General features: G+C 38.9%; 18 protein-coding genes, 3 long non-coding RNA genes and 1 pseudogene across 31 annotated transcripts in view; 13 read left to right on the top strand and 9 right to left on the bottom strand.

Moving 5' to 3' along the window:
- LOC108952543 (uncharacterized) overlaps positions 1 to 887 on the top strand; it is a 1939-nt gene extending 1052 nt beyond the window's left edge. The window contains exon 2 of the long non-coding RNA XR_010506597.1: positions 257 to 887. This is a non-coding gene — a long non-coding RNA (uncharacterized LOC108952543). The remainder of the gene's footprint in view (positions 1 to 256) is intronic.
- Positions 888 to 9627: 8740 nt separating this feature from the next.
- On the top strand, positions 9628 to 23562 carry LOC108952653 (uncharacterized). 3 transcript variants are annotated; one of them, XR_001977698.2, is made up of 5 exons: positions 9628 to 10556; positions 10860 to 10967; positions 11131 to 11324; positions 16356 to 16463; positions 23256 to 23562. It is a non-coding gene; the product is annotated as an uncharacterized LOC108952653 (long non-coding RNA). The 3 variants fall into 3 exon arrangements; XR_010506621.1 differs by having other exon boundaries at positions 10860 to 11324; XR_010506627.1 differs by lacking the exon at positions 23256 to 23562 and adding an exon at positions 22798 to 23248 and having other exon boundaries at positions 10860 to 11324.
- Positions 23563 to 24034: 472 nt separating this feature from the next.
- On the bottom strand, positions 24035 to 25126 carry LOC135660424 (early nodulin-like protein 14). Of its 2 annotated transcripts, XR_010506608.1 has the most exons (3): positions 24875 to 25126; positions 24364 to 24775; positions 24035 to 24252 (listed from the first exon to the last, which is right to left on the bottom strand). XR_010506608.1 is itself a non-coding variant. In XM_065176383.1 (2 exons), exons 1-2 carry the CDS (start codon positions 25056 to 25058, stop codon positions 24417 to 24419), a joined length of 543 nt encoding a protein of 180 aa, XP_065032455.1. In that variant the 5' UTR covers positions 25059 to 25126; the 3' UTR covers positions 24321 to 24416. The 2 variants fall into 2 exon arrangements, 1 of the variants encoding a protein (XP_065032455.1); XM_065176383.1 differs by lacking the exon at positions 24035 to 24252 and having other exon boundaries at positions 24321 to 24775.
- Positions 25127 to 25392: 266 nt separating this feature from the next.
- On the top strand, positions 25393 to 28816 carry LOC135660446 (uncharacterized). Its single transcript, XR_010506615.1, has 2 exons — positions 25393 to 25659; positions 28518 to 28816. It is a non-coding gene; the product is annotated as an uncharacterized LOC135660446 (long non-coding RNA).
- Positions 28817 to 29298: 482 nt separating this feature from the next.
- On the bottom strand, positions 29299 to 34511 carry LOC103983182 (nucleoid-associated protein At4g30620, chloroplastic). Of its 2 annotated transcripts, none has more exons than XM_009400375.3 (7): positions 34265 to 34511; positions 32687 to 32829; positions 32281 to 32381; positions 32156 to 32195; positions 31200 to 31271; positions 29827 to 29883; positions 29299 to 29739 (listed from the first exon to the last, which is right to left on the bottom strand). In XM_009400375.3, exons 1-7 carry the CDS (start codon positions 34494 to 34496, stop codon positions 29665 to 29667), a joined length of 720 nt encoding a protein of 239 aa, XP_009398650.3. In that variant the 5' UTR covers positions 34497 to 34511; the 3' UTR covers positions 29299 to 29664. The 2 variants fall into 2 exon arrangements, with proteins under 2 accessions (XP_009398650.3, XP_009398649.3); XM_009400374.3 differs by having other exon boundaries at positions 34259 to 34511.
- Positions 34512 to 34704: 193 nt separating this feature from the next.
- On the top strand, positions 34705 to 37441 carry LOC135660477 (F-box protein SKIP1-like). Its single transcript, XM_065176388.1, has 2 exons — positions 34705 to 35123; positions 36677 to 37441. Exons 1-2 carry the CDS (start codon positions 34753 to 34755, stop codon positions 37248 to 37250), a joined length of 945 nt encoding a protein of 314 aa, XP_065032460.1. The 5' UTR covers positions 34705 to 34752; the 3' UTR covers positions 37251 to 37441.
- A 2172-nt stretch (positions 37442 to 39613) lies between these two features.
- Positions 39614 to 40108, top strand: LOC135672182 (uncharacterized). Its single transcript, XM_065180639.1, has one exon. It carries the CDS (start codon positions 39614 to 39616, stop codon positions 40106 to 40108), a length of 495 nt encoding a protein of 164 aa, XP_065036711.1.
- A 4629-nt stretch (positions 40109 to 44737) lies between these two features.
- LOC103983179 (ubiquitin receptor RAD23b) lies at positions 44738 to 55620 on the bottom strand. The gene is made up of 12 exons (XM_009400370.3): positions 55461 to 55620; positions 54378 to 54539; positions 52824 to 52862; positions 52590 to 52744; positions 49118 to 49295; positions 48880 to 49029; positions 48736 to 48801; positions 47700 to 47747; positions 47516 to 47625; positions 45513 to 45594; positions 45317 to 45432; positions 44738 to 45038 (listed from the first exon to the last, which is right to left on the bottom strand). Exons 1-11 carry the CDS (start codon positions 55524 to 55526, stop codon positions 45319 to 45321), a joined length of 1170 nt encoding a protein of 389 aa, XP_009398645.1. The 5' UTR covers positions 55527 to 55620; the 3' UTR covers positions 44738 to 45038; positions 45317 to 45318.
- Positions 55621 to 58469: 2849 nt separating this feature from the next.
- LOC135660542 (probable GDP-L-fucose synthase 1) lies at positions 58470 to 60742 on the bottom strand. Of its 2 annotated transcripts, XM_065176395.1 has the most exons (2): positions 59514 to 60742; positions 58470 to 58524 (listed from the first exon to the last, which is right to left on the bottom strand). In XM_065176395.1, exons 1-2 carry the CDS (start codon positions 60740 to 60742, stop codon positions 58485 to 58487), a joined length of 1269 nt encoding a protein of 422 aa, XP_065032467.1. In that variant the 3' UTR covers positions 58470 to 58484. The 2 variants fall into 2 exon arrangements, with proteins under 2 accessions (XP_065032467.1, XP_065032468.1); XM_065176396.1 differs by lacking the exon at positions 58470 to 58524 and having other exon boundaries at positions 59328 to 60742.
- Positions 60743 to 60916: 174 nt separating this feature from the next.
- LOC135660510 (protein TIC 55, chloroplastic-like) lies at positions 60917 to 64010 on the top strand. The gene is made up of 3 exons (XM_065176392.1): positions 60917 to 61287; positions 62490 to 62592; positions 62762 to 64010. The coding sequence occupies exons 1-3, from the start codon at positions 60917 to 60919 to the stop codon at positions 63878 to 63880; spliced, it is 1593 nt and encodes a 530-aa protein (XP_065032464.1). The 3' UTR covers positions 63881 to 64010.
- Positions 61472 to 71455, bottom strand: LOC135660584 (GCN5-related N-acetyltransferase 7, chloroplastic-like). 2 transcript variants are annotated; one of them, XM_065176398.1, is made up of 5 exons: positions 71012 to 71455; positions 70575 to 70730; positions 68214 to 68309; positions 67298 to 67418; positions 61472 to 61591 (listed from the first exon to the last, which is right to left on the bottom strand). In XM_065176398.1, exons 1-5 carry the CDS (start codon positions 71393 to 71395, stop codon positions 61506 to 61508), a joined length of 843 nt encoding a protein of 280 aa, XP_065032470.1. In that variant the 5' UTR covers positions 71396 to 71455; the 3' UTR covers positions 61472 to 61505. The 2 variants fall into 2 exon arrangements, with proteins under 2 accessions (XP_065032470.1, XP_065032469.1); XM_065176397.1 differs by lacking the exon at positions 61472 to 61591 and adding an exon at positions 66398 to 66773.
- Positions 64478 to 65989, bottom strand: LOC135660526 (uncharacterized). Its single transcript, XM_065176394.1, has one exon. It carries the CDS (start codon positions 65957 to 65959, stop codon positions 64643 to 64645), a length of 1317 nt encoding a protein of 438 aa, XP_065032466.1. The 5' UTR covers positions 65960 to 65989; the 3' UTR covers positions 64478 to 64642.
- Positions 71456 to 72931: 1476 nt separating the features above from the next.
- On the top strand, positions 72932 to 80250 carry LOC135660610 (calmodulin-binding protein 60 C-like). Its single transcript, XM_065176399.1, has 9 exons — positions 72932 to 73150; positions 73244 to 73344; positions 74321 to 74396; positions 75092 to 75150; positions 77068 to 77561; positions 77643 to 77803; positions 77885 to 78091; positions 79194 to 79413; positions 79639 to 80250. Exons 2-9 carry the CDS (start codon positions 73250 to 73252, stop codon positions 80049 to 80051), a joined length of 1725 nt encoding a protein of 574 aa, XP_065032471.1. The 5' UTR covers positions 72932 to 73150; positions 73244 to 73249; the 3' UTR covers positions 80052 to 80250.
- Positions 80251 to 81820: 1570 nt separating this feature from the next.
- On the top strand, positions 81821 to 88293 carry LOC135584693 (calmodulin-binding protein 60 C-like). 4 transcript variants are annotated; one of them, XM_065176400.1, is made up of 9 exons: positions 81821 to 82102; positions 82196 to 82356; positions 83212 to 83287; positions 84091 to 84149; positions 84640 to 85133; positions 85215 to 85375; positions 85451 to 85654; positions 86878 to 87115; positions 87481 to 88293. In XM_065176400.1, exons 2-9 carry the CDS (start codon positions 82226 to 82228, stop codon positions 88083 to 88085), a joined length of 1968 nt encoding a protein of 655 aa, XP_065032472.1. In that variant the 5' UTR covers positions 81821 to 82102; positions 82196 to 82225; the 3' UTR covers positions 88086 to 88293. The 4 variants fall into 4 exon arrangements, with proteins under 4 accessions (XP_065032472.1, XP_065032473.1, XP_065032475.1 ...); XM_065176401.1 differs by having other exon boundaries at positions 81822 to 81981; positions 82160 to 82356; XM_065176403.1 differs by having other exon boundaries at positions 81827 to 81981.
- Positions 88294 to 88655: 362 nt separating this feature from the next.
- On the bottom strand, positions 88656 to 90011 carry LOC135672183 (vegetative cell wall protein gp1-like). Its single transcript, XM_065180641.1, has one exon. It carries the CDS (start codon positions 90009 to 90011, stop codon positions 88656 to 88658), a length of 1356 nt encoding a protein of 451 aa, XP_065036713.1.
- A 627-nt stretch (positions 90012 to 90638) lies between these two features.
- On the top strand, positions 90639 to 96868 carry LOC135584699 (uncharacterized). The gene is made up of 16 exons (XM_065176413.1): positions 90639 to 90858; positions 90942 to 90970; positions 91054 to 91165; positions 91282 to 91379; positions 92055 to 92151; positions 92252 to 92341; positions 92494 to 92556; positions 92682 to 92756; positions 93014 to 93079; positions 93193 to 93270; positions 94113 to 94223; positions 94346 to 94423; positions 94568 to 94687; positions 95171 to 95214; positions 95287 to 95344; positions 96464 to 96868. Exons 1-16 carry the CDS (start codon positions 90826 to 90828, stop codon positions 96470 to 96472), a joined length of 1161 nt encoding a protein of 386 aa, XP_065032485.1. The 5' UTR covers positions 90639 to 90825; the 3' UTR covers positions 96473 to 96868.
- A 2148-nt stretch (positions 96869 to 99016) lies between these two features.
- On the top strand, positions 99017 to 105378 carry LOC135660667 (plasma membrane ATPase-like). Its single transcript, XM_065176406.1, has 16 exons — positions 99017 to 99191; positions 100026 to 100145; positions 100246 to 100482; positions 100567 to 101328; positions 101411 to 101533; positions 101634 to 101738; positions 101811 to 101955; positions 102036 to 102200; positions 102288 to 102526; positions 102606 to 102638; positions 102739 to 102820; positions 102897 to 103057; positions 103280 to 103453; positions 103660 to 103842; positions 103932 to 104113; positions 105120 to 105378. The coding sequence occupies exons 1-16, from the start codon at positions 99141 to 99143 to the stop codon at positions 105214 to 105216; spliced, it is 2859 nt and encodes a 952-aa protein (XP_065032478.1). The 5' UTR covers positions 99017 to 99140; the 3' UTR covers positions 105217 to 105378.
- A 6406-nt stretch (positions 105379 to 111784) lies between these two features.
- Positions 111785 to 113891, top strand: LOC135660688 (squamosa promoter-binding-like protein 10). Its single transcript, XM_065176417.1, has 3 exons — positions 111785 to 112496; positions 113058 to 113227; positions 113317 to 113891. Exons 1-3 carry the CDS (start codon positions 111946 to 111948, stop codon positions 113664 to 113666), a joined length of 1071 nt encoding a protein of 356 aa, XP_065032489.1. The 5' UTR covers positions 111785 to 111945; the 3' UTR covers positions 113667 to 113891.
- A 9182-nt stretch (positions 113892 to 123073) lies between these two features.
- Positions 123074 to 124455, top strand: LOC135660700 (WRKY transcription factor WRKY51-like). The gene is made up of 3 exons (XM_065176427.1): positions 123074 to 123833; positions 123930 to 124055; positions 124156 to 124455. The coding sequence occupies exons 1-3, from the start codon at positions 123181 to 123183 to the stop codon at positions 124301 to 124303; spliced, it is 927 nt and encodes a 308-aa protein (XP_065032499.1). The 5' UTR covers positions 123074 to 123180; the 3' UTR covers positions 124304 to 124455.
- A 210-nt stretch (positions 124456 to 124665) lies between these two features.
- LOC135672184 (plant intracellular Ras-group-related LRR protein 1-like) lies at positions 124666 to 125377 on the bottom strand (annotated as a pseudogene).
- A 1470-nt stretch (positions 125378 to 126847) lies between these two features.
- LOC103983167 (ubiquitin-conjugating enzyme E2 22) lies at positions 126848 to 130812 on the top strand. Its single transcript, XM_009400354.2, has 7 exons — positions 126848 to 127015; positions 128857 to 128970; positions 129081 to 129225; positions 129314 to 129391; positions 129495 to 129607; positions 130011 to 130114; positions 130300 to 130812. The coding sequence occupies exons 2-7, from the start codon at positions 128968 to 128970 to the stop codon at positions 130616 to 130618; spliced, it is 762 nt and encodes a 253-aa protein (XP_009398629.1). The 5' UTR covers positions 126848 to 127015; positions 128857 to 128967; the 3' UTR covers positions 130619 to 130812.
- Positions 130813 to 135329: 4517 nt separating this feature from the next.
- The window catches only part of LOC135660725 (uncharacterized), a 12508-nt gene continuing 8203 nt past the window's right edge, over positions 135330 to 139634 (bottom strand). For both annotated transcript variants that reach the window (XM_065176430.1, XM_065176429.1), the window contains one exon: positions 135330 to 135818. Coding sequence is in view for 1 of the 2 variants with exons in the window: in XM_065176429.1 (XP_065032501.1) it covers positions 135748 to 135818 (71 nt within the window). In the remaining variant the exon portion in view is untranslated. The remainder of the gene's footprint in view (positions 135819 to 139634) is intronic.

Genomic DNA, 139634 nt, shown 5'->3' on the forward strand with positions numbered 1-139634 from the left:
CTTTGCTGCTTGTTTCCCTTTTAAGACCATCTTATCACACAAAGATTCCATGTTTTTGCATTATTTTAGAGATAGAAAAGTTTCTTGGTTCGGACGATGAGATTTTTACTTCTTTCTTTCCTGTGTGTGTGTGTGTGTGTTTTTTTTTTTTTGCTGCTTGTCTTTTCTTTGCTTGATGATGTTTGGTGCTGAGTCCGTGTTTAGGAATCATGGCTAGTATTAACAGCCTTCATGTTTGTTCTTCTCCATGAGCCAGCGACGAGCGGAAAGGGGTGAGCTTTGTTGCCCTTCCCCATGCCTGATCGATTCATCTCTACTAGCTTTTGTGGAAAGAAGCCAATGAATCATCGCTGGTATCTCTCTGGTGCACTCAATCTCTCCATCTAGCTTCTGTTGTTTTTATCTTTGCTAGGTTGGTGGTGGTGGTCACTTGCCCCTTCGTTGCCGTGGTTTATATGCCGCATCCGTCATTCGCCCTTCCTCCTCCCACCTCTCCCTCTCTTCAATCTGGCACGACATGCCAAAAAGGAAAAAGGGAACATACCATAGAGGGTCTTGTGCATCTGTTGTTTTCCCCCGCTCCACAAGTTGTTCAGAAGATGGTACTTCCGATCGTGGTCCACCGTTCATCATACACCACTCATGTGCTTCACCATTGTTTGTCGAATGATTTCTTAGAAAACGATCGATCATTGAAGAAGATGAAGTATTTTTATCCAAATTCTCCCTCTAAACATAGAGAGGGTATTTTCATAATTTTGAATCATGATTTTTCATGTTACAGAAAGAGGAATCTTATCATTGTACATACAAAGCCTGCCCTTACCAATTTAGTATAATGAACCCACTGCAACAAATAATACTTTTAGCAGCGGTTTTTATTTATATATCCTTGCAATTTTAACTGTAGCAAACTCTATTCCTGCAGTTAGTTAGAAACAGTGGCAGTAGGTGCCATCGCCAAAAGATATTACTACGATTTTTACGACCGCAGGTAAACGCCTACATGTATGTTACTGTGGTGATTCAACCTCAATAATATATTTTTTTTTCCTACAAATAAAAACCATATTAATAGATATATGACAAACACTGTAATAGTTTAGTTATTACTGTAATTGTTCAACTACAATAATAGATACTTTTATCCTAAAGAAGGATAGTCACATTAATAATTCATATATTTATGCTACTATTCAATTACATAAATAAATACTTTAATCCAATGAATAACCATCCACAACAACAGTACATACTAACTACAACAGTAATTCATGATTTACAAAAAGGAATATAATATTCTTCTAATAACCATATCAATTGATATAAAAATACATTCAATTTCATACGTAAATGCAAACAAACAACCTTTCTTTTGAAAGTTTTGAGTAGGATAATATAAAAAAAAAATTACAAAAGAGATGCTTCTCTTGCACTTCTCTCAAAGTCTGAAACCTGCATAGGGTGAATAATATTAATTAGATTCATAATTATAAATAATAAAAAAAAGATAAAAGAAGTTTTAGATTTTACTTATATTATTTGTTCGAGGAGTTTTCTCATCCACAAGTATTTATAATTGAGTTTGCATTTCTTTCGAGTATTTTTTTTCAAGTTTTTTCCTTCAGTTGTCGTATTTCTTTATCTTTCTCATTCTCATACCGTATAGTCATAGATATTAAAGAATAATATTTAGATACTACAAAATCCAAAGGAGATGGTCCTATCGCATATATCTTGATTTCTTTGGTTTGAATATTTGATAAACGATATCTTTGTTGATCTTGATAGGAAGAAGAAATAGAGCTATCAAAAAGAGGAAGAGTGAGACAAGCTTCGATCTTCTATATTTCTCTCAAGAAAGCTCTTTACAATTTCAAAAACTCTATCTGTTTCATGACGCAATATTTGGGGTTTATATAGTTCCCAAATATATGTTACATTAATTATATTCAAAATAAATCATTCTCTTTAAGAAATCCTTTCAAAAATCAATAACCAATTTGACTTGTCTTTTCATAGACATTTAATCTATTTTTTTTTCTTGGTATAACGAATCTTCCTCTTGTTGTAATGAACATTTCTTTTGACAAAATTAATCTCTTTATGATACTTGAATAGGTTTAATTCCAACATTCTCCCCCCTTAACTTGTTCCATCTAACATACCAAGTTTCTTTCGAAGTTGTTGAAATATTTTAAATTTAAGAGGTTTTGTAAGTATATTGATAACTTGTTCACTTGTCTTGACATGATGTAGTTCCATTTCTTTATTTTTGATATGATCTCTTATGAAATGAAATCTTATGTCGATATGCTTCGATCTTTCATGGTAGATTAGATTCTTGGCTAAGGCAATAGCTGATTTATTATTAACATAAATCTTGGTTGACTTCTCATATGACATATGAAGTTCTTGGAGTAATCTTCTTAGCCAGATTGCATGACATATACTAGAAGAAACTACTATATATTATGCTTCACAACTTGATAGAGCAACGATCCATTGCTTTTTTGAAGACCAAGTAAATATAGCTTCACCAAAATAAAATACAAATCCATTTGTACTCTTCCGAACATCGTAGCTTCCTGCCCAATCATGTTGGTGTCAACAACCTGAAGCCGTGGCCTCGGGGCCAACACGGTTGGGTTCGGGTCCGAATGATTGGGGATTTTCCTGAGCGACCCTCGAGACTGTTGAGGTGACCGACTGCGGTGGTTCGATCGCGACGGGACGACTGTTTCCTCTAGAAGGGAACTCCTCGCTTGGGCACGCGGTGGGAGGTGCTCCGTCTTCGTCCCTGCACACAGGTCGGGTCGGGAGGCTCGACCCGACCTCTTCGACGATCAAGTCAGTTGATGGTCACAGGGGGTTTTTATATTATGCTTCACAATTTTTTTTATAGTTATTAATGGTACCGAGTGATGAAGCATTTTTCTCGAAACGATCTATCGATGGTCGTAGATGATAAAACATTCATAATATAATGTTAATGATAGTGAATAATGAAACTCTTCCTCATGCATTATTGGCATTGATGATAGTGAAGGAAAAACCCTCTCTCTATTGTTATATCGATATTAAGATATAAAAATATAGAGAGAAAATAAAAGATAATCACATAGCTAGAGATGCTGCTTTCCACATATTTTTTTGCAACGGTAATTTCATTTTTTTTTGTAGCGATCGGACTCTAATAATATGATAGTTTTCTTGTGCTAAAAGATTGTGAACTTAATGTGAAGAATGGAAGAAATCACATGCAAGTACAGTCCTTTCTCAAATAATAGTAATTAGGTACTACTACTAGCCTAAGATCAAACCAAATAAAAGAATAAGGAACCAAGGAGAAAAGAAAAATTATATTAAACTTCTTAAAAAGAAAACACTTACGGATCTTGAATTACTCTTGAACTTTAGTTTTATAGACATAAACACTTAGATTTGGATAGATCTATAAGTAGATGTCATCTATTTATAGGTGTGAGATACAATTTAAACCAAAAGTCTCGTATTCCTATAACTCTATTTAATCAACTTATTTAAAATATAAGATAATAATTTAAGATCTTTCATAATATATATTTTAACTTTTAACACTTAAGGTAGAACATTAAGTGAGATTGATTTGATTTTGGATCTTGTTGCATAAGCTCATTTTAGGATATCAAAATCTATATTTATGGGGTGTGGGTAAAATATTTTGATTGTTAGGGCAATCTACCCAACATGCTTGAATACTCCAACCTTGTAACATCAAGCAATTAGGGTTGTGTCGCCTTTATTAAGGTCTGAACATACGCTTTCAAATGAATTATACCAATCACCTTTATTTTTATTTTTATATTATTTTTATACTTAAGGGCCTAAAAAATAAAGTTGTAACTAAAAAATATAGAAAATGATTAAATTAATAAAAATATATTCTTTTTATGATGTGAGATTATATTATTTTTTCAATTATATGAATTTTTTCATCCATATAAGAGATGTGCTAAGGTATGGGATCTTCATCGTCGCAATCAATCTTTGAACTAAAATGAGTCCCTTTTTTTAATTCCACAACTATGAATCTCCAAATAAATAATTTTTTTGTCCATCAGACCTTTGCCCTATACGGCCTTTGGAAAAGAATTTATGCTATATCATATTAGGGACAAAATAACTTGTCCTAGATCACTCCATTTTGACAATTTCCTAGACGGGATCATGCTTATTGAGTATCCAGAAAGGCACCATATAATGTATTTTATTCGTGACTGTAACCTTGATTTCAGATCTTTTCATGTTTTGTCCATATTTTGCTCTGAATATTGGATTGCCGCTTAGAATTGCTATGATCTCATTGTTAACATGATCATCTTTAGGTTACCCCAACATTAAATTTAGACTAACTTAATATGCACAAAGTCAGATTTTTGACATGTACATTAGGTTTGAACTGCGTTAGCAATGGAATACAACCTATCATCAGTTTTTATCATTAGTAATGACATATATACATTAGTTTACATGTGCCTTTGTAATGATATGTACATTATTAGTGTATGATAGTTCTTCATTGGCAAATTTTCTGTTTGTGGATTATGTAAAGGAGTCCCCACTTGATGATTTGATGTTGACAACGTTTGTCTGACCGAGCTTTGTATACAAATTTGGGACCTAACTTTGAGCTTTTAAAGCAAAACTGTCAAAATTCAGGAAGTGGTAATATATACAACTCTTTACTCTATGATCAACAACTCTCCTAGATGCCCATTACTATCTCACCACACTACAATAGGCTTCTTGTATTCCTCAAACTTTTCACTCGAGATATCAAATTCTTGTTGATTTGGGAGTATGACATTATCATGATTGAAATTTTAATGCAAGTATTAGTAGTGGAATAAATACTAGTCATTTTCACTAGTATACAACTTCTTAGAGAAAAAAACTATTATCCTGACATGGTCATAGGCTTTGAGGCAAATCTTTGACATATAAAAATAGTATGTGACTGTGTTCCAAGGGATATGGGCTGTTGATTAGTTTTAGGAAGAGGAAGAGTGTCCCAAGAGATATGCCATAACATTTGTTGCACTATTGTAGCTAGGAACTGCAGCTACTTTTGGCTTTGAGGCATTATTATGAACCTTGATTAAGGACTCAACAGATATTTAGTGGCAATGACTAGAACTTTGTAGGGTTAAATTAGAGCAGATGCTATAAGAATAACAAAAGGATTTGAGTCCTCATGTAACAATCTTTTGATCTAGAGGGTTAGAGCTATGTAGATTAAAGCTTCCTAAATCCTATATCGGTAGAAGTTCATGCATTAGATCACCTCTTTCTTTTCTTTTTTTAAATCAACCCCGAATAGTTGCAATATCATGACTTGTTGTTGTGTACAATAGTAGCAACTGTTGTTTATATTTTGAGGAAATAAATAGACTTGCGATAAATTATAGCGATCACTGAAGCGAAAATCTGAGTAAGAAAAAGATGTAATGTCAGCGGCAACGCTTGTAGGATTGACAAAGAATCTTCACTGATAATAGGCTGCACAATTGGGATCAATGCGATTGACCAGAGTAGTTCAAGATTAGTCAATAAAGGTATATATGAAATGATAAATTGGTATCAAATTTTATTTGGTTACTCTTAGTAAAGTATTAATTGTCAAATAAATTTAGTTGCGTTTGGTTCTTGTGCTATAAAAGATATATTAATTATACATCATAACTTGCAGGTAGTGATCTCATAGTACTGTGTTTTATGCAACTGCATTTGCCAATGGGCTTATCTGTTTTTTCTCAATATATGGAGACAGGTTTATACTTGCATTTATTTAAATTGCAACCATATATATTTTTTATTTATGTTGCCTTTTGTCATTGTTGTCATGCATCAAAGTGGCGTGGTTTGCAAAAGACAGCTTACAACATAGAGAGGGAGAGGGAGAAAGAGATGATGACGCATTTCACTCGGTGCAAAGTTCTTACATAGACCTTTTTGTACCTAAATGTTGGATGGCAAAGTGACACTAAATTGCAATCGTTTTGATGGCTTTGTGGATTTAGAGAGTTTGTTTTATTTCTTATAATCTTCAATATTTCCTATACGATCACGACCTTCCTATTCGAATCTTTTAATTGAAATTTCTTTTGTTGTTTTCTACTATTCTCTTAAAGTCTTACATTCAACTCTTTATGAATGGTAAAGAATTTTTATTTATCGATAAGAGAGGATTGGTGGCAAAGTTCTCAAGAATAATATAGAATGGATTTAGGTTGTAAATATTTTGTTTTTTTTTCTTATTTATTGCATGTTATTTGCAGCATAAAAGCTGTTCTATATTGTCTTGAACTTTATTTGGTTGCTGTTGCCATGTGGATTAATTGCCAATTAAATTAGATTTCGTTTGGTTATTGTCTTAAAGGATATATATACCGCATGTAGTGATCACACACACAATGTTGTGTTATGTGCAACTGCATTTGTTGGTGGCCTAATACTACTTTAAAAATATATAAATCAACAGAGACAGAAGAGAAGAGGAGAAATCGAATCAGATTCTTCTCCTCGCATCTATTTCTCGTTATCACAAGAAAAGAAGATTGGTAAGAGCAACTCTTGGATACTGCAATGTTAACAATTTATTTTTTTTATTTGTAATTATGTTGGTTTTGTTTGTTCCATTTTTCATATCATTATATTGATGACACAATTCTTCACTGTTCCATGTCAATGACAAAATTGTAAAGACTCAATTATTTAGGATTAGCTATGCTCCCCTTCGTATGAGAAATAGGATCGGCAAAGGTTTTCTTCCAATGGTTAATTACAAGGGAGAACACGTTTACGTTTCGTCCTTGGTTAATGACCTTCGTCTTGCCCGCGCAAGTAGGGAGCGAAGGAGCATCGACGTAAGCTCTTGAACAAAGACTTCAGTTCCAGACTTGGGCTTACGGCATCGAGTCCGTCGCTCTTCCTCTTCACCGAGAGGCGAGCGAGATCGATCGGGACCCACTTTTAGAAGAGGTGGTGGGTCACAAGATCGAACACCTGATAGCTTCTTAGTCTCTTCGGTCGCCCGTACGAGCTCGTCCTCGCCGTCGATATGCTTAGGCCAAAACCCACACCGGCGTCGTTGAGATCTGCGAAATGGTCATGATGGACGGCTACGAACAGTCTGCAACTCGTGCGCATGGATGACAGGTTGCTCTTGGGTTGGTCGTGACGAACGTCGCGTTGGCACGGTGAATGGCGCCACTCTCACGGGCAAGGCAATAGATATATTTCTGATGCAACTCACGAATTTGGCCACGAAAGTTTGATGTGACTCGATGGTTAGGAGAGAGGACAGAGGAGGGGAGGGCCGAATCGCGACTAAAGTTGCGGATAAGATATTATTCTGGTCTTGCGTCCATAAAGCTTTGACGTACGTGTACTGGAAGCAAGAGTGATGCCGGTATCCAAACCAGCATTTGTTTGTCAAGAACAACAAAAGCGATTCGATTAAGTACATCCTATTCTTCCGAAAGATTCTGTTTCATCTGTGGGGAAACAAAGGAGAGAAGAAAAGGCACCATAAAGTATGGAAGAATGCAGGGAGAAAAAACGGTGGGAACAAAACGGCACCCATAAAGGCAAAGCTAATTGGATAATTTATCAGAAAAGCTGAAAGTATTGGGCATGCCCCAATATATGATAACTTTTTTTTCAAGGGATATATTTTTTAAATAATAATATTTTTGAATTAGGTTATTTCAAGCCATATAGATAGATCGATTTGGCCCAATACGGACGATTTGGATTTGATCAAGTTAGATTTTGTTGAATTTAGGAGCAAATGTATCTCAAGTGTGATCAATATATTTTATTCAAATCAATCCAAATTTCTCCAAAATTATTAGTATATCATTTTAAAGTATTTAATATTATTTTTTTTTATTTTATGATTTTAGGGTGAATAAAATTTTAAAGAGAGTATTTTTTGGGTGAATCGAATGCAATTAAATCTTCGTCAAATTTATCTAAAGTTCTTCGGATCTACTAAAGTAAAATAGTAATATACTTAGTATCATTTTCTAATTTTCAAATAGAAAATTTGAATATGTGATCGTGTGAACCTCTCTTCAATTTTCCTTAAATCTATCCAAATTTATCCTGAACTACTAGAGTGAAGATGTTAATATATTGCTATCACTTATAATATTTTGGTATGAATTTAGGGTGATTAAGCTTTGAAATAAGATATTTTATGTCTAATTTATGATTGAGTATAATGCTTTAAATTTTTATCAAATTTATCCAAACTTATCTTGAATTACTAGAGTGAGATGCTAATATAATAATAATAATAATAATAATTTAGGATAATTAATTTTTAAAATTTATATTATATTTTTATATTGAGGTTATGATCAAGTGTAACCGGAGTATAGCTCTTTGAATTTTCATCAAACCTATAAACTATCCTGAACTACTAGGGCAAGAAATTAATATGTTATTATCACTTTTTTAATATGAATTTAGAATAATTAATTTTTAAGATATAATATTTTTTTTATTAAATCTGTGATCTAGTATAATCTTTAAATTTTTATTAAACTTACCCAAACTTCTCTTAAACTATTAGGGTGAGATATAATATATTTATTTTTTATTTATATATAAATTTAGGATGAATAGTTTTTTTAAATAGTATTTTTGTGTTGAATATGTGATCTAGAATAGTTTGAGTATAATTAGAGTTAATTTTAATCAAACCAATGCAACATTTTCCAAAACTACTAGCATGTGATTTTAAGACATAGTATTATTTTTTCTGCTTTCTTATAAGTTTAGGATAATTTAGTTTTCAAATATGAAAATTTTGGATTGATTATGCAATTGAGTTGAACTCAAGTTAATTTTTAACAAATCAATTCAAACTTTTTTCCAACTTTTAGAACATTATTATGCTGTGAATTTTTTTAACCTCTTGGGATTATTTGGTGGGTTCTATTTTATTTCATTTAACATTATTTAATATTTATATAATTTTTTATTTAAAAAAGGAAAGATATTATCATGTCAATGGGACCCATCATATTGTCAACCTACCTTGATCGGTATCACTAAATCAATATATATATGTATATATATATATATATATATATATATATATATATATATATATATATAATAAATATATTTGTATAAATAAATATATAAAAATATTTTTTTTAAAAATAAATAAAAATTTATCTTATAAAAAATATAAATCATCGCAGTTATCACTAAATCATTTTGATAATTTTAGATAAAATCATAAAGTACTTTTTGAATAAAAAAAATATATTAATATCTCGTAAATAATGAGATGATAATACTATCTTACGATAATATTAGTATTTAAGTATTTTTTTAATATAATATTTAAATTAAATATGATTTAAAAAATTATTGAATACTAATTTACATTGATCTCAATAAGCATTTCAAATATATTTCTAAATTAATACTAATCGCTCCTCTAATCCCGCACCCCTCCCTCTATTTAGGACGTGGACAGCTACACAGTGTGATAGGAGGGGGCGGTGGAGAAAGTAGGGGGAGAGGGATATGGGAAGGGGATGTAATCTCGAGGGGTGGATTGCACTTGGCATGACGGGGTTTGAGAAGGGATGCGAAGCGAAGCAGGTTGACAGGAGAGAGTGAGCACACGCCGGGGGTAAATGGCATGACGGGGTGCTGTTTCCGTTGCGTGCTCAAATCTCTTGTTGTCAACCTTTCGCTGTTATTTCTTCTGTGATCATACTTGAAAATGCGCTCCCCTCCCACCGGAGAAGAGAGAGAGAGAGAGAGGGAGGTGGAGAAAGAGAGTGATTGAACGTGTCTAACGAGGCTGCCTTTTACTTCGTCAGTGTTTCGGCGGCCGCGTTGCGATGTTTTGCTTTGCTTCGCTTCGCTGTCAGTCATATCCTATCTGCCTATCAGCTCGACGGATTTGCGTGGGTGAAGAAGCGCGTGCTTAATTGCCTCTCCGGTTTTCGCTCTTTCCTTTCATTAATGCTTATAAAGTTCTAGAAATTGGGAAATTGTAGGAATAATCGCGTCTGTTGAAAAGGGAAGTAAGAGAGAGAGAGAGAGAGCGATGGATGAGGGAGTGGTATTGTCCGTCTCTGCCCTGTTTGTAATGAAGCCGGAGAGAGAGAATAAAAAGAGTACAGTACTACACCTTGAAGCAGGCTGTGCCGCCTCACCGGAAGACACTGTTTGACCAATTCCACTCTCCTTCTTGGTGTTCTCCCATCTTTTCTGTCGTCCTTCTTGCTGGCTTTCCTTTCCTTTCCATGTCTGTTGCCTGTTTCGGATAGGGTTTGGAGCGTTTCAACAAAACATGGATTCAAGCTGTGAGGATCCGTGGAGAGAAGGTGCTCCCGGAGGTTCATGTCCACCATCGTCCATTCCCGACCATCACACTGTTTTTTCTTTCGTTTGCGCTCGAGACCATTTCCTCACCACCTTGATGGGCTGTTGCTTTGTCAACTTGAACAAAGACTCACTCGCTGCTCTCGCCACGACTCGTAAGCATCCCTGCTTTCATCCTTCTTCTTTGCTGGTTATTTCCCTTTTAAGACCATCTTATCACACAAAGATTCCATATTTTCGTATGATTTTAGAGAAAGAAATGTTTCTTGGTTCGGACAATGAGATTTTTTTTTCTTTCTCTCGTTCTTTCCTGTGTTTTATTTTTTTTGGCTGCTTGTCTTTTCTTTGCTTGATGATATTTGGTGACGATAATGGCAATTTTTTGAGTGGTTGAGTCCGTGATTAGGAATCATGGCTAGTATTAACAGCCTTCATGTTTGTTCTTCTACATGAGCCAGCGACGAGCGGAAAGAGGTGAGCTTTGTTGCCCTTCCCCATGCCTGATCGATTCATCTCGACTAGCTTTTGTGGAAAGAAGCCAATGAATCATCGCTGGTATCTGTCAGGTACACTTAATCTCCATCTAGCTTTTGTTGCTTTAATCTTTGCTAGGTTTGTGGTGGTGGTCACTTTGCTCCATCATTGCTGTGGTTTGTATGTCGCATTTTCTGTCGTCCTTCTTGCTTTTGCTTTCCTCTCCTTTCCTTTTCTCTTGCCTGTTGCGGATAGGGTTTGGAGCGTTTCAACAAAACATGGATTCAAGCTGTGAGGATCCGTGGAGAGAAGGTGCTCCCCGAGGTTCATGCCCACCATCGTCCATTCCTGGCCATCTAACTGTGTTTTCTTTCGTTTGCGCTCGAGACCATTTCCTCACCACCTTGATGGGCTGTTACTTTGCCAACTTGAACAAAGACTCGCTGCTCGTAAGCATCTCTGCTTTCTGCCTTCTTCTTTGCGGCTTGTTTCCCTTTTAAGACCATCTTATCACACAAGGATTCCATATTTTTGCATTATTTTAGAGAGAGAAAAGTTTCTTGGTTCGGACGATGAGATTTTTACTTCTTTCTTTCATTCCTGTGTGTGTGTGTTTGTTTTTGCTGCTTGTCTTTTCTTTGCTTGATGATGTTTGGTGCTGAGTGTTGGAAGTAAACTTGTTCAAGTATCATAAGAGAGGTTCATTTCATCAAAAGAAAGGTTTATTGCATAAGGAGGGATATTCATTACATCAAGAAGAAAAAATGGATTAATATGCTATAAAAGAATAAGTCAAATTGGTTATTGGTTCGGTTTCTTAAAAGATAATGATTCATCTTGAATACAATTAATGTAATGTATCTTTGGAGACTATATAAATCCCATATGTTGGGTCATGAAATAGAGAGTTTTTTTAAATTGTAAAGAGTTTTTCTTGAGAGAAATATAGAAGATTTAAGCTTGTCCTACTCTTCCTTTATTTGATATCTCTATCCCCTCTTCCTATCAAGTTCAACATTTGGTATCAGAGCATAGGTTAAGCTATGACCTCTTCCTCAAGTGACATCTAACTCTAGATCCCCAGATTGATAAAAAATAATTATGACATATGGTGCATCCAAATGAAGGTTCTTCTAGGCTCCCAAGATGTATAGGAGTTTGTAAAAGATGGATTTGCTGAACCAAGTCCAGCAGAAGAAGGAGCAATGAATGCAGAAGGAAGAAAACAACTCAAAGAAAGAAGGATGAGAGAGAAAAAGGCTTTGTTCATGATCTACCAAGGGTTTGATGATTCACTATTCGAGATCATCGCTCTAGCAAATACTTCAAAGGAGGCTCGGGAAATACTTCAAAAGGCATTTGGTGGTGTTGATAAGGTAAAGAAACTTTGTCTACAAATTTTACGAGCCGAGTTTGAAAAATTACAATAAGGTACTTCTGAAACTATTTCTGATTACTTCTCAAAAATCATTTCTATTATTCATCAAATGAGACGAAATGGTGAACAAATAAATGATCAGAGAGTAATAGAAAAAATATTGAGATCTCTAGATTAGAAATTTGATTTTATTGCTGTTGCGATTGAAGAATCTAAAGATTTGAAAAAAATGTCTTTAGAAGAACTTATGGGTTCCCTTCAAGTTCATGAACAAAGGATTACAAAAAGAGAAGAAGACAAAACTATGGAGCAAGCACTACAAGCTAAGTTTGCTCTTGAAAATAAAGGAGAATCAAATTCTCAAAGAGGAAGAGGACGAGAACAAAGAGGAAGAGGAGTCAAAAATCAGACCAACCAAGAATCTCCAAACAATGAAAATGTTGGAGAAAATTCTAGCCAAAGAGGCCGAGGTTATGGTCGAGGACGTGGCCGAGGCCGTGGATGTGGTAGAAACTCTAAAAGATCTGAAATACAATGCTATATTTATAAAAGGTATGAATATTACTCTTATGAATGTTATTATAATCCTAACAATCAAGGTGATAAGATAAATTTTGTTGAGGAATAAAAAAACGAAAATCAAGTTTTGCTAATGAGTTATGATAATTTGAAAGAGGATCAGTCTATGGCATGGTATCTAGATACAAGAGCCTCAAATCACAGGTGTGGCATCAAAGAATTATTTTCAGAAATGGATACAAGTTATTCCGGGAACATTACATTTAGTGATTTGTCTCAAAGACCAGTAAGAGGCAAAGGTAAAATTCTCCTTGAACATAATAATGGCAAGGAATTATACATTTCATATGTTTATTATGTTCCTGATATGAAAATTAATGTTCTAATCTTGGGATAATTACTTGAAAAAGGTTATGATATTGAGATGAAAGATATGACTCTCTCAATTCGTGATAAGAATAAAACATTGATATCACATGTGAAAATGGTAAAGAATAGAATGTTTCCTCTGCATTTAAGTATTTTTGATCAATCAAATTATTTTAAAGCTGATATTGAGGATATTTCTATACTTTGACATCTTAGATATGCTCACTTAAATTTTGAGGCTTTGAAACTTCTAGAGAAGTATAATATGGTGACAGGAATGCCAAAAATTGATCGCCCATCAAAATTATGTGAAGTATGTGTGATGGGTAAATAAGAAAGAAAGCCTTTTAAAGTGAGAAGACCAAAAAGAGCATGACATCGACTTGATCTGGTACACTCAGATGTTTGTGGCCTTATCAATCCAGTATCACTTGGAGGAAGCAGGTATTTTCTTACCTTCACCGATGATCATAGTGGCAAAACTTGGGTTTACATGTTAAAAGAAAAGAAAGAAGTTTTAAGCAAATTCAAAGAATTTAAGGATTTGGTTGAAAGACAAAGTTATTGTAAGATTAAATGTTTAAGAACAAATAGGGCTGGTGAATATATATCAAATGAATTTAAAAGTTTTTATAGAAATAATGGAATTCTACATCAATTCACCATGCCATACACACCTCAACAAAATGGTGTCTTAGAAAGAAAAAAAAAGATTATCCTTAATATGGTCCGATGCATATTAAAGGAAAGAAAAATTCCGAAAGAATTTTGGGGTGATGCTGTTGCTTGTGCAGTTTATTTGCTTAACAGGTTTCCGACAAAGCGAATTTGTAATGTTACACCAGAAGAAGTATGAAGCTTATAAAAACCAAGAGTTGATCATTTGAGGATTTTTGGAAGTATTGCATTTGCCAAGATACCAGAAGAAAAGAGAACAAAATTGGAGGATAAAAGTCAGAAATGCATTTTGCTAGGTTATCCAGAGAATTCCAATGGTTACAAACTCTACAATCCTATCACAAATAAAGTTGTGATGTCAAGAGATGTTGAGTTTGATGAACAATAGATTTGGAATTGAAAAAATGATGAGCAGTATAAGAAAGCTACAACTTCAGAAGAAGATGATATAATACAAGCAAGCACCAAAGTGGCTTTGCTGGAATCATCACCTAGATCGGCTAGGTCACATGATTCAAGAAGTCCAATTATAAGAAGGACAAGGCCGATTCATATTCTATATGATGTGACTCGAAGGATTGATACTAACAATGATGAACTTTCTTTATTTTGTTTTTTTGCAGGATATGATCCATTAACCTTCGAAGAAGCTTATAGAGATGAAAAATGACGACAAGCTATGAATGAAGAGATTCATACAATTAACAAAAATAATACATGGGAGCTTACTACACTTCCAAAAGACCACCAAGCTATTGATGTTAAGTGGATCATCAAAACAAAAAGAAATACAAAAGGATAGGTGGAGAAATACAAGGCCAGATTAGTTGCAAAGGGATATAAACAACAATATGAGATTGACTATGAAGAAGTATTTACGCTAGTTGCTCGATTGGAGACAGTAAGATTACTTATCTCTCTAGCAGCTCAAATGAAATAAATTTTTTTACAAATGGATGTCAAATCAGTATTTCTTAATGGAGTTCTTGAAGAAGAGGTATATATTCAACAACCCGATGGTTTTATTATTCATGAACAAGAACACAAAGTATACGAGTTAAAGAGAACTTTTTATTGGCTTAAACAAGCCCCACGAGCATGGAATTTTCGAATAGATGCTTATTTTATTCAAAATGGTTTTTCTAAATGTCCACATGAACATGCTTTCTATACAAAATCTAACTCTAATGGAGATATCTTGTTTGTATGTCTGTACGTAGATGATTTAATATTTATAGGCAATAGTAGCTCTATGATTAAAGATTTTAAGTACTCTATGAAAAAGGAGTTTGAGATGATTGATTTGGGCTTAATGACTTATTTCCTTGGTATCGAAGTTACACAAGATAATGGAGGAATTATTATCTCACAAGAAAATTATGCAAAGGAGGCTTTAAAGAAGTTTTCTATGGAAGATTGTCATCCTACAGATACACCTGTTGAATATGGCACAAGTTGACTAAGGAAGGTGAAGGTAAATACATTAATCCAACTTATTATAAAAGTCTAGTTGGATGTTTAAGGTATTTGACATGCACTCGACCTGATATACTATTTGGAGTTGGTTTAATAAGTAGATATATGGAAGTTCCTAAGACATCTCATTTAAATATCACTAAAAGAATTTTACGATATATTAAAGGAATAATTAAGTATGGAATGTTCTATACATCATCTAAAAAGTTGGAGCTTATTGGATATAGTAACAGTGATTGGGCCGAAAGCTACGATGATCGGAAGAGTACAACTGGATTTATATTTTATTTTGGTGAAGCTATATTCACTTGGTCTTCAAAAAAACAATGGATCGTTGCTCTATCAAGTTGTGAAGCAGAATATATAGCAGCTTCTTCTAGTGTTTGTCATGCAATCTGGCTAAGAAGATTACTCCAAGAACTTCATATGCCACAGGAGAAGTCAACCAAGATTTATGTTGATAACAAATCAGCTATTGCCTTAGCCAAGAATTCAGTTTATCATGAAAGATCGAAGCATATCGATACAAGATTTCATTTCATAAGAGATCATATCAAAAATAAAAAGTGGAGCTACATCATGTCAAGACAAGTGAACAAGTGATTGATATACTTACAAAACCTCTCAAATTTAAAATATTTCAACAACTTCGAATGAAACTTGGCATGCTAGATGGAACAAGTTTAAGAGGGGAGAATGTTGGAAGTAAACTTGTTCAAGTATCATAAAGAGGTTCATTTCATTAAAAGAAAGGTTCATTGCATCAAGAGGGAGATAAGTCAAATTGGTTATTGGTTCTTGAAAGAGAATAATTAATCTTGAATACAATTAATGTAATATATCTTTGGGGACTATATAAACCCCATATGTTGGGTCATGAAAGTTTTCTGAAATTATAAAAAGTTTTTGTTGAGAGAAATATATAAGATTTAAGTTTGTCCTACTCTTCCTCTGTTTGATATTTTTATCCCCTCTTCCTATCAAGTTCAACACTGAGTCCGTGTTTAGGAATCATGGTTAGTATTAACAGCCTTCATGTTTGTTCTTCTCCATGAGCCAGCGACGAGCGGAAAGGGTTGAGCTTTGTTGCCCTTCCCCATGCCTGATCGATTCATCTGGACAAGCTTTTGTGGAAAGAAGCCAATGAATCATCGCTCGTATCTCTCAGGTGCACTTAATCTCTCCATCTAGCTTTTGTTGTTTTTATCTTTGCTAGGTTGGTGGTGGTGGTCACTTGCCCCATCTTTAGCTTTTGTTGTTTTCTCCCGCTCCACAAGTTGTTCGGAAGATGGTACTTCCGATCGTGGTCCACTGTTCATCATATGACAAACACTGTAATAGTTTAGTTATTACTGTAATTCTTCAACTACAATAATAGATACTTTTATCCTACAGAAGGATAATCACATTAATAATTCATATATTTATGCTACTATTAAATTACATAAATAAATACTTTAATCCAATGAATAACCATCCTCAACAACAGTACATACTAACTACAACAGTAATTCATGATTCACAAAAAAGAATATAATATTCTTCTATTAACCATATCAATTGATATAAAAATACATTCAATTTCATATGTAAATGCAAACAAACAACCTTTCTTTCGAAAGTTTTGAGTAGGATAATATAAAAAAAAATTACAAAAGAGATGCTTCGCACTTCTCTCAAAGACTGACACCTGCATAGGGTGAATAATATTAATTAGATTCATAAATATAAATAAAAAAATCATAAGATAAAAGAAGTTTTAGATTTTACCTATATTATTTGTTCGAGGAGTTTTTTCATCCACAAGTATTTATAATTGAGTTTGTATTTCTTCCATATCTTGAGTATTTTTTTTCAAGTTTTTCCTTCAGTTGTCGAATTTCTTTATCTTTCTCATTCTCATACTGTGCAGCCATAGATATTAAATAATAATATTTGGATACTATTATTATTAAATAATAATATTTGGATAATATCACACATATCCTGATTTCTCTGGTTCGAATACTAGATAAATGATATCTTTACTTGAAGAAATATCAGCTGCTGCAAGTTCAGGATGTTGTGCCTTGAGATTCTTCATTTGTTCCTGTAATAAAAATAAATATATTCTTAATAAAAATTTAAACTTAAGAAAATAAACTAATAAGAACCATAACAATAATGAAAAGATCGAGTGATACATACAATTACTTTTGTTGCATCCTCATCTTCTGGCATTTTATCATTTTTTCTTTCATAATAAAAATATCATCTCTAGCTAACTTCTTCCATCTCTTGGCTTCCTGACAAAACATAATAACCTAAAAAAAAACCCTAAAACAAAAGGGAAAAAATGATTTCGCATGTGTGTATTCATTACATTTCACTCGTTACAAAGTTCTTCCATAGTCCTTTTTGTACCTAAATGTTGGATGTCAAAGTGACACTAAATTGCAATCGTTTTGATGGCTTTATGGATTTAGAGAGTTTGTTTATTTCTTGTAATCTCCAATATTTCCTATACGATCATGACCTTCCTATTCTAAACTTTTAATTGAAATTTCTTTGCTGTTTTCTACTATTATCTTAAAGCGTTACATTCAACTCTTTATGATTGGTAAATAATTTTTATTTATCGATAAGAGAGGATTGGTACCAAAGTTCTCGAGAATAATATACAATGGATTTAACTGCAAATATTTGGGTTTGGTCTTTCTTTTTCTTTCTTATTTATTGCATGTTATTTGCAGCATAAAAGCTGTTCTATTATCTTGAACTTTATTTGGTTGCTCTTGCTATGTGGATTAACTGCCAATTAAATTTGGTTTCACTTGGTTCTTGTCTTAAAGGATATACCGCATGTAGTGATTACACAATGTTGTGTTATATGCAACTGCATTTGTTGATGGCCTAGTACTGCTTTAAAAATATATAAATCAACAGAGACAGAAGAGAAGAGGAGCAATTGAATCAAGCTCTTCTCATCACATTATCTATTTCTCATTATGACTAGAAGAGAAGACTGATAAGAGAAATTCTTAGATACTCCAATGGTAACAACTATTTTTTTACTTGCAATTATCTTGGTTCTTTTTGTTCCATTTTTCGTATCATTATAGTGATGACACAATTCTTGACACTACAATATCAAAAAACTTAATAATTTAGGATTAGCTATATGATCTTTTACATATCTATAACGATTTATATTTTTAGTTAAAACAATTTAAAACTTTTTTTATGATTTCTATTTTTTTATCTCCTTTATTTTTCCTCGTACCGTTAATAATAATTATATAGTTTTTTCTAACTATCACATTTGTAGATCTCCTAAGCACATGTACATTTCAATTCTTTCTCATTTTGTATTTTTATTAAAGTAACATATTTAATTATTCATGAGTGAAATTATTTATTTTCTTATTTATATATGATTTTTATTTTTTAAATCTTTTTTATTTTCCCTCGTACTGTTAACAATAATCATTTAAGAAGTAAAGGACCACGAGCTTGAAGACTTTGAAAATGATTGTCTCATCTTGTGCCCACATGTGAAATTGTTTGCACTATAATAATAACAATAAAACTATAATTCTTAACTATTTGGATTTGAAGTCGGCTACATGGATCTTTTATTATCATTGAGATATGTAAAAAGTTATATGTTTAGTTAAGTTCAGAGTATTTAAATCTTTATTTATAGTTTATATTAAGGTCTTTTTAAAATTTTCTCTATCTCTTCTTATACTATTAACATTAGTTATTTTATATCTTTCGACTATCACATTAAGAGATCTCTTCATCACATGTTCATACCATCTTAAATAATTTTCTCTTATCTTATTCTTTATCAAAGCGATATTTGATTGTTCATGAGTAGAAATATTTTTTTTTCTATCTTTCCTAGTAACTTTATATGTCCATCTCAACATTCTCATCTCGATAACTTAAATTATATATATATATTTATTATTAATCACCCAATACTCAAATCTATAAGGTATTATTAGTTTCATAACTGTTCCATATTTTTTTTTTTAATCTTAAAGGTATTTAATGATCACACAAGACTCTTGACGCCTCTCATCATTTTAGCCTTCTTGTTTTTACTCTATGAATAATATTTTTATTAATCTGTTTATCTTATTCAAAAATTGATCTAAGATACTTGAAGTTTTTACTCAAAGGATTTTTTGTCCATCCAATTTAACTATATTCTCTTGTTTATATCTAAAATCACTAAAATTATATTTTATGTATTCGATCTTAGTTCTACTTAATCTAAGGTCGGCCTTTGTAGCTTAAGTTTATAATTAATTTCACTTAGACTTTTATTAATGAAGATAATATTATCAATAAATAACATACACAAGAGATGTCTGTTATATATGTGATTAGTAAGTTTTTCTATTATGAATGTGAAAAGGTAGAGACTTAATGTGGATCTTTAGTATAATCATAAGCTAATAAAAAAATTACTCGACACACTCCATATAATTCTAATACTAGTAGCTATATTATCATACATATATTTAATAATGTTAATATAATTAGTGGATACATTATTTTTTTTCTAAAACCCACCATAATAAACTCTATCATAGGCTTTCTCTAAATTAATAAAAATCATATGCAAATTTTTTTTCTCTCTATACTTTTTCATTAATTATCTTAATAGATAAATAGCTTCTATAGTTATCTTTTGGAAGCATAAACCAACTTGATTTTTAAAGATTTTTGTTTCAAGTCTTATCCTATTTTGATAACTCTTTCCTAGGGTTTGACTTATGATTTTAATTTTTCTATAATTTAAACAATTTTGTATGACATCCTTATATTTATAAATTAGCACTAATTTTTTTTTTATATTCATTAGGTATTTTTTTGAATTTTATGATTTTATTAAATAAGTTAGTTAACCAAGTTACTCCTTTGTCCCCTAAATTTTATCATCAAGCACTACATTTTTAGTTATTTTCTTCTTTTATGCGTCTTTTACTTCATTAATTGTAACTTTATGAATAAATATATGATTATTGAATCTTCCACTATTATTTATTATCAAATCTAAGTCCTATGTAAAATATTTATTAAACAATTTCTAAAGATAAATTTTTATCTTTTCTTAATCTTATTATCATTAACAAGTATTATTTGATCTTTGTCTTTAATGCATCTAATATTTTCTAAATCATTGCACTTTCTTTCCCTAGCTTTAAGAATTTAATATATATCTTTTTCATAATTTTTAGTATCTAATTTAATTTAAAAATCATCATAAACTTTATATCTTATCATATTAATCGTTTTTAAATCTTGTTTTAGATTCTTTATATCTTTTAATTTTTTTTCTCATTTTTATGATTTTTGCCAATCTTTAAACATGATCTTTTAGTAAAAAATATTTTTTTTAACTTTCTCTTACAACCATCAACTCTATCTTAAGGTTACACCTCTACTTTTAGTTTCACTAAGAAACTCCTTTATTAAAGCTTTTAATCTTATTAGTCATTATAGTCCAAATAGTATTAATATTATCCTCATCTAAATTCAAGTCGCCTCCATTTTCATCTTATTCTTAAAAGTATTTATATTATCATCTTTAAAATTTTACCATTTAGTCCTAGTAGTTTTTTCTATTTTTCTTTTCTTCTATTCTCTATAATAAATATATAATACCATTAACCTATATTGATTTGTCAAACTTTCGATAGGTATAACTTTACAATTCTTATAAATAACTTTATTTATGAAAAAAATTTATTTAACGATAATTGTGACTACTCTTATAAGTAATTAGATATTCATCTCTCTTCTTAAAATAAGTATTTATAATTATAAAATTATATAAAGTTACAAAATCTAAAATCATATTTTCATCTGTATTCCTATCCCCATAACCAAAGTTCGCATGCATCTTTTTATATTCACTATATGTTTTCCCTACTTTAAATTTTCTCAAAGTTTTCTTGTTATAGGCATTCCTTGAATGATATTATCTAATCTTTTCCAAAATTCTCTTTTGGTTTGATCATCCAATTCGATTTGAGAGACATAAACATCAATGACATTAAAAAAATTTTATTCTTTCACAAATTTTAGAGCTATAATTTTATCTCCAAATCTTTTTACATCTACAATATTGCTTTTAAGATCCTTATCAATAACAATTCAGACACTATTTTTGTATTTAACTTTTTCAATATACCAAATTTTAAATCCAATACTATCAATCTCTCTGGATTTTTTCCCTATTCACTTAATCTCTTATAAGCAAACAATATTTATTCTGCTTCTGATCATAATGTTTACCAATTCTAATCTCTTCTCTAAAAGTATTCATATATTTCAATTTACTAATCTAATCCTCTATTTTTTGACTAACTTCTTTACTTCCCAGTTACTAACTTTCATTGGTTCAAAACAGTAAGAGAACCCTTGCCTATTTGATACTATATCATATAATTTAAATGAGAGAACCATCATCTATTTGGTACCATATGTAAATTTTTTTTGTAAGCTCATGAATTTGGCTGTAATTCACAATGACCTTTAAGTATATTGGTGCTCAGGAGGACATCAAAATTCAACATGGTAATCTCATAATAAAAGGTCCAACTTGATAATTATTCTAATGCTTTGTATAAGTTTGTTCAACAAGGCCCTTTGCATTTGTGGCTCAAATTTGATTGCTCAATATGCTTTAGAAGTTGCGGAACCAAATTTTGCAGGAAATGTATGGTTTAAGTTCTTTTGTTCATTCATGAAATGCTATGCTATATTTAATAATGGACAGGAAGTTTTAGATAACTTTGTTTGTAGTGACAATAAATATGAATATTTTCACCAAGTGTGGTGTTAATTGACACATTCAGCAGAGCCATGTAAATGGTGGCAGATCCATTCGGTAGCAACTTGGTTTCAGATGTTTCTTTTATTTCCCCACACTGTAGTGATTTCAAAAGTATCTGCAGTCATGAACAACACTGTTTGCAGACCACTTTATTTGTGAGCATAATGAGAGGGGCACCACTGAAATAGGTTTTGGAGGATTCAATCTTCCCTTCACCCTAGTCATTCCTATTAATTCTATAAGGCATCACCTGTCCCCATCTATCGACCTTCCATATGCTGATTCAATAGTGAATCAGGAGGGAGAACCCAGTGTCTAGAATCAAGAATCAAGTTCTTTCCAACAGGACAACTACAGACTTCATCTTTGCAGGTTTAACTGAATCATTCAAGGCCTGCCATCATATTTCAAGATTAATTCTGTTTCAGTAGAATTTATGGTGCAACTTCCAACTAGCATGTCATTTGGTTTATGTAAAGAGTGGTTTATCCTTTATTATTATTATCCAATATATACACATCATAGTTGTATTTCTTTTTTTTAAAATAAATTATTGTATTATTCTGTCAAACATTTTGGCAAATCATAATCCACTGAAGTTCAAATATTTGTCCAATCAGGAATATCTTAATTTTTGTTATTGGTTATTTCATTTCCTTTGATGCAGCAGTACAATGGATCATCTCTTTTTACAAGCAACCTGGAGGTGTTTGTATTGCATTGTATCATTTCATTATAATTCACCGATCTTAATAATAGTAAAAGATCCATGTAGCCGATCTTAAATAATTGGGACAGCTTTGTTGTTGTTGTTTGTTGTTATTGTAAATTAAATCGGTATCGATCCATTTCAATGAACACAAATCACTGGTCTAAATGTATTTACCCTGTGATTGAAATTGGCACAGGATTCACAACTGCTGTTCTTAGTTTTTGTTTTTACCGATTCTCTGGATCTCGAATTGTATCATTGTTCTTATTTTCCAAGACCTGCTTAGAACTTTTCATTTCATAGTGCTTCTTGTTGCTTCTGCAAAGTCCTTGTTGCAATTGCTGTATGCTTTCCCATAATCCATGTATCAAGTCACTCTATTGCTCTCAAACTTACCATCTTTTTATTTGTAGAACTGTGTTCTTCACCAGGACATGTGGGATGCGAGGCATCAAAGAGTTACACTTGTAGGTTTGTCTTAGAAACTCGATCATGTTAACTCTACATTTAGCATAGAAGTCGATCCAAACCTTTTTCCAAAGAAGAAGTTGGATGGTTATACAGGAAGATATTTATCTTTTTTTTTTTTGCATTGTGAAGACCTATATTATGATGGAAATATAAGTAATGACAATTAGAACTCATGCTGCAAATTGTACAATTTTTTATGATCATTGTTGAAGAGGGCCTTGTTCTTAATTTAGCAGCACAAGGATGGTTAAACTCATGACTCTGTTCTTAATGAATTTGCATTGCTTGGGGATGTCCATCTTGTTTGATCACAGAGTTTGCTGAGGGAATGGTCGTCGCAATTATTAGGGGGAAAAAGACCAGATTAATTCATCATACAGGGTGACAAAAAGCTTGACGACTTATTCAAACCTATAGATGAGAAAGAAGAAGAAAGGTTTGCAGAGCTTTGGAACACAAGGACGATTCCACTCACGGGCATGAGAGGCATCGATCTACTTGGACTTGGGTGCCCGGTTGTTGCCGGTCATGGTAGCGTGGTGACGTCGGCGGGCGTGGTGCCGGGCTTCGACTTGGACTAGAGCGCGAAGTAGCCGATGGTGGCGACGATCAGGAAACCGCCGACGGCCATGGTGGTGGGCCTGTGCGGCAACTTCCGCCGCTGTTGCAGCACCTCGGTGGATCCCACCGGCGTCGCCGCAGCCGGCGGCGGGGCCCCTTCCCTATCCTCTCCTCGCTGCTGCTCATCGATTCTTTCACGCTGCTCATCTGCTCGCTCGCTTGCTCGTCTCTCGTCTGTGCTTCCTCCGCTTCTCAGATTTTGTTATAGCTCGTCCTGCAGCAAGCGCGAGTGCATGCTGCATGTGACACGTCGCCGTTTGACCCGTTCCCCGTGGACGCGCGGCCATCGGACGTGAGCCGAGGCGAGGAAGGTGATGGCTTACGGTTCAAGAAAGATTGCAGACGACGTGTAATATAATCTCAATTCATGACGTATAGCTCACAAATAATAAACTATATATGTCGAATAAAAGAATGTAAGAACCATACATCAAGACTCATGATGCGCATCACCAAGGACTAACGAACGCAGTCACTCTCTGTCACAGTACAATCCCCAGAACCAGCAGAGCGCCTGCAACGCTACTCTTCAGGACCTTCTCCATCCTCGAAGCGCCGCTGGTTGGTGCGATCGCTGGGCCTTCGGAGTACTCTGCGGGGGAGGGAGCCGGAGCGAGGCCGCGAAGCGAGTGCCGCTCCGACATCACGACCACGATTAGCTTCTCCCCCTCCTCGCACGCCCCTTCCGCCCCACTGATGAAGTAGTACGCCCCCGACCGATGCAGCTCCACCACGGTCGCCCCGTTCTTGTGCTCCGCTATCGGGCTCGTCTTTTTGCAGCTCAGGTACGCCTCCCTGGTCACCTGCAGCACAGAGTCCTTTCCGGCGTCGTACCTCCAAACTGCGCAGGAAGGGAACATCGGCCGGAGGTCCCCTGAGCGTCAGTTCTTCGCTTCTCTTCACCAGAGTTCATAAGGACGCAAGGATGAGAGAAGATTACCGAGGGAGTCGCCTACTTGGAACCGGTTCTTCTCGGCCCATTGGTTGAGGGAATCGGTGGTGGTGGGTGGGACTCTCCACGCGTTGACATTGCCTCCGACCAAGAAGTCTCTTGCTTCGGAGCTGGTAATGCTCACGAAAAGAAGGGCGATGCAGACGAGCGATGAAGATCTCGAAGACGCCATCGAGAGCAGTAGAGAGAAGAGGTTCTCGGGAGCAAAGAAAAAGATTGGTTGACGTGCTGACTGAGGACACTCGAGCTCTACTTAAAGCGAGGGAGAGGAAGAGGACGAGGCAGTAGCCGTTGGAGAAGGCTCAGAGACAGGCGTGCATTTTTGTTGCAGCAGGCGAGCAACGGTCGAGTAGCTTTCTTGGGGATTTGGGAATCCGATGTTGGGGTTCAACGTTCGGTATCGGGTCCAGAAGGTGAATCCGGATCCGACTCTATTCGGGTTGAATTGTTGAAATCCGAATCCGGAAAGCGGCGAGTGGACTCATCCAAATGTGGCTCGGTTCGGATCGACAAGGAAGCGACTCAGCGCGAGGGAGGGTTTCCGAGTGCGGCTGCTTTCTTGGTCTACGACGGCGAGAGCGGAGCAGCAGGAGGGAGCGAGAGGGCAATGGGGGGCGGCGCCGCTGAAACCACTGGCAGTAGTGGCGGAGGAGGAGGGGGTTTTAAGGCTCGGTTGGAGCACTACTTATATAGCGGCGACAAGAAGCACGTCTTCGCTGGCATCGCCGTCATCTCGGCTGTCTTCGCCGTCCCTTGGTTCCTCATGAATCGAGGTACATCACTTCAGTTCCAATTCCTCCCTCCCTTTCTCTCTCTCTCTCTCTCTCTCAACCATGAACGAAGGAAATCCTAGCTACTATCACCTGCCTAAGAACAGGAAAATTTTCTCTCTAAACAATCCTAGCGGCAATCTCCGATCGAAGATGTCATGGATTTAGGTTTTGTTATATTTAGATTACGATTGCTATACTGTCTCGCCTTTCAAGATACGTATATCGATCTGTTCGTGCCCTTCACATTTAGATTCAATGCGAACTTCAATTACTGCATCATATGCCCAGTAATGCTTTGATCGATTACATTATCATCTCTTTGGCGAGTGTGATTCGAGATCAAACGGATTGCTTGCTGTTGAATTGATGGTGAAGCAACTGTTGCTTTATCACCAGCATTAGCAGAGATCTTTTAGATTTCTTTGCTCGTAATTTGGTAATCTACAGGGCCGTGAGGTAAACAATGGGGATTAAGATCTTCCACCTTGAAGCTCTTGTGTCAGAGGTGTTGACGGATTCTCTAAACCGAATAGTAGTTATAGAATAGTAGATGTTGTCAGTGTCACCCTTGTGCCATGGTTTTTGCTTTTTATTTTTTTAAAATGGGAATATTATTGTTGGTATACATACATGATTGGGATTGTTTGAGTATGTTTATAGTAAGATCGGATAAGAATTTTGTTGATTGTGTTGGATCTAATACATACATGATTGGGATTGTTTGAATGAACTTTATAGTAAGATCAGATAAGAATTTTGTTGATTGTGTTGGATCTAATACATACATGATTGGGATTGTTTGAATGAAGTTTATAGTAAGATCGGATAAGAATTTTGTTGATTGTGTTGGATCTAATAAACTTTGCAATTCTTGTTTGTCTAAATTAGCTGATAACTACTATTGGATCGCTTTTTGGTAGTGAGATCAGACGAGAATTTTGTTGATAATGTTGGAGCTAATAATCTTTGGAATTCTTGTTTATCCAAATTAGCTGCTCACTCCTATCGGATCACTTCTATAGGTGTTTCACTATTCAAGTATGGATTTAAGATCCTTAATGGGTTTGATATTGTAGAACAAAAGTATTGGTGGATGATAAGGTATTGGAAGAGAATCCACCAAGTCTGATATGAGATTGCCCACCTTTATAAGGTACATTCAATACATTACAGGATGAAGATCTTTCATGATTTTGCTTCTTAGTTGTCACCCATCATATTGTGACTGTTGACCCAGTGTGTGCACGCCCTTGCAGCAGCATCTGAAAGGGTTACCTGTTGAAATTGGATGAAGACAGTTCATGAATTTACTATCATGCTAGCAGAAAAAGCTCATATTTTAGATTTTTAATTTGGACTATGTCTGTGTATGTTGATAGTTGCCTATGAAAGGATGTAAGAAGAGTTATCTCACTTCAGTTGTCAATATTAATCGTGGGGCTTTGATTTTTCATGTCTCGAAGGTAGATGTTAATACTCATTTCTATAGAAGAAAGAATCAAAAGAAACTAGTTGGATGCAACAGGAAGAGATTGAGAAGAAAATAAATTAATTTACAACTTTTTAAGGGGCTTACCATATAAAAGAAGGGAATAATTAGAATGGTCCAATATAAGTGTTTTAGTCGAAGTCATAGAGAGAGTATCAACATATGACATGATACTTATTATGTAGTGTGCTAATAGCAAAGGCCATAGAGTATAGTTAGTCTTTCAACATAATTATTTGGTTCGCTTCTAGAAGATATCATGTATGAACAAGGATTGAATTTTTTAAATCAAAATTACTGGCAATATACAAGATGTATTTTGTCATGTCCTAATTCGATAGGAAAACCTGACCCACTAACTTGGAAGGTCTAGAACCAAATGGTCCAAAATGCATAAACCTAAGTCAATTAAGGTAACCTCATTTAGTCCTATATAGAATCGCTTCCATCCCCTACCTATAATGGAAAACCAAATCAGGTTGTTACAATTTTCCTCTCTCGAAAGCTTAACTCCCCGTCAAAAGTCGAAAGTTCCAACTCCTAGCCTAAAATTATGTATGGTAAGGTCATGTAAGGTTCAGTACAGTAGTAGCTCCACACCATGTCATATCTTCAGCTCCATCTATGGGAAATCACATAGCCATACTTAACCCGAAGTTAATAACCATCACATCTAGTCTTATATACAATCATATCCATCCTCACGCATCTAGCATGCGATTGAATCGGGACGTCATATATTTTCATGTTATTTTGTTGTTTGCTTATATTACTTTGATCGGTGAGAATTTAATCAGTATTTAATTTAAATTTGAGTTGCAAAATAAATGTTAGAGCCTAAAGTGTTTTAAGCTAAGTGGGAGTAGGATTGAGTTTAGGAAACATGATTTAGTTTGCTAGGAGAAGAACTGCAGATACAAACGAGATGGATGGATGAGAAATTTTTAGAATTTTTGCAGCTGGCTATCGCTCTTTTTTTTTTCCTCTGTAGTTGCTTGATATTAATGTGTTTGAGAGAGGAAATCTGTTCTGTAACTAGATTTATAGGTTTAATCCAGTCCCGAGCATGTTTAGGTGTTCCGTATATAACGAGTTTCTACACGGTGTCTGATGCCCTTTTCAATTTTGAGATGCAGTTTGTACTCTGTAGCAAACTTCCCACTCAAGTGAGTAGATTTGATGGCGTGTTCATGTCTTACATCTGTGGACAGTAAACAACACGCCTGCGTAGTATCTATTCTCTGAGTCAAATGGTTCATTTTGCGTTTTCCTTGTTTTATTGCTGCTGTAATATCTTTCTTTGTTAGGATGCCTCGTGATCTAACAAACACCCATCCATCTTCCTGTTCCTGTGTGGTCTGTACCGCAGGGACAAGGCATCAGTCCCATCAAGATTATATGGAGAAGGCTAATGAAGCACGGAGTGAGCGGCTTTCTTCCGGTCAGCCAACTATCAAGTAACCTGTTCACACGGGTGACATATCATCGTTACTGCCTCTTTTTTACTTCGTCATCAGACTGCATGCATGCGTAATCAAATCTTAGGTAGGGTAGGGGTTGTGGATCAAACTCTGCATTGGCGGTATGAATCCGTACCTGATTCAGGATGGATGGATGCTGACAAAAATAAACATAAAACTTTCGGTACGTAAATTAATTTTCCAAGTACTCGAAATTGGTACGATGTGCTGTTTTTTGATCAGGAAAGTGGCATTTTTAATCAATATATTTGCCCCTCTGGGTGTTAAAAAAAGTAACCTGAGATTTATGAATTATATATTTAGTTAAATTAGGAGTGTTTGAATCTTTATTTGTAATTTTTATAAAAGTCTAAAATTTAAATTTTTTTTCTATCCCTTCTCATACTATTAATAATAATCATTTTATCTCGTTAAACAAATACTTATCCTTATCATCTTAAATATATATTTTTTTATTTTCTCTTATTAACATATTTAATTATTCATAATAAAATCATATCTATTTTTATCTTTTCTAATAACTTTACATAGCTACCTCAACATTCTTATATCAACAATCAACAACTTAAGCTTTTTATATATATTATTTTTATTCGGATCCATAAGACATTAATAATTAAGAACTAATTATTTAGTTCAGAAGAAAATAAAAGGAGCAATGAGTCAATATTTCCTGAAAAACAGAAGCAATTCTTTATTCATCATGACAAGGAGGCAGCAAATGAACTGTTAACTTTGTCCACTCAGTCAAGCTAAATATTTGAAGGTACCGATCTGATTCCAAAGTACATGCTCCTGTTGCATTGTCGAGTAATTTAAATGTGAACAAAAAACCAACGCTCAACTCTGTTACGTTTCATGCTTAAAGGTCGAAAGTGCGATGCATCTGACATAGAAAACAAACCATCCTTTTCTCCACTTTATTTCATCGATTCCGTATTGAGCACGAACATATCTATATAGCGTTGCTGAATGATCTTCCAAAAGGTCCACAGATCACATATAGCTTAAATAGTGGGCGAACTCAAAGCCTTTTCATTGCTTCAGTCCGCTAAGATCGGGTGGCATCCCCAAACTCTGTGCAAGGTTGTTCATTCTCTCTTTCATAGCCTGAAGAATTATATAACTTTATATATAGCTGATACAAAAAATAAAAATTCAATGATGGATCCCAATATGGTAAGAAATAGATATAACCTGAACGCTTTTCTCGTGTGCATCCTTGTATGCTTCGTTTATCAATAGAGAGAGCTTCTGCAAATAGACAACACAGGATAGCGATCTTGGTTCATTAAACTAGTGATGCACTCAACAAAATTATACTGATGAAAATTCTGCTTTGGATGGAGATGATAAAGTTTATTAGGAAATATGGACAGATGCATGCTTGCTGAGTGACTTGCATTATTTGATGCATTTGCACAGAGCAATTACCAATTTGTTACATCCAAATCCATACAAGATTCTTAATAGTAAAACAAAAGCAAGTGATTAATGCTGATGTCAATCTATCATTGAAAGTGATTAAAGAAGTAGCCTGGCTGCCAAAGTGTCTAAATGATAAAAGTAAAGCATCTTCATAAGGTTGTTGAACATGCACATTGCACAAAGTCTTTGCAACTTGATATAAACGTGGATCAGACAGCAATAGGGTCAAGATGTAAGAACAGGACTTGCGTAAATTGCAACAAATATAAGAATTAAGAAATCATATGCAATTGACACATATATGCCAATAAGTAAAAAGCTATTTCTCATAGTTGTGTTGTGTATATATCTGAACCTCTACACTACACCACCCCAAAATTCAATCTAGGAACCTTCCTCATTTTCTGACAAAAGCACATGCAGGAGAACAAACTGAACATGTTGATCACATACTGTGCAGGTGAGTTCTCCCAACTAAGCACAGACATGTGTTAAGACCTACGGTTACCAGTGGGTTGGATCAGGTTGAGATGTGGTTACATTGGGCTGACTTAAAACACTAATCGACCCACAGGTGGATCAAGTTACTTTAGGCAAAACCAACCATAATATTAACAAGTTAGGTCACGTTGGTGGGTCAAAGTACGTTTTACTTTTAAAGAAAAGAACATGGTTGGGTTAATTAGGATTGGATATAACCATAGTATCAAAGGGAACATGTACTTGTAGGTAAACGGGTGGACCCAACAGATCATCTTAAACGGGTAAGGTCCAGGTCACATTATAAAGTTCTCATGGTCTTTTGTCAAGATTCTCACACCCATGATCGTGTACAACTGTGCAATGGACATACACCAGATAAGAAGCATGGCATAACCCTGAGCCTGGTACACCATGAGGTGCAAGCCATGCATACCCCTACACTAGGATCATGATATGCTTTGCGATCAAGTAACAACAAGTAACAGATTGTACTGCTGGAAATCCAGACCGAAAATTCAGATTCAAATTTCTTCGAGTAACAAAATCTCACTAGCATCGAGGTTAACTATTCTATAGACCAGAGACACCAACACAATAACATTCAACTAGTGGTAGCAGTTGAATATAGAACATGTTATTGGCGAAACAGTACAACTTACTTCAGGTCCCAACTCCATTGCAGCCTCAGTGATTTCGGTACGTATAGGTTGCTGGTTTCCAGAAAGTGTTACCTGGCAGAAGTATCAAATAAAACTAATTTGAACATTCTGCTGAAAACAATATGTAACTGCATCCATTGTTTTCAGCTGCATGGAATATAATAGTGAAGTACATCAAAACAAAAAACTAAAGCTGAAAATACAGAGCAATTTGCAACTGTATTACATTTCAAAGCTTTCACTTTCACATTAATGTGATTTAGTGCTCTGTCACACGTACCTACAACTCAATTGGTGATGTCATATTAATCTATGATTTTGATCCAAGAAGATATGCATTGGCATAGAAAAAATGGACTAAATAGCTCCCCAGAACCAGCCTTTTCCATGTGCATATCTTTTATTTAATTGTTCAGTATTTTCTTTAGATTTCTTTTCTTTTCTTTTTCTTTTTTTTTACTGTGTGTACTTGTTTACATCTTCCTAGTGAAATAAGATTCCAGACTTTTGCTTTTGCCTGTAAATTTTGAAGGGACTGAGTGATTAAATGCAACCCCCAACAATAGGTCACTTCCGTTTCCATCTCTATACTCCCCTTTATCTTGCCATTATTACCCTACAAGAAAAATAACAATACCATCCCAGTTCTTTTCAACAAATCACCACATAAGGCTCCCTTTTGCATAAAAGATAAAGAAAATCTATATAAAGATAAACATTACTTCATCTAAGTGATGTGTGTGTGTGTATATATATATATCTATATAATCGCCACATAAGGCTCCCTGTTGCATAATAAATAAATAAAATCTATATAAAGATAAACATTACTTCATCTAAGTGAAGTGTGTGTGTGTATATATATATCCAACCCATAAACAGGAAAATCAACATAATGCCATCAAATACACTGGTTAACTTGTAAGATTCAAGGAGATGGCGACCAACATATGTACCTTGATTAATTCACCTTCACAATAACCATCAAACTCCGCTCTGCAAAAGGAAAAAGATTAAGGCCGACTGTGAAAATATATAAAAACACTAAAAAAACTCTTTAAAAATAGCAGCCAGCTCATACGCTTCAAGTTCCTTTTTAACACGAACAGCTTCAACTTGAACCACCATTTGGGCTTTTTTCACAGTCTCGTATAGATTTTGCATATTCCCCAGAATTCCTGCCTATAATGAAAATTCAACATGAGAAGGGCAGTGAACCTTTGCATTTTATACATTGGAACTAGGATATCCAATAAAGAAAAAGGAAAATGACAGTCTCTTGGAGAATCTTCCAAATCATCGTTCTTTTGATGTAGATGTACAACCAACAAATTTTTTTACAGTCTCTTGTGATCATTTTTTATACCATTGTACAACCAACAAATTTCTCAGTGATATACAATTTTAGTTGTATTTTCCCTAACCAACCCCAATACTCTAACTACATATAGGATAAACATGAGCAGGCAGAGAAATAGCACACCTACCTTTGATGATGCATCGTTAGTGTTCTCACCCTTGTCTTTCTTTCCTCCAAATAAACCATATACACGGAGGGACTTCATTTTATGTTCTCTGGTGCTAGAGGGCCAATATAAACATGGCACACAATTTGTGTTAAATTTATGACCTGAAGAAGAAAATTCACATGAAGTACATAAAAGAGTTAAAAAGTGGAGGACAAGAACAAAGAGCATGTTGTTCGTGTGAATTGCTAAGAAACAACAATATGAAAAGTTGTCAGCAACTCCAGTAAACATGATGTGCTTTGAAGATGACACTGCAAATTGAGACATACTTCTAAGGGATCGAATGTATCCAAGGTTATATTTGTCAGTTTTACTTGAATAAACTTGTCTCACAAATTTGCTATTATCATATAAGTTATACCCCTATTAGTCCCACGCATGAAGTGAGAGGAAGGTTGTGTCAGGACGTAAGGCTAGATGGGCCTACTAGCATATTAAGCTAGACTTCCGCATTTTAGGTCATGCTGTTCTAGACTCATCAAATTAATGGATCATTCCAATTGAATTGGATCGTCACAATATGTGAACTCCCTTGCACTGAAAGGAACAGGTCAACCAAAAGCATTTGTGGCTACTAGTATTTATGCATGTTTCTTCAGAAGTAGCAGATATATCCACAAGTATGTGAAACTTATTGCATAATTGGTTTGACCTACCATAGGCGGTTTATCAAGCATAAAACAAATATACTACTAAATAAAGCTACAGCTTCCTAAATCTAGGAAAAGTTGCCAACTAGACTACACTTTACAAAAGTACTTTGATGAATGTCTAATCCAGCCTTTCATGCAGGCACAACAGTAACCCCTCAGTGAGCATTGAAAATACTAGAATAGGCATCCAAGTATCTAATGCTTTTTCTCCCAACCAGAACTGTCAAAATCTTAACTTTTACATGAAGGTATTCCAGCTTTCAATGTACCCAAGAAATTCTTTCTATTATTATTATTATTATTATTATTATTATTATATACCCATAAATATATATATATATATATATACATACATATATATGTATGTATGTATGTATTTATATATGTATATACACACACACACACACACACACACACACACACACATATATATATATATATATATATATATATATATATATATATATATATATATATATATAAAAGATGAAATGTGGAACCTGTTGATAAATTTAAATTTTAATCCTACATCAAGAACTCACAGAATTATATCAAAGAATATATGCCAAGGAACTTTACACCAAACACCCAAGTTTATTCCTGATTCAAGGCAAGGTAATTGCAGAGAGTGTATAGGGTCCAAATTATATGTCAAGGAGAAGCTAATCCATACTTCAATATGTCCTGATCACAAGACAGTCCAAGAGTCTAATTAGGGGAATAAATTCTAGATACCCGAAGGATTTCTTTGGTTCAAAGGCAAAGTTATCCGCGCAACGGCCACGGAATTGGAAGAAAAACCAAATGCAAGATCAAATTTACAAGATGAATATGAACAATTAAGAGGACGAGAGAGCGTCTTGGATCATAAACCCACACTCACGTAAGAGGGAGGAGGGAAAGGCGAAGGGTCTCCGCGAAGCTGGTCTCAGCACGTCCGAGAAATGGCCACTGACAGCGCTCGTAGACGGCATCGGAGAGAGACAACCCTGACTCCCGCGCTTCTCCCTGGAGAGGAGGCGAGAAGAAAGCACCAACCGAAGAACGATGCGGGCTTGGAGGATAGAGTGGCGACTGTACCGTGGATTGGAGGAAGGAATTTTTATCATCGACATGGAGTTAGGGATTCGACCCCATAAAAGGGCCGATGCTACGGATCCGCACTCGCATGGATCCGAATCCATTAGATTTGAGAATACGGATCGGGTCGGGTCCTTTTAGGGAGATTTTGATGGTTTCTGGGCCGGGCCTAACTACACTGGATTTGATGACAATGTCGCCGGTACACTCATCGCGTCGATCACCCGACCCGTTCCTCTTAACCTCATATACTTCGGTGTTCTCCAAATCCGATCCAGTGATGCAAGCCCCATGGCGGAGGTCATCGAGGAAGGGGCGAGGGAGGCGGAGGCGAACCGCGATTGGTCGGAGCTGACCCCGGTGTGCCTGGCTAACGTGCTCCGCAGGCTGACCCTGGAGGACCGGTGGAAGGGGGCGATGCTTGTGTGCCGCTCGTGGCTCGCCGCGGCGCGGGACCCGGCCCTCTTCGCTGCCGTGGACCTCGAGCCCGCGTTCGAATCCGCCGGATCCAGCCGCGCCGATGCCGCCGAGTGGTGGACCCCGGCGTTCCAGCGGCGCGTCGACGCCATGCTCCGATCCGCCGCGGTGTGGGCGGAGGGGTCGCTCCGAGAAATCCGAGTTCGTCACTGTTCTGATGAGGCCCTCTGCTTCGCTGCCGAGAGGTAATATGCTTCGATCCCATGTATTTTTTCTCGTTACGGTTCTATTATGTTCTAAGATTAGAATTTTGTGCTAATTGATGCAAATATAATTCTTTGATCCATTTTGCATAATATTGGTGTTTTTGTTTATATATAATTAGTGATTTGGTGACGGTAGGATAAGAGTTCTTTTGTTTAGGATGAGAAATAAGTTACCATCTACAAGTATGTTTACTTGAATTTGTTCATCATCCTTCATGCTTCTCCTACTTGGATCCATCAACTCCACTTTTCCGTCTTTAATCCTCTACCTCAATCCTTGGTCTTCTTCATTCATCTATAAACTTCTACGTCTTCTTTGTTTCAATCTATATCCTTCATATCATGGTCCCCATTTCCCATATTATCATGTCAACAATTATGGATCATCCAACCAACTTTTAGGTCTTAACCACTCGGACCATTCGTGGGTTTCATTCAAGTAACTTATTTCCATTTCAGAAATCCATTAGGTCCCAGTTGGGCACTGTATATCGAGTCCTCTGAGCTTCATATTGATTCCACAATGATTATTTTCTCCTCGCCGCAATACAAACATGGAATCTTGTGTTGGAGCAAACACCTGTTATCAAAGTACTTGATGTTTGTCTAAAGCGGAGATTTGATCAGCACAGGGCTTGTTTAGACTAAACCAATGGTAAATATGTTACCTTAAGAGAGGAGTGGTGCATAAGTTGTGATCATTATGGAACAGCAAAAATAAGTAGCACAATGCAGATAGATATGAGAAAGAGTGTCAGAACAATGAGAAAATAGGTTGAGAAAGAAAATAGAAGAAGGGTAGTTTGTGTTGACCTGCCTCTTAGGCTTTGTGGATTCAGTTTGTTAGCCCGCCTGAGTTGCAGGCTTGCAGCCCTATGCATGAATGATCTTTGCAAGTTTAACCTGTCACTATGTCAAAACTGTGGATGAAAAACATGAAGTGTCTCTCTCTTATGATGCATTCATGGGCCAATTGTGTTCAGAAGGAACAATGACTTGCTGAACTGTCTTGTAATTCACTGATAAATATGGGCATAATTGTATCTATTATATTGCTTTGAATAAGTGCATTTTTTGTTTAAATTTGTGGGGTAATTACAGATTATCCACTTCTTAGGCCAGTTCACACTAACCTTTGTTTTTCACTCATATCATTACATCATCTAAAAAGGATCAATATATGCATGTCTGCAACAATGACAATTTTCTGAGAACTCATAGAAGAGGATAATGGCATGAGTGAAAATAAAATGAAGGTACATTCAGGTGTCCAAAGTGATATTTTCAAAGCACAAGTAGCTAAAATGTAAAAATGGATTAAACAAAGGTAAATAACCTGCAATTATTCTAGTTTTACTGATCTCGGATGTCTTCCTTGCTTTCTTATGTGCATATATACTAAAGTATCACCCCAGTTTTTATAACATACTGCCGAAAGGTCTTTTTGGCCATTAAGTGAAACCAGAATTTTTTTGTTTTCTCTTTTGAACCAAAAGTTGCTATTAATTTTTTGTAATCAACTATATTTTTAGGTCATTGAATTTGCAAACCCTGTCAATAAGGAGTAGCCAGAGTGTAACTGATAGATCAATGTTCAAGATTGCAACTTGCTGCCCCTTGCTTGGTGAATTAGACATAAGCAATTGTTATGAAATTTCTTACAAGTCGCTTGAGATGATTGGGCAGAACTGCGCTAATCTGAAAATTCTCAAAAGGAACCTGTTGAACTGGCTTGACCCTTCACAGCATTCTGGTATAGTTCCAGATGAGTATTTAAGAGCCTGTCCTCAAGATGGAGACAGGGAGGCTATGACAATTGGCAGGTTCATGCCAAAGCTGAAGCATGTTGAACTCCGCTTTTCCAAACTATCTGTTAGTGGTCTCATTTCAGTGTCAGAGGGTTGTGGAGATCTGGAATTCTTGGATCTCTTTGGGTGTGCTAATTTAACGAGCAGAGGGATAGAGCAAGCTTCCACCAATCTGAAGAATCTTAAGACACTCATAAGACCCAACTTCTACATCCCAAGATCCATGTTCCATACAGAGAGATATGGGCATTGGAGGTTGTATGATGAAAGGTTTCAGACCAATGTTTTCCAAATATGATCACGGGCTCTGTTCTCATTGCTCTCTTTTATATGTATTATAGTGGTGTTTCTCCTATTAAGGGTTATGGAATCATTATAAGGGATATTATGTACTCTGTTGTTCTTTGTTGTGCAAAAGCTTGTTATCAGAGTCACTTGTGTCAGTTATACCACTGGAAACATTTGATTAATGCCAAGTTCCCGTTGTCATTGCTTGTCTTCGATGATAGAACATCTTTCTCCCCTCATGAAAGGTATGAGGTTCATTCCCTTTTTGCAATTTGTGCATTGTCCGATCATTCTTCCTCATGAAAGACCTATGGGCCTTAAGTAGGTTTAATAGATCTTACAACCTTCTTATAGGACATCCTGTGCTTATGTGATCCTTGAAGCCTATGTTGTGGGTGATGCCTTCCATTTGAAGGGCTGCAGCCTATTGCTCTGGTGGACTAGTTGATCCCAGAAGCCAACAGGGAGGTATGACCTTTCAGTAACTTTGAGAGATGCAACCAAAACTAGGTTTTCCTCAATGCATCAGTTTCTGAAAGCTATTGCATGCTTGTGAATTAGCATATTACTCGTGAATGACATAGATCATCTTACAAAAAAATTCTGTAGCAATTGATTCAATATGATGAATGTCCTCTTTGAATCTGTCATTTTAGGTTGATAAATCAATACGATGCTCTTTGAATGTACTCCAGCGGAAAAAAAATAGAGTTGACTCTATTTGGGATATTGGATCCACACAATTTCGCTCCACAGATGTCTGATTCAGACCAACAAATTGATACGTGAGTTGTCGATACATGTCGTAGTGATTGATTCGGGACTTCTACATATAGTATAATTTGAATTCGTTGTTGATCCAACGGCTGCTGTAGATTATGGGCTCATGCGCCTCTGCATGAATAGGGGGTTAATTACATATTATCCTTAGATCGATTTAGCATCTAGATTTATAAACTTAAAAAATTTATATCGAAATCCCTATAGTTATAAAAATAAAATATTTAATCTTATTTATTCTAACGTCGTCGACTTTATCGATAAAAGATATTGTATGTGATGTTATGTGCATAAATAACACGAAAACGATAAGTAACAAGGTAATTTTAATGGTGGTTGTAGACGATGGTGTTGTGGGTGACTGTTGTGGTGGTGGTTGACCTTACCAATGTTGATCCAAATATTAACGACGAGGATGAAGAGGAGGCAGAGCAAGTGAGACATCTATGTTGGCGTCGGAGGAGAAAGATGAGGCAAGTGAGGCTACCACCATGGTGCCATGCTCAAATCCTCGGACAGTCACTTAGTCTAGTGGCACAAAAGATTCGAGGAAGGGGGCGGTGGGCAGCAAGAGGGAGAGAGAGGTTGCGAGCGACCTCGACGAAGAGGCATGCCTGCTTCGAGCCCTCGAGCTTTAGCCGGTGCATGAACGATGCGTATGGCTTGGCCACAATGTAGATGTCGGCCACACGAATGGTTGTCGACCTTCTTCTGGATCAACTCCACTCGCGATCGGAGGGGATCCAATCGAACAACAAGGACTGATCGTCACACAAAATGAAGGCCAAAAGAGTACAGATCCGATCGTATCCGTCACTGTCATTTTTCTAATACTCTCCCCCACCACCACAATATCGGAGGTGACTGAGCGGGAAGGAGGATGAGGCTTTGTTGTCTCTCTCATCGTCAGATTTGTATTTTTCGAGCCTCCATTTTGTACGATGATCAGTCCTCATCGTCTGATTGGATCCCCTCCAATCGCGAGCAAAGTTGATCCGGAAGTAGGTTGTCGACCATGCCACTATGGCTAGGGTGTACGCATCGTTCACATGCTAACTAAAGCTCGATAGCTTGAAGCAAGCGTGCCTTTTCGTCGAGCTCACTCACAACCTCTACCTCCTTATCACCCTCGACCCCCTTTCTCGAATTTATTGTGCCATTGGATGAAACTACCATCCAATGATTTGAGCGTTGACCACCACGTGTTATCATGAACCACCACCATAATAGCTACCCATGATGTCATCATTATCATAATTATTAAAATTATATTTTTATCCATTATTTTGTGTCATTTATGTATACGTTGTCACGTGCGATATCTTCCATCAGTAACTCGATAATGTTAGGATAACTATAATTAAATATTTTATTTTTATAATTATAAAAATTTTAATGTATTTTTTTTTAAGTTTAGAAATTGACATGCTAAACATGTCTAACATAAGTGTTAATATGTAATTAACCCTGTTAGAGGATAGAGACCCCGGAGTCGACATGGCGTCCAAAACCCTAAAGACCCGAGTTAGGAGGAGCGTTAAGCGGCCGCACTCCGCTTCTGCTTCCTCATTGTCTCTCTTTATGTAGTTTGCGATGAGGGCGGTGAGGGGATCCGTGGTCCGCTCGAAGCACATCTCTCTCGCGAAGGCCTCCGCCGTTCTCTCCCGCTTCGCCGCGAACGAGAATGCCGCCCGCCCGGATGTCGCCGCCTACGTCCGCTGCGCCTCCGCTGCCTTTGACGAGCTCGTCAGCTTCTGTCACGAGATCCGAGCCGCCAGCAAGCGCTCCGAGCTTGAGAAGTCGTTGATGGAGGAGGAGGGGGACGAGGAGCGGAACAAGAAAAAGAGGAGGAGGAGGGGCAGAGATGAGCAAGTCGATGGAGAGGTTGTGGAAGACGCCGATTTGGTGGATCGATATGGTAATCGTTGTGGAGGCGTAGGTGACTCTGGTAGCGACGTGGAGAGGAAGAAAAAGAAGGCTAGAATCGAAGCCAATGAGGAAGAAAGAAGCAAGCTTTCAAAAGAAGAATTAGGGCAACTAAAGGATAAAAAAGAACAGTATAATAAGAGAAAGAAGAACAAATGTTAGAACAGAAGATTGGCAGAGATGCAAGCTTTTAGAACTGGAGTTGGTTCATCATCCATTCCAACAAATTTGGGGCTTCATGGGAGTTGCCTCCTAATCTTTCAAAAGAAGGATTTGGACTCCTCACTTGGAGCTCTGGCTCAGTACATCTACAACTGCAATCTTGGAGTAGAAGCAGATCTATAAAAGGTTCCCTTTTTTTGAGGTAAGTTCGTTGTTTAGAGAAAGTACTGACATAAAATTTTGACTTACAATGTGAATCTTAGGATGTGATTATGGTCACAACATTGTTTTCTTACTGCAACCCATATTATATTCCATCTTGAATTAGACATTGACTTAAGATGCTCGTTGCTTGATGCGTGTATCATATGCTTGCTGGCTCTGTTTGTGTGTGTGTCTATGTAGTATCTGATTGTTTAAAGTGTTTGTGATTATACTTTCATTAGCTAAAACCATGTACTTGAAGAACAGAACTTACAAGTTGAACAATACAATGCCATTGTTTGATTGTTTACTTGCATCTTCAGAACTATAGTACAAATTTGAGTGTTACACTAGCTTTTCTTTATCCAAATATCCCTTGGACTATTTGGGATTATTTGTGTTACACTAGATATCTCCTAAAGTAGTATAAAGGGATTAGTTGGGCATTTGCTCACCAATAATAACTTTCAATTGCCATTGTCTAAATAGCTTTAAAGCTAACAACCTAATAATTGAATGATAATCTATGCTGTAGGCTAGGATTCACCTATGTAATTTTGATTATTGTTTCCTTGCGCCTAAGTTGAGTTTTCTGGTACTAATAAGGCTTTGTCATGACTGATTCTAATTAGTGACATATCTTCTAGTCTTTTCCTTTTCTGAATAATTGATGATATAATGAACTTGAAGGGGCTAATTAAACCAGATTTAGGAAAGAAATCTTTTCAATATAATCGGCATATAATAACCAGACCTTGTTCTTCCACAGGAACTTGATATCGAACTTTCACTTTTTAGTGTTTTCGATATCACTTGACTATATGATTCTGCTTGAGATGCAATGCTTGTAACTTCGATTGACACTGAACCTAGATTCTGTGTCAATTGTTTTCAGTGATACTAATCCAGAATCTCTTCTACAAGGAATCATTACAATGCTGGCACGGCCTAAACATTTAGTAGTGTTAAATCCTTAGTATGTCTGAGCTTATTTATATCAGCGAGTGACATGTACCAATCTGTTCCAAGGATCTCCTTGTTGGGATGGCTGTGAACCGTTGTTGTAGCAGCCAAGATGTTATAGACAAAACATTTAGTAGTTTAGTTACGTTGGCTTTCTATATACCATGGTGTTATAGACAAAATACTATCTCTTGGACTGGTTAGCCTGTAACTTAATTTTTGATAGACCAATCAAACCAATAGTAAGAATCTCCATGTCACTACCATTCCTAGAACTGTCTTTAGCGAACATAATAAGTGTCTAATAGTAGGAGGGAACTTTGGCAGAACTTTTCTATTTTGTTTTGATGGCCATCAAGGTAATATGATACTAAAAAGAAACCCTAATGTTTGTTTCTAGTCGAAAAGTGTCTACTACTTGCCTCTTTTGCAGCAGTTGGAAACTGGAATTTGTCCGACACAAGTGCTGGAATAAGCACAACTCTAGTGTTTATTATCAAAGCAAGATACAGAAATTAACGATCGGAGAATCCAATCAGAAGGAAGGAAGAAACCCTCAAAGCAAGATGTGGAAATCAAATGTCCTTCTGATGGGGAAGGAGATACTCTGTGTGTCACATGGCAGACGAGGGATGGAGATATGAAGTGAGGAATGCTTGGAGAGGAAGCACAACTGGATGTCGCATTCTTGAGAGAGAATTGGATGGATAGAAGGGAAGAAAACCTCTCGAACAAGACGGAGAAATCAAATGTCGTTGAGATGGGGGAAGGAGATCTCCATGGTACAATTTGGGACATAATATTGAAGATCCGATCCGACGAGACTCGGAGAGGGAGTTCAGACTTGTAGGCAATCTAATGACATGTCATCTATCTCGTCAACCCAACACATCAACCAAATAGTCGCCCAATAGTGATGTTGACATTGGAAATCCTCGATGTCAGCATCAACCATTATAATTGTGACGTTGTTTACAGGTGGTATCCAACCACTTCAGTTGCAATCTCACCCAAACATATCCCTAGTGTTACCGTCGAGTCTATATTGATTTTTGTAGAAAGCCCCTCAGGAGGTGCAATCTTAGGAGAAGGAGCCAACTGCATTCAAACCCTCCTTATAGTCCACTTTGTCACAAGGCATCAGAGAAGAGCCAATTAACGGGAGTTCCTACCCATTCATTTTATAACATCCTACTCCTAATTTCACCCATACACATGATTAAAATAGGATATCTTATTTTTATTTTTATTACTGTCATTAATAGGAGTGCAGTCGAAATTAGACAATCTTAAAATTAAAATATGCTGATAGAGTTTTTCCTGTATATAGTATTTTTGACACATGTACATAATTATAACATCTAATCAAAGGAAAACACAAATATAATATGTTCAAAATTTATACATACAAAATGCTCATAGGTCATCATCCATATTTGCATTAGCATGAGCTTCCACGTGCTCGCTTCCCTGCCTAATCACTTGGGAGAGGTATTATGCAAAATAGGTTTTATAGTGAGTAATAACTCGGTAAGTATAAGACTTTATCATTTTATTTATGTGATCATGTATCATATCATGTATATCATATTTTAAAATCATCGACATAAGATAATTAACAGTAAACACCTTAGCAAGCATAATCCTACAATATAATATATACAAAATAAAGAAGTAAAATTTTACGTCGAAATGATTCAAAATGCTTATATGCCATTGTAGGAAACGTAGCAAATTCATCGACTTCTATACTCCAAATCATAATATATACATGCACTTTCACACCACACGTTATCATAATATATATGATCACTCCTGCACAATACATCATAATATATATGTGCATTCTTACGTTGCATGTCATAATATATATGTGCACTTTTATATTGCATATTATAATATATACATGTACTCCCACATCGCATATCATAATATATATGTATACTCTTACATCGCACATTATAAATATACATGTACTCTCACACCCTACATAATAATATATACGTGTACTATTATATCACATGTCATAGTATAAATGTGCATTGCATGTTATAATATATTTGTATATTATCACATTGCACGTCATCATATATACATGGATATAAGATATTTTTATCATAATTTATATTTTTTCTATTTATAATATATATATTTATTTATATTTATCTTATGATAATCATACTATTCAAAAGATATTTTCCAAAATACATAATGAATACGATTATTTATATGATCATTATTTTACAATGAATTAAACTTATACTCGATTGAACTCAAAAATAAAAATGTCAGTGAAAGATCATATCCAGGAGTAACACACTTATCAAATTGAGAGGGTTATGAGATGCCTTAATTAAGAACCTTATCTCTTGAATTATAGATTTATAATAATTCATAATTTTTTTAATAAAATCTCTTAATAAATAAAATATACTTAACCTAGAAATTCATCTAGATTCCACTAATAATTTTTTTAATAATTTATTTTATAATCAAATGAACTAGTTATTATCACTTAAGTCATCGAACAATTCTATAAAGAAATTTTATTTTACTATTTTAGCTTATCAAATGATCTTGAATTATTATGAATTTTGTATGAAATTAGGAGACATATAAAATTAAATATATATTAATTTTCAGCTTAAAACAAAATCATTTGAAGGCTAAACGAGCCTCCTAATTCATTGTCAATACTTATTATGTTGTATTGAAACTGGGTTACGACTATATGAACTTATAAACCTGAATAGAAGTGGTACTTAATTTCATATCTCAAAGAATCCTTAAGGAACCTTTTAAAATATATCAAAAGGTTACAGTCTAATCATATCCCCAAGAAGATTAATTTAGTTCGTATAAAATCCCTTGTAACCACAATATCCGATGATTTGACGTATGGGTAATGACTAGCTATTTCGCATAACTACCCCTCACATTGATTCTAAAATTAATACGTTATAGCAATTCCTAACACCAAACCATCTGAGTCGAACAACTGAAAAAAAGTGGCAAGTCAGTCTCCGCTGCGTACCAGGAGGTGAGGAAGCAAAACATCCAACGCACCAGATGGATGCTGCATTAGAGAGAGAGAGAGAGAGAGAGAGGCACAGCCGTTTTGGGGCATCAGGGCAGGTAGTCTTGCCCTGTTCTAAAGCCGTTGCAGGTAATTAGAATTAAATAAGCTTGACTACGATGAGCACGAATCTCACCGTCACCATCCCGATTAAACAAAGCCTACTTCACCATCGACCTTTTACATCAGGGGTGTCGAGTCTGCATCAAACCCATCGAGGAGACAGCAGCAATAAACTTAGCTGTGCCGCCATTTTGGCTGACGTTGACGGGTTTGCTGTTCACAACACACGCAGCTCAAAAAAATCTCAATTTAGTTCAACCATATGACGGGGAATAGGCCAAGATGAAACCAGCAACCAAAATGGACATGAAGAATGTAACTCGTATGGAAGAAAAGACATTGTTGAATTTTTATCACCAAAGATTAAATGTTCAGAACGAATTTAATAAATAGAAGTGCCCCCTCTGAGTTCGCCACTACAGCCTCTCTCTCTCTCTCTCTCTCTCTCCATTCAAAGTACAGTTCTCTCAAACGGTAAGTTCGGTATCAAGTCATTAACCCTTGAAATAGGTTCAATTAGGTGATCAGAGAAGCGTGAAAGACCTTCACATCATTCAGGTGTCTTGGTTTCAACAGAGATCCATGTGGCATTCAAGAGATAAAATGTTGGCATATGCCAAATCCCTAAGCATAATGCAATCAGTTACTTGTAAGCAATAGTGAACAAACAACTGATTAAAGAGATATTATAGATATTGCTGAAATAGACGTGAAGCATGTCAAGCATAGAATGTCTGTTATTGTCCAGAAACACTGACACTGACATAAAATTATTTTTCACTTAAGATATATATCAGGATCTGGATGATTCATGGAGCATTCTAATTTTGATAGCAGTGAAAAGAGTTACTAAGTTGATCATGCTTAATGAAAGCTGTGTGTAAGTAAAATTAGCAAAGTACCTTCAATCTTCATCACCAGCATGCTCCAATAAATAGTTTGCTGCCAACTGCTCATTCTTGTCGCAAGCTAGGAATGCTTCGATCACGCGTGCTCGGTCAAATCCCATTGCTTCAAGCTGAACAATGTGGTTGGAGGAGATTAAAAGGCCATAACATAACAGTGCGTGTAGAGATTAAAGAGGACAAAACAACATACTCTTCGGATTGCCTCCTGTTCCTCAGCTGTCACATTTATGGTATGCGGCATCTCATCTTGATCAGCCTGATCAAACATGTCCCTGAAAATTTTAAATACGTAAACATTTGGGACTTTAAGATATGAGGGATGAATTTGAGAATCAGAAAAACATATACAAGAACAAGTCGATAATCCTGCAGTGGGTCCCACAAATTGTAACATTCTGGACAGAATAAGACTTCAACAAAGAAAGCTACAAAAATATGCAGATGCAAAGATGGTTACAAACATGGCTAAGGAGTCAAATCCTCATGACAAGTGGATTAGCAATACATAGAATTGTTTCATTAATATTGTGAAGCAGACAGTTGCAAGCAGACTAATACTTCAATATTTACTAGTCTCAATAGGTTATTCAACATACATTCTTTTCTTTTGTGTACTTGATTGGCTCGGACTTCCCAACCTCAATTGAGTTTAGAATTTGCTGTAATTTCCAAGTACCATAGGGTCATTACACTCAACTATAACATTCCCCCAAACCTCATGTCCACCCCAATGTATTAAGCATAAGAGTGCCTTAGCAAATACATCACAACAACTATGATAATCAGACAAAGTAAAACCATAGGGTCATTGGATAGAAGCACCCTAATCATAGGGTGCCTTAGCAAAGTAAAACCATCTTCATAGGGTCATTGGATAGAAGCATAGGGCTTGAGGAAAGCACCCTAATCCTAGGGTGCCTTAGCAAAGGGTCATTGGATAGAAGCACCCTAATCATAGGGTGCCTTAGCATAGGGTCATTGGATAGAAGCACCCTAATCATAGGGTGCCTTAGCAAAGTAAAACCATCTTCATAGGGTGCCTTAGCATAGGGTCATTGGATAGAAGCACCCTAATCAGACAACGTAAAACCATCTTCATCAAAGGGCTTGAGGAAAGCAGCATACTCTAATTTACCGAGTTCCTACAGATGAAAAAGGGAAAGTCTAATTTTAAACAATATCTACTCTACATACAGCTGTATAAAGTATTATCTAACCATTTTGCAAAAAATACTTCCGCCTCTTAGGAGGGGAATAATATAGATGCCTCAAATTTTACCTAACAACAGATACATCAGGTCTTCTTTTTACCTCCAAATCATCCTCATATTCATCTTCCAACTCAGTCTCCCTATTTCGTTTTGCCAGGCACCAGATCACCTGCATCTCAACCAACAGCAAAACCACCATCACCACCAAGAAAAGGAACCCAACACAGTTAAGACACAATCTCAACATCCACTAGAGGCACACTCCATGACCATTGCCTTCATAGAACAGCTACTCCCCTCCAACACAATCATGATCTCCACCTCCATCACAACTAATGACCTTGCTTATCCCACATTCACATTTCCCCTATTTCACCCCCATTCCATTACTGCAGGCTTCTTCCATGTTTTCACCAATCCATTCTAATCCACTTAGGCAAAATCCATTCATCACCCCAATCTTCTACATGATCCTTCTCATCAGATACAAAACTACAAACTAGAATTCAAGAATAAATAGAAAAAGGTAGGAAAAGATGGTAGAAAGAAGGGTGGATGAAGCCTCTCTATAATCTTAGAGCAAGCAGGCCACTGAACTCATTATGTGTTACTCAAAGAGGATATGGAACAACAATAATATGACAGATGAGACAAGAAAAAAGGTTGTTACACAGAGCATGACAATACAACTAAAAGTTTAAAATAACTAGTGGCAGCTCATATATCCAGTAGACTCTGGAATTAGCTGATGCCTCAAACGACACAACAGAGACTTGTAGTGCTGTTTAGCACCAATCGCCAGATATCTATCAGATAGAAATTTAGGGTATTAAAAACAAAGCACTTCAATAATCATAGTTTGCATTATTAACAGAGACTTGTAGTGCTGTTTAGCACCATAGCCAGATATCTATCAGATAGAAATTTAGGGTATTAAAAACAAAGCACTTCAATAATCATAGTTTGCATTATAATAACTCACCCTTCAAACCCTTCAATAGGTTCATTTATTAACTGAAGAAACTCTGCATGATGCTCTTGTATCAATCTTAAAAGTTGAGGATTTTGCTTGCTTAGTTCCTGAAGCATTGGCTGCAAGAAAGCAATGGTTTTAAAAGACGTTACATTTTTTACGCAAATTTAACCTCAGATGAGAGAGTACTGACCTGTAAAATCTGTGGATTTGCTTGAACCATTGCCCGCAGAGCTAAGAACTACAATAACAGTTAGACGTCTTAAAATGGTGATTTGAAAACTCTAAACCATCTAGAGCTTTATAAGTTCCGAGTTTAATCCACTGGCAAAGCTCCTTTTGATCCAGTAATTATGTCCAATCATTTATAGGTACAAATGCAGCTTCATTGAGTTGGTTTTATCACCTAACTGATAGCTAACATGGTCTTATTATGCTGAATTTTACAACATGTAATTCTTCCAGTTTGCAGCAGAACTAACATGCATTGCATTAATATTTAATAGTGAGTCAGTTCTAATTGATTCAGAACTTTTCTGACTAAAGAAAGAAAAACTACAGATATAGAAGTCAGCAATTCAACCCTTGCAAAAATAAAGAATATAGTGATTACAGTCATGAGAATCAAAGATAAAAAATCAACAATAGAGGTAACCAAATCATATAGTGTGGCTTGCCATATGGATAATTGTAATCATCAGAAACAACAGCTTATTACTGCAGAAACACTAGTGATGGTTGTGGTAGGTACAGTAAATTTAAAAATATTAGGGTTTAATTAAACTGACTCAATTTCCCGATTGGAAATATCTAATGAAGAGTATCATTCAGATCAAAGATAATTAGATTCATTTTTACCATCGTTCAACATGACATGCTAATACTACAATTTGTTTCCTAAATAAAATTACTGCTTAAACTGGAACATAGCAGTTCAATTTGTACTTAGCATTTTTCCCTGGACAATTTAAATTGGAAAAACACTACCCGCAAAATTGCAATTTACAAGGACAACCTGAAATCTAGTACACTTCGGAAACTTTCAAAATGTCATAATGTTTTGTGCTCCAGAGCATGTGATAATATTTCCTTCCACAGCTAGGCTAGCAAGTTCCTTTTGAAAGTTAAAACCCACTATCAAACATAACTGAAAAATAGCAATTAGTATAAAGGAGGATTAGACATGTGAAAAAGGACTGAAATATCTTTCAGACTTCAGATTAACATACCTGTTGGTTATTTCTCAGGAAGTCGAGAGATCCACCACCAGTACCCACTCCAGTATTAATATTGCCCTGTTAGAGTTAAACAGTGGGTTTTTAAGTGCCACATAAAACAAACAATAACAACCGTACTGAGGTGTAATGCTGAACCTGTGGAAACATATTCAAAGGAGAGGAATTTGGTGCACCAGAGGGATGACCTGGAGCAGCTAAATCAGTTGAATCAGCCCCTTGAGCAAATGCCTGAGATGAAGGGAAAGGATCAACTGGAACTGCAATTTCTGCTGTTGCTGGGATACCCTGATGTAAAAATATAAAAACTGTCAATGATATCATAGTTTTTTCCTTTTTTGCCAGTTTTACTGTTGAGGATATATCAACTGCCTACAGAATACAAGTATTCCACAGCACGCTCTGGGTTGTTGTAAGCAACACGAAGTGCAAGCAAAACTGTCTCTCTATCCCAGTTACCACCACCCATCTCCATCAATTGACCAACCATCTGCTCAAGATTACTCCCCTCAATTAAATTAGATGCAGCTTGACCATAGGCGTCAGCAGATGCCCTGAAAAACATGACTCCTAGTTACTTTTCCAAGTGGAACAGAGTTATCAGCAGATGTTACTGCAAATAAAGGTTTTGTAGATGACTAGATGTTCAAGAATCATGGAAGGGAAATTTACATGAAAATTTCTGCTTTTACTGAACCATAAAAGTTTAAAAACAAGATTTCCATTTCAAAATAGATGATAGAAGTCTGCTAATATAAATTAAAGGACCAGCCAAAAGTAGCTTGCTTTGAGCTCGTAGTCTAATATATATGCAAATAAGCTGTTTATACAGCATCACATTGCAAGAAAGCTTTGTAACTCACTATAGTAAAAAACGAAACATCATACAAGGGTGTTCCCAATTAGTTGGCCACTAACTAACATCTTCATCCAAACCTAGAAATATGCATCCATCATGTTCAACTTACGTTTTGGACTCATTTAGAATTGGTTATCAAATTGATGACCAAACTCCCAAGATAGTGCCAGATTCCAAGAAAGTTCAGGTAAAAGTTAGGGTTATCTTAGTGCATAAAAGTCTCGGTTATCTCAATAATTTTTTGAGAAACACACCAAGTTGCGTGATTGTTTCTACTAACATCAACTGCCATAATTGTCATTTTTGGGTATTGCATAAATCATAATTGATGCACCAAAAGAACAAACCAAAGTCTTAAAAGCATGGATGAAGGCAATCAACAGTGTTGGCTTACTTGTGGTATTTAAAAGCAGATGCAGTTCAACAAAATTAGTACATAATTAAGCAATGATAGTTGTTTCATGGCACAAAGGCCTAAGCTGATATTTCTTTGATATGGAATAGTGTCAGCCATCAAAATTTAATTTAGCCATACATCAAGATCATTGGCATGAGTCAACATGGAATGCTCCTATACCTTTCTAGTGCAGTATGTTTTGGCATGTCTCGATCGACAACAAGCCTAAGTTATTAATAGCAAAATATATGTCACATCCACCTAAAAAGATTATAAAATATCATTATTGTAATTTAGGTTCTAACTTAAACTTATAGAATAACATTAATTTAAAACTTATTTTAGGCGATAATTCAAAAACAAAAAGGTTTAAATAATGAATGCCATATTCAGAGACCATACATGACAGCACCAAGATAATAGTAACCACCGTTAAAGCAATATTGTTGAGAAGAATATATAACACATGTATATGATCATATTTTCAGGAAAGGGTGGAACAATTATGTAGGATAGATTTCATGTATGCAACACCACTGCATACTGAGGCCAAACAAACTTATGGAATGGTCATACAACCACATGTACATGGCCACCAGACTGCATTTCAGAGCATCGAGCACATAATACCTACCACTAATTTTTACACATAATATATAGGTCCTGGCCAAAAAATACACAAAACAGAATGTGGACAGAAAGATAGAAGATGATATTTACACTTGCAATTCTAATGGATATGTCAGTTCAAAATTTGATCACTCGTTCTAAGGCTAAGAATCCTCTCATTGCACTATCCCAATGATTACCTCCCACACATTAGCTTTGCTACTCCAATGACCTGGCTTAACTTTTACCATTAAGAAATTTGATCAATTATTTTAAGGCTAGTAGGATTCTCTCTCTCTAATGGTGTCCTCCATGTTGGTTTTGCTTTTCTTGAGACCATATTTGCACATGTAGGACTGCACCATTAGCCTTGCTAGCGCAGACCTTACAACCATAGGCAATAAAAGAAGACATCTCTTATTTAGGTCATGTTGCAATTGAGATCGTTGTTCATATTGTGATGTCTAGATGTTTGACCTCCTGGACAAAAACAGATCTTTCTGGTACTCACATGCTACAATGAAGTTATTTCACTTGTTTGTTCTTTTTTCTCCTGTTCCTGACAAGAACCCATCCAATTGGCATAACACTTCACATTTCGTGATCAAAGGGTTAGATATCAAATTATTTCTTCTAGTTGGGATGCATCTAAATTTAGCAGAATTTAAGGTCAACCTTATCTATTTATTTGCATCAAGAAATACGACCTTCCTTTAAGTTTGAGAAGTAGCTCATAAACCATCACATATAAATAATATAAAGAGAAAGAAGCAAAGATACCAAAAGTAAACTATGAATTAATAGAAATACTGGGCAGTTCTTGAGTTCAAGCTTAAGTATGTTTTCTGGATTTCAAGCATGCATTGACATAAAACTGTCAATACACTTTAACATCTAAAAAGGATGGCTGAGTAAATATGGCTCCCACAAATGTGGGTAAGAAGGTCAAACGACATAAACTCACCCCTGCAAGTAGAGAGGCTCCCATGACTTGAATTGTGGTCATTCACATCATGGAGGATATACCTTAACATGGCATTAATGGTAAATTTCATGACAGCTTCTTAAGAAAAATTAATGATGAAGGCATACTATAAACCTCAACAAAACTTTTTTTATGAATTTATGTTGGTATGTCTCATGCGTTCATGTCTTAAATACAACTTAAGTATTTTCACAGATCATGCTCCAAAAAGATTTTGACTCAAACTAAGGAATATAAGAGGCTGCAAAAATTGTCATGATCCTTTTTTTAAGGTAAAGAACAAGATCTATGACCCTACTGGTTGACCACTAGTTGGTTGATTCATTAAATGACAACTAGATGGTGGAGACAACAGATGCAAAGGCTGAAGACATTACAAATTGGTAAGACTATACTATTAGAAGATGCAGAAATTGCTCATAACATAATTGAAATGCATCAGAGCAAGCATTTTAGCCTTCACTAACATTAAATGGAAAACCTTTGTCTCCTTGAAAAAAAGAACATGTACTTTGCAAGCCAAGAGGCCAAGCAATTTAAGAAGCCATCATCATTTAATGTGTCGTCAAAACATGAGCTAGCCTTTCCTTTAAGGTTAACTAATTAACCATAATGAGTTGGCGGATAACACTTCGAAAGGATATTTCATCTACAAAGGCTCCTTAAAGAAAGCACAATAATTAATAAACTCAAAGAGACTTATGCCTTTCCTGGAACTGCACTTTGACAATGAGTGGTAAAAAAAAAAAGTCAAACACAAACAAACTCTAAAGTCATACTAATGAATTTGAATTAATGTGCTATGTATACATTATAGAATGACAAGCAAATACTAATTGTATACAGAACTCAAACTCCAAGTTGGATCCTTAAGAACCAGTTGAAGAAAACTAATTGTGGCCCTGGAACAAGAAGAAACTCGGACCGACACAGATGATACACCAATGTTGTGGGACATATTCTTAAGAAGGGGAAAAGGTGTCACACAGTGGACTTACAGAATTTGTGATGGAGCTTCTGCTGAAATTCGAGGTGGAACTTGTGCAGGAACTTGCGATGGAGTTTGTGCTGAAACTTGAGCTGGAACTTGCACTGGAACTTGAGCTGGAGGTTCCTTGGGAGCAGGATGCTGGACTGCAGAAGTTGTTGGAGGCTAAATACAAAAACTTGGTCAGAAAAGACTATGTGCTAATTCTTTCAGGAACAAAAAATGTATGTAATACAAGTACTACCTGTGCAGATGAAGACCCACTGGAGCCTGCAGCTTTACTCTGAAAAATAATGAAGCAATTAAGTGCATTAAATACAACAAAAAAGAAACATAAATGCAGCAAGTCCAAAAAATAGTACTAGTATGCCAAATACAAGGCATGATGACAACAAAATTAAACCACTTGTTGAGAGATGGAATGTATACTTAATAGCCAATCTGAAGTAAGAAAGTTATTAAAGACAAAAAAAGAAAAAGAGAGGAATTACAGCAGGAAGAATAAGAAGAATTGCAACTATAATACAGTAAAATATAAAAAATCTCCAACTTTAAATAGATAAGACGTTAAGAAGAGCAAGAAAAATGAGCCTATAACATGTCATTCAAACACATTGTTCACAAAAATGTAGAAGAAAATAATGTGCATTTTAATGTAATAAACTATTTTACATATTTAACTGGATCTTGAAAATTAGTCAAATTTTATGTGACATATAATACTCATTTTTCTGTAAAATCCGAAAATTTATAGGACTTACCCCATGGGTTTACTAAGTGTAAATGAATGAAAAGGTGAAAAGTTTTGTTTATTCTTGTCCATAAAACCAATTCCTATAGTAACTCTCTGCCATGTCTTAGATCTCCAATCAATTTCATAACTATAAACTGAAACATCTGTCAAACAAACAGAACATCTAGAGAGATAAAATGTTTAGTAACTGTGCCTTGGAATATATCTGAGAAGTGTAAGTTATCAAATATTCGCTTGATCTTGACTTGCATATCAAAATTACAAAATGACTCTATGCGAAAACAAAGAATTTTTTTATGAAGCAATTCACATAATTCTGAATCACATGAAGAAATATTACCAGTTGGCAGTAACCCACTTTAAAAGAAGACTTTTGTTACCACAAGAAATAAAAACAGACTATGAATGTCACAGCGCAGATAGTTACACTTGTTACAGGAACTTCTACTAATCGACAGACATAACAATGACCTGCATAGTTGTATTGTGATTAGAAATCATGCCATCTGATGTTTGATGTTTTCAGAGAAGATGGAAGCAACCCCATGTACATCCAACAGCAACACTCATGGTAAACTGACCCAGGAAATTAATGTGGAAAACAAATTTGAAAACCATAAGTTTACAATATGCACATATCCGGCATTGCAAGCTCACTATAAGATATATACAGAGGTACATGTACTGATCGTGAAACAACCAATGACAAAACAGACAAGGAGAAAATATTGTGTAAGCTAAGTATTATATGGTTACCAATCTTGAAACCTTTCTTTCAGCAAATAGCAAGTGGCAAGAATGCTTGTATAGATATTCTACTGAATGAAATCTAGAACAACAACATTTTTCAAGTTTCTCACTTCGTTTGGAATTTGCTAGTAACATGCTACCCTCACAATACAAGTACATTTTGGTTTAATACAAGGTTAAATCTGTAAAATTTCTAGTTACAACATAACAGCCAAACTAATTTTGGATTGCTATTGCAAGCTAAACAATAGAAAACTATTTATTGAATTCAAATATTGCCTGTAACATATATACCTTGCTAAGCATGACTACAAGGAAACCATCTTCATTAACTTTGTTCTCTTCCAATGTGGTTTCATCTTTTAAAACTTTTCCATTATGAATCAGCAATTGTTGCCCCCACGGATAGCTGTCTTTTCCTTGTTCTTGCTCAATGTTTTTCTTCACAGCAATAATCTGGTACATAAAAGAAAATGTTCATCAGCAAACTGTTATACAACAATAGCACTGAACAGCTAAAAGAACTAATCATCCTCAACAAACATTACATGTTAATTGATGTGTAAGGTCGATATCAACAGTTTCTCCAAACAGTCTTAACTAAGAGTTATTTTTATCCTTTTCTTTTTTCAGATCATCCAACAATCAGTGACCAGTTGATAGCTCAACAAGAAAACACAGAGAAAGAATAAAGTGGGTTCCATCACAGATCTTATTCATTGCACAAAGAACGCACATAAAATTGTTAGAATGCAAAACCCCATAACCATAATCAAATAAATGTTTGCATGTAGTTCCTGATAAAACACAGATGTTGAGAAACCTATGTGTTTCCATATAGAAGACATCAATTTGATTAACTAATGAGCTTTTATAAGCTACTAACGGACACTGAGCACACGCACAAACAACTTTAATACTCCAGAGATGTTCCCCCATTTTCTCTGGATATTCAATATCCTTAACCAATGGTTTGTATACGATAATTATAAGTTAAGAAAACAGACAAAGAGGTTTAACAACATGTGCCAATAAAGCTCAGGTCCTATAAGCACTCAACACGAAGGAAAAAAACAGAAGTTGGGGAGAGGCCGAAAAACCACCCCAACTGCTAATCAATATAGAAATCTACCGATTGACACACATCCGCATTAGCATTAAAAGTCAGGAAATAGATCAAATAGTAATCAAGAAAAGTATATCCTAGCAAAAAGAAATTGATTAAAAAGGACATGAAGGTAGAAAGGATAGTACATATTCCATCCCTCAAAATCTGAAACAGGAGGAACAGAAAAGACAATAAGACCAAAAACTACGGAACGCCCGTCCCAGGGAAGAACCGACGAAGTCGATGTTCCGGTGGGCTCGGGATTGTACCGTGTCGTTGGGCTGAACCCGGATCACGAAGTGGGTGCCCTTCAGTGTCTTCACCGTCAGCTTCATCGCGATCGAAACCCTTCGTTCCCCGTCTCCTAACACCCCAAATCTTTCTCCTCTTCTCGAAAGCGGGCGAGCGACAATGGGAGACGAGCGGAACCCTAACTGAAGGAAGAACGATATATAATAAGAGAAGAAAAAAAAGGAAGTCGGAAATAATGTACCGACCCGTCGATACAACTTCCTGACCTGGCACTCTGTCCGATCTAAAGATACCGACGGACCCATACGTCCGTCAAATGAAAATGAAGGTAATGTCGTGAGTACTCATTAGTGAGTAGAAAACGTATTCCTTTTTGTCTTCTTCGGCGGGCTGTAACGTGGGTGGAATAGTAACGTAAAGTCCAATTTTCATAGACCATACATTTTGGATTGTACGTTAGAGGTTCAAACTAACCTTAACAGCTTATAATTAATATTCTTATGATGATAAGACTCTTATGTATTAGGTATTTTTAATTTTGCTGTTGCAACTCAAACTAACTAACTATTGTTATTATTAATCAAGACAGGTTAATTTAAATTATTTGAATGAATATTAACAAAAAAAATATTAATATATACTTAAAAATATAGATTTAGTAATGATGTAATGTATACACTTATAAAAGATTGACGAATCAATATTTTTAGTTATAGAAGGTTTCAAAATAATACACTAGCTAATTTAGATAGCAAAAAAATTTATTAAACTATTACAAGATACTATATTTAAAATCAATATCCATTTTTTTGAATCATTTACACTTTTTTTTTGTCATTAAGCTCTATATAAAAAATTCCCATTTTATAATGCACATTATGGAATAAATTATTTTTTTTAGCTTTATTCATTATCCTTGAAATTTTTGTCCATAAAGGAGAAGAACAAGGTCAAGACAAGAAGATATCCCACCATGAATTTGCCCCCATTTTGAAGTAGAAAATCTAAAACTGGTACCAATCTAAAATTAGTACAATTAGAGTTGATTCTTAGTGCTCATGTTAGGAAGCACCATCTTATTGACAAAAGATGAACAACTTTTACAATATTGTGATGGTTTGTGGAGTATATTTATGACACCAAGTTGGAGAAATAGAATGGGTAGAATCTGTGGTGAGTTTTGTGTGTGTATAATGAGAACTGTCAAGAGTTTTCATTGGAAAAAAATGATTGCAATTATATAAACAAAATGGCAGGAGAAACAGGTTCACCAAACAACAAACAAAAATAGAATACACTCCATAGTTCCTTTCCTTTCTACCAATGTTACACAAAAATCATATCTTGTGAAAAAAATATTGTTTGAATCAAAAGGATGTCATAGTTGTGATGAAAAATTTAAATACTGATCAAACTAATAGATACTGATCCATATTCACTGGATATTTACCAAATTCTAATTGCAGAAATGGATTGATCATTGGTAGATGTATAGAAAAAAATGCATATGAATTAGTTTCCAATACCTGTGGGATCAGAAAATGCCATAAAAGATGAATCTAAAACAAAAGAAACTTGATTGACTTCATCTAAACATGCCACTTAATAAAGATTGACACAAGCTGTTATCTCCCTAGATGAGTTGACTACCCAACAAGATCAGCATAGTTTGATGAAAAAGCCACATTTAATAAAAATAAATGAGTAGGTTAAAATCATGACATTCAAATCAAGGCGATACCATAAGGAATATGACAGCAGCAATTTTTTTTTGGGGGTCTAATTCGCATTGAAGAACAGAAGAATCAAAATTCAAGAGCACTTGTGACAAAATAGCTAAGCAAAAGTCATCTGACAATTCAATATTTCCATATTGATCACTGATTATATTTACTTAGAAATGATTACTAAAATTCCGAATTCAGTAACCAATATCAAATTTTTATCCCATCATGTGCATCAAACAAGTGGGCAAATGATCCTCCAAATATAGATATCTGGAGAATTTGCTAATTTATCACCATGTAGTAACATAATTGACAAAAAGCACAAACTTTATATCAGCAACCGATTGCTCCAGGAAAGATTATCGCAACATTCTGTATGTCCAGTAATCAGCTCTTGCATCCATTACTAGGTAGTCAGAAAAGTGAGGATGGATAATATGGTATGAAGAAGAATGTCGTAGAGGAGTCACTTTTCCTAATAGAGATGTATATCTTATACAGGGAATGCCATGTAAAATTCACATAGACAGAAGCAAAGTAGGTGCAAATTGTCAACAGGAAAGATCTTTGAGATGCAAGTGGAGATCCTGAATTCTCAGAGGATACCACAGCCTACAATCTGTAAGTCAGCGAACACATGACATAGAACATAAGGGCTTCGATTAAGGTACAAAATATAGTAGTTTAGCTGAAAGTACAAAGGCATGGCACAATCTTGAAGTGGCTTCCCAAGGCATATCTTATTTTTGCACATACAGCTGGAGGCAATATAAAGATGCAACCCAAAAGGCATGCAATTTCAAGCCACAGACAAATCCGTTGCAATTGAACAGAAAAGTCAAACATGAGATTACTAAGAAGATTACGCCCAATATAAATAAACATAGGTCTTCAGGATATGTATAATCTGGCTAATTCAAACTCGCAAAAGTTCTTGGTTTATGTGGCATAAGATAAAGAAAGGTAGACTGATCTTGAATTCTAGGTCAACAGATGGAAATGGATCAACAATTTGATCTCCTATTGGATCTGAAACGAAGTTTGCACAAGGTTTTCTACATAGTTATTCAAGCAACAAAGCTTGGAGATCAGAAATGTTGAGTGGTTTTCTACATAATCGAAGTGTAGAATGAACCTTGAGTCATCAACCAAAATCAGAAAATAAAACGGGAGAAAAGGAAGATAAATTAGGACTTATAATACTTTTTCTCCTCTAGTATCTACATAAACTGGTGAAACATCCCAATGAGCAGAAGAACAGAAAATTGATATGGGAAGGCCTTGACAACTTTCTTGAGTATAGTCTAAGAGGGGCTACCATAGCTTCCACCTGAAGACTAAAGAGGCCATCATACTGCAACAAGATTAGTTACAATCGAAACAGTTCAGCTATATGGCATAAGCAAACCACAAAATACTGTAAGCATATTGCATGTCATTTCTTGGAACAAAAACCTCAAATTGAAATGATTTACCTAGTAAAGCAATTTATGGAGAACATAGTCCTAATCCAGGAGAGAAGCACAATGCCTGACGAATGTTACTGCTAATTTACCTCGATGTATAATCTTAAGGTACTTTTATTGCATTGGATTAAAACGTCTACAAACTCCTCCAGAAAATCAACTTAGCATAATTGAAATAGTGTGGTGGAAAAAACATGAACAACATCAAGCAAATAGGAACACACTTTTCTGTGGCTGCGTCAATTCATCTGTTACCTAACCGCTTGATTGAATGTGTACAGATCAAAAACCTCTACAACAATTTGAACACAAAAACCTTCATAAAAAATCCTCATAAGAATACTCCTAGAGATACTTTGATAAATACCAAAAGCCACTTTTTGTTTACATGTATACAAGAAGAAAATATGTGAGCAAACTCATAAAAATCTGTCATAGGTTTAGGCAGCAGCAAATCAGATAGCAGAATGATCAGTTTAAAAAAAAGTTGCAGACGGAAGAGCCAAACTAAGTTCACCCCTAATGTGTGATTCATGCATCAGTGAAGATATTAAGTTACCTACAGCATCAGCTGGTGAAGTTGAATATTTACCTGAACTTTCTTGCAAATACAATTCTCGCTAGACTCAACCACCAATTTTCCATATTTATTTTTTTATCGATCTAACGCATGCAAGTAACAACAACACTGTAACAGCTTAAGTCTATTTTATAGAACAAGTAAATCAATATAATATCGATGCACATAGGTCAGTACTTAGTGTTGAATAGACTTGTCCTAGAAGCAAATTGATGGTCATGACTACAACACTGATTCAAGTAATAATGCAATTGAACACTAGTTGATGGCTAATGGTCGATGACGTTATCCACATACCACTTGTACGTATCCGCCAGCCCCTGGCGGAGCGGGATCTTCGCCTCCCACCCCATTCCAGCCAGCTTCGAGCTGTCCATCAGCTTCCTTGGCGTCCCATCGGGCTTCGTCGAGTCCCACACGAGGTCCCCTTCGAAACCAACTACTTCCTTCACCATCTCCGCAAGCCCCTTTATTGTCACCTCCTTCCCGCTCCCCACATTGACGTGCTCCAACCCCGAGTACCGGTCCATCAGGAAGACCACCGCGTCGGCGAGGTCATCCACGTGGAGGAACTCCCTCAGAGGCGAACCCGTGCCCCAGACGACCACCTCCTTGGCGCCGGAGATCTTGGCCTTGTGGAAGCGCCGGATCAGGGCCGGAAGGACATGGGAGTTCTCCGGGTGGAAGTTGTCGTGGGGGCCGTAGAGGTTGGTCGGCATGGCGGAGATGGCGTCGAGGCCGTGCTGGATCCGGTAGGCCTGGCACATCTTGATGCCGGAAATCTTGGCGACCGCGTACCACTCGTTGGTAGGCTCGAGGGGGCCGGAAAGAAGCGCGGATTCTGGGATGGGCTGAGGGGCGAGCTTAGGGTAGATGCAGGAGGAGCCGAGGAAGAGGAGCTTGCGGACAGCGCCGCCAGCACAGCGGAGGGCGGCGTCGATGATGTTAGTCTGGATCTGAAGGTTGACGGAGACGAAGTCGGCGGGGTAGGTGGAGTTCGCGTGGATGCCGCCGACCTTGGCGGCGGCGACGATGACGTAGCGGGGGCGCTCGGCGGCGAAGAAGGCCTCCACGTCGGCCTGTCGGGTGAGGTCGAGCTCGGAGTGGGTGCGCAGGAGGAGGTTGGTGAAGCCGAGAGCGAGGAGCTTGCGGTGGATGGCCGAACCGACGAGGCCGCGGTGGCCGGCGATAAACACCTTTACCGCCGTATCGGAGAGGAACGAGCCGATCACCTCCGTGGCCTCGGATTCGACTGCACCCATCTCGCTGATCCGGGAGAATGGGAGACGGAGGAGATCGCCGGATCCTTGTCGTGGCGGTGCTGCGGGGAGGAGATCGTAGGAAGAACTGCCAGTAATAAATGGGGAAACTAGAAATGGGGAGGGCCATGCGAGCAGCACGTGACCATACATACCTATGCATACAAGGTGGATCGGGCCCAATTTAAAGATCCGAATGCGATTTGGTTTGCATCTTGCGGGTGAACTCGTGTTATCTGAAGATCCGATTGTGAGATCCGAATTCATTTGCGTCCTGCAAAGTCAGTTCCTGCCACGTGGCTCTCTCCCGACCTTTCTTAACTTGACGAGACCCGACAATATCCCAACTCGAAGCGATTGAGATACTATCACCGCCCCGTGCGCTTACCACCACATGCTCCCACTCAATCTATCGTCACACTTTTCCGCCTTCTGCTTCCGATGGCTCTACCGTCCTGCTTGCCTTCGCTCCAAAAGCCGTCTCCTTGCGTCTCCTCCGCTTTCCTTCGCCGACCCCTCCTTGTCGCTTCGACCAAGGGGAAACCGGGTGCCGCCACTTCCCGCCAGAGATGGCGTCGCGGGACAGGGTCGGTGGCGGCGGGACCGATGTCGACTGAGGAAGTGCTTCTGCGTCCAGAGGAGGAGGAGGTGAAGGAGGAATACGATTGGAGGGAGGAGTGGTACCCACTGTATCTGACGGCGGAGGTGCCGGAGGACGCCCCCTTGGCCCACACCGTGTTCGACGAGAAGATCGTTCTGTTTCGGGATGGTAACGGCGTCATCCGGTGCTTCCAAGATCGGTGCCCCCACAGGTACGATTGCTATGTTCTTTCTTGAAATGTGTACTTTGATGATCATTAGAAACTTGGAGTTCGATAGCCATGAAACCTCTTGCTCACAAAATCTTCAATTAAGAACGCAATCCTCTCAGCAAATAAACCAACATAGAAGCAAATCTGAGCCACAATTGACGCAGGAAGAGGTATCAAGCTAGAACTGAATTGTGTAAGAAAGAGGCCCTTTTTGAATCTTAATCTCTTCTACAATGTCTTTGGACAGCATGCATTTCCTTTGCGGTTTTCGCAGGGGCCATCTGCATCCATTTGGATGGAGCTCCTACAAGACCTACTGATCTGTTAGGAAAGCTAAAATTGTAGTATAAAATGCTTACATTCAGGGACCAAACTTAGATGAGTATTATGCTAGAATGCAGAATTCAAGAATATAATTTGTGGAGGAAGAGGTGAGAGATGACAACACTAAGGGAAGTCGAGAGTTTTCATGTGTAAAAGAAAAGAAAAAGAGATGAAGGCATCAGCTAGTTTAGCTGATGAATCCCATCTTCATCACTTATCCTTTGTAAAAGAAAAAAAAATAAAAAGAGAGTTTGTGGTGTTTGAATGGCTTAGATCATATTGGAGATGAGATGGAATGAGCATCTCTTCTGTGGGTGTAGGGGAGTCGGAACAAGGAGCTTGCCATGAAAAAGATATATTTGGTGTTTAATAGTCGAGGAACTCTAAAAAATCAAGGGAATAAAAAAAATGAAAACCTGTACTTTAGTTTAGATATAAACTCTATCTATCTTCTAAATGAATACGATATACTTCATCTATCTTCTCTTAATGTATGTGAACATGTTCCATGGCATAGTTTGTTTCAATGATGCTAATTGGACTAGACATTTGTGATGTACAACAAAACCAAATCTAGAGCTTTTGATCATAAAGCTTCTAGGCTGACATGTAAGTATATACTGTCTAGGACCATGAACCGACCACTTAGAAGGCTAGAACTCATCTTTTTTCATTTTTATGACAATCTTGAATTTATCAGCAGAAAGCAATGAATCGGTATTGAATCTGGAAGGATATAGTCAATCATTAATGTTCAAGAATGATATGCTTATCTTCCTCAAAAGATGATGTAAATTCCATTCTTATTCTGGAGTTCATCGACACATCAGGATGTATTGTCTTAGAAGCGTCCTTAGATGTCCTCAAATGATGTGCAGGTTGGCTAAACTTTCTGAAGGTCAACTCGTTGATGGAAGATTAGAGTGCTTGTATCACGGTTGGCAATTTGGAGATGATGGTAAATGCTTAAAGATACCTCAGGTCTCCATATAGTCCTTTTGTTTGAAACTCTATCATCAATTATTTTGTGAATTTGTTGTATTACTGTATGGCAACTTCTCATCAGTTTACCCTTGACTTAGAAATGTGTCCGTGAAGGACGAAGAGCTATAATTAACATGGAGAAAACACTTCTCATTTGTGGCTGCAGCTACCAGATGGGGCTCGAATTCCTCGGTCTGCTTGTGTTAGAACCTATGAAACTAGAGACTCTCAGGGAGTCGTATGGGTTTGGATGTCGGACAAGAACCCACCAGATGAGAACAAGCTCCCCTGGTTTGAACACTATGCAAGGCCAGGCTTTCAAGATGTCTCCACAATCCATGAGCTCCCATATGATCACTCGATACTTCTTGAGAACTTCATGGATCCTGCTCATGTTCCTATATCACATGATCGAACAGATTTTTACTCCAAACGAGAGGATGCACAGGCATTGTTGTTTGAGGTGACCAAGCGCAGTGGCAGGGGTTTCGCAGGATCCTGGAGCAAATCAAAGCCTCCAGCTCTGACTAATCTCCTAAGTTTTGAAGCTCCTTGCATTCTTCAAAATAGCAATGAGTACATCGACAAGGATGGCACCAAACAGTATGTCTCGGCTCTCTTCTTATGCCGGCCTACCGGGCAAGGCAAATCCATGGTCATCATACGGTTTGGATCGACACTGAGGTCCCCTTTTGTCAGATTGCTTCCAACCTGGTTCTTCCATCAGAATATTTGCAAGGTCCTCGAACAAGACATGGGCTTCTTGTCATCACAGAACGAAATCCTCTGGAAGGAGAAGGCACCAACGGGAAGGTTGTACATCAACCTCAAGTCTTGCGATACTTGGGTTGCCGAGTACAGGAGGTGGAAGGATAAGGTAGGCCATGGCATGCCTTATTTTTTTGGTCATAACTCGTGCTCACTTGCTGAAGACCCTGCAGTTGTAGAGCATGCCCCTGCTGGGCTGACAGCTGGGATTTCTTCTTCCATGCCTGCCAAGGGTGCAACCGGAGACATTCATGCTCCAAACCCTATTAATCGCTACTTCCGGCACATAGTACATTGCAAGGAATGCAGAAGTGCTGTTAAATCATTCCAAGTTTGGAGGAATGCCTTTGTTTTTATGGCTTTTACTTCCATTTCTATGGCCATTCTGGCATCAAGAAGGCAGTGGAAGGCTTTCTTTTTAGTTTCAGCTGCATTTTGCATGGCTGGAGCACATGCATGCTCCTCGGCACTTTCCCTTATCAAAACCAACTTCATTCGGGGCCACAGGAGATTGTAAGTGGAGATTGATTGGATTCTCCTTCTGTAAGATCAACGGATATATTCCACACTGGTTGATAACAATTCTGTATAAAAAGCTGTTGAATCTGATCATAAGTTTTGAATGGTTGTTTCGGTAGTTTCCCTTCTGTGTGCATTCTCAACTTTCTGTAGTCTTGGTCATACTGGTAACATGTACTCGAATTCCCTCATAACATATGATGTGGTGGCTCTCAGTTCTAAGTTATTGATTCTTGAGATATGATATGATAGTTGAAATCTCTCAGTTATAAGGAATTTATTCTCAAACTAAAATCTAAAGAGGCCACTTGATGGAATAAGTTATTAACGTCCTGATTAGTTCGTATTACCTGCATAAAAATTGAGATCAAGAAATATTTTTCGATCTGATTCCTTTAATGTTTAAGTTACTAACTTGAGATATATTGGTGTGGACATAAGTGATAAAAGAAAAAATATATTTTTTTTAATTATCTTAAAGAGTGATAAAAAGAACTTTCTTTTTAATTATGTTAAATAATATTTTATGAAATATTTTATGATGAAACGATCACTCATTTTCACCATTCTATGGTTAGTAATGTTTTGGGCGAGATCACACGTGTTCTAGCAAAGCTTTCTGAAGATTGAAAGGAGAATAAACGGAAAAGAACATAACCGAGAACGACACATGCAGAAGCAAAAGAACGTAGAGATATCAATGTTCACGCTTATTAACCCATCCATGCATGCGTTGGTCGAGGCCTCCGATGCGTCTTCGTCAACCGCGGCCACCCCCGGAGCCAAACCCTGATCCATAACCAGACCCCTCGCCGTAGCCTGAACCAGACGCAGCCCCGTAGCCTCGACCCTGAGTAAAGCCATACCCACCGCCAAATCCATGACCTACTGCGCCACTGGATGATCTCCCATTGGAACCAGTCCATGGATTGTAAGGACCGAAACCAAAGCCAGATCCGCCATTGGAAGCTGACGTTGATGCTCCACCGGAAGCAGACCACGAGCTGGACCCTGATCCGGAGACGGATGACGACGATGAAGAGCCGGCGTTGGAAGCCGCGTATGAAGCTCCGTCGGAGCCGGGGATTGCTCCTGAAGCAGCATATGATCCCGCTTCAGCAGAGGCCCCCGAGCCTGCCCTCGAGCTCGAGCCTGACGTAGAACTCGCGCCGCTGCCGGAACCGGACCATGCGCCGGAGCCCTGCGTCCCTGAGGTCGAGCCGGAGCTGGAACCGGATTCGGCGGCAGAACTAGAACCGGAGCTCGAGCCCTCGCCCGACGCGCCATAAGATCCACTCTGTGATCCGGAGAAAGCATTGGAGCCCGCCTGCGAGCCGCCACCTGATGGCGAGGACGAGTCGCAGTCCGGGCCGGAGCGTGCTCTGCCCCTGCTCGGAGCAGTGTAGTATCCGCCACGGGCGGTTGAATCAGCGGCTGAGCCACTACCGGAACCGACAACATCGGATCCGCCACCGTAGGTGGAGCCACCGCCGGCGATCGATCCACCTCCACCTGCGGCAGACGACGCACCGGAGCCACAGCGAGAGCCACAGCGGTTTGAACCAGAAGCAAACCCGATTCCGTCGCCAGCAGCCGAGCCACCAGCAGGCGCACGAAAGGATCCTCCACCGGCAGAAGAACCAAAAGCTGAGCCAGCACCGGAACCGACAACATTGGATCCACCACCATAGGAGGACCCAATGCCGGCACTGCCAGCGGCCGAATCGCCGCCATTGGCAGCAAACGACCCTGCACCTGAGCCCTGACCATAACCACACCCGTGGCCACAGTTCCCAGAACCGGAAGCAAACCCAACGCCATTGCCAGACGAAGCATAAGAATCCCCATTAGGACCGGACCATGCACCGTAGCCCGTCCCGGCGCCTGAGCCGGAAGCAAAAGCAGAGCCGGAGCCGGTGCCGGTGCTACCATCCAGGCCAAGCCCCAGGCCGACGCCGAGCCCGACGCCGCCCCCCAAGCTCACACCCAGATTTTTCCTCACTGACCTGGCTCTCGCCACGCCCGAAGAAAGTAAGAGCGCAAGGAAGATGGCCATAATAGTCTCGCGAGGCGCCATGGTTAATCACTGGTTGATGTGGACGAGGAGGGCTGTTCGGCCGGAGTATTTATGGGCGGGCGAGGGGTGTTAAACTACGAGGAATTCACATGGCGAGAACAGTAAAAGGCTCGCGAGGCCACGTAGACGTGCGATCGGATTTGGCGGCACGCCTGTTGGTCGCGGCCGTCGCCATGTCAAGCGGGACGATGCCCTCGCGTGGGCTCACCTAATTCCTTGGAGGCTCGTCCCTGGTTCCATTTGGCACCAGGAGCATCGATTCGCTGCATATGCAGGGACACAGACCGGAACATTCTGGAAATGGACCGGACCTAGCTTTCTTGGGCCGGTCTCATCATCTTAGTTTAAGCTGAGGGTTTGAGTCCACATATGACATCTTAGTGTGTACCAGGCGACTCTCAACGAAAACCTCAAAAGCACTAACACATACAAAAGGTCTGAAGATTCTAATAAATGCTTCAATTTGAGCTATCCAATTGTATTATCTACACATTGGCTTCATGAAATTAACATTACAGAACCAGTATTGTTTTACATGATTCAGAAAACATGAAATATAATCCGAACCTATAAGCTTTGGGACAAATCGGGACTAACATGTTTGCAATTGTCAGATACTGTAGATTAGAGAACTTGCATTATACTACAAGTTCGATTTGGCTAAGATCGGCCCAGAGAAGAAACCGGCGAGGCCTGCCGAGAAATCTGGCTTGCCAAGCTGGCTCTTCATTTTCGTAAACAAAGCCACTCTTTCCGTACAGCTTTAGTGCTGCTTCGTTGTCAACAGCAACATGTACGTAAAGATCATTTATACCTGATACAAAAAAATACAGCGTAAATAAATTTTGATATTGGGTGAATTCAAGAGTAAAGGGAGTTGTCTGATTAGGCTGCATCATACGTAGTACTCGTGCTTGCGAGTCTCAGGTGGACAAATCACAAGCATAAAACAATTTTCTAAGGCAGTGTTAGTGGGTTCATGTCCAGAAGAATAATGGGTCACCATTTTAGATTATTATTCTAATAAAACAAAAACAAAAAAATCCTCGTCTCTTTCATGGCCTTCAGACCTTTAATTCCATATGTAAGCTCAATCATTTGCTGATCATAACATGTCTAAGATGATAAAAACCAAACTGGTTTGGTATACTCGATAAAATCTGCTTATGAACAACCAAAAATCTTCCTAACTTCTCATTGATGTTGATTAACCTTCTTTATGTCTTAGTGAGAATGTATTTCACCACATAATGATCAACAAGTTTAATTATTTTCAAAACACAATTATGCAAAGAAGGATAAATATTCATATTAATGACTCGTAGAAGAGACAATTACCCCAACGGCGAGCAACTGCTTTCGATTTGGAGACTATTGCAAATCCCAAACCATTTCTTTGCAGCTCCTTGGCAACACAGACATTACTTAAATATGCCCTCATGAGACCAGCTCCCAGTACCTGTAAAAGTTGCTTAATTGTGATGAATAAATTAATATCAAGTTTCTTCAAAAGAACAAATATGAAGCAATGGAATACTAACTAAAGCAATCAATAATAAATTGATAAACCTAGACACAAATATAAGTTTGGAAAAGCATACAAAGGATTCATTGTTGCTCAAGTTTATGATCATGTAATCAATAACAAATTAGGAACATTTGTTTAAACCAATTACAAATGAGAAGCAAGTGGTCTTTAACAATTGACACAATCTCATGAACTAAATGAGAGCACACAGCAGACAAATTGTACCTTTGAGAAAAAAACATTAGTAGCTTGAAATTGAACCTGCTTGTGAAATTTGAGGTAAACAAGGTAATCTGCTTAAAGGTTATTGCTTTTTGTTTTGAGCAGTCATATGGATCATATAATATTTTACACTTTTCAGCATCCAACATCAGCAACTGCTCTTGCAAAATTAGCTAAATTTATGAACTGTGATGAAATATTTGTCCCACAGATAGCTTTCTCTGTGGAATCTTTAGCCCACCAACACAAATGTATCAGGCATCATGCAACATAACTGCATTCTAACCAATTCCATCCATGTGCATATTATTGAAGATTCATCAACAGATTCCATGCAGAATTAACACGGCAAAAACTGTCATTATAGGTAGCTAGAGAACAAAATGGCAACCATTACCCATTCAGACTGAAAGAATCCCAGTAGATAAGGTCAACCAAAACACTTTTTTTTTACAACAATCAAGAATCAATTCACCATCGAAATACGCTATATGTAGACCATACCTCAGGCCTCTTTCCTGTCAACTCATCAGCTAATTTGAGACATTGGTTGATATCTAGGGTCGCCACAACTACTCGATCTTCTCCATTTTGAGAAAACTGCATATTCATAAAGCACAAGTGAGACACCTTATAAATGCTCGACATATTTTCACTAAAAAATAACTAACTAAAAACTACTTTCCTTTACTTTTCTATTCTAAGAAAATCTTGTATTCGTAAATTATGAGAATGTAAACAGTGAAAGATCCATTAGTCAAATCAAGAAAGATAGAAACAGGAAACCTTGATGACACATGTTGGAAGTATTAAAACCTAAAATTGTCTAGCATATAAACAAGTAATCAGATCCTCATTAGTCTACCTCAGTAATCCATACCTTAGAGAAATGATCTTTCAGACAACAACTTAAGTAGGGAAAAGTAAAATGGCCTAGAACTAAACAAAACATTCACCTTATGCAGAGTGACTGGACATAGCCCAAATTTGAAGGGCTGTTTAAAAGGTGAAAAGTCCAAATAACTTGCAATTGCAATTCATTATCTATAACAGGACACTCGTTTAACTGAAACAGAGCTATTTCCAACTATTCCTTCTCCTCGTAATAATCACAATTCAAAAATGAATTTATATGGCTTAATCATACGGAACTTGAAATACCTGCTATAGTGGCAGTTGAGAAATGCAACCTCATCAATAATCTAACTGTCACCTATATCAAGCTCCATTGACTCAGAAAATGCTATTCATGTTAGAGAATAACAACTTAAAATGAAAATGTATGTGAACTACCAAGACAGAGCCTCAAATAAAAGTGATAAGGGCAAATTAAGGCCCAAATCTCAAAAAAATTATGATTATGCCTACATGATTCTTCATTGATCAAGACACTATTACATCAACCGAAAAAGCTGGAAAACCTATAAAGATCACATGTCAAATTTCGCTTCCAGTAAGGTGTGACCAGTGATCAGAATAGAATGAAACAGAAGTGCTTTCTCCTGTTGGAGGGATTGCATTGCGTGAAGGACAAATACAATAACTCATTATGACAATAATTGCTTGCATGATTGACTTGAGTTTCAACAGCATTGTTTCATAGACCTGCTAAGTTTAGCATCTTGGCTACAGTTCACATACCTTTATTTAAAAAACATTATAGTTCTGAACATAATTTTGAGGGCATAAAAAATCATTGCAGTTTAACTAGTTAGCACCATGCCAAAAACTTGAGGGAGAAACCTGAACTAATACGTCCATGCAAAAACTAAGGTGCATGTGGTGCCCATGCCGACCAGCCGGACTGTCAATAAGTTGGTTCAAGTCTGGTTGGGACCTAACAAACATAAGTAATTTGTTAGGTTGAGTTGAAACAGGTTGGATCAATTTGGGTTCATGATTAAGGACATGTTTTCCATTGTGTTCTCAGACAAATAACTCAAGTGGAATCATATCAGGTGGACTTTCACCTTGTTGTCACAGAAAAACACTTGGCTTGAACTGGACCAACCAGCCAACAGATAAAGATTTCTAGACCAAAGCCCAACCATGAACTGAATGTGCCACCTTAAAAGGGTCAGTTTGGGATTGGTGAAGTGGGATTTCATTTGTTGGTTGTCAAATTTGCCACTTCATAGTTAGCATAACATGCACCACAAGGGCTTCAAAATCAGTCAAATCTATGAGTCAACAAATCATGATGAGTTGACCATCTAAGACCTTGTTAATCAGAGACGTTCTTTTCATAATTACAAACAATTATAATATGCTAAGCCAATGCCTTGGATTGACCCGACGTTTATGGGGAACATTCCTCCTGCATTTTTCTTTGATATGCTTTAATAAATACTTTTTTATTTTAATTTTAGTAGAATTTCACCTATAGGTACTTTATACTTGATTGCGCATTTATTTATACTAAATTGAATATTTATTGTAAGTATCTTAGTACAAATCTTGAGCACTTTTTAAAATATTACTTAGAAGCGAGGAGGAGTAAACCATATAAAAGGATGAGGGGGCAGAACTGCAAATCAATTTACTAGCACATGCATTATATGCACTTATAAGCTCTTAAAATACACAACAAGATTACCTGATTAATGATAACAGATCATTGAGAAAGTATTTGTGGATATTGAAAAAGCACTTTTTATTGCAAAGGTCCTATGTGATACATTGAAACAAGGAGCAAGAATAAGCTCCTGTTCTGTACTAATTGCGTGTATAGAAACAATAGTGCAATATGTTCTTGATACATATGCGATACTCCCCTGAATTCATAGGCACCAACATAATAAAGATGCCAAAATTTTAGTTTACGACAGCAGTTGTAAATTATAGTTCATAAAAAGATCATCATACCATACATGCAGAGCAAAGGCCATCGGCATGGCCTAACAATGGTGATAACGGCAGTGTGGCATTTATGCAAGAAACTCTTTTGAATCCAATCCTTTTACCATCAATGCGATCCTTCAATGCTTCAAACTCCCTCTCTTCCAGATGCCTCCTCTGATCCTAACAGAACTTGAAAACGAATAAATACCATCAGTATCACACACATGAGCTACGAAACCTGCACTTTGCCGAACAATTAAAGAGGATTACTTGGACTTGTTTTTCTCCCTTGGAAACCCTAAGTTCAAGACCTATGAAATGCCAAATTCAGAGACCAACTAACTAATGGTCGAGGATATCAAGCACCAAAACCCTATTGACTATAAATTTGGCAACGACCATCAAGAAATAGATCGAAGGAATGACAGGGACGAAGATCCAGAGATTTCGGAAATGCTCACCTGGTCACCGGATGACTGGTCAAACTCGTCGTAGAAGGTGCGAACCCGGAGGCGGACGGCCGCAAGGAGCTCGTCATCCGACTCGCACTCCTTCACGGCCAGAGAAGCCGCATCGAGGGCCAGGGGCTCCTGCTGGCAGAAGCGGAAGGCGGCGGGGCTAGCGCCGGAGAAGCCAGCAACCTCGAGAGACGGCCGGATCTGCGGGGCGCAGAGGAAGGGAAGAGCCCCCAGCTCTCTCCAAGACGCAGAACAGGTGGCATTAGGTTTCGGATATGGGAGGATCAAGCGGCGGTACAGATGGATCGGGGAAGAGAGGAGGCGGCGGCGGTCGAAGTGGCGACGAATGGGCCGTGTAGCGGCGGACGAGGAGAGCAGCGCCATCATCGTCGTTTCCTTCTTCGATGGTCTTCTCTCGACCTCAACGCACGAAGAAGAATCTCGTATTTTAATTTATTTATATAGATATAGATGGATAAATAACATGAGATAGTTAAATGAGCAGCCGAGGCGATTTCTCACAAAGGTCCCCTATTTAGGGATTTTTTAATATGGTATCTTTTTTTGTATTTTCCGTAAATTATTTTATTTTATTAAATACTTCAAATCTTATTAAGTAATGTTTTAATTATAACTATGATTAGTATCCACAAAATTTTAAATTATATTTAATATATTTTTATACATATTAACCTCAAAATCAATCAACCTAAGATGGTGGGAGGGCATCGCCATGCAATATCGTATCGTACCGGTGTTTCGAGGTTGACTGTACCGATGTACCGAACGATACATCCTGGTGTACCGAATAATTTTATATATTTTTTTCATTACTATAGCACTATAGCACTGCTACAGTGTTATACTGTTGCACTATAACGATACCGGACCGCGTACCAATATGCCGTCGGATTGGTACGTACCGTCCATACCGAATGGTACCATTCGGTACTGCATACCATGGTCGTTGCTAAAAACTTTACGGAGTAGATTATAAATATTGATTTAAATATCATTGTAATGTTTTATATCTTATGAGTGATGATAGAAAATTTATTAATAATTGACACGGATCATCACATAAGATCTACATCATTTTTTTTATCTATCTACGTGTAATGGAAATGATAACAGAGAATATAAACTTCCTTCTCGTTTATTATGATAAAAATAGAAACACAAGTTTTTTCTCTTTGATAAAAAAAAATTTATTATTAATTTTTTTCTTTATTCAAAAGTATAAAAAATATCATAAACAAGAAAAAAGATAACTGCTCGAGGAAAATTATTCTAACTGACATTTGAAAACTTTAATTTTGCTAACTTAGTGTTAGTTGGAAAACACTCCTCGCCTTGATCTTCGTGGATCGAAGACCATTTCAAAATCATTTCGAATCTATCTCGAGCTATTTTAAGATATCTTAGAAGTATGATATTTATTCATTAAAGATGTTTCTATACTCGGGTTATGACCATGTTGATTAAAACGTCAGTAATAAAAATCGTATATGAATCTTTAATGACAGGTGCTCCATTCGACAACCAATTTTGTTCGTTTCTTGGTGATCATAGATAGAACTGGAATCTGATTTCTACAGGCAATTTGTGTCCCTTTGGTCTTCGTAATCCATGCTAACAATCTGATACATCGATACACAGGTGATTTCCATGCCTGCTTATCTTCTTTAGCGGCGACTGCTTGGGGCAGGACCGGGTTGAACACGGGCGAAGATGGCTGTTGGTGGAGCCTGTCCTTTGTGTTCGCGTCCACTCTGTCCCCGCTCGGCCTCCACGATGTCGCCATCGTCTCTTCGAGCCGTGCCTACCTTGTGTTCGACCGCAGACAACGCCATGATGAGAAGCCAATGTCATTCGTAGCAAGGTACGAGTTGGGTAGATGTTGTCATGATGAGACACGTAGACGTTGTCTTCTCTGCCTGGCCTGTGTGCTCACCGAGACAAAGACGACGGAGACCCAGTAACTCGATCCAGTCAACTCTTGGTGTTGCAATCGACGCTGAGGCTCTCATGCTTTTAACACGTTCAGGATTCCAGGAAGTCGTCAAGGGCGGGCTGGAATCGTCGCATCCAAATGATAAATCGGTCAACGTCAACCCCCTTCGCCCTTTTCTCTCACTCGCCGTCCGTTCCATTCTATCCCACTCTCCTCTCGGCTCTCGTCTCTCTCTCCCCATAAGGAAGAGCCAAAGGCTTGTAATAGTTCTGATTTGGCAGGGATAGATGACGAGGGATAAACGGGGATTGGGTTCGGATACCAGCGAGAAGGACGATTTGCACCCGGAGAACAAGCGGCTTAAGGTCCCCGCACTTGCGAGGTAAAATTATCGGAAACATGAAAAAAGTGCTATTTTTTTTTTTTCTGTTTCTTCAGGGAAACGTTGTGATTCTTGGCATGTTTTGTGATAGTTTGAGGATGATTTCTTACTTCCCAAAAGATCTGCAAGTTCTTGGACCACTAAAATGTTGCATTTGGTAGGGAATTCTATGTGATTCAGGTTGAATGTTCTGAGCGATCCTTTAGCTGCGAGCTAGAGGAAGGACATCCAAAAAATTCTTTGAAGTTGGTATCTTCTAGCTGAGAAGATCAGAGTCTCTTCCTTGCTGCTGCGAGCTACTCTTTTCTTGCTCGTGCATCCTTCGCATTCTCATTCTTTTTGGAAGAGAGAAAATTTGATGTGACCAGTTGAAGTTTTTTACCCTTAAATGTCAATCATGCCAAACTAGTTCCATCAATTTGTGTCAGAGATTGGACATGTTACTATTCCAGGGTCTCGAACTCATCAGCAAGGGGCTGAACATTGATTAATTGTGTAATTAGATGAAGTTGGTTTTCCTGCTTTAAGACGAGAGAGCCCGTCGTTCAATAATACAAAGAAAAGACAGCTTGGCTTTCTCTATAGTCTATGGAGAATAGATCTTTAAACAAACAAAAAAAATGCTTGGAAAATTTTAATCCATTTTTACCCTTTGAACGTATATCAAAGCATTTATATGTTGTTCACAAATATTAATAGCTGATCTATCTATCTCTTTTGATTATTCAGCTATTTCAGAACGTTTTTTCTTGTCATTAAACTTTTAGAATCTTCATATGAATTTTTATTCACTTTTAAAATCCATTGTTACCCTTTGAACATATATCAAAGCATATTTATGTTGTTCACAAATATTAATAGCCAGTCTGTCTATCTCTTTGGATTATTCAGCTATATAAGTTAATTGACCGACAGATGCTTGTTTTTTTTTTCTTTTTGATTACATGTTGTGTTCAAAGTTTTGTGCACTTTGCAGAGTAATCATCGAAGCCTTGCAAATGGATGGTCTGCAGAGAATTTGTTCATCACTGGAGCCCATCATTCGTATAGTTGTATGACATATGCTTATTTCATGTCAGATTTCTTGAAACCATATTTAATGTGAAGTATTCTATAATTGGTGATCTAAGTTAGCAAATTTATCACCACAAGGGCTTTTCCTGCACCGTAGTTACTGGGAAATATTCTTGGTGAAATTGGCATTTTATTGGCATTCTTTGTTTCCCTCATATTATTACTATATTTTAAACTCCTACTAGTTTCCTTTTGGAACTTACCAATGAGGTTTATGCCATATAGTTATAGTGATAATATTCTTTTCTAAACTTAAAGCAAGCATTCCATCTTCCTATTTACTGCTAACTGGTTTTGGTATTTCTGTTGTTAGCATTAGATAACTTATGTGATTCATTTTTTCTTGCTCGTTTGTATTTAATGGAATCAATTAAATATTTAGTTAAGTTAAATATTTAATTACAATTGATGTTAATAAAAAGCTTGCCTCCAAGAAAGCAAAATATCTATTTGTGCAACACTTTTCAAAGAGAAATGTGTACCTTATTGCCTTGTGTCTGATAATTTATCTGTTATTTAATCTTGAGTATTGTAGGAAACACAAATTAACTGTAAGAAAGGGGACACATATCTTTTGTCACTGCCTCTTTTAAGTGACCTAAATTTTTATCGGTAATATGATTCATTTCTTCTTTAACCACGAATCTGATTCTGTCTTATCATGTTTTAATAGGTCAGCGAAGAAGTGGAGCGAGCTCTAGCAAAGTTGGGTGCTGTTAGGAATGGGGAAAGGTACAGACGCCATACTATATTGATCTAATGGAACCTTTGCTATTAGTTGGTGTAGATAACTGACCATAGTTTTACATAAATACAATCTTTTCCCTTCTACTAAATGTTTTAAATAGAGGTTATATTATAAATGGCGTGTCTGCCTACTTTGAACTAGGTTTAATAAATTCAAAACAGAGACTTATGGTTGGACATTGTGAGAAGTTGCATTGGGTTGTACTTGTAATTTTTTTAAGCTTAAACCATGCTTTCAAATGATTCAACAAAAAAATTGTTGTTCAAAAGCTATTGGATTTTGAAAATATAGAAGAAACACTCATTCTAAGTGGGACATGACTTATAGACCACATGATACACTTGTCTGCCACTAAAATTATTAATGCCACAATCTATTTGTGATATTGAGAGGAAGTGGAATTTAGAATGTTAAACTAAAGAATATGTGGGATAATTTCATTATGATGTTTACTTTTGGAAGGGACATTTATCCACTCAAGCAAAAGTTTGGTGGCTGAAGTTTATCAGTTGTTCATTGTTTGGTACCATCTACTAGAGCTTAGCAAATCCACAAATGAGAGATTTTACGACTTTAATTAGCTTGTTTATCTGAAGTTGTACCTTTGGAGTTGTTTTCTTGGTTTGCCCTTTTTCATATAAATGAAGGTGGATCCTTAGCAAGATTTATCATGAAAATTGTAAACCAAAATTGGATATAAGTATTTCCTAAATAAGTGAAGTGCACTTTTGTTTAGAGTATCTATTTTTCTTTTTTAACCTGGCTTTCTAATTCTGAGGTGCAATTTCCTACAAATTCAATAACTATATGAGTTGATGATCCTAGAGAAAAGTCACAACAATTCAAGTTGGCTGATGTCTTAAGGGACTGTATGCTAAATGATGATTAATAATAAATACATAATAGATTAAAATAAAAATAATCAAGAATTATTCAAAAGTATTGGCTAGCTTAGGTATACACACACACACACACCATCTAAAACACCAATATGGTTATGCTGCTTCACTTACCTAGAACCATCTCAAAGACACAGATTCTAGCTGCTTCTGGGCATTCGAGGCAGCATGTCTGAGTGTATTTGCTACATACTCGGTCAGATTCATGTCTGAATTTACCATTGTCTTACATTATTCTTCAAAGTAATTTGATCTCCAATTTAAAGTAGAAAAATATGTTTCAACTTTCAACAGCTTTAGTCAATCATCGAAGCAATCAAACAAATATTTAGTGGCAAGTGATATCAAGTCTTCATGATTATCAATTATGGCATCAGTATTACTTCTAGAATCAGTAATGAGCTGCTAACTAAATTAAATGTACATCCGAGCTATGTTTATTCTAACATTGTCATTAAGCTTGCTACCCCTTGAGTTGAGAAATATGTGATTGGTGATAACTAGGGAGCACTCATCCATGTCAAACTACTATAGTACTCCAAGATTGGCACCTGAGGGCTTCTATTATGTTCTGAACTACCTAATTGTATACTTCTGAAAGCATTTCCTTTTTAATTGATCAGTCATTATTTGACAACGGTAGCATCATCTGCAAATACTGCTGTAAAAATGCCAATGCACTTATAACTTCTGTAATATTTGGAATCATATTTTCTCAAGCCGATTTCAGAGTCTTATCACTAGAATCTTATTATCAATACTAGCTTAAACTAAGTTTATCATTGTATGAGCTTTTCTTATGAGAGAGTTTTGTGCAATGTGTTGCTCATTCCTCACCTTGGTCTTTATTAATGGAAACTATGATTGGTAGTATGTCATATTTTAGATGAAATTAATAGGTCACTTGCAGTGTCTGTTACTAGGGTAGAAAAATCATGTTCTCGGCTAGCGGAATATTCTCTATAATGTTCCAGAATTATATATTACAAATGAAAAATGTAGGTGTTTGCCCAAACAAATTGAAGGGCCTGATGGAAGAAATCTGCAGCTCCATTTCACCACTAGGCTATCCCTTCCTATTATTACTGGAGGAGAAATAGAAGGGGAGGATGGAGCAATTATTCATATAGTTTTGGTTGATGCAAACACTGGCTGTGTTGTGAACTCAGGACCTGAGGCATCTGCAAAATTAGATGTTTTAGTTCTTGATGGTGATTTTAACTTTGAAGATAATGATAGTTGGACAGAAGATGACTTTAAGAGGCATATAGTCAAAGAACGCAAAGGAAAGAGACCACTTCTGACAGGGGACTTGCAGGTTTCTCTGAAAGAAGGTGTGGGTACCCTCGGAAAGCTTAACTTTACTGATAATTCTTGTTGGATCCGGAGTAGAACATTCAGGCTTGCCTTGAAGATTGCCGCAGGCTGCTGCAAGGGTACTCGTGTACGCGAAGCAAAGACAGAAGCATTCATGGTTAAGGAACGCAGAGGTCAATGTACGCCTGCCACCCTTTGTCTTTGTTGATTTCCTTTTCATTTGGATACATATATTTTTTATTCCTCAAACATTTTTATAGTACACAAGAAACACCATCCTCCTGCTTTAGGAGATGAAATTTGGAGATTGGAAAACATTGCTAAGGATGGTTCATTTCACAATAAGTTGAATACAAGTGGAATTCAAACTGTTGAAGATTTCCTAAAGTTTGTTGCTAGAGATGCACAAGGACTGCGTGATGTAAGTTTTGACATATGGTTTCTTCAGTACTTTCTTTTTTATTTTGTCTTTTTGTCTAATGCATTCGTCATGTGATTCTAGATGCTTGGAAGCAGTATGTCAGATAAGATGTGGAGAAAACTTGTGGAGCATGCAAACACTTCTGTTTTAGGTGGAAAATATCATGTATGCTATTTGGATGAGACAAGAAATGTTGGTGCTGTTTTCAATGATAGATATGTGTTTTGTGGCCTAATTGATGGGGGGCAGTTCAAATCAACAGAATGCCTTATCGATGGTCATCAGAAGGTGAAGTATATCTGCACATCTTATCTTGCTGTTATATATCATTGCTTGTGGTATTTCAATTACTGTTCATGACAGCTACTGATGTTAATCTCAAATAATCTGTGTCCTGGTATATGACATTTTCATGTGAGATTGAAGAAAAATCAGTTTCTATGACTATCCGTTTTCATCATATGTACTATTTGTAATAGTTTGCTAAAAATTTGTTTCATAGGGATACTATTTTGGTTGTTACAGAAATGCTACTGCTTTAAACTTGTTTGCACAACTCCCCAATCTACCAATAAATTATCCTAGGTCTTCTACGTCATATGAGTTACACTTCTTGAAGTAGTTTATTTAAACCTTGGATTGTAAGTAATATTGCCAAACTAGATCATGTATCATTAAATTAATTAAGCCTTAGAGAAATGAGTTTAACTGGCTGCATACATTGACCCTCCTATTTGGCAGGGGCCTCATGCACTGAACCACCCCAAACCTTGAAGGAACAAGTATATTTTAATGGTGGCGTTGTGGTTCGCTACATATTTATTCTGTAGAGGATAGCGAGTGTTCAGCAGACTAGTTTAAGCTGATATAGGCTGAAATATAACTGCCATCTTCTGCTTGCACATTTTCTCCTGGTTGTTTATGGTTGTTTCATTTTCCTCTTAGGTAGATCCTACAAGTCCTTAGACCACTGTCTAATACATTAATAATCTCTTATTAAACAAGTGGAAATAGATGTTAAGAAGCAGTATTGCTGAAATCTCATTGGAGATGCAAAATATAAACATGTAAATCCTCCATGGTTCATGGTAATGAATGTAAATTGGCCATTCCAAGCAAATGCCAAATGGAACTAATGAAATATAAAAACTTGATGTTTGCCATTAGAGGGAGGTTTGACAGCTTTGACTTATCTAAACAATGTTTTTTACATCCCTAAAAATAAATGATGAGCTACCATACCCTTCTTAGATGGAGGTAAATACCATAAATTAGCTCCTCCTGTTCTGCTGGTTTTTTTTTTTTTTTTTCACAAGAAGTACATCAAAATTTAATTAAATTATCAATATAAGCTGAGAGAATGATGGCATATGTCCTTTATCCATTTCAGGATTTGGCAGATAAGTTGGTCAAGAAGGCATATGACAATTGGGCAGCTGTTATCATATATGATGGTAAAGACCTTCTAAAGGTTACAGAAAGTGAGACGGCTTCTGCTTCACAAAAAGAACCTCTGTTGCCTTCAGCAGATTGTTCTTCTTCATATGATCTGCAAGTCTCTCAGATTCCTAATCCAGAGCAGTGTCCAGTTATCAGAGATGCAGTAGCAGGTGAGCCTTTCAACGTCACTTAAGTACCAGATGACTAAAATATTCATAGTATAATTGCTTACTGCCATATTGGTTGACCTTGAACTTAAGTATCAAAATACTGCAGAACATTTCCCTTTTTGGCCTTTTATGTATCTCTCAACTTCTTCCCTGCCTTTCGGGGACTTCAAATGAAGTGTGCAACTTTACAGACTTGACTATGACTTTATTTTCCTCGTCGTTCAGAAGGTGTTTCCACAGAAGACAACACTGGTCTTCAGCCATTCAACCAGACTGAACAACGTCCAGATACAAGCATCAACCATGACTGGCCTCAACCGGATGCCCACTCTACAGATGACTTCCCAGATTTTATTCGCTCGATAAGCCAGCCATTGTTCGAGGACATATTTCATTCACTTGATGATATCTGCACGGGTGGAGCTTCCACAAGCCTCCATGGTGGATTTGACTTCTCATCGTGCACGCCTTTGTGGTCGCCTGAATTCAACTTGGACCATTATCAGAACAGCACATCCGGTAGAGCTGTTGGGTGGCTTAAGATCACTAAGATCGCTGCAGCTATAAGATGGGCACTTTTCATCCGCAAGAAGGCTGCTGACAGGAGAAAAGCTAAGCTTGTTGAGCTAGAACAGTAGCACAATTAATGTGTATCATAATTGTGAAACTGGTCATTTGGTACTGCTTCCAAGTTATATTATTCGGATACATGCATGATCATGAATTAGCTTCTCAGTTCCAGGATAAACATCAGTTAGGTCATCAACCAAGATGCTTAAAGTTGTCATGGGACCAGTTCAAATAATGAGAATCTTGTGTTGTTTGAGTTCTTTTAAATAGGTTTTCAGCAGTACGATCCAAGGTGGCATGATATGGGATCTTATGAACAGGTGTTTTGACTGTTTGCTGCTGTAAGAGCTATCAAGGCTGGGACTGCTGTTCTTGAAAGAGGCAGAAGGAAGCAATATTACTATTATATCAACATCGCTGCAAAAATGAGCGATTAATGGAAGATGAAGTGTTTCTTCTCTCTCTCTCTCTCTCTCTCTCTCTCTCTCTCTCTCTCTCTCTCTATATATATATATATATATATATATATATATATATATATGATCGTACGGGACAATTGATCTATTAACTTATTAAATCTATATCAGAAAAGTATTCAAATTTTTACGAGTCTCTTCAACTCTTCTTCCAAAAACATTGGCCAGTTTGCCGATATGAATACAATGCTTCGAATACGACCTCTGAAAAGAATCGATTGAAAGTAGCATGAGAACACAAGACAGCAATGAAGAGAAACACACCGACCGAATCAATTAAATACTCTCTTATAGAAAGAAGAGTGTTATTTGGAGTTGGTGATGGGTGAGTGAATGAGCCACAGCCCTCCATCAAAATGCGTGCAGAGAGAATAATAATAACAATACGATCGCAGAGTCCACGTGCAAATCCACATGCTTCTCTGACACTCCTGTTAATATATTTCTTCTGCAATATGCTACTAATCTATTTCTATTTCTTCGCCATCGCAGTGCAAGCGGGTCACGATCTTGAGCTTTATATATAATGCTATATAATTTATGCTCAAATAGCTTCCTATGTTAGAACAACTTCTAATTATTAATACCCTAAAATACACACACGCTCGACAAAAAGAAAGCTTTAATTGCCGTGCGCCTCCTGCAAACAAACGAACGGCTCGCACATGACGCGTTGATCGATAGTGTTCGATCACGAACCGTCGGTTTAGGGGATGGCGCAAACAGTACTTCGTTTCTGTACCCGCCGGATACCTGCCTCCGAGGCTGGGGTGGGGACCACTGAGGCAACGCGATCTCTTCTCGACGTCACTCTTCCCACCTACCTGCCTTCCCAGCGATGGATGTGGGACCCACGAAGATGCCACGAAGCGCGCGATAAGTGAGCTGGTAAGGAAGTCGGGTATTCGCAGAAGAACAGGATTACGATCCGTGGGTTTGAACGTTGACGGATGTGGTGATGGCGCAACGAGCACTTCGCCAACTCGACCCGCTTCTTTACCCGTAGGATACCCGCCTCGAACGCACCGGTGGGGCCCACGGAGGCAACGTGACGCCTTTTCAACGCTCACTTTTCCAACTTAGCTACTCCCCAGCGATGAGATGCGGGACCCACGAAGATGCCACGAATCCCGCAATAAGTGAGCAGGTGACAAAGCGGGTATTCGCGAGGAGAAAAGAGATTATGAACAGTGAAGAACCGCCACGCGCTTCAGCCGGGCCTCGGCTTTTCTACCTACTGACGCCCGGATGGGCTGCCGAGCGCGATCCAGCAAACAGCGTATCGACGACGGGAATTCCCTTGTTTATCCAATATAATATATATTTACCCGTCGCGAAGAGAGAGAGAGAGGAGACACACACATTAAAGCTAAGCGAACACGAACCAAGACTCTACTCGCAACAATTGGACTTGGAGCCGCCCCATTGCGGCGCTCAAAATCCGCCTCCTCTCTGTGGCTTCCGTTGATTCCGATCTCCCTGGCGGGCGGTATCGCGATTTCGTCACGAAGAAAGCGGGAAGGTTCGCAGTAGCTCGCCTTTCCTCGTTTTTTTGGAGTCTCCGTAGATTCTCGGCGACTGTTTGTCTTTTGGGATATTTCGGACCGTTTCTGGCCGGAAAGATACGGATTCTTCCGCTTCGGGTACCAAAGATCGTAGCTTTTTTTAGTTCCCGATGTCTCCTTTTTTACCTTGTTCAGGAAAGATCCGGTTTTGGTTTGGGGGGTTTGCTTCAGATCTCAGGGATCTAGGGTTTGGATCGCGGAATGCAGCGGCCCGGGAGGTATGAACGGCAGGGGACGAGTGCGATGCCGGGGGAGAAGCGGGGGATGGATACCGGCGACGGGGACGAGCTGCAACCCGAGCCCAAGCGGCCTAAGGTCCCGGCTCTTGCGAGGTGAAGATCTTAGAACCTCGAACCAAAAGGAAACCGACTTGGAGTTTGTTTATCCGGAAGATGGTTTAGCCCTTTTTCCCCTGGGGAAATTTTTTTGCGATATCTTTTATTTTGCTTGCCATATGATGGTTGAATCATAGCTTTACCTGGTTCCTTTGATTTCTGTCTAATTCGAAGTGACTTGTCGGGTCATTAAAAAATAGTAGAAAAGTCTTATAGAGTTTAATCTGCATGAATGGAATTTTGCAAAGCAGCAGCAGAAAAAAAATTGTGGTATGCTGCAGCCGTTGGGAAATTTTATCTAGAAACACCAGTGAATCTGGGGTTTCCAAGGCACCCATTTATTCTCAAAGGCTTATGGAGTGACATTTGGAAGTTAATTAGGCACACAATTAAATTCATTTATCTACTATCCACAAATATCAACTTGAGGAGTAATATCCAGAAGGAAATTAACTACCTCAATGAATTAGGTATCTGGATGTTGTATAGATCTTAACATTTTGCTATCCTATTGTTTTGTATCACTTCTTATATTTATATTCTACCTGAAATCAAGAGAAAAACTCGTGTTATTGTTTGCTGTTATTCTTATCAGAATAGCTTCGATTCTGACAGCAGGAGCAAGTGGCTGAAAAATAGATTTAAAAAACCTAGTTCTAGCCTTTGAGATGTGTCACTGCATAAATATGTCCTATGCAAACATTATTTCTAAATTATTTTCTGGCTTATTGTTTGATATCTATGATTTGAGCATACTATTGTTTAAGGACAAAGTTGAAACAAAAAAAGCCTGTTTATCTTCTTATGTATTTCATGTTGTATTCAGAGTTTTATTTTCTTTGCACTTTGCAGTGTGATTGTTGAAGCCTTGAAAGTGGATAGCCTGCAGAAAATCTGTTCATCATTGGAGCCCATCCTTCGTAGAGTTGTAAGACAAATATCCTGTTTCATGACAGATTTCTTGAAAGTATCCATACCTGTGTCGTTTACATTTGGCAATTTGAACTACTATTTTCATCATTACAAGAGCTTTCTGGATCATGGATACTGGGACATTACAGTAATGAAGTTTGCATATCATATATCCATCAGATAGGTGATGTTAGTATCCCACCTGAATTTCCAGATGAGGTTTCTTAACACCTACCTGATAGACATTAGCAGTAATATCCTTTTGTGGACTTTAATTTTTTTTAACTTCATCTGGGAAGTAGTTCTAGTTCATGACATTGTATTAAATTGAACATGCTATTCTTTCATTTTTAGACCCTTTTGCGGTTTATGCTGCTTCACTGGGATGTTATTCTGGATCGATTCAAAGGCTATTTCAGTCCTGTGCCAGAGAGGTCTACTCTTGTTTGCTATTGCCACTATCTTTCTTGCTTGATTTGTTGTTTCTTTATCAACCTTAGATGTCTTCGTGTTGTTTTGCGGTGTTCTCTAGCTTTTACTCCTTGCAATCAGTTTGGTTTCCAAGTAAATTGTGAATTTAGTTCCCACAAGTAAATGGCAGGAAAAATGTGAAATTGATGGCTTCATTTTTTCTTAGTGTCTATTGGTTTTCTTACATATGGTGATAATGTCTAATCAGCTGCACTTAAAGGGACATGGTTCTTCTGTGACTCTGTCACTTCCTGTTAATAAGTACAATGCTGCATCTTTACTCATTTCTGTAAGTACATTGCTTTGCTTGTTTGTCTGCTAATCGGATGTTATCTTATGCTTAAATAGGTCAGTGAGGAAGTGGAGCGAGCTTTGGCAAGGCTTGGTCCTGCAAGGATTGGTGGAAGGTATAAAATTGTTAGACCATCTACTACACTACGAAATGGAACCTTTGCAAATTGCAACTAGTTATCATCGAACTCTTTTTTCTAAGCGTAGGAAACCAATGTTCATATTACACGGATAAACTTTCTTCACTTTTTCTGTACTTCCATTTAGTTTTGGTATAGAAGTTTCCTAGAAATTGTCATATGCCTGCAACTTTTGTTCTGTGAAATTAGTTTTTATGAATCTGCAACAAGAAATATGATCTAAAAGATTATTATTTCCACTTGAGTGGTTGTGATATGATCTGAGATCAAATCTGACCATCAATTAATTTAACCAAACTTTCTAGTTTGGAAGCTACTAGAATCCAGAAAATGTAGGTGAAAAAGGTCTTAAATGAATGCCACTGGAGAGTTAAGACTACTGTAGCTAACAGCATATAATACCTGAAGATGAAAGAAGAATATTTCATATTTTGGGGATAAATCTTTCTACCTGTTACATTTGCAGGAGTTCACCCAAACGGATTGAAGGGCCTGATGGAAGAAATCTACAACTACATTTCCGGACAAGGCTGTCCCTTCCTCTTTTCACAGGTGGAAGAGTAGAAGGGGAACAGGGAGCTGCAATTCATGTTGTTCTTTTTGATGCAAACTCTGGCCATGTTGTAAGCTCAGGACCTGAGGCATCCGCCAAACTGGATGTGTTGGTTCTTGAAGGTGATTTTAATAATGAAGATGATGAAAATTGGACTGAAGAAGAATTTGAGAGCCATGTAGTCAAAGAGCGTGAAGGAAAAAGACCACTTTTGACAGGCGACCTGCAGGTTTCGTTGAAAGATGGAGTTGGTACCCTTGGAGAGCTTACTTTTACTGACAATTCTAGTTGGATTCGAAGTAGAAAATTTAGGCTTGGCCTGAAAATTGCCTCGGGCTACTGCGAGGGTGTTCGTATACGGGAAGCCAAGACAGAAGCATTCACAGTTAAGGATCACAGAGGAGAATGTAAGTCTGACCCTACTGCCATTGTTATTATTATTATTTTCCTTACTAATTCTCGAGTTTTTCTCTTTCATATCATTTTAGTATACAAGAAGCACTATCCACCTGCTTTAAAGGATGAGGTTTGGAGATTGGAAAAGATTGGGAAGGATGGTTCATTTCACAAGAGGTTGAACAAGTGTGGAATTTACACAGTTGAAGAATTCCTCAGGCTTGTTGTTAGAGATCCCCAAAAATTGCGTAATGTATGTGTTGATGTATGGTTTTCCTGGTAAATTCTTTATTTTGTACTGTTTTTCATGCGTATAATGCAATTATAGATCCTTGGAAGTGGTATGTCCAATAAGATGTGGGAGAGCCTTGTGGAGCATGCGAAAACTTGTGTCTTAAGTGGAAAGTATTATATATACTACTCAGATGAAACAAGAAATGTTGGTGCTATCTTTAACAACATCTATGAATTCTGTGGCCTAATTGCTAGTGGGCAATTCTATTCAGCAGAAGGCCTGAATGACAGTCAGAAGGTGAGTAGTATTCACACACTCTTTCTTGCTATTTCAATATGTGGTGTTCCAGTTATTGATTACAGTTGTCACCAGTGGAAGTTAAGCTACTGATCTTGACAAAACTATGTTATATGAGATTTTCTTGTAGGAATGAAGCAAAATCAGGCTGTTAAGCTAAAAATATTTGGGTTCTTATGGATTATCTGTCTTGTATTATTCCATCTAATATTTTTTTATCATTAAAGGTCTTATTGTATTGATTTTTCACACAATGCCACTGCTTTGAACTTGGTTGCTCAGTTCTTTCATTGATAGGAACTAAGGATTTAAATACCAGCAAAAATGGTATGTTTGTGGTTGGTATTTACTAATCCAATTGAGTACTCATGGTTGAATATTTATTCAATGATATGAGCAATATAAGTTGGTAAATGATCTGATATGGTGGTACCATACTTCTTCCATATGCTACTGGAACCAATATCAGACTGGTATATAAATTCTTGATAGACAACCAATAGACAGCCTTCCATGTCATATCCACTGTTCCAGTAGCTCCTGCTTTGTTTAACATCCTGGGATCTCATGGTGCTCTGTGTTGCCGTTAACAGAATAGATCCTGTAATTGCTTCACTGGATATTTATTGTGTAAAAGATGATGAATTATTGTTAGGCAGGGTAATTTATGATTATAGGTTGAAATAAATCATTGCCCATAACATCTTCTCTGTACAGCTTATGGTCTCTTCACCTTCCAATCTAAAGCAAGTAGTTTAAGTCCTTAGCCATTCACCTAGTTTGTTGGCTCAATTATCAGCAACTGGAATTAGTATGCAATAGCTGTATTGTTTTGAAGAATAGCTGTATTGTTTTGAAGAATGCTAACAAGACCAACACCTGAAACAAACTTTTAGATAATGTAGTATAATGTGTCATCCCAACATACCATCCTGGATCGAGCAGAGGTCAGTATTTGATATTTGATTCCTTGAATGAAACCTTGTCTACTTTTAGTTTAGGAAAATTACAAACTTGATGCATAAAAAGAAGGGATTTTTCTGTCGACTCAGATTTCATGGTTGAATAATGAGAGAAGTGTAGTTTCATCTGTTTGATGAAATATATGTACTTAGCTACTTCTGTCCTGGAGGTCTTTCTTCTTCTATATGCACATCTGACCTGGTTACCCAGTAATTCAATTGAAACTTTGATGATGAACATGTTTCCTTTATCCATTGTAGGTCTTTGCAGATGCATTGGTCAAGAAGGCATATGATAACTGGATGCTAGTGATAGAATATGATGGTAGGGCCCTCTTGAACTTTACAAAAAACAAGAAAGCACCTGCTGAGCAAAAGGAATCTCTGTTGGCTTCATCAAATTATCCATCTTCATATGATCAGCAAGTCTCTCAAATGCACTCACAAGCTTCAGCCTCTTCAACAGAACATTCAGCTGAAATGGGAAATACTACAGGAGGTGAGGAACCTTTGATATCATTGAAGTATTTATTAGTCTTGTTATGCAATACATTGTTTACTTAAGCAATTAAGTAGGACGAGGCTTGAACAGGATAGTTTGCTAATTGGGAACCCTAAACCTACTTCAAGATACTTGAGAAAGATTCTATTTATATGATATGATGAAGTTGTGACTTTCTGGAGTTGCCTTCTTATTCCCTACTTTTGATGAATGTCTGAAAACAAAACAATTTAGTTGGGCAACAAGTAGACAATTCGGTCCATAGCACAAGTATCGTCATAATGGCTTTTGTTTTCTAGTTGGAGCTGTAGACAACTTCAGAGAATTTACTTGGAGTCTAACTGTGGCTTTCTGTTATTCAGGAGGAACCATATCTGCCGGATATAGCGGAACGCAGTCTGCTAGATACCCTAACCTCACTCAACATGTGGATTCTGATGCCCATATTTCCACTGAAAGCACTTCATCTACTCCACAGAATCAGTTAGTTGGCTCCACACACCAGACCCAATTCACAAGAACTGATGGCACTAGTCTGGCACCAGCCCCACCACAGCAGGCAAGCATGGAATTGCAGTCATTGGGCCACACTGTACAGCAACCAGACCTGAGCACCTACGACGACTGGTCCCGCCAACGGGATAGCCGCAGCATAGATGACTTCTTCTCGGAGGACGAGATTCGCTTGCGAAGCCATGAATTGCTCGAGCACGATGACATGCAGCATCTGCTTCGCGTCTTCACCATGGGGGGAGCACCCACTGGCCTTCATGATGATGGATATGCCTTCCCATCGTACATGCCCTCACCATGTCCTGCCTTCAACTTCGAAGACGACCGGAGCCGTACATCTGGTAAAGCTGTTGTTGGGTGGCTGAAAATCAAGGCAGCTATGAGGTGGGGAATCTTTGTCCGTAAGAAGGCCGCCGAGAGAAGAGCTGCGCAGCTTGTCGAGCTCGAAGACTAGCTCAAGTCCTTTGTTGTCATCGTCGGCAAGGGCTACATGTTGTGAACTTGTTTGCTTGTTAGTTGGTCCTGCATGTCAACTATATATAAATATATATATATAGGATGATTCAGATTGTTTAAGTTTGGTATTTGATTTGCTTGTTGAAACTGACTATGTTGCCATGTGACAACTCATGTATATTATGATTCTTGACCTTCTAAGTTTCTATCTCCTGACTACTACATTGATGTTTCCTGTTCAATGCACGAATTCTTTCCCAAAATCGGAAATAATTGGATCGTTGTTGATCCACAATGATTGAAATGTTCTTGATCACAGTTATTTTCTGTTTATTTTTTAGAGTATTTTAATCTTCTCAGAAGAGAAAAGAATCAGAGACTGTATAACCTTCGGTTTGGAAGTGAAAATCCAATCTATTATTATTCTACCTGCAGGTAATCTATGTCTCGTCATTTGCATCAAACAAACAAAGTGTCTTCCACACAGACTGTGTTTGGAGGTTGACCATCGGGCCAATGCATGGCCGGTCGAATCCAAGAACAAGACATGCAAGAGAAGTCCTTCCTATTAGCTTCTACGAATCGTTGAAAGGACAGCCAAGAGGACGGCGCCCATGGCAACAGCAACGCTGGGCACCACGGCCATGCCATGGGATGCCGGACTTTCTCCGCTCCCAGCATCCGGCCCGGCGACACCACCAGCATCCGATGGAGATCCCGCCGGTGGTGTGCCTCCGCCAACTGGAGCAGGCGGAGACACTGCAGGCGCGTCAGAGGCCGGTGAACTCGGCATGGGACCACCGGGCGCGCCGTCCGAGGAAGCCGGCGCCATGTTCGACGGTGCCGCAGTAGGCGCCTTCGACCTTGGTGGATTCGATGGAGACGCACCAGGGGGCAACACCATTGACGGCCACCTCGCTGGAGCAGGCGGCTTCGACCTTGGTGGATTCGATGGAGACGCACCAGGGGGCAACAACATTGAAGGCCACCTCGCTGGAGTAGGCGCCTTCGACCTTGATGGATTCGACGGAGACGCACCAGGGGGCAACACCATTGACGGCCAACTTGCCGGAGCAGGCCCCGTCCTCGGTGCCAGAGTGGGTGGCCGCCTAGGTGCAACCTTCGGCCCCGCCGACGGTATCGGAGATTGCGACGGCGCGCGGCGGCGGGGGATTGGGATTGGCAGAACGTTCGACGGCGGGACTGCAACATGCGGCGCCAACTTCGGTGCGTTCGACGGGGCTGCAGCTTGCGGCGCCTGCTTTGGCGCGTGCGACGGGGAGGCACCAGGGGGCGGCGCTTTCGACGGCCACGTCGATGGAGCAGGCGGCGCCTTCCTCGGGGCCGCAGCGGGCGGCCGCGTAGGTGCGCTGCTGTTGTTTGAGCTCCCATCTCTGATCCCGGGAGGAACGATGAGGCCGCTGATCTGGACCACGGAGATGTCATAAGGGTGCGTCAAGATGACCCTCACGAAGTAGGAGCTCAGGGGCGAGCCCGGCACCGCGGAGCCGAACGCGACCTGCCCGTTCTTCAAGTCGGTGACGTTGAGGAACCCGCTGAGGCCGGAGGCTCGTCCGGAGGCCTGCAACATCGTCGTGAGGATGGCGGTGTGGGACGAGAGCTGGTGGAGCTTCTCACTGTCTAAGTAGTCGAGGACCACATGGAGTGCGATGATCTTCTTGATGACCTCGTCGGGTTGGCCGGACTCGGAGGACAAGGCGCCGTTCTGGACGGCGAGGATGGTGACGCTTTTCCGGGTGCTGATGTCGGCGGACAGCTGAGTCCGGATGAGGAGATCGTTGAAGGTTGAGAAGTCTGAAAACTGCGCGAGGAGACGCGTGACGTCGAAGGCGATGGCGAATGGGACGAGGAGGAGGAAGTGCAGTAGTAGGAAGAATACGGACGCTGTGGAAGCCATGGCCATGGTCGGGTCATACACAGTGCGCAGTGTCGGAGAGCGTGGAAGAGCACGCGGGCTGATAGATATAGACACGACGAGGGTTGAGAAAGGTTGAACCGTTTCCGGCCTATTTTTGGGTGGCTGTGTCCCAACCAAAAAGGGAGGGAACGGTTTAGATTGGAGGATGGGAGAAGAAGAAGGGAGAGTGTCGAGTGCGTGATTTCATTACGGATCGAAGGAAGAAGTTTGACTTTTTCTTCTGGATCATATTTCTTTTTATTGTTCAATATTAAATCATAACATAAAAGACAATTCTCGTTATTATTATTTTTACGTTAGTGGAAATTGACGTGGAAAGCACCCATCTCAACGAGAATGCAATTCCTCCGCATCAACCAGAAGCACCAATCTCAACGCAGCGTGAAACAGTCTACAGAAACTGTTAAAACCACCCTGTTTCGTTACTCCGGCGAAGGGGCCACCGCGGACTCCGAGAAACGGATCCGCACATGGATCCGGATCCGGATCTGAGATTGAATTGCTAACCCCAAGAAATCAACGAGGGATGAGGAGATCCGAAACCCGACTTCGCTCCGGCGCCCGCTCGGGTCCTCTGCGGCTCCACATCTCCCCGTTTCGGGACCGATCTCGTTTCCTCTCGAGCGCAATGCACGGCCTGCGGCGCACGTTAGCGTCGTGCCTTGTTTAACATTCGTCCCCCGTCGCTTTCGACTCTCAACCCAATTTGAAATTTGGGGACAGCGGCGACGAGATCGGAGTCCAAATCCCTCCGCCTCGCCCTCCTCCCGACGAGAAGAAGCAGCTCCCGAGTTCCACCATGTCGGGGACTCACTCCGAGTTCGATATCGGGGTAAAATCCATGCGAGATCCCCTTTCTCCTCCTTCGCTTTCTTCTTCTAATGGCATTTATGATTAATATTTCCCCCAATGCAGGCATCTGCAACGCCCCCATTCGGGATCCGGTGAGGCGATCGCCCCCCTGGAGCGGCCGGAGCCCATTTGCTCTCTTGATAGCTTCACTTAGGGTTATGATTCCGTCTTGCAGGGAGTACGCCTTCGCGGATGCTGGGAACCTGGAGCATTGTTCCAAGTACCTCAATCAGACGCTGGTGACGTTTGGATTCCCGGCTTCCCTCGATCTCTTTGCCACAGATCCCGTGCGGTTTCATTCCACTCGACTTTCTTCACCTACTTGCATGATTTCCGATTTTTGTTTATACGTCGTTAGTCTATTTGCTCGATTTATATGATTTGAAGGAAATGTCGGTGCCAGGTCTCGATCGCGAGGACCTGCAACTGTATTTATTCTCTGCTTCAACAAAGACAGCGGGACATCGAGTTTAGGGATGCCTCCAACGATCAAAGGCAAAGGTGAATTTGTTTTCTTTTCTTGTTTTTATTTGATTTCGCAGTGAAGTGTTCCTTTTAATACTTAGCGATGCGTTCACAAAGAACGGTTCTTGTTTCTGTTTGTATTTTTACCATTTTATGAGCTACTACAAACTGGAATGTGTGCGGTTTGGCATTTAGGTACCAATTTCACTGTTAGTTCAAATTAAGATTTCTATCTATGAACGTAGAATTTGAAAAGACTAAAAGGAATCCTGCATGGTGTCAAGTATGTGTGGCCTTGGGTGCTTGAATTTTACTTGATTTGTCCAATGGATGATAACTTTTATCTTTGATTATTTCTTTCTTAGTTGAATGTAATTGTCAAGATGCCGCTGTATAGCTGTAATGCTGTTCACTTTTGTTGCTCTCCAATCTCAGTTTCAGTCTCATGCTGGGTTTAGTATTCTTTCTTTTGACACATTCTGTTCTATTGAATGTCCACAAGAATTAACATTTTCTGCCAAGTGTTTGCATTCTTATATGGTCTTCTTTGTTTGCTTTGATCTTACCATGATACGGTAATTTACTCATTGCTCCAAGAAATTACTGTGAGGTAGCTCTCTGTTCTTTTCTCAAAAGACTGTTTATTTAGTTGTTCCAAAATATTTTATGAGCTATTCCTAAGGTTCCATAATTTATTATTCTGTGCTGCAGATTGCAATCTGATATTTCGAGATTTGAGGCAAAAGTTGAAAGGCTTGAGGCACAATTAACTGCAAAAGATCGAGAGTTAGCCACTTTGACAAGAACGGTTTGTGAATTTTTTTTTAAATATCACCTTTCAAATGTGATTGAGCTCCCAATTCTTTTAACCATTGTCTTATCAATGATCTGTCATTTCCCATTATTAGGAGGCTAAAAACACAGCAAATTTGAAAGCTCAGATTGAAAAGTTGCAGCAGGAACGAGATGAGTTCCAAAAGATGGTCATTGGAAATCAGGTGTTATTACCTTTGGACAATGTTTTGTGTATTCTTTTTCATCTAGTTCAGGGAATGATGTTTTTATCTTAATATTTACGATGTTTAATTTTGTCTTCTTTTCACTTGTGCTGGACAACCATGACATCTATCACTCCCTTTTCTTTCATAAGCAAGTGCGCACACAACAAATACATGAAATGAAAAAGAAGGAAAAGGAATACATAAAACTGCAGGTAATGATTATCATTGTACTGATTTATTTTCCTTTTTTCTCTTTTTCTGTAAGTGTATTATTAATCACATTGATATGTCCAAATGCATCTTCTCAGCCTTGGACTGCTGCTTTGTTTTTTTGTAGGAGAGACTAAACCAAGTGTTGATGGAGAAAAAGAAGGAGTCTCGGTCAGGAATGGAAATTATGAATCTATTGCAGGTATATAATAGTTTAAAGATATGTGATATGTGATGTCAGTATTCACCCTGCTCTGTTGGCATAAGATACCCAATCTTTTCTAAAAATTCATTGTTAGCTCCCAGCCAGATGATTTAATGTCAAACCTTTCTTGATCCAGTATCCACAATGTATAGTTCACTTTTCCTTTGGTACCATTGTGCTGTTTCAGATCATTTGAAACAGTGCCACCTTATGTAACCTGCCCCATGTAAAGGAACTTAATATCATTGTTACAGAAAGAAGGGCGTCAGCGTGGGACATGGAATGGTAAGAAGGCTGACAGTGACTTCTATAAGATGATAGTAAGGAAAACCTCAAACACTGATTTACACATGTACATAAATATGTTGTTTTTGTAAAGAATTGTTTGTGTTTCATGCTGTTCATATTTTAACACTCTGATTACCACCTATAGGTTGATGCATATGAGGTGAAGAAGAAAGAGCTGATGGCAGAGAATTCTGATCTGCGGGCTTTGTTACGTTCTATGCAGGTTAAAAATTCTAACAATAAGATTATTGTCTGTTTGATTGAGAGTGCTTAAGCATTTAGAGTTTGTGTCTATCCATGTATGTGCGTGTATACACACACACACACACACTATGTATGTGTATATATATGTATAGGTGTGTGTGTCTGTGTGTGTGCATGCACCGATGACGGCTGGTCCAAGTCAGTGAAGAAAAAATGAAGGGAGAAGCCAAGAAATAAACAGGGCAAAAAAATTACCTGAGGGCTATGTATTCTTCTTTTTTCACTCCTCTAACATCATATACAGGATGGCTTTGCTGTCTTCCCCTTCTTCTTTCCTTTCAGCACCATGGAGATCTAGGGTTTTTTCTTGACAAGAGAAGGTCAAGATTTGTAACCCGTGATCATCATCTCGAATCCTGACTGATCCTCAAGAAACATAGATAATATTGTACTGGTCCAAATCTATTAAAGAGTTAATCAAATGTTACTAAAGCAACCATTTATAGACTTGTATATGCAATCTGATGTAAACTTGTCTGGTACAGAGTGATCTGACCTGGTCCACACAGACTGTTGCAGATGCCCATACCAGCTGGTTTGAGATTACAATCCATGAGCATGATGTAATGGATCATTTCAAGTTGCCATGTTTTTCTTTGATAGTTTTCTTTTTTTTTTTAAACACTAATTCATCTTAGTCAAATAAATTATCTTTTAAGTCGGTTTTCCTTGTATTTTGAAGTGTCATAGTGGTATTTGAACCATAATTCCAAAATCATCATAGAAATGTACTATTCTTTCTGATCCCTATTTGACAGAACTGAGACAAAAATCCATGAGATTATTTGAACTTTTCTTTAGATGGATATGCGTGACTTTCTGAATGCTCCAAATGGTCTACCACAACAAACTTCTGCTGTAAATGAAAAAGAGGATGCAGGATCTCCTCAATCCCCATTAGGCGGCAGAATGGTAGGGTGATAAATGTCTTTCTTTCTTAAATTGCAATATTGTTACAGTTGGTGGAGGAAGGAACCGAGGGAGAAAAGTAGGTTTTCTCTTAAGTAACTTTGTTATTCTATGTTTTTTGGCAGGATGTCTTTGATCTACCTTTTCACATGGCCAGAGATAAGATAGAAGAGAGTTTGCGGACTAAGATGGCTTCAATAAAGGTATGGTTCACTGGATCTCACCATGGCACATGTTGTCTGTTCCCTTTGTTTTCTTTGTTTCATTCCTGTACAATTAGATGCTCAAGTTGATACATTAGCTTTTTTTATTTTTTTATTTACTCTATCTCTTTTTTCTTGTTACAGGCAAGGATGTCACAGTTGCAGGATGCACAAAAAGGAGCTGAGGTGACCTGTGAAGCAACTGAAAGGGAACTCGAGCTTGAAGCTCAACTTGTTGAAGCTAGAAGCATTATTCAAGAGCAGGTTAAAATATACTTTCAAGCGTCATACAGATGTCTTGATTGCTAATTGTAGATCAGTAAATCTTTAGTTTTACCGAGTTTCATGGAATGATTTGACCCTACATTATGCCTAAAGTATTATGTAGGAAAGAAGACTTGTACTGTAATCTTATATGCTTTTGTTTTATCTGCTTCTCAACTGCAGAAAAGCTTATGCTTTGAAAGTATCCTGTTGCTTTTAAAATAACATGAATTAGTTGTTTGCTTGACATACTGACTGACAATCATTGGGCTAACATCAGTCAACAACATGCCCAAAAGGAATTTGCGTTTGACCTTTAGAGCTTGTAGGTTCCATATGCTGTAATAAGGGATACACGGCTTTATGGTTTTTCAAAGTAGAATGTTTTATTATCTAAATCTACAATTTATTTAAATTTGCCTAATATTATTGAAGTTTGTTGTAGCTAGGAGTATGGTGACCTCCATTTGTATTTTAATGCAGGCTTCAATAATGTCAAAGCATTTTGCAAAAAATGACAAGCCAAGGTAATTCCCAATAACTCATTTTTGTCACATTTATCTATGGCTGCTTTCATATTTATGTTTCTTTCTCTTTAGGAGATTGAGCAGCCAGTTTGATGCTGAGAGGGAGGTGATCCTTTCAAAATCTGCCGAGGTGCACAGAATTAGTATATTTAGATTTATATTTCTATTGCTCATGTTTTCTTGTTGATGCCTTTTGTTGATGTGTTTTTACTTGTTGTGCATATATTTATATTTAAATCTAACTTGCTTTTCACATATTTGATTTCAGTTCTCTTTCGCTTAAAAATTTAATTCTGACTTTTGTCTTTATTTCTTTACTTGGCTTTCATCAATTAAAACAATGTTAACAATAAACAATATGGATCGTTCTTAACTCATAAGTTATGCATGAGATTGGTGTAGTTCGTATCTAACAGTGAATTGTTGAAATTAATTCTAGAAAACATATTTCTGGAGTGAATACTGACTATATTGTACTGTGATGAATTGTCTATTTTAGACAACAGACCAAAATATCATGTAAATACTAGTTAAGCTAAACTATTATTTTTGTTGGCTCAATTCTTGTGTGTTTTTAAAAGAACAAATTAAGTTAAAGATCACTTTGCTTATGTAACAAGGAAATAGAAGATCCAGCTAGCTGGAGGCTTGGTGTATAAATTTCTTTTTGTTCATGTTATTTGGATTCTATAGGTCATCAAACCATTGATTTGAATTAGCACGACCTTGAGTTATTTATGGGAAGCACCTAATGCCAAGATCCTTGTTGGAACATCTATATATCGAATCAGGCCATCTATATTTTATACGTCGACAAGAATGCTAGAGTTTAAACACAGAATGTTGACAGCGCTACTTGGATATGCATCAAGATGTGCGTATATAGTGACTGTTTGTTCAATGTCGTTGCCCATGACAGATCTCCTAACCTATTTTTGATGGTGGCAAAGCTTTTTGCATCTTGAATTTTGCTCTGTGGATTCCAAAGCTGTGTATAGCAATGACTGTTCGATAATATCGTCGCAGAAGAAACCACTACGAATTCTGGCATCTGTGAATTAACGCACTTATCACCATTCAACTACATGGGCATATGCATTCCGGGAACTTTATACAAAATTACAAACTATTAAATTCATCCTTTTTCATGAGTGGCAATTATGTTTCTTCATTAAATTCTTTTTTTTTCCTTTAATTTTGATGGTTACCATAATATAAAGCACTAATCATGCTGTTATTGTCATCCTAGGAGGTGTAAATGCTCAAGAAACCAAGGTAAGCTGATGGCGGTGAAAAGCTAATCTTACCTTTACCTAGATCTTCCAGTTATCTCCAAGCAGCTGGGATGGCCTAAAACATTAAACAAATATTGTGTGGTATCGATACTCTGTGATACCCTAAATCGACAAATCATGAGGATTCAAAATACCCCACTGAATCCACCAATGTAGCTCAGTCTATTGCTGCTTGGTAAGTCTAAAGCAGTCTTGTTTACTGTAGTGGCACTCGATTTGAAGCTATAATTAAATATTTTGGCTCATTTCTGTATGCTTGGAAACTACAGAAGTACAGAACCATTATTTCAACTGTTTGGAATTGTTCTCTCCACGAAATTTGATGAAATGTTCGGAAGATTTATTCTTGCTTGATGGTACTGGCTTTCCAATGCTTCTTATTAGGTTCCTTTCTGTTCGCATTTCTCATAGCAAATCTTGATTGTATATGTAATGCAGTACTGCTAAGTAATGGAGTGTTGAAAGTTACGTACCGAATAAGGAATTCACTCGTGAAATGAATCAAAATGTCAAGGAAAAAAAGACAAGCAACGATATATCGTCTTCGTCATGCTAAAAATCTATTCGGATGTCTCACATACTGCAGGCAGCAACCGCTCGACGACCGCTCGCAACCTCTCAACGAAGCACTCCATATGAAGCCTCTGCCGTCACACCCTGCTCGCATCGACGGCTTCATCCCTGCGACTTGCACGCCTTGGACATCGAACCTTCGACTCCCCACCGCCGCCGCCTCGATGAATCCGATCATGGGCTCGCCGACGGCCTCGTAGTTCTCCTCCGGATCTCTCATCTGAATCATCATCACCAGAACCATCCCGTCCTTCCTCGTCGCTGCCTTCCCCTTCTTCTCCGCCACCTCGCCGGCTCTTCCGCCGCTTGTGCCCATCTGGATGCGAAGCCCCTCCAAGGCCAACCCTTCCATGTTCTCCATCGAATCCAGCAGCACCGCCTCCACGAAATGGTCCTCGCTTCCCATTATAACCTTCTTACCCTTGATCTGACCCTGTTGATGCCCGCTTAAGTTGCTCAATGACATCGACTCATGCAGGCACTTCCACAGATCCCCTCTTCGCAAGGACGCCATCCCACACACAACCTGCTCGATCTGCAACTCATTAGATGTATTCCACGAACGCTATAGAAGGAGGAATTGGATCACCTCCGCTGCGGTCGTAGCGTTCTCCTCGATCAATGGCGTCGAAACTTGCATGACCAAGCTCCCCCACGGCCGGCCTATTCTCCTGATTTCATGCAGGTAGCTGCCGTCCGCCAACCTCGCCATCTCCGCGCGACCGTTCTCTGCCTTCACCGCGGGGGAGTTCTTCAGGCACACCGTTAGCCGTTTCTCCGTGCTCAGCCACATGTCGAGCTTCCGCAGCTCCTGCTCCAGCCGCCGCGCTCTCCTCCAGTAGGCTTGAGCTGCGGTTTCCCCGTCGCCACAGAGGGACGGCTCGCGCGCAGGCGGTTGGGGGTGCGCGTCAAGCGATGGCGGCTGGCGATGGGCGGGGGGTGGTCGGCAGAGGGAGAGGTAAGACTTGAACCTCGAGCAGCCAGTGGAGACGAGTGCAGGAGACGGGTTGTGTCGCCTGTGGCTGCTGCTGCCGTTCTCCATTGCGGCCTTACACTACCTTCTGCTTCCCACGTCGAACGCTTGGGCTTATATGAGAGGTAGGGATATGTTTGCTTCTGTAGTGCATTTTGTCGTGCTGTTGCGATATTGTCGGACTCTCGTATCTTGAAATCTATATATGGAGGTCTCTTCAACGGTCGTGTCTTTGAATTTTAGATTAGCGGACTCTGTTGACATTTATAATTGATTTATTTTCTTACATCAATTCGACATATAATATAATCTTCACTAATCATCTTTACCAAACATTTTTTGGGGGGCTTTGATTTCCCTGTCAGAAGAATCTTTGGATTCCCAGATACCTTTTCCCACACCCTACTCCAAGAATCGGCCGTGGGATATACTTTCCCTCGGAATCCCGTCGTCCACAGCCAATCTCGGTGTATAAGATGATAACAGAGACGAGATCTTTTCTACTATCGACACTTTGTTTCGCACGTATCTTGATGCGAAAGGGTGTGGCTCCTGTGGATCGAGGAGAACCGGGAGGAACAGATACGTGTACCTTCGCACAAGTAATCGTGTGGTGATGGGTCGCGGAAGGGGGAGTATCCGACGGCTGTTAAAGGCCATGTGGTTTGCTGTGCAAAAGCTTCACGCGATGCTCCCGGGTGCGGCGCTGGAGGAAAAGCTTTGATCATCTGTTGTCCTCAGGCAGCGTTGGCGTAATGGTCCATCGCCTGTGGCGCCTTGAACTTATCTTAACGAGGGACCCATGCTTGGCTGGTGAGGCAAAGGCGGGAGGACCCTGCCTTGGTTGTTATAGGCGAGAATGAAGAAGCCCCGACACGTCATCAGGTCGAGGAAGGTTGCGGCGGCGGGGCCCGCTTGGTAGGAAGCCTGCTATAAAAGGCGGTGCCGAGCGTCGTCCCCCCTCTCCGCTCGGACTCCGTACCTTCTTCCTCGCGCGGGGGCGAGAGAGTTGGAGAGATCGGCGACTTCTCTGCTTCTTTTCTAGGGTTTGCTGGTAGCGAGCGGCCCCTCGAGGAGTGGGAGAGATGGACGGGAACATCAGCTTGGAGGCGATCAAGAACGAGACGGTTGATCTGGTGAGCGACTCCATATCCCACGATTCTATTACTACCCTACTTGGTTGCTTTGATCTTGCTGCTTTGCTTTTCTTGACGTTTTGGGCTCTCCAAATTGCTAACATGGAAGCATTAGTAGTTTATGAGCGATTCAAGATAGTGTTTTCTGAATCAAAATTGATCTTTTTTATGCATCTGATGTTTACATAAAGTGTATTGCTGGGAACAAAAGATTCAATTGATTCCACTTCATTTTTCTTTTTGATCTGGTTATTCATCGTTTCTTTATTCTCATGAAAAGGAAGGAATGTGAGACAGGGAAGGCAGCCAATACAAGCATTATTCTCTAGGATTTTACCTTTAATCTCTGAAATCATTCTTTAGTTCGAGTTCCACAAACAGAGATTATCTCTTAAGTCTTTTCCCTTTATTCTCGTGATCATTACTTTGAGATCCATAAGATAGTTCTTGAGCACTTCCTTGGTGGTGGTCTTTCGGCCGTTCACGTTCCTCGATGCCTGGGAAGACCCCAAAATCCTCCGTAGAGTTCCGGAGATTTTTTTGGCCCCCGGAGAAACCGTGATCGACCGCTCCATATATCCCCCTGTGATTTGTCCGGCAAAACATGAGACAAGGATAAAAGAAAGGTGTCTCTTTTTTGCGCGGCGGTGTTTGGTTGGCGCGGGAGAGGACATGTGGTGGCTGCTGTTCTTTCGCTTCAGAAAATTCACGAGGAAATTGAATAGCTTTTCGCGGTTGATTCACGCGACGCTATCACGAGAATCTCCCGAGATGCCACTGCCGCCGTCGCCATCACCATTCTGACGACGATGGCTTGTTGGCTTGTGGTTGCAGGAGCGCGTGCCGATCGAGGAGGTGTTCGAGCAACTGAAATGTACCAAAGATGGGCTGACCACGGGGGAAGGAGACAAGCGGCTCCAGATCCTTGGCCCCAACAAGCTCGAGGAGAAAAAGGTCCTCTTTTCCTGCTTCTTTTGCAATCCGTTTCCGTTCCGCATTCTTTCTTTCGATTCCTTGCATTTGGACTGTCTGCTGTGACGATTCTGCACGGCAGGAGAGCAAAGTCCTCAAATTTCTGGGCTTCATGTGGAACCCCCTTTCGTGGGTTATGGAAATGGCCGCGATCATGGCCATCGCCCTCGCCAACGGTGGGGGGCAGCCACCGGACTGGCAGGACTTCGTCGGCATCATCGTGCTTCTCTTGATCAACTCCACCATCAGCTTCATCGAAGAGAACAATGCTGGGAACGCCGCCGCCGCCCTCATGGCTGGTCTTGCTCCGAAAACGAAGGCAAGAAACTGGTCTCGTAGTCCCACGTTGTTCTGTTCCCCACACCTCTACTTATACGTGGTTGTCTCGTCTGATGAGCGACAGGTGCTCAGAGATGGCCACTGGAGCGAGCAGGACGCGGCGATTCTTGTGCCTGGCGACATCATAAGCATCAAGCTGGGAGACATAGTCCCTGCCGACGCGCGGCTTCTCGAGGGCGACCCGCTGAAGATTGACCAGTCGTCACTTACCGGAGAATCCATCCCCGTCACAAAGTTCCCCGGTGAGGAAGTGTTCTCAGGCTCCACCTGCAAGCAGGGTGAGATCGAGGCGGTCGTCATCGCCACCGGCGTCCACACCTTCTTGGGGAAGGCCGCCCACCTCGTGGAGAGCACCAACGAGGTGGGACACTTCCAGAAAGTCCTCACCGCCATCGGCAACTTCTGCATCTGCTCCATCGCCGTCGGCATTGTCATCGAGGTCGTCGTCATGTACCCGATCCAGCACCGGAAGTACAGGGACGGCATCGACAACCTGCTGGTCCTCCTGATAGGAGGGATCCCCATCGCCATGCCCACCGTCCTGTCGGTGACCATGGCGATTGGCTCACACCGACTCTCTCAGCAGGGCGCAATCACGAAGCGGATGACAGCCATCGAGGAGATGGCCGGCATGGACGTCCTGTGCAGCGACAAAACTGGGACGCTGACTCTGAACAAGTTAAGCGTCGACAAGAACCTGATCGAGGTTTTCGTGAGGGACGTGGATAAGGAGCATGTGGTACTACTGGCCGCAAGAGCATCGCGGATCGAGAACCAAGACGCCATCGACGCTGCTATGATCAGAACGCTTGGCGACCCAAAGGAGGTATCTTTTCATATTTACAAGCACCCTATTGATCATGGAGCTTCATAAAGGTTGAATACTACGTCTCATGTGTCATGCATAGGCGAGAGCTGGGATAACAGAGGTACATTTTCTCCCATTCAACCCTGTCGACAAGAGAACTGCTCTTACCTACATTGACCTTGATGGAAACTGGCATCGTGTAAGTAAAGGTGCTCCTGAGCAGGTACAGTTCTTTCCTTTATCGTCACATTTCTGTCGCTCTAGTTGTTGAATTTGTATGCATCACTACGGGGTGTCATAATTTGTTTCCTCACCGGGAATAGATTTTGAACCTCTGCAATTGCAACGAAGATATCCGCAACAAGGTCCACTATGTCATCGACAAGTTTGCTGAACGCGGGCTTCGCTCACTAGCTGTTGCAAGACAGGTTTCTCTTCTTGTTCTTGGCAGTTCTGTGGTACCGCTCCTTCCTCATGGAACTTTGTTTTCTGTCCTGCAGGAAGTCCCGGAGAAGTCCAAGGATCGTGCTGGAGGGCCATGGCAATTTGTCGGCTTGTTGCCTCTGTTTGATCCTCCAAGGCATGACAGTGCTGAAACTATTCGCAGGGCACTCAATCTTGGTGTCAACGTGAAGATGATCACTGGCAAGTTGGATCAGTCCTTGTCATTTGTATGTTGATACTGTGGTTTTCATTTATTCCTAATGTTGTTATGTTCAATCCAGGTGACCAGCTTGCGATCGCCAAGGAAACTGGCCGAAGACTTGGAATGGGCACCAACATGTATCCTGCCTCTTACTTGCTTGGCCAAAAGAAGGATGAATCTATTGCTGAACTTCCTGTAGATGAACTAATTGAGAGGGCTGATGGATTTGCCGGAGTTTTTCCAGGTCAGCGAAATTTTCTTTTGTTATCAAATTGTCATAGCTTTTAGTAGTATAATGTACAATTGACTTTAACTTTCGTTTATGAAATAGAACACAAATATGAAATTGTGAAGAAATTGAAGGAGAGAAAGCACATATGTGGGATGACTGGAGATGGAGTTAATGATGCTCCTGCTTTAAAGAAGGCAGACATAGGAATTGCTGTTTCTGATGCCACAGATGCCGCTAGAAGTGCTTCTGACATTGTCCTCACCCAGCCTGGGCTTAGTGTCATCATCAGTGCTGTTCTTACCAGCAGAGCTATTTTCCAGAGGATGAAAAACTACACGGTAGGTGCTTATGACTGCTGTTATAATTCCTTGCTTCCGATGTCATTTTGGCTTAGCTCTTGATCTTGTTTTGATGTAGATTTATGCTGTCTCCATCACTATTCGGATTGTTGTAAGTTCTAAATTGACTTGCCTTCAATATAAATGTCTGGTTTTTTGTTCATGATTTTTCTTTCAGTTCCATGATTCTAATTTCCGTTCAATCTCTGTAGGTCGGTTTTATGCTTATTGCATTGATTTGGAAATTCGATTTCTCACCCTTCATGGTTTTGATCATTGCTATCCTTAATGATGGTGAGCTCTTTTGTTAAACAGCTTCTTTTGCATGTTCTTGCCTTTGAATTTCTCCATCATGATTTCCTAATTGCAGGTACAATTATGACGATCTCAAAGGACCGTGTGAAGCCATCGCCAATGCCTGATAGTTGGAAGTTGAGAGAGATATTTGCTACCGGCATTGTGTTTGGTGGTTATTTGGCATTGATGACTGTTATATTCTTCTGGGCCATGAGAGAGACAGACTTCTTCCCGGTGAGCACTGTTTGTTCTCTTTTCCTGCAACACAGAAATCTCAGGCAGAACAATGTTTGGGATAGCTCATTCTGCTTGCACTTATGCAGAATTGCTTAATTGAAAACCTCACTTAGTACATTCATGATCTTTGTAATTAGTTACATTATGTTCTCTGTTTCCAATGAATCACTGCAGATATGATCATACATCTGATGCCAGTTTCATGTCATGCCTTTGCAGGATAAGTTCAAAGTTAGATCATTGAGGCATAGCAATGACGAGATGATGTCCGCTTTATATCTGCAAGTTAGTATAATCAGTCAGGCTCTTATATTTGTTACTCGATCACGTAGTTGGTGTTTTGTTGAACGGCCCGGACTTCTCTTGGTCTTCGCATTTGTTGGTGCTCAGCTGGTAAGACACTATACTCCTGCATTTTGACCTTTCCTTTGTCTCTGGATATTGTTCTCTCTTCATTTGAATGACTTAAGTTGGATTTGGAAAAGACCAAAGTGAACAAACTTACAAAAACCACTCACTGGCTATGCCATGTTCTTCATGAAAAATCTAATTATAATTTGTTCATCCTGATGACTAAACCAAACATTTGCTTCTCACAGGTTGCAACCCTTATAGCTGTTTATCCCAAGTGGGGGTTTGCACGGATAGAAGGAATAGGCTGGGGATGGGCCGGTGTCATTTGGCTTTACAGCTTTGTGACATTTGCCCCTCTTGACTTGTTCAAATTCTGCATCCGCTACATTCTAAGTGGAAAGGCTTGGGATAACCTCCTTGAGAAGAAGGTATCAATCATTATGAACTGTACATTAGCAGTTCCATCTCTCTCTCTCTCTCAACATCTCTTTGTAAGTCTGCTCCTATGAAATTTCAGATTGCCTTCACCACCAAGAAGGACTATGGCAGGGAAGAAAGGGAAGCTCAATGGGCTATGGCACAGAGAACACTGCACGGTCTCCAAACTCCGGAAAATGCTAACCTCTTCTCTGACAAAAGCAGTTACCGAGAACTTTCAGAGCTTGCCGAGCAAGCTAAAAGGCGAGCTGAAGTTGCAAGGTATGTCATTTTCAATTCATTCAGTTCTCATTTCAATATATTTTTTTTTTTTATGCTTTATACATTTGAGTTAGAAAACAAGACATACAAAAACTTAAGAGTGTCCTAACTTTACATTTGGGAACAAGATATATAGATGTCCCGATCAAATGAGAAATTAATTTATGAAAATATTATGAGAAGTGATACAATTGTCTTTAGTTTAACCGGTGTTATTGCAAGACAAATTTCACTGACTTGTTTCTATTGTATCATTATTCTTCACATATTGAGGCGTTAACAAACAATAAGGTATTGTGTCTGTTGAGTTGATTAGTGCATTGTTATACAAATGATAGGATTCAAAGTCCATATGTGAGCATCATGCATGTCATTTTATGTATTATTATTTTTTATTTTTTAAAAAAATAAATAATTAGGTATTGAATATTTTTTTCATTCAAAACTACCCCAACCATCATAAATATCTTTTACTGTGAAAAGGAGATGAGGCGACAAAATAGCAAAAAGTCATCCCTAGGTTTTGAACACACACATTGTGATAGGTGTCATAGACAAAAAAAAAAAAAAAAAAAATCAAATGCAGTTATTAGAGATTTTGGGGTTTGGGAGAAAAGAACAGAAGAAGGTTTGAGATTTGACCTCATTCTTTTCTACCATATAAGTCTACTTGTCGTTTGCCTTGTACTTGTATGATGGTTTTAAAAAGGAAAAAAAGAAAGAAGCTATTTTAAGATCAAAGTATGAGTTATATATATTAAGCTGATATTCGATAGTATATTTTATTGTCGACAAATATGGATAAAGTTTGGTGACATCTGCTGATCTTATTATATATTACACGCATCACGAGTAAAGATTAATAGGATAGATTAGCCATCACACTTTTTTGCATTGTTATATATTAGTCATGAGTTTTTCGATTCTCTATAATATTTAGCAACTTAAGATTATTTTCTTAGTTCTCTTTCCATCTTTATTTATCTGATATCATCATTATCGACAGACTTCGTGAGGTGCACACTCTGAAGGGACACGTCGAGTCGGTGTTCAAGCTCAAAGGCATCGATGTCGACAATATCCAACAACACTACACGGTATAAGAAACTCCGCAACCCATATGGTCTAATTCCCCTTAAATTCTTTCTTACAAGACGTAGATGATGTTTGATGTTTGTGACTCTTGCTTTCCGTACTCTTTAAGATATAGATGAATTTGTTGGGTTATGTTCATGATGCAAATCTATGTATTGGGATCTTTCGAAGTTTGAGGACATGTTGTGGGAGACATCTAAAATCACCTGATTGGACTTGGACATGTGATTTTTATTAGAACAAGTTTGACACATCCTCCTCCGGTTGCATGGTGAGGTTAGCTCTCTAGTGCTGGGTGCTCGTGGCATCCAAAAAGCCATCACCAACCTTGAGTGCATTTACTAGAAACAAAGAAGCAACAAAAAGCATATGAAAATTTTGTTACACGAATACTGTACGCTGATCTTGATTTGATGGACATTTATGTACTGGATTAATACGACCTGACTGATATAAAAGGTTAAGATTACGTATATTGAACGTCTGGACGAGAGTTCACCATATGAGGTTCACCCATACACAATGTATATTTTTCTAAAATGATTTGTTTAAGTTTGTGTAAACTCTATGCACTAATCTTTCATGTGCGATCATTTATTTTCACGGTGATTTGCACTTTGATGAAGCGATGGAAATAGTTTGTTTGTGCATTCGTTCGTCAAATGTTTTCTTCTTGCGCAAGTCTGATAAAATGGTCAAAATTAGATTTAAGTTTACTTTTTGTGATAAGTATCACGGATTATGTTATAAATAGAATATCTGATATTACGTTTATATATATTTATGTGCTTCTATTTTATTCGTGCTTTACCTATAAATAGTTTATAGTAGATTTAATGATCCTATTTTGATTAATTTTTATGATTACTTCAATCTTGTAAATACAAATTGTGTATTTTGCTGACGGACATATATAGATATTGCGTGACTTAAGTAAAATCAGCTAAATCCATTACATATGGTATCAAAGCAGGATAAGTACACTTAGGAACACTTGATATGCAAATGTAAAAGATCTAACAGGATTGCATTAAGCCAGCCAACACACGTGATCGTTTAAGGGAAACGAGTATATAGACATAGTGAAAGGGGTTGTTCGGAGGAGCGGACATCTAAAATTGGCATTCAGAGGAATAACCAACCCTTCGCGTAAGAGACATCATGTGGACAAACAAGTTTGGAAGATTACATAGTGTAAAAAGATTGGGATGGTTGAGTTCGAGCTATGGCTCAACATTGGCATTCAAACTTGATAGTAGTTAAGACAAGTAGAGCGCTTAGCAAAGGATGAGACCATATAATGAAGGACGGGTTGCTTGGCGATTGAAAGTTATGCACAGCTTACAAAAGTGAAGGAAATTGCTAACTCAAAAAATTTATTACTTATGCAAGGACTTGTATGTGAACGATGGACTATCGATGCTATTCCAAGGCGACCAAAAGTCGACACCATAGAGTATTGAGATTTTTTCTTCGACATGGGAATGATACATCTATAGGAGACTGAAGTGTATAGTAAGTTCAACATATTACCAAGCCTTACGGAGCACAACAGGGGCTGTATTGATAAAGAGTCACTATTTAGGAAATATGTTCGTGATGGTATAATAGTGCATAGTTTGTTTAATAATGTAATGTAATCCAAGGGAATGATAGTGTCAGAAACTTTTAGAGGAAATGATGCAAAGAGAAAATGTACTCCAATTAGACAAATATCTAAGAATGATAAATCTCGATTCTCTATATAGAGAATCATATACAATGAAGCACACATGCTAAGGAGGTATACCTCAAAATGATAGCTCTATAAAGCTTAACAAATCAAGCAAGCGTCTCGTATTGGATAATATGTGTTAGTTATAGGTGCCCTATAAGTCAATCACACGAATGATGACACGTGTGACATGATTCGCACTCTTTTTTTTATTATTTATTTGATATTTTTCTCACTTTATGTTGTTCGTTGCATATATTGTGATATCCATGGATCTATGCAATGAGAGTCGAATCACGATGAGATCACGATAATGAGACCGATTCGCCTTTAAACACATACCCTAAATAATTTCGGTCTGTGTACCACCAAGGAGGGTTCCGAATGCAAGTACCAATTAGTCTCATGAAGGGGCGTGATTATATAGAGGTATGATTAGAGTAGATAGAGGGTTGGACAGCTTAAGAGCACATATTTACTTAAAGGAGCTCAACAAATTAGAAGATGAAGCCAAGTGAATGAATGTTGCTATTAAGGATACAAAGGAGAATAAAATTGGTGTGAGCTATACAACATTATAGTAAAGGCTATGTATGAGAGTTATGCTCTATTTTTATATCGACCAAGGCGAACTACTTAGATAACATAAGGGTGTTGAAGTAGATGGTCGAAAGGGGTGAGGAAACAATGATGAATCTAAATGGACTTAGCTACCCAAAACCAACTATCGATCAGAATGAATGTGAACTCAAAGGAGTGCCACAATATTGCACAAACATATTATCAATGCGAAGAAAGGAATATAAATATGAGGTGATAAATAGTAGGGTCATAGGCATGACAACATGATAGTACCATAGAGGTGAGAATTTTATCGAATCATCGATCTCTTGATCTTATGGAGGGAAAGCGCATAATCGTGAAAAGGGTCGAAGAGGTGGAAAATATGGAGACAAACTTTAAGTATTGAGATAAGGCTAAATGACAAAGGCTGGGAAACTTTGTAAGATCGATATTGATAGGCTTCTTATCAAAATAACCAAAAGCGGGAGACTTCTGATCGATATAGGAGTACTCAACAAAGGAACGAAGTAGGTAGTACATGATATTATATCTTTTCTATTTAGAGTAGGCAATAAAAATGATAGAGAAGATGGTACAACCCCAAAGGTAACCAAAACTATTAGAGACTTATTTTACGTCGGGGTGAAATTTTACTCTTTTAGGGCAAAACTTCTTGTATTCCAAAAACTCGATTGTAATGAGGAAGTGAATTGTAGTAACTAACTCAACGCAAGGAGTATAAATATTTTTAGTGCTTCAAAAGTTAGAGTAAAGAACAAGCAAAGACTAGTATTATGTATAAAATATAACCCTAAAGGAGGCAAACGAAGTCAAGTAATCTTTGACTTCTTAATACTTTAGAGAATATGAGAAATTAAGTACCTCAATTCTCTTATTTATTTAGTAGATGAGCTCTAATATGTTCAAGGATCCTTTGAAGAAAATGGAAGATAACAGTTATCAAATTATCACAACGGTTCTATCGAAAGTAGATTGTCTATTTTATTTTTTAATAGAATAACAATAAAAAGTAAAAGTGATACGAACCTACTTACAAGTAATAACTAAGTAGAAGAGGAATTGATGGACAAATTTTGCATAGAAAAGACCTTTAAAACTTCAAAATCGATAAGGCAGTGCTTCTGACATGAATCCAACCAATTCAAGTTGTATGAAACGTTTGAGAGAATAGGATAAAATATGGAAGGTCTTTTCTTTTATTAAAGAGATCCATAGGAACTAGTAAAAATTAGCATAACTCGATCGATCCCACAAGTCAATCATTGACCAATTGAATCGACATTAGCGAATCAAAGCTCGACTACTTAACAACAGTAATGAAGAACAATTGGAAGCTAAGAGATATATTGCAATTGAAGCACAAGATTAAAGTTTCAGTAAAAGTGAGGAGATGCAACATCCGTGAATGCTTCGAAAAGGAAGTCGAAAGAATAAGTGAGAGAGAATGTCATGAACAGAGCTGTAAATAGGGTGTTCAATATAATATTTATGTATGTCCATGTCTTTTATTTTTTTAATTTTTACATAATATATAGAGGGCTTACAATAGGCTTGACAGCCCTTTTGATTAGCTATTATAGTTATTTCAATCTAATAAATATAGGTTATGTGCGGTCGTCGTACAAATACAAAACTATCCAAAAATGATTATTCAAGCAATTATTTTGGAAGTTTTCTAACTCCACAAAATGGTACAGAGTATTAGTCAGCATAGCATCGGGGAGCTACCCAAGTGGCATATGACTAGATGGGCCTTTGGGATAGTATCTATGGCTGGTTCATTGTGTTATTCCACAATAATATCTTATGTGCACTTGAGACTTTTGGCTACAGTGGATCACCTTGGACATTGCATGACTGTTTAGAGCTTACGAAGACTTTATTTATAATTTATTTTGCCTTTCAAGTATTTTCTTAAATGGTTACTTGTTGAATCTCGAGTTAAACTTTTCCTTAAACTCGACTTCTCTTTCGTAGATCTTTAAGAGACTATGAGATTTTGAGGTGGTTGACCATTTACGAATGGATATGCAATAGTCTCATATGACTTAAACAAAACTAACTAAGTTCGTGACAGTACATTAGTTATGGTACACACAACTTATGATTACTTATGCTTATTATGCTTATTATGTTCTCATTCTTTTTACTTCACTTTAGCGGAATAAGATAGAATGCCAAATGCTTTTAGCAAACAAAAAATTTTGTTATCTCAGTGAAGCTTTTTCAATCAATTAAGTATTGGACGGGTTATCTAAGATGGGATCAGAGAGGTCACAACATGAAACCACCACTTTGTTATGCCTAGTATGGGAAATGACATGTCATGAAACTATTACTTGGTTATGCCTCATAAGATACTTAATATTTAATATGAGCTATTGGTAAGGATGTCAAGTCCTTGTGTGAGAGATATTATAACATCGTAGTTTATTCTGCATCCGATGAGATTTGATGTCGGTGGTTGACTTAATGTTCACCAATCCAATTGGGTTCATGCTTGATCCATGTAAAGAACCCTGGTCACATACAAAGTCGAGGTGGAATAGCCCCAAAGTGTATGTCCCTCTTGCATGAAGATCGATGTCGTGAGAGAGCTCGTCAAATTGCCGAGCAAGTTTGCTCTCTCGATGTGGAATTAGTAAACTTCCAAGTGGTCCCTCAAGTTAGGTCTCGATGTGGGGTTAATGAGTTGGGAATAGAAGAGATAGAATTTAACCTAGATTACTGCATCCCATTTTACCTTTTGTAGTCGATCCCTTAGTCGTCTATGGTTAAGGAGAACATTCCATATAATATTTTCTATTTAGATTTCTCTAACTTAACGTGGTCGTTGGTTAAAAGCTTTTGTTCTTATTTTGATTCGAGGTAAATATTTGTTTTTTATTGACATTAGCCTATTATTGTGAAGGATCTTTGGACTAGTGATTCCCGCTCAATGAAATCAATAAACCAACTGTCGTGTTAGACCGATTCGTGACATATAATCCTCATTAGCTAATTGTGCATATGTTGATTGACCCTTCAAAAAAAATCTTGTAAAGATTGATGCCAAAACCGCAAAAACGTTTGTCTTTCCTTCTTATCCTTTTCAGCTCTCAATCCAACCTAAAGCTTACACTCCATGGAATTCCTTCTCATACATGAGCACAGCACGACAATAAGATTTCCTTGTTCTTTTCAGATATGAATGCTCGTCACGGCAGTTCTCTCAGCATCCGAATGAACAATGTCGAGTGTAGCTAACAGGTTGTAGTACTCCCATGGACCCCAGCATGAGTGTTATAAATCATGTTGCAGAGGCATTCTTGTGGGAGGCCTTTCCCTGCTCAACAACAGTACTACTTCTTTCTTGGTTCCTTCTCCCTCCCAGCTGAAGTCATGTTGCTTTCTTTGACTCATCTCTCTCTTTCTGATTATGAATCCATGGCATTGCTTCTGGAAGAGGATTAGGTGTTCTTTATTTTTTTTCGATCGATTCAGAATCGAATTTAATTTTAATTCGGAATCATCGAACTGTTAAACCTATTCAGTTTCGGTTCTTGACCGATTCGATTCTGATTCTGATTCAGTTCTCAATCATGGCATTCCTTCTACACGTATTTTAGAGGTAGCATTTCCTCCTATCCAAACACACATGAAAAGAGTAGTACGTGGTCACACTGTTCGCTCCCGGCCTTAAAGCCTCGTATCAGTCGAAGATCTAATGGGATGCATCTCGTTTATACAACCCATCCACTGCACCACCGATGAAATGAAGCCTTGACTGTTAGGAACCAAACACATCATTTCTTCGGCCGCAGAGACTTGGACTCTCGGCAGCCTCTTGTGTTCCTCCTTACAACTATCCTATAAAGTAGGAGGATCGACACAGGACGGAACTCAGCCAATGGGATGAAAAGAGAGACCCTTTCTCTGTCGACGTCGTACTGCAAGCCATCACCACTCTGACACTTCTGACAAGATTTGCATGGAAAAGCCATGCAGTTAGTAGACAGAAGAGATTAATCGCTAAACACATGTATATGTTTGGTCTCCGAGTTTTACACAGAGCCTTTTTCTTTTTCTTTTTTGCTTCTCTGACAAAGGCACCACAGCCACTCCTTCCACTCTCTTGCATAGCTTTCAGACAAACCCACCTTCGTGGCAGAATGGCTTTGGAGTCGGATATAAACCTCACTTTAGCTCAGACAGAAGCAGTAATAGTTATAGTGACCTTTCAGAAGCAGCAGCTTCTTTCTCTCTCTCTCTCTCTCTTCCTTTATAACCATCCTACTCAACCTTGCCTTTTCAATACCCCCCTCTCGACGCTTTATGCAGAGACCAAAGGAGAAAGCCCAGAGAACAACTTCCGCTTCTGCGTTGCGTTGTTACTCTTTCCCTCCCTCCCTCCCTCCTCTCTTTATTTCTCTTGGTTTCTCCGCCTCTTCATGGGAAGATGAACAACAAATCCAGCTCCGCCGAAGCCTTTCTCCCGTCGATGATGTCCTTTTCTGGGCTGGAAGGCAGCAGCCAAAAGCAGCACCATATCTGGGACTGGGAGACCAGCTCCCACAACCCCAACACCACCATCCCCAGCACCACCTACGAACTCCAGGACCATGCAGTCTTCCCCTGCGTGCCCTTGCCGGACTGCCCACCGCCTCTCCTCCCCATGAGCAACTTCCACTTCTACTCGCCGCCGCCGATGCCCGACTACCCCGTGGTTCTGATCAAAAGGGAAGACGGCACGGGCGGCTGCGGCCGAATCGGGCTCAATTTGGGCCACCGGACCTACTTCTCGTCCGGTGATGCACTTGCGATCGACTGGCAGCTCTCGAGGTCGACTCTGAACAATCATCAGCCGCGGTGCCAGGCCGAGGGGTGCAAGGCTGACCTCTCCGGGGCGAAGCACTACCACCGCCGCCACAGAGTGTGCGAATTCCACTCCAAGGCCACCGTCGTCATCGTCGGTGGGTTACAGCAACGTTTCTGCCAGCAGTGCAGCAGGTACGACCGAACCAACTGAGAAGAAGACAAACCCCACGTCTATTTACCTCCTCCTCTCGATTTACTTTGTTGGGATGCTGCACGTGTTCGTCTTATCTCCATCGGAAAGTGTCTTCCTCCTGACCTCGATCATGGAGTTCCTTGTTGAGAGTCCATCTCCTTCTACTTACGTGATTGTGCCTACTTTGGAGTAAGAAGGTTGATCTATAGAGCTTTATTCTGACGCCGGTGCAGAACCCAATGGTTATTTCCTTTGTCTTTGTGAGCCGCAGGGATTTAAGCCCTAGATCGAAGTGCTTCGAGAATTAATGATGACTGGCTCTCTCCTCCTTGTCTGTGGTGTTCTCCAGTGGCTCTGTACATTACTCCACATTCCTTCTTACCTCTTTCTTGATAGCCTTTTGAGGCTTCAACAACCATTCTCTATGCTACTGGTCCTCTGCTTCAACTTCTATACTCCTTTTCCTCATGTAGCTTCTTCTTCTTCTTCTTCTTGTTTGAAGGTTAGATGCGCATGGCATGTCATCTTTTTTCCTCGTACTTGTTCAAATGGTTGGACAGGTTCCATGTGTTGGCAGAGTTTGACGAGGCCAAAAGAAGCTGCAGAAAGCGCCTAGCTGACCACAACCGCCGGAGGAGGAAGCCTCAACTCCCAACCACCACTACCACAGAGTCGTCACCATCCGAGAACACCACCACCAACTCCTCTGAGAAGGCCACCACAGACACTCGTAAGTTCCGATCATCTTGCTCTTGTAACAGCCTCTCACACTTAGGACGTCTCTCCTCTTCTCATGCATTTACCACCATCCTCAAACAGCAGCCATGAAGACCACAACAGGAACAATGTGCACCAAGATCCATCAACAGTATCAGAACAAGGGAAACCTGCTCAGGAATGGACCAGTTTTATCTCTTGCAGGCGCTGCAGTGGCCGAGGAAAAGGTCTTACATCAGCAGCAGCAGCAGCAGCCGTCCTCCTCCTCTTCAGCATTCAACAACAACAAGGACGACGACGACAGCTGCCTCCACCACCACAACCTCTTCTGCTCCAGTTCTCATGAGCCCTTCCAGGCCACCGGAGGGGGGTCAAGCCAAAGCCTTTCCGATCACCACCAGGGCAACATCTTCCACCACGGCCAGGCTTCCTTTGAGGTGGACTACATGTGATCGGTGTGTTGGATATGGATGAATCATGCATGCATGACGAGCACACTAAGGGGCTTGTATCAGTTCTTCTTCTTTCTTCTTCTGGGAATAATGTTTTGCTTCTGAGAAACTACCTAGCAGTGTGCAGAGAAGTCCTGTGGAGGACGTTTCTCTTCCTGGAATGATTCCAATTGCAAGAGATGATTCTTGTATTCATTAACATCTATATAAGCTCTTTTCCTTTCATCTTACACGCACAGGCCATCATACCTCACATCAGATAACACACACAACACATGTAGTAAGAGGCAAAAAACCTATTCAGCAAACAAAATGACTATCTTAAATGAAGACATCATCCATGGTGCCTTAGGCAACATCAATTCGCCAACTTCTCAATCTATAATCAAACAACTACACAATTCTATAGAATCGATTTGATTCGCTGTTCTTTAGAACTCAGAAGATTTAAATAAAATTAAATATGTACAAAACCATAGCTTAGAATATAATCATTTGGAGGCTAAATAATCCTTATTATATAAACTAAAATTTGTAGTTTTGGTTGTAAGATTTATGTACAATCTAATTGGTGTCTGAGGAACCCAATTACGTTTGTTTCAAAATGTAAGTATCATTAGGGGACTTTTATAATTTATAGCTCGATCAACAATAAGGATGTATGCATGCACATAATTTTAGGAAGATAAAGCAAAACTGGAATTTTCCTTTACTATTACTACCACCTTTTAATCCCTTCTCCCTAGCTCCGTTTCTTATTTGTTATATCGAATTGGTATAGAGCTGTACATGAATGACATAATAGTTGTCAGCTGATGCCACCAGCTATTCTTATCATTCATAAGATCCTTCAAGTGCAAGTATTACTCCAAGAATCCAGGAGGGGACGAGTGCAATCCCCAGGATCTTGCGTACGACCGTACGTCTCTAAACTTGATCTGATACCTCACGGTGGAGTTCGGTCATGCATGGACCCCGCAGTTGCAGTCGGAGGAGGACACAGCCTCGTGGTGTCTCCGAGATGGGAGTTCTTGGATTTGTATTCGCCTCGCCCGGCAGAAGCTTATGGCATGGCAAACCGGCCGCCGTCCCTTCCACCTTAAAGGTGTCGGAGGCTCAGCTGGCTTGTAAATGTTTCTCACATGTCTCAGCCCAGAAAGAGTCCGAGGTTTGCGTGAGGCTCCAAGGCATGGGGAGCTTGGACGACTAAGGCGGACATGATAGATCTGCAGTGCAGTCTGGTTAATGTTGGGCACTGATTGATGAGCGAGACGACCCACCCAGCTGTGTGTTTTTTTACGGGGAGCGATCACGTCGCCGTCCAAATCACATGGTCAATTAGTATCTGACAGACTTCTCCTAGGTGTTTACATTTGACCGTTCGTTTCACCCCCTCAAAGTCTTCAATTCGTGATTAGATAAATTCTTTAAAAAAAACTCTAGTTTTCTGTCTTTCTTTCCTATATTATTATCTTAATTTTATTTTTGGATAACAACCTTTATTTTTTTAAAAAAATATGAGGTTACCCTACCTCACGTCATGTCTATCTCTACCTCGAGTGCATCGTTACCCTTGTCCCATTACCCTCGTCCGCCTCCTTGCTCAAGAACGACAGATGATAATAAAAGTGGAGGTGGTGGATGATGAAAAATACGATAAATGCAATGAAGAAGATGGATCAATTTCATTAAAGTAAGCAGTTATTTATAGGGAGAGATTTCCTCTGTCATAATTAGTCTATTAAGAAAGATTTTCTTAGTCAATTGAAAAAATCTTATCTTTTATCAATAGATGAGGACGATGCGACGATAGTAATAGACAAGGGTGAGAGCGGAACCGATAACATTAGTGGACTAGAGTAATTGTGTGTTAGAGAGTGATGGACAAGGAAACAATGACAACAATAAATGTAAGCAACGGAGTATTTGAGAGCACAACAACAACGACAGGTGAGGGTGAGGGCACACTCAAAGATGAGGAACGAAAGTACGACGACAACAACAGACGTTGATGATGATGCACTTGAGATAAAGTCTTAAGACGCAATGGCGAAGGTAAGGCCTCACGAAGAAACATAGATGATGAGCAACGATGAGAGGTAAAGGTAACCACGACAAGGCAACAACCAATGTGATGGAGGCTAAGAGTAATCTCGTTTTTTATTTTCTAAAATCCGTTCTATGAAAATAAGCTGAAAAGAGAGGACAAACGAGTTAGTGCACAATTGAACGCCAAAGAAGAAGCGAGAGAGAGAGAGAGAGAGAGAGAGAGAGAGGTGTTCTTCACTTATCCACTTTGTGTGTATAGATCGGCCCGTGGTGCAATCAAAGTGGGCCAAAAGCGTAGGGCCACGAGTGTCATTAGGTTTTAGTTTCCGGTGATCCAACTTGATGAATGGGAAAGGCACATCAAGGCAACAAACGAGCTTGAGGCGTGTGAGCTCCCCTCACATGGCCGTGCACTGTCTTGTGTGTGAAGGGATAACATGATGACACCGGCATGGATGCTAACTTTACACCAATGAGATACTCCATTTAGCTAAGAGATCACCATTGCAAGTATACTTTTGATGGTTCAACATACAATCCCACCGTCCTCGACATTAACCACCACATCGATTCAAAAATCACCTTAGTACACTAGATGACTCTCTAGCCGTCTTCTAGGTCTTTCATTTCATTCTCGAATTCTTTGAATATCTTAGTAACTTGAGCATTAAAAGTGTTTTGTGGGGATGCTCCCACATCATACAACTCGTTTGCAGCAGCAGCAGCAAGCAGCAACATGTGCAGGCCCTTGTCGCGGCTGCTTCCGAGCATCACCCTAAGTGGGGATCCCGCCATTGATGTCTTTTGTTCTTCTTCTTCCTCCCATGGGGTACTACATCGTACTATTAGGACGCAGCAACATGTGCACGCTTTTATTGTGGCTCCTTCACCTCTCTCCTGGTGAGGTCTACCTCTCACCCAATCAATCGGTGTATCACGGCCAGATCATGAGGTTTTTGCTAGGGAAAAGATCCATCTGCACTACGTCCAAGGATGGCTCGATTGAGAGAGGCTTGGATCTTGGCATTGCCTTCAGCACTTTGACACACAAAGTTCCACGGTAAGCCTGCAGCCATGCAGATCAAACTTTTGTTGCCATCTTCTCATCTGGCTTCACTTGAATGAGGTAATCCAGTGAGAAAATAGGAATCCTAGGATAGAGAGTTTCCGCTGCTGCACCAAGCAAATTGTAGACTAATTAATTCTTTACTGGTAGTGATCAGAGGGAATACACCACAACAATCCTGCAATGATACTTGGTCTCAATCCGAAAGGAGAGCCGATCAAATCCATCATGTCATACGATATATCCCGTCTCACAAAGGAACCTCTAAAGCCATTTTTTCTATCAAGCACGAGATGTTATTTCCTGCTAAGCATCAAACGTCATTCTTCCCGCTCTCCAACTATCTCACTATGCTTTTTGAACATTCAGCCATCGACGATATCCTTACTGACTTGAACGTCAAATAAGTGTCATCAAAGAATCTTTAATATATTTTATCACCAAGACCAAAGAGACATCCTTCTTCTTCCCCTTCCCCTTTTATCATTTGCTACTTGAATTTCTATATATGGGCTCTCCCTTATCTGATTCTTCTTCAGCAGATCCTGATTTGGAGTTGGAAGCTTCGAACACCTGACTGACTTTCTACTGGAACTCGTACACGAGGAGCTACTGCAGCATCGACACAGGGCACAAGACTAAGACTAAGAACTAGAGCACCAACAACAGATACAAACTTAGGCTTTCGAAAGGAAAGGTGAGCTTACAGAGCTCAACGTGTTGCGCTAACGGAGGGCGGTAGAGACGAGTATTCCAAATTCCATTCTTAAAAGGGCGAACATGAGTTTGTGCCAGCAGTCAGAAGTAGCGAGTTAGCTGGTAGCTTCGGAGTCGAGGAATCAATTAGTGAGTCAGCTGTAATTGTTTCCGCGCATGGGAAGAAGCCCTTTGCGCTATCAATTCCCCAATAAATGACGATCATAACGACCGCCATGCACATGAGTTGTGTCGTTGGCTCATTTATTGCTCCCTATCCTTTTGTGTGTCACGTCCTCCACAACACACGGTAAAATCTTCACTCGCTTATGTCGATTTACAATCTAGTTTTAGTTCTTTCACAGGCTTTTCCATAGCAGTCTACCGACATCACGTTTGCATGCATGTCGACAACTGCTGTGCAATAATACAATCTGTGTACCTTAAAGTTAATTCAATATCAAACAAATTTAACTATGAATCGATGAATTGAGCATTTCTCATCTCTTGTCAATAAATCAATAAATCACCTTATGTGAGAGTTTAAATTATAAAATGATTACATTGTCCACATCAAAAGAAAAAGGAAAGAAATCAGTGAGTTCTATTCTCACTTGCATGTTGTTATGCAATATATTTGAATCAATGAATTAAATTCTTTTCTCACTTTATATATCAATCATATCGTCTTCATGAGAGGTCATTCGATAGTTATCTTTTTTTATTATCATTAAATTATTATCATTCTTTTCCCGTCCTAAATCATTTAACCATTTTTTTCTGATTATGCTAAGTTTTATATTCTAATTCGTGTAAGAATGTTTTGTGCATAGTTTAATATAGACGAAAGAAAATTAATCAAAACAAAAAAAAAAATCCTTTGCTACTTCGATTTTGCCTGCTAGATATGGGTGAATGATGAGTCTTTGTTGATCTCCTTTACCTCGGAAGGAAGAAGGCTACGGACATGGCGGGTCACGGTGCCATGCACATTCCCCACAGCATATGCTCACTGTCTAACCACTGTAGTTTCTCCCCTGCCCTTGTCATGACATTTCACGTCCGACACTATACCCACAACCATAGTTATTCCTACTTTATGACCATTAATGGTGATTTTGTTTTGTTGCAAAGGTACAGAGCAGCTGAGGGGCGACTGACTCCACTCAACTATTCCCATGCCATTCCGTGGTAAAATTGAGGTCCACTCCAGCTTGAGACTCTACAGGTCATTCTCCTTTGTTGCGATTCTTCCATTCTCCCTTCCACCGTCGATTCCCACATACTCTTCCCCTCCTTGCCCTGTGGGTTTCCATAAGAGACCTCAAACAGTTTACGAGATGTGATCTATAATTTATTTTTCTAAATATTAAATTATTTTTTTATTGAAGATTACAAATATACACCAAAATTCATCTCCACGAAATCTATCATTTTCAAATCAAGTCAATATTATTATATTCTTCTTGATAGGATTATATATTTTTTATTCTTGTATTTATACCTATAAAAAAGAAGAAGAACATTATAATAAAGAGGAAGAATGATGTATAGTTTACTTCTCTGAATATTCTGACCCTGGAATCATTGGCATGAAAGATCACTTCCAAGGAAACAAGCTTGCCAATCAACAACAATTTCTGCAGTGGTATGTATGTTCCCCGACATTCTCCGAAAGAGAACAACATTTGGTCGTTGAATGGAACTGCAGAAAAGAAACTACAGGATCAAGCTACTCGAGCTTTCTTTGTTGAGGGGCACGGGACCGGGATGAAGACGAGGGTGAGATCGTCGGGGACGGGGAAGTAACGTTCTTGCGAAGAGCTGCATCTTCTCTTGGCCGGACGAGGCTTCTTCCTTGGTGACGGCGGGCACAGTAAAACCGGCTTTACCGCAGTCCTTTCGGACTTGGGCGTAACGCAGCAATCCGCATCTTCGTCGTTGCCGGACTTCGACGGGGATTCTTCGTGAAGCTTGGCGTCGTTCCCGGAAGTCCGAATTGGTGGAAGAGAAGGCGGTTCTCGGACGGCAAGCTCCAATCCCATTGTTCGATGACCGAGAGGCTACTGGCTTTTACTAAGCTCTGGAGAAGTCAAAGCAAAGATAGAAGGAGTTGTGGAGACACAGGTGACGGTGTGCTCTGGCAAGTGGAGATGGAACGGAAGGAGACACAGGTGATGTTGCATAGATGTGAAATAGTAATTATAGACAGATCTTGTTTCCTTTTTTCTCATGTGAGAAAGTCTAATTTTTTAAAGGTAAAAAACTAAATAATAATAATAATAATAATAATAATAATAATAATAATAATAATAATAATAATAATAATAATCCTGATATTGGACTTGTGAGGTGCAGTCTCGACCCACTACGTTAAATCTCAGTGGTTTATTTAGAGGGCTCACCTCTCGGACAGTTGTATTTTTACAAGATTTTAATATTTTATTGATTTTAACATTTACGGTGGAAAAATAATTAAGAAAAAAGTTATTCTTGTTAGTATCTTTTTTAACCTCAAGAAAAATAAAGATTTTTTTTTGTTGTTGTTCATGGTATTTCTTGGTTGTGGAAGGATAAATTTCTCCTCGAAGACTACTTGATATCAAAAATATTTCTCTCTAAAATAAGAGCAAGGAAAACATGATTAGATTGCTATAAATAAGTTGGCTATGCATCTCCAACTGACCAAATTAATTCATTGGGACAACAATTTATTATGATGTCGGATGATCCTTGGACCACTCTCCAAAGATCGTAGCCAGAATAATTACTCTAAATCCAAAAACATTTCCTGGCAATTAATTGTATATGTTAATAAAATCGAATAAATTGGAAACTGGCAATTGGAAAAGAAGAAGATGCTCATTTGATGTGTTTGGGAAGCTGCATGTTATGCGCTTCGGTTTTCCTTGTTTCAGGAAGTACGTCCGATGGTTCCTCAGATCAGATATGGTGTTGACTTGCCAAGACAAATAACTCGGTGGTGGTGAAGAGGACACCATGGTTCGGCAGCAAGGAAAGATGCAGGCTTTCCCTTCCCTTTTCAGGATCCAAATCATTCAGCCAGTGTTTCTGCAAGTACCGGAGGAGCACAAGCAATCAATGCTAGCTGTGGAAGGTGAAGGTTCACTTTGTTTAAAGCTCCCGAAGCCAACTAAAGCTGCCATTGGGAGGAGGAACCACTGCAGAGAGTGTACAGGACGAGAAGGGCAGCACATGGTGTTTCTGAGGAAGACAACTCATTGCAATGTCAGAAGAGAAGGCATCCTTTGTGACTGGAACAGCAATCAGACACTGCCTGAGACTGTGCTGCGGAGTAGAATGAGAACCTGGGTAGCTACTTCCATAACTGGAGGAATCATGAGAGACCAAAGAGGTAGAATGATCACTGAAAGAGTCCAGTGTGGCTCACGAGCTTTCTATCCAACAACACCTCCTGCAAATAACAGCCATTAATGGTTGATGACTTGAGAATATTCCATCTCAATCATTTGAAGAAGGGATTCCATATTCTTGTCACGGAAGCCCACTCTACAGTCTCAACTATCCACTGGTATTGGAGTAGTGTGAATCCCAGAATCACTGTAAAGGTATTTATGGGCCATTTTGCTCCATAGCTTTGGATTTAGTGTGGGCTATATGATCCCTTCCCAACCCAATGCAGCAGCGATGATATCAAAGACTAGGGAGTAACAGGCAGTACTAATGAAAGGTTTCATAAACTTGTACAGTTCTTTCAGAAAAATAATCTCTGCAGATTCTTGTAAGATGGGGTTTTCACACAGTCAGAATGTCATCCAGAGTTGACTTTGAATGTTAGTGTGATCAGCCTCTCAAGAAGTTGCAGGGTAAGATCAGATGAGGGAGGAGGATGAATGGTCAAAGTAGGGAAAGCTATCCAAAGAATGGATACGTGTGTAAGGAAATCAAGATTTTCACATGAAAGAGGTTTTGCGTGTTGACTTAAGTCAACTCAGGCATTCAAAGAAGAATAAATACACGCGAAAGGAAGTCAAGATTTGCACGTAAGAGGTTTTGCGTGTTCTTTTAAGTTTCCCACTCAATATGAGTTGACTTAAGAACCTCGGAACTGTAACTGGTATTCTATTTTTCATAAATATCTAATTTATGTATTTATTCTATATCATTTAGAATCCTAATATTATATATATATATATATATATATATATATATATATATATATATATATATATATATATATATATATATATATATATATATATATGTAAGAACAATGTATCAAAAACAATTCACTAGTTGAATTTTCGGGATGATACTCCTTTATTGAGTACTTATCATAGGCATCTATTTTCATAAATGGATAAATATGCTTTCTATCTTGCAGGTTTATTATATGATTTTGTGTTAACAGAAAAGTAAACCATATCAAACCGAACTAAATCGATTATATTCGATCTTCACATTTTATTCATCCTTGCATTACTCATTCAAGTTAAGAGAAAGAGATAAAAGGAGGATGAGAGAAAGGAGGAGAAGAAAAACCCTTTGGGTTAACTTGAGCCCAAGTTGATTGGAGCCAGTTTACTAATTTGAAAGGGTTAAAGAAATTTTGCAAAAAAAAGAAAAGAAATAGAAGAATAAATTTGGAATTTAAGTAAAAACACAGTGTAAATTCTCAACAAATTATTAGGTGTTTTTCTGGTAAACTGTCCACACAAGAAATACTAAAATATTTTAGATAATATATATACCATTTCGAACATAAATAAACTATATAATTATAGTTATATAACCCTATTTTGTGGTGTTCCGGTCATGCATGGTTGCGTAAGGAGTGTCTAACTTCTGTTGGAGAATTGACTATGAGGTCAACGTTTGGCTGGCAAACGTCAAAACAACGGAAGACCATACTGACGAAAGCTACCCCATGAAGACTCTTGACTTCACCTAAAAGAACGGCTCGGCAAGGAACTGAAGAGGGAAAAGAAGGGTTTGCGTTCCTGCTACGCGTCTCTTCGGTCAACTCTCTCAGGACGCAGGAGGCGAAATCGTCATCCGCTTTCTTCCTCCTCTCAACACGCGATTCCCCATTACTACCTCGCTGTCATCTTCCTCTTTATCTCTCACACCGCTAAATCCAACGCAAGATGAATCGAATCCCTCGATTTCCGGCATCTGAATCGGGACGAACTTTTCTGCAGTTACGGATCCTCTTTCAGATTCGTTGGATTCGCAATCCAACGGTGGAAACTGATCGTCTTCCTCTTTTCCTCGGAGTTAGACCGGTCCAACCTTGTACAGCAGTCGGCTGACTCCGGTCAACACATGGAGAGGACTTTTCGGAATTCACTGTGCAATTTTCTCACGATATTTAATGCAATCGTTTTTCTTCACACGGCCATATTATTTCTGCCGCTTTTTACCCACAAGTCCACCAAGGATGGAAAGATAGTCAACCGATTGAACTGTCATTCCACGCCCCGAGAGGTACGAACACTCGGAGAAGGGTATCGTTTTCCTCGATGACTGTTTCGCTTTTGTTGACTGTTTCCAGCCCGATTTCTTGTTCAAGCTTTCCACCACTATAATACATGGACTTCTCCGCCTCCCTTCCTTCCTCTCTCAAGCTTTGATCTCTCCTCTTCTCCTGAACTTGAACGCTAAGAGAGTAGTATGGTTGCTGGGATCTGATCCGAGGTTGTGTCTTGGTCTCGTTTAGATATGACTGCCGCCGATCTGATGAGCCGCCAGAAGATGGACGAGCTGGTAGCTATCCAGGAGGCTGCAGCTGCCGGGGTCCGTAGCATCGAGCACCTCGTCTCCCGGCTCTCCCGCCAGAGTTCGCCGTCCGATTGCCGGGAGATTACCGATCTGACGGTTTCCAAGTTCAGGAAGGTGATCTCCGTCCTGGACCGCACCGGCCACGCACGTTTCCGTCGGGGACCGATGCTCGCCACGACTGACGCCACGGAAGATAAAACCCTGAGTCTGCTTCCGCAGCCATTCGAGTCGCAGCCTCAGCCGAATCTGCCGGTGGCGTCGAAGGGCCTAACCATGGACTTCACCGAGACGAAGGGCGAACCCGCCGCAACGACCCTGAGTCTCGGCTTCAGCGCTTCCACCACGATGTCATCCGGAAATTCCTCGTTCCTCTCTTCGCTCACCGGCGACGGCAGCGTCACCGACGGCAAGATGGGGCCGGCCGTCCTGTCGGAAGCCCTCGTCGTCGCCGCCGCTGCCGTTCCCGTCGGTAAGCCCCCTCTGTCATCGTCCCACAAGAGGAAAAGCCCCGGCGACTGTCACGACCGCGTCCACTGTGACGTCGCCCTGAGAAAGCACAGCGGTGATCTCTGCCACTGCTCCTCCAAGAAAAAGTGAGCCCCTATGAGCCTCTCTCTCGCTCTCCCTGCACACGGTGGCAGGCCTCGGTCGTGTCGTCTAACGTGCGCCCGGCCCCGTTGTCCTTGCAGGAAAACTCGGGTGAAGACGACGATTCGCGTGCCAGCGATAAGCTTGAGGAACGCGGACATACCATCCGACGAGTACTCGTGGCGGAAGTACGGGCAGAAGCCCATCAAGGGCTCCCCTTATCCCAGGTAACCATGCTCGGCGCCCTGCCACTATACGCGCCGCCGTCCGATCTCCGGCCGTCCTCGACGTGGCACGGTCTGATCCATTCGCTGTCTGTTGTTGCAGGGGCTACTACAAGTGCAGCAGCATGCGGGGATGCCCGGCGAGGAAGCACGTGGAGCGGGCGCCTGACGACCCCTCGATGCTCATCGTGACGTACGAGGGGGAGCACCGTCACGCCTCCAACCCCGAGCCCATCTCAACCGGTGCATGATTGTTGATCCGCGAGATCAGGGCCGCTCATCCTCCGTACGACCGTTTGACCAGTCCTTGCCGCGTGTCTCTTCCTCTTCTTCTTGGTGTTGATGTCTGTGTTGATTAGCCTGTAAAAATTAGTGAAACACGATTCCCAGGAAAGCTGACGTATGACCAACTTTTGTGGTGGGAGCGACGACTTTTGTCGCTTTCTCGGTGCGAATGAGCTGCACTCAACTCTCCGTTTGAGGTCAGGCGGAGAGTCAAAGCGACATTATTGTGGCGGGTCCCCCTGTCTTTGTGGACGTTGTGACGTGGATCTCAGGAAATGGGAAAGCAAGCATCACGAAAGAGAAGCGGAACAGAGACGGGATTGTGTGATGGCAGATTGACAGCCACTCGTCCTCTGTGAGCCTTTATAAGTACGCAAAGACACATCATCGCACAGAATGTCGTGTTCCAACTAGCCACGAACGACATGGAGATCACTCGCGACGCTTTCTTGGCGAAGCCCGTCGAGTTGAGAACAGTCGTCGAGGTGGAAACTTGCCGACGCACGTCGGCGAAGCGAGCCCATCAATCGAACGGTAGTCCGAGAGCAATAACCCATCATTCTCATCTCTGATATCTATGTTGCTCGGGGTGATGTTGTCGGTCAAGGTCCCGCATTCGACCAGCTTCTTGATCCAAGAATGCTTCATCATGGAAGGACGCGTCGACTCGCTGCGGTTCCTCCTCGCATTGAGGTGCTCGCGCAAGGCGCCGATGCTGTGCTCGCAGACCTCCATGGGCGGGCGCACGAGCGGGTTGCCTTCGACTCGGAGGCTTCGGAGCTCAGCCAGGCACACCATGGAGTCCGGGAGGACGCTGATGTCGACCAGGGAGGGGAGGAGCCCGATGGAGTGAGAGAGAGAGAGAGAGAGAGAGAGAGAGAGCGGAGGTACCTGAAGTTTTGGCTGACGCTGAGGACTTCAAGTCGGACGAGGCTCTCGACGCCGTCGGGGAGAGAGCGGAGGCAGTTTAGGCTGGCGTCGAGGGCCCGGAGGGAGGTCAGGTGCGAGGTGGAGCGAGGGAGGTAGGAGGGCCGGTCTTTTTAAGGATGAGCGTGAATGTATGCAAATTTGATCGTATCATATGTCTCTTACATTGAAAGATTAAGCTGAGTTAGACAAATTTATATATTTCAATATTTTTATAAGGATAAGTTACAAAGCTTTTCTTTACTTTGAATAATCTTTTAGTATTCGGTTCGACCACCGTAGAGAATAGAAAGAGTTCAAAGGAAGCCATGCGTGTTGAACACATATTTACCTAATTAACAAGGTCTGTATCATTCATGACTGGATGTCCATCCCACCAAAACAACCCATGACAACCACAATTCTTCCCGCCGGCGGAGACTGCAGATGCATGTCTTTATGTGCATCTGATGCAGTCGGATAAATCAATCTCGATTTGGCTGCTCACTGATCTTTCTTTTCCCTTCAGATTCATTGTTATTATAAGTACATAACGAATTATTGGCGTCTTGGTCACGGTCATGATTGCGCGGAGGGCTATTAAATGGTGTGTAGAGGTGGGTGACGCCAAAAAAAATCAAACCCCCTGATTGATGCATTGCATCAAACACCTGGCGTGCCTGGTCCCTCCTTCCTTCACCACATTTTACGTGGCGTGGGTCCCTAACAGATGGGTTCGGTGCATGCAATGAATCAATGTCAGATTATAAAAAGTTTATATAAAAAAATATTACATCAAATGATATATATATATATATATATATATATGACGTTCACAAATGAATTTTAATTTAAAATATATTATTTATATAATAACATATTAATCAATTCAAATATTAAAATATTAAATTAATAAAGATATCGCTTTCAATGATTGCTATCAAGAAGAAGAACTCAACGTCGAGAAATGTTACTGTGAGCACAAATCATCAAGAGCAAAAGGAATCGTCAAGGTTACATTCGATTATTTAGTGTAACTCATGACATTTGTCACTTTCTTCGTTTAATTTTATAGTTCCAACTCGACCTAATCTAATATGACTTAACCCAACCCAACTTGAGATGCTTTAATCGAAATGACTGTATCGTCGTATCATTAGTATGTTCAAACAATCTAATTCAAGAGCAATTAACAAAAACCTATCATTAAACAGCAAGACGGATTTTATCTCATAAAAATCTAATAATTATAACTTTTAGATAAAATATCATATATATATATATATATATATATATATATATATATATATATATATATATATCCCAACTCGTCCCCACCAAATTATTTTTCCCTATCCAATAGAAAATAAGGCATCGTTGTCCAAATCCCAACTAAAATAACAAGGCGGCTGGCACCGCTAGCTGGCGACAGGCAACGGCTACCTGCGGACCGACGCGGCTACAACGGTCTGATCCAAGTGTACTCTCGTCAATTCACATATGCCGTGTAAAAGATCCGGGATCGGATCACACTGATGGGGGGTATAATAGTCAACTCGTAACGCCGGTATTCCCAGTTTATTCATCGGTGAAGGCAATGAACGCGCAGATCTGGTAATTCGGAGATCGATTAAGGGGCATTTTGGTAATGCTGTGTTCAACGGCGAACGCACTGCTGGCTGCACTCTTATAGCCGCTCCCCTTGGTCTCGTCTGCCGTGAACGCTTGCCCCAATCGTTGATTTGGGATCTCGCTCCCCTCAACCCGTTCGGGTGAGTGATCGCATCTCTCTCTCTTGCTTGCTTTGATTGACCGCAAGATCTGGCCTCATATACTGTTGCTGGTCTTAATTTCTTGTTCGGTACGCTGGAAATGGTTATGTAGGTTGGATTTCAGTGTTCTGCTTTCGTTAGGAGTTGCTGAAGCAACAATCTTTTCCGTTCTTCTTGATGTTATTTTGTCCTGTGGGAGGTATTGGTTTGGATGAGTTCGTTCCCAAGATTGAAACGATGTTCTTTGTCGTTGATCATGAGCAAGTTAGGGTTTCGTGTTTGGCTCTCTTACCTTTTCTTCAAGTGTGACGGCGTACAAAGATGTGTTTTCTAGTTACTTTGGAGACACATCGAAACTCTGAAGAAAGCATATGCATTGTTATCTTATCACATTACAGGGTTTTAGAGACTGGAGGAATAAGGGGGCGTTCCTGATACTAGATGGGTAATGTTATCGAACAAAAAGACTAGCTGAACTATTATTTCCGATCAAATTAAGTGTCTATAATGCAGTCTGATTAGGTAGCATGAAAGACTTATTTGCTTTGAACCCTCTGTATTCTTTCCTTCAGCTAGCTGTTGTGACATGTTCTAAACTTAGAGCAGTTTCGTGTGTGTGTGTGTGTGTGTGTGTGTGTATTGCCTCGGGCTCTTGAAAGGAGCAAAACGGATCTTTAGTGTGCAGGCTTGGGCTACTGGTCTGATATGGATCGATTTCAGCTAGTAATGTTATGTTTCAATGATTTGTGGTTGATTTCTGTCAATTTTAGTTGGTACCAAACACGTTAGGATGTCATGACCTCTGATTAGCCTGTCTTTGATGTGTTGATCTCCTATATTCTGAACGTAAAATCTATGATTTGTTGGTTTTGTGTGCACCGACCTTCTATGTGCTAGCCTCCAGTATGTCCAACATCATAAGATGCAATATGAGGATCAACAGGTATCGGAGCTTGCTCCAGTGGATCCTGTTAATGATTATATATATATATATATATATATATATATATATATATATATATATATATATATATATATATATATATATATATATATATACACACACAAAATTTAGAGACAAAGAGTTGGCGTAGTGTTGGTCCCAATCATGAATCAAGAAATAATTTCGGTCTTGTCGTGTCAGCTGTCGTGTTGGCATATGAAGATTGCTCAATTGGAGGGACCATGTGTACCATCTCCATCAACCACAATATCATGTTATGCAGAAAATCTATACTAATATTGAAAATAAAAAATTACTCTGCTGTTATCCTTTTTAGCAAATATTAGCATTCAATAAATTCTATTGGGTGAAGATGTGTTTATCTGTTTATCTTTGTGTGTTTTTGTATCATTTGGTTTCCAAGCTTCTTAACCATTTTACCTGTATTTTATCATCTGCACATGGTCCAGTGTATCATTTTTTTTATCATTAGCAGCATTGATAATTGCTCATGCTATGCATTTGAGCAAAATCTCATCTCGCCAACTTTTGTTTGGTTATTTGCAAGTTCTCTCCTTTGAGAATCAAGGTGGCATATCTTATAGAACATTATTATCATATGAATTTATGAAAGTAAACCTTGCAATTATGTGGTTAATAATGTTTGATGAGTCTAAATAAGTTAATAATTTATGAAAGTAAACTTTGCAAGTATCTAGCATGTATAAGCCGTGGATGCTTCCTTGAAGAACTGAAGTGTTTATGTGGCTTCCTTCAAATGGGTGGAATTTTATGGTTGGCAATAAGAAGAGTGGCCCAAAGGCATTTTTCTCCCAAATTTATCTGCTATATAATTAAGAATATTGAAAAGTTAATGCTTATAGTATTTTTTCTGCAGACTTGTCTTGGCAAATTTGAATATTGTGCTGTGATTCAACTCAATTAATGCCTGGATAAAGCATCCTGAGAGCTAATCTTTAAAGTGAAGAAACCTACATATTTTCCAGCAATGGTACATAAGCAATTCCACTTTCAACTTAGATATTTTTGGGGATTCATACATATGATAAATCCACTGATGTGTGTTTTCTTTTGCCACTTAATGCTTGTTACTGCAAGCAGGCAACCAATGAGAATCTTCCACCAAATGTCATCAAACAGCTAGCAAGGGAACTCAAGAACCTAGATGAATCACCTCCGGAAGGAATAAAAGTGGTTGTAAATGATGATGACTTTACTACTATTTTTGCTGATATTGAGGGTCCTGGTAGGCGATCGAAAGATGTAGCATCATTCCATTTTAATTTAGCATTGAGTCTAACGCTTGACAAGTTTGTGCTACATGTGTTTTGCAGCTGGAACACCATATGAGAACGGTACATTCCGCATGAAGCTATTATTGTCTCATGACTTCCCCCAGTCACCTCCAAAAGGTCATTCACTAAATATTGAATCCGACCGTGTCTGTTTCTTTTTCATCTTGATTACAAAAGAATTACTAGTTGCATTGTATCAACTTTTCTTCTGCTTCCACAGGCTACTTCCTAACCAAAATATTTCATCCAAACATTGCGACAAATGGTGAAATTTGTGTCAACACACTGAAGAAGGATTGGAATCCAAGTCTTGGACTAAGACATGTTCTGATTGTAAGCTCATGTCTCCATCTGAACATAGAAAAATCCAACTTGTAGAGAGTGATTTTAGAATCCTGGCAATCAACTGTTCTTTTTATCTTTCCTTTTTCCACACTCCAAGGCTATGTTTTAACACCAACCTGAAAACTGGTTTCTAAGACCCTGATATTACTTGATGAACAAATAATAACTTTCTATCTGAACAATCTGAACATAGAAAAATCCAACTTGTAGAGAGTGATTTTAGAATCCTGGCAATCAACTGTTCTTTTTATCTTTCCTTTTTCCACACTCCAAGGCTATGTTTTAGCACCAACCTGAAAACTGGTTTCTAAGACCCTGATATTACTTGATGAACAAATAATAAGTTTTCTTGTATTAAATGAGTGCTCTACATGTTGATTTCGTGTGACAGGTGGTAAGATGCCTGCTGATTGAACCATTTCCCGAGTCTGCCCTGAATGAACAAGCTGGAAAAATGTTGCTTGAAAACTATGAGGAGTACGCGAAGCATGCAAGGTAAAGTTTCTTTCATTTTTTTTTTTCTCTTTCTATCATAAAACTAGTTGGGCATCCTAACTAGGTTCTGATCTTGTATGCTCCACCATTTTACATTGGTAGTAATAGTCACAATTATACAGTCTACTTTTTCATGGAAGGCTAAAACAAGTAAGAGAAAATAATTGTATGATGCATTTATGCAGGTTATACACTGGAATTCATGCCCTTAAACCAAAACCCAAGTGCCAGCCGGGCATCTCTGAGTCTACTACAGCTCTGAATGTGGATCAAGCGAACGTGGTTTCTGGTGATCAAATGCCACTGCTTACTGCACCATCAACTGTGCCCACAGAAGTACCGGCGCAAAATGCTCGAGATGAGAATGCTGTTCCCGTTCTTCCAACAGAAAGTGCCACTGTTGGAGCATCAGCAGCTCAAAAGACGGAAGGGATGGTTGCTGTAAAAGCTCAGGTAGATAGACGAAAGATGGATGCAAGGAAGAAAAGTTTGAAGAGATTATAGTGCTGCTAAAGGAAGAAATCATGTAGTCAGCTTGAGTAATCAATTAGAGCATCTGAGAGAACACCTTTGGAGCACAATAATTGAAGCATCATATGAACCAAGGTGGAGAGGAGAGGGTGCGTGTATCTTTCATGTCATTCTTTTCATGCGTTACCTTGTGCAACAGAGTTCCATCAAATTTGCTGATTCTTGAATCTTGATATGCAACGGGCGAGGTGAAGGCAAGATGAGTGCAATCCTGTAATCATATTCAGGATTCAAGTTGTTGAGATCACTAATATGCTGCATCACATGAAGGCAAGTTGAGGGCATCTGTCAGTCTTATCCAGTCTTGTATCAATTGCGAATGAGTTCAAGGTGTTGTTGAGATGACTAACATGATCGCATGTAGCAGTCACACAGCATGCAAAATTGGTCATTGGTCTATTGGTCTGAATGAGGTAGCTTAGTGCGAGGAACAGAGCATGACATATGATCGATCGCTGTGTCACAAAGCTTCGTCACTCGAGGTGTTGATATGTTCGAGTGTCCCACAACGAGGTCAGTCCAATTTTGTGTGCCATTCAAAGATGTTTTGTGTCACATATCACAGTGGATAGCTTTGCTCATGCAGCGATGCAATGAGCGGGCAAACATATGCCCTTCGTGAGTGGAATCCTTCTGCTGAGCTGTTTGCAAAGTATGACGAATGTAATCGGTTTGCAACGAGCGAGTAAACAGATGTCCTATGCGATCATCCTTCCACTCGAGACTCGCATTCATTTCCAAAGGTTAGCTTTGCGAAGTACAACAAATTTAATCGGGTTTGGGTTCGCTGGATCAGATGCGAAGAGTGATGTTTTGGTTCGTTTTTACTCTTACCAGTAAAGTTTAATTTTTCTTTTGGAAAAAAAGAAATGGTCACTCACCCAAGCTTCTTAAGTAGCTAAGGTCATTCTGACACTTCATATCCAATATCTCACAAGGATTCAACTTCCATCCACGCAAAATTGTGCTTTTTGGCATGGCGCCAAAGAGCCTACGGTAGGTTCAGATGTGTTTCGGCGTAATGACACATGATAACTTTTTTTTTTTTTTTTCTTGTAAGGAATAGCAAACATCTAAGAATAGAAAAACATCATCACTACGAAGGCTTGACAACTTAATTATTCTCGTGGTATACACTATTGTCTCCAAATTCCCAAGACAGGATTGTCATGCTTCATTTAAGTTTATTTCACGGATTCAACTAGAATTGTTTAAGTGATGAGATATTCTTGCATTATCTGTCCGTAAATGATTAGTCTAATTATAATCTTATTCGGGTTCCAAAAAACTTATAAAAGAATAAATTGATCCGTTAAAAAATAAGCGATAAACAAGTCTCGATATCTTACGAAGAGAATAACTTTATAAGTAATTCAACAAACACTTGGTGTACAAAAGAGAAAAGAAAAGAAGGAGAAAAACAAAGACTTTAGAAGGCAAACGAATAGTTGTAAGTTCGCAAACGATTACTCACTAGGTGTCGAGCGCATTAATAAGTTCTTATTTACTTAACACGCAAATTTATAAATCCAATCAATGTCCAATATTATTACAAACTTCCATCCAGGCCTGTGCCACCCGAGGGATTCTGGGGGTGTGAAGATGGTTGACATTTTGCTCCGCACAATAGCTTGTAGAAAATAGGTCATGACACACGAAAACTGGATCATCCTGAGATAATTTTGCTCATTCTAGTAAATGATCACACTATAGCCTTGTAAACTATTTCTATTCGTAGTTTTCAAACAAAAATAAGGCAAAAATATACTGTCAAATATATATACAAGCAAACAAAAGTGATAAATGGCCCATTGACGAAAGTGCTGTGGTTATTCGACAATTGTTTGTGATAATTATCCCCACTTAAACTATTGATGCCCTCATTGATGCTTGCTAGTAGGCTTTAATAACTACTACTTCATGTTGCAAGGTGTCTTTAGGCTCATAACTGACTTCTATTCGGGGAAGATTTCGCCACTTCACTAGGTACTCGATCTGTTCTGCTTTGTTGGATAGCTTTGTATTACGATATGCTAAAATGACTTCAACTTACTTTTCATATAAAGCTCTAGTAGGATATAGCTGAGTTAGAATACTTTTGGAAGCATCTTACGAATATGAGTAATAGGGTTTCAAGTTGCTCATGTGAAAGTCGTTATGAATTTTAAGCCACATTGGTAGTTGTAACTTATATAAAACATTACCTACCATGCTGATAATCAAAAAGGGCTCTTCATACTTATGCACCAATCCCTTATGCACTTTATGCCTAAAGAACTAAAGTGATATTGGTTGGAGTTTTACCAATACCAAGTCGTCGACTTTAAACTCCTATAGTCGCCTTCCCAGATCTATCCACTTCTTTATCTTTTTTATCGTCTTTTCCAAGTAAGCCAATGTAATATATACATTTTGATATCATTTTTTTTTGCAAAGTGATATATTGACAGGCCACTTTTGATATAACTTATTACCAAGATATGGGGAGTTGACAACTATTATCCCGTAATGATCCAGAATAGGCTTTTGTTGAATATAGAACTCTGCTACAAGTTGTAGGAAATTGAGCTATATCCAATAATTTCACCAAATCCTATTGACACTCAATGAACAAATTTATTCTTTTAATTTGGCCATCCATCTAAGAGTAGAGGCTTGTGGATAAGTATAACTTATATCTCAACAATTTGAATAGGTCGATCTATAATTGTCCCAAGAACTATAAGTTTCGATCATTTATGATATTAAACGGGACTCTCCAATACTTCATCATCAAGTTGGTTGCTTCCTCCATTGAGCAATGTAGGGGTGCGACGATGAATATTGTATACTTTGAAAACTGAGCAACCACCATGAGTATCAATCCAAGTCTCTCTACTGTCGGTAAGCTTGATATAAAGTTCAAGGAAATGCTCTCTCATGACCTTTCTGGTATAAGTAATAGCTCAAAAAGTCCTATCAACTTTCGTTGCTCTACTTTATCTTATTGGCATGTAAGGCATAACCGAACATATTCCTCCATATATGTCCCCATCTTCAGCCAATATAAGACCCTCTCCATAAGAGCCAACGTTCATTGAATACTCAGATGTCCTGCCCAAAGGGAATCATAATACTCTCTCAAAAGTTCATGCCTCAAATTGTCCGCTAGAGGAACATAAACTCTATTCTATTTAGTATAGACGAGTCCCTCCTAGACTTAAAATTATCATACCTTATCTTTTTTGATCAATTGTATCAAAGTTACTATATGGGAATCACTGTACAATCCATCCTTGATCCTGGAAAGGAAGTTAGAGTGCAATTGACTTGCTTAGCCTCCACCTTCAAATTACACGACATTAACTAGCTTCACTTACCTGTTTAATCATCAACTATAATATTTGCTCTTTTGGGCTTTTACTTCATTGCTATATCAAATTCAGCTAGGAAGTCTTGCTACCATGGTTACTTTAGGGAGAGCTTTTTTTGAGTTTGGAAGTAACTCAATATGATGATATCCGTCTTTAGCATAAATCATGTTTCGAGAAGGTAGTGTCGCCAAACTCGTATCACTATCATCTCCTTCTCGTGCATTGGATACCGTCGCTTAGTCTTGTTGAGCTTGTGGCTCTCGTAAGCCACCAGGTGACCTTCTTGCATAAGTACATCCGTATGAATTTCGAAAGGCTTCCCATAGTCTAATAATTTAAGTATCTATTCTTCACACACAACAACCTTAGGTCTTGAAATGCCACAAGATTATTAGATATTCACATGACAAGGAGAGGACCTCAACTGACAATCCTATTACTTCATAGCTTTATCAAACATATGTAGCTTTGTCAACTGACGATCCTATTAATGTTTACTGTCGCATGCTGCAACCATCCTGATGATAGTAAAATAACAAAAAATAAAAACCCAGTTTTACCCATAATGCAAAGCTCACTCTCTCTCCATGACCGTCCCACTAATCGAAATGCCCATCCTATTTTTTTCCGCCCAAGGGGTTATAGGGGTGCTATGACAATCAATATTTTTGCAACTATAACAAGCAAAAATGACTCAAAACTAAGGTTGCTTCTCTTCCTAATTCGAAATTGTTGTCGTCCATTCCACAGATCAATTGACTATTAAGGTTTTAAAACACCAAATATTTCATCAATTGCTCTTATCTTCCCCACAAATTGCTGCATCAGACAATTAACTACGAAGCCATTTAATCATCACCAAATATTTAACTTCATATATCTTCTTCATCCATTTTGCCCCAAAAACTGCTGTAAGCGCTCAGAGCATCACAAAAGGAACTATTCACTAAAAGAAGGCTTCGAATTTGAAGTTGGAACACAACGGAGAATGACTGTGGTTACCTTCCAATGTTAACATTAATGGCTCTACCAATTCAACTGATTGGTTACCCTCCACATAATACCCGACTTCACCTATTCCCTGAACAAAAGAGAGCAAACCGCAAAAAAGTTGAAGGAAGGTGGCAAAGTTTTACCTTTGAGGATTTCGATGCTGTGGTGAGCAGATCTGAATGGTTCTGAGCCAGATATTGCAGAGCTGAGGTTCCTGCACTCTACTAATGCATCACATACACATCAAATCAGCAAAACCTAATTGTTGGCAAAGACTGGAAATGAGGCATTGTCCGTTTTCACATGCCAATTTTATCATTTTCATTATGGAATAGATATGACCATGAGTGGATCAGATCATTATTGATCACATTATGAACAAAGTTTTACCAAAGTTTCAACATCTGAATGCCTGGGGGCAGGAAGAGAAGGTAGGACTAGTTTGCATTGGCGGACTGAAAGCCAACGGCTGCAATCTCCCTACCCATGTGTACAAGGAGATAGAATGCTTGGCATTTAAGTCGCCGTGTGAAAGAGCCAGCATATTAGTACACAGATTCAGCAATCCCGATAACAAATTCACTAGCACTAATATTCATTAAGTTTGGGCTTAGCGATGTCAAAGATGGCACTCACATAAATTCACACTCGCAGAAGAATTCAGTTCGATTGAGTTCTATCCTGGTTTCTTTGTTCGTTGTACTCCTCGTATAAGCAACAAAAAAATAACCTCAGCGAAAGCCTGTTGGGTGACGTTCAGCTTTTTTCATCATCAGAGAACACCTTGGTCCTCCCTTTGATCTTCCTCATTGGTTGCGGAGCTGTACCTGTAGTCCACAGGAGGCACGAGTAAAGGGACTTCGAAAGAAAATGAATTCGGCCAGTAAAACAGATGCATATCTTGTATTTCTTTTAATTAAAATTTAACAAACAACCTAACTCTGCTGGAAACTGACCACCTTAAAAGCATAGGCAGAAACCAAACCAGCTTAACAACATGGAGATATATGCCCAGAAAGAAAATATGAAGTAATATAGTATTTTCTTCACAATATATAAAATACTAGTTTATGATATGATTAATGGATTTCTGCAGTACTTTATCTATTTTTTTCTGAGAACATCATCATGTTAAACAATGAACGTGTTGCAAGTGTGTTATGAGATCATGAAACATATACCTGAGTTTGTTAACTTTGGCTTCCATTTCATTGGCCGACTTAAGCTTCAGAGTTAGCTCATACAAGGTTAACTGGTCAATCGGAAAGCTTTGGAGGTGAGAGATGGGGCCATCGATACAGTCATGTGGATAAAAATAAATAAATGCCTGCAGAAATTACACCTTTCATAAAGGGTTATATAAGATCCATATTTTGCAATCCAGTAAGGCCAGTGTTGTGGCTTAAGTACTGGTTAGAGGTTTATTCCAACACTACTAAAAAAGTTGCAAATTTGGCATAGCTGACTTTAACCTAAAAGCTATCTACATTGTGCTCCAGGTGTTCAAGCAGATGCTTTGTCTGAAGGCACCAAACACATGACTAGCATAAGCACCCAAGTCTTACTCTATTGTAAAAAAAAAAAAATTGTGCCCAAAAATGGACCGAACTGCTTTGTAAATAGTAAAAGGGAAAATAAACAGGCCATTAAGGCATAAGTACACAATAAATCACTTAGTGTACCGAGAAACTAGTCATGGCGATGTAGAACAGAGTAAGGAAGTAAAGAGAAAGAGAAGTGTGAGATAAGAGAGGAGAATAAGAGACTACATAAGATATAATTCTTTTCATTCAAATCTGAAAATGCTTGATCCATTGACAAGCTCCACTATTTATAAGGGTTTAGGAGCCTTGGTATAATTAATCAAGACATTGATTCTCAAGAATAATCTCTTACAAAATTAGTATGCTTTTTAGAAATCCAAACTGTGACTTCTAGGATACCTAAGTACTAAATGAGTGCACTTAATACAATAATGTAATTAATACAAAAAGAGTATCTATAAAGACAAAGAGATTTTTTTTAAAAATTTCAATAACTCTTAGAATTTCTGGGCCAACTAATTGATGACTTTTTGTTGATTTCTTTGCCTAGAATAAACTTTTATGAAATCCTTTGTAAAGCTATATGACTCTCCATCATTCTTCCCTGATGAAAAAGAACTCGATCCCGAAGAGTGATTTGCAAGGTACTGGTCCAATAAGTCTAGTGAAAAGTCACAAAGTTCCTCGCAACTAATCCAAGTGGTACCAAAAACTGGACGTTCACGTCACTTGACACGAAAGTGTTGAGCAATGCTAGTAGCAGACATGACAAGATGATCATCAAAATTGACCTCTACGTCAGTCTTGTGTTGTGGGAGAATCGGTGCTTTGGGAGGATTGTCACTTGCAAGAACACCGATAGATAGAGAAGGCTCAAAAGTATCATGATATGGAGTTAAATCCTCCATATTGAAAACTAGACTAACATTTAGGTCGAAAGGCAAATCAAGTATATATGCATTAGATCTTAGTTTTTGAATAATGGGGAAAGGACCAATGGCTTGAAACTCTTGGCTTCTACGATGTGCATTAACAGCAAGCTTGTAACTTTCATTACCTAAGGTAATTTTACATCAAATCTTGATATGCAAATCATGAATATGTTGAGCGAAGGAGTGGACTAGTTCCGAGGCACGATAGCCAAGTAAAATAGGTGCAAGGTCAATGGGGGTGCAAGGAGTATAGCCAAGGACAATTTGAAATGAGCTTTTTCTGATGGAGTAGTTGATAGTGTTATTGTATGCAAATTCTATAGGAGATAAAGTTAAGTTCTAGTTTCTGAGTTTCACCCCAACTAAACAACTAAGAAGAATTTCCAAGGAACGATTAACAACCTCAGTTTGACCATTAGTTTGGGGGTGAAAGGCAAAGAGAACTTCAATGTTGTGCCAAATTGTTTTCACAAAATTTTCCAAAAGTAGCTAACAAATTTCACATCCTTATCGGACACCATGGTTAAAGGCAAGCCATCTAATTTAACCACTTCCCGAAAGAACAATTTAGCAATGTCTGAGACGTCGTTGGTCTTGTTACGTACGATAAAGTGGGCCATTTTTTAAAATTGATCAACAACAACTAGAATAGAGTTATGGCTACAGGTTGTTTTGGGAAGTCAAAGGGCAAAATCTAAACTCGCATCTTGCCATGGTGAAGGCAAAATAAGTAATGGGGTGTATGGGCCAGTATTGTGTTTGCGAGTTTTGGCAAATTGCTAGGTGCGATACTACGACATCACCCAAGCAACATCTCGCTTTAAGGAACGCCAGTAAAATTTATCCTCGACTATTGCAATGATCTTGTCTCGACCTAGGTAACCTGTTAATCCACTGATGTGCATTTTCCCAACAAGGAAGTCACGAAAGGAGGATCGGGGAACACACAATCTAATAGATTGAAAAAGGTAACCACCCTTAAGAATGAAATCCGTATGTTCACAATGGTTTCCATCTTGAACTTCTCAATATATGTGATTAAAGTCTGTATATTACGTATACTCTTATTTTAATTGCTCGAATCCTATGACCTTGACACTCATGGTAAATACTAGATAGGAATGTAGAAATTCTACTAAAGGCATTGACAACTTTATTTTGAATGTCAAAACAATGCTTAATTACAAAAGAGTATTCGCGGAGAAACTCAACCCACTTGGCATGTCGAGCACTTAACTTCTTTTGGGCATTTAAGTACCTTAGGTCCTGGTAGTTAGACAACAAGACAAACTCTTACGACGGAAGGTAATATCGCTAATACCTAAGACATTGCACAATCGCGTAGAATTTTGCCATAGGCAATAAGTTGACCCTCTTGACTATGAATTCCTCCTATGCCTATACCGGAGGCATCACAAGTAACCTCAAAGGGTTTACTAAAGCCAGGGTGCCTAAGAATAGAAGTGGTGGTCATTTTTATTTTGATGTCAGCAAAGGCTTTGGTAGCAGCCCGAGTCCAAGAAAACTCATCTTTCTTTAGGTAATCGATAATAGGTGTCATGATAGAACCAAACCCTCTAACGGATCTCCTATAAAAAGAGACTAATCCATGGAAACTACGAATCTCAGAAAGGGTTTTAGGCTCAAGCCATTCTAAAATGACATGGATTTTTTCTGGATCAGGGGCAACACCTTGGGCAGAAATGATAAAGCTTAGGGATAGGACATGAGTTTGTATGAACTAACACTTTTTAGGATTGGCATAGAGCTTAGCAACTCAAAGGGTAGTAAGAATCTATCGAAGATGTTCTAAATGATTCTCTTTGGTCTTCCTAAAGATCAAGATGCCATCAAAGTATATTACAACAAATTTGCTTATGTAGGGTTGTAAAACTTGGTTCATGAAGCACATGAAAATTCTTGGGGCATTAGATAGACCAAAGGGCATGACTAGCCAATCATATATGCCATCAAGTTTTCAATGTTGTTTTCTACTCGTCACCAAGTCTAATATAAATTTGTCGTATCCGCTTCTTAGGTTAATTTTTGAAAACCAACTAAATCCAACGAGAAGGTCTAATATCTCCTCAAGTTGAAGAATCAATTTTCGAAAACCAACTAGATCCGGCAAGAAGGTCTAGCATCCCCTCAAGATGAGGAATCAGGA

This window comes from Musa acuminata, chromosome BXJ1-4 (assembly GCF_036884655.1).
Source record: "Musa acuminata AAA Group cultivar baxijiao chromosome BXJ1-4, Cavendish_Baxijiao_AAA, whole genome shotgun sequence".
Classification (NCBI taxonomy): Eukaryota; Viridiplantae; Streptophyta; class Magnoliopsida; order Zingiberales; family Musaceae; genus Musa; species Musa acuminata.

Coding starts and splice junctions, on each gene's coding strand:
- LOC135660424 (XM_065176383.1), bottom strand. CDS start 25,058: ATGGCGTCTTCGAGATCTTCATCGCTCGTCTGCATCGCCCTTCTTTTC. Junction 24,776..24,874: donor CCAAGTAGGCGACTCCCTCG/GTAATCTTCTCT, acceptor CTTCCTGCGCAG/TTTGGAGGTACGACGCCGGA.
- LOC103983182 (XM_009400374.3), bottom strand. CDS start 34,496: ATGTCGATGATAAAAATTCCTTCCTCCAATCCACGGTACAGTCGCCAC. Junction 29,884..31,199: donor CAATGGAGTTGGGACCTGAA/GTAAGTTGTACT, acceptor GTCTATTTGCAG/AAGCTCTCTCTATTGATAAA. Junction 29,740..29,826: donor CACACGAGAAAAGCGTTCAG/GTTATATCTATT, acceptor ATAATTCTTCAG/GCTATGAAAGAGAGAATGAA.
- LOC135660477 (XM_065176388.1), top strand. CDS start 34,753: ATGGCGGAGGTCATCGAGGAAGGGGCGAGGGAGGCGGAGGCGAACCGC. Junction 35,124..36,676: donor CTCTGCTTCGCTGCCGAGAG/GTAATATGCTTC, acceptor CTATATTTTTAG/GTCATTGAATTTGCAAACCC.
- LOC135672182 (XM_065180639.1), top strand. CDS start 39,614: ATGAGGGCGGTGAGGGGATCCGTGGTCCGCTCGAAGCACATCTCTCTC.
- LOC103983179 (XM_009400370.3), bottom strand. CDS start 55,526: ATGAAGCTGACGGTGAAGACACTGAAGGGCACCCACTTCGTGATCCGG. Junction 52,863..54,377: donor TTGTAGTCATGCTTAGCAAG/GTATATATGTTA, acceptor ATTATTTTTCAG/AGTAAAGCTGCAGGCTCCAG. Junction 45,595..47,515: donor CCTATTGAAGGGTTTGAAGG/GTGAGTTATTAT, acceptor TAAAATTTTCAG/GGACATGTTTGATCAGGCTG.
- LOC135660542 (XM_065176395.1), bottom strand. CDS start 60,742: ATGAATTCGGATCTCACAATCGGATCTTCAGATAACACGAGTTCACCC. Junction 58,525..59,513: donor CTGGCGGATACGTACAAGTG/GTATGTGGATAA, acceptor ATCTTGTTGCAG/TATGATGGCCTCTTTAGTCT.
- LOC135660510 (XM_065176392.1), top strand. CDS start 60,917: ATGGCTCTACCGTCCTGCTTGCCTTCGCTCCAAAAGCCGTCTCCTTGC. Junction 61,288..62,489: donor CAAGATCGGTGCCCCCACAG/GTACGATTGCTA, acceptor AATGATGTGCAG/GTTGGCTAAACTTTCTGAAG. Junction 62,593..62,761: donor AATGCTTAAAGATACCTCAG/GTCTCCATATAG, acceptor TTGTGGCTGCAG/CTACCAGATGGGGCTCGAAT.
- LOC135660526 (XM_065176394.1), bottom strand. CDS start 65,959: ATGGCGCCTCGCGAGACTATTATGGCCATCTTCCTTGCGCTCTTACTT.
- LOC135660584 (XM_065176397.1), bottom strand. CDS start 71,395: ATGATGGCGCTGCTCTCCTCGTCCGCCGCTACACGGCCCATTCGTCGC. Junction 67,419..68,213: donor TGACAGGAAAGAGGCCTGAG/GTATGGTCTACA, acceptor CAACTTTTACAG/GTACTGGGAGCTGGTCTCAT. Junction 66,774..67,297: donor AGCAGTTGCTCGCCGTTGGG/GTAATTGTCTCT, acceptor TTTTTGTATCAG/GTATAAATGATCTTTACGTA.
- LOC135660610 (XM_065176399.1), top strand. CDS start 73,250: ATGACGAGGGATAAACGGGGATTGGGTTCGGATACCAGCGAGAAGGAC. Junction 74,397..75,091: donor AGCCCATCATTCGTATAGTT/GTATGACATATG, acceptor ATGTTTTAATAG/GTCAGCGAAGAAGTGGAGCG. Junction 77,562..77,642: donor TAAGGAACGCAGAGGTCAAT/GTACGCCTGCCA, acceptor ACATTTTTATAG/TACACAAGAAACACCATCCT.
- LOC135584693 (XM_065176400.1), top strand. CDS start 82,226: ATGCAGCGGCCCGGGAGGTATGAACGGCAGGGGACGAGTGCGATGCCG. Junction 82,357..83,211: donor AAGGTCCCGGCTCTTGCGAG/GTGAAGATCTTA, acceptor TGCACTTTGCAG/TGTGATTGTTGAAGCCTTGA. Junction 85,655..86,877: donor GCCTGAATGACAGTCAGAAG/GTGAGTAGTATT, acceptor TATCCATTGTAG/GTCTTTGCAGATGCATTGGT.
- LOC135672183 (XM_065180641.1), bottom strand. CDS start 90,011: ATGGCCATGGCTTCCACAGCGTCCGTATTCTTCCTACTACTGCACTTC.
- LOC135584699 (XM_065176413.1), top strand. CDS start 90,826: ATGTCGGGGACTCACTCCGAGTTCGATATCGGG. Junction 90,971..91,053: donor ACGCCCCCATTCGGGATCCG/GTGAGGCGATCG, acceptor TCCGTCTTGCAG/GGAGTACGCCTTCGCGGATG. Junction 92,342..92,493: donor AGATGGTCATTGGAAATCAG/GTGTTATTACCT, acceptor TTCTTTCATAAG/CAAGTGCGCACACAACAAAT.
- LOC135660667 (XM_065176406.1), top strand. CDS start 99,141: ATGGACGGGAACATCAGCTTGGAGGCGATCAAGAACGAGACGGTTGAT. Junction 102,201..102,287: donor ATTTGCCGGAGTTTTTCCAG/GTCAGCGAAATT, acceptor TTTATGAAATAG/AACACAAATATGAAATTGTG. Junction 103,058..103,279: donor GAGAGACAGACTTCTTCCCG/GTGAGCACTGTT, acceptor ATGCCTTTGCAG/GATAAGTTCAAAGTTAGATC.
- LOC135660688 (XM_065176417.1), top strand. CDS start 111,946: ATGAACAACAAATCCAGCTCCGCCGAAGCCTTTCTCCCGTCGATGATG. Junction 112,497..113,057: donor TTCTGCCAGCAGTGCAGCAG/GTACGACCGAAC, acceptor ATGGTTGGACAG/GTTCCATGTGTTGGCAGAGT. Junction 113,228..113,316: donor GAAGGCCACCACAGACACTC/GTAAGTTCCGAT, acceptor ATCCTCAAACAG/CAGCCATGAAGACCACAACA.
- LOC135660700 (XM_065176427.1), top strand. CDS start 123,181: ATGACTGCCGCCGATCTGATGAGCCGCCAGAAGATGGACGAGCTGGTA. Junction 123,834..123,929: donor CACTGCTCCTCCAAGAAAAA/GTGAGCCCCTAT, acceptor TTGTCCTTGCAG/GAAAACTCGGGTGAAGACGA. Junction 124,056..124,155: donor AAGGGCTCCCCTTATCCCAG/GTAACCATGCTC, acceptor CTGTTGTTGCAG/GGGCTACTACAAGTGCAGCA.
- LOC103983167 (XM_009400354.2), top strand. Junction 129,392..129,494: donor CCCCCAGTCACCTCCAAAAG/GTCATTCACTAA, acceptor CTGCTTCCACAG/GCTACTTCCTAACCAAAATA. Junction 129,608..130,010: donor GACTAAGACATGTTCTGATT/GTAAGCTCATGT, acceptor TTCGTGTGACAG/GTGGTAAGATGCCTGCTGAT.